The sequence below is a fragment of the Chelonoidis abingdonii genome, chromosome 11 (genome assembly GCF_003597395.2).
Source record: "Chelonoidis abingdonii isolate Lonesome George chromosome 11, CheloAbing_2.0, whole genome shotgun sequence".
Taxonomy (NCBI): Eukaryota; Metazoa; Chordata; order Testudines; family Testudinidae; genus Chelonoidis; species Chelonoidis abingdonii.
In genome coordinates, this window is record NC_133779.1 from 37,835,686 (window position 1) to 37,948,890 (window position 113,205).

General features: G+C 53.1%; 3 protein-coding genes across 6 annotated transcripts in view; 2 read left to right on the forward strand and 1 right to left on the reverse strand.

Annotated features, from left to right (window-relative positions):
* Nucleotides 1–16,310, forward strand: part of FSTL3 (follistatin like 3) — a 43,876-nt gene extending 27,566 nt beyond the window's left edge. For both annotated transcript variants that reach the window (XM_075070897.1, XM_032763060.2), the window contains exons 2-5: nucleotides 3,319–3,504; nucleotides 9,746–9,961; nucleotides 14,446–14,673; nucleotides 15,599–16,310. In XM_075070897.1, coding sequence (XP_074926998.1) covers nucleotides 3,363–3,504; nucleotides 9,746–9,961; nucleotides 14,446–14,673; nucleotides 15,599–15,651 — 639 coding nt within the window. In that variant the 5' untranslated portion in view covers nucleotides 3,319–3,362 and the 3' untranslated portion in view covers nucleotides 15,652–16,310. The remainder of the gene's footprint in view (nucleotides 1–3,318; nucleotides 3,505–9,745; nucleotides 9,962–14,445; nucleotides 14,674–15,598) is intronic.
* Nucleotides 16,311–33,250: 16,940 nt separating this feature from the next.
* On the reverse strand, nucleotides 33,251–38,976 carry PRSS57 (serine protease 57). The gene is made up of 5 exons (XM_032763190.2): nucleotides 38,722–38,976; nucleotides 37,784–37,937; nucleotides 37,260–37,404; nucleotides 35,328–35,588; nucleotides 33,251–34,468 (listed from the first exon to the last, which is right to left on the reverse strand). The coding sequence occupies exons 1-5, from the start codon at nucleotides 38,762–38,764 to the stop codon at nucleotides 34,316–34,318; spliced, it is 756 nt and encodes a 251-aa protein (XP_032619081.1). The 5' UTR covers nucleotides 38,765–38,976; the 3' UTR covers nucleotides 33,251–34,315.
* A 6,492-nt stretch (nucleotides 38,977–45,468) lies between these two features.
* On the forward strand, nucleotides 45,469–105,622 carry PALM (paralemmin). 3 transcript variants are annotated; one of them, XM_032783396.1, is made up of 9 exons: nucleotides 45,469–45,714; nucleotides 72,190–72,238; nucleotides 78,443–78,523; nucleotides 81,185–81,315; nucleotides 92,482–92,593; nucleotides 94,178–94,199; nucleotides 95,001–95,063; nucleotides 99,791–99,922; nucleotides 103,184–105,622. In XM_032783396.1, exons 1-9 carry the CDS (start codon nucleotides 45,710–45,712, stop codon nucleotides 103,801–103,803), a joined length of 1,215 nt encoding a protein of 404 aa, XP_032639287.1. In that variant the 5' UTR covers nucleotides 45,469–45,709; the 3' UTR covers nucleotides 103,804–105,622. The 3 variants fall into 3 exon arrangements, with proteins under 3 accessions (XP_032639287.1, XP_032639456.2, XP_074926997.1); XM_032783565.2 differs by lacking the exon at nucleotides 45,469–45,714 and adding an exon at nucleotides 45,728–45,797; XM_075070896.1 differs by lacking the exons at nucleotides 45,469–45,714; nucleotides 99,791–99,922 and adding an exon at nucleotides 45,728–45,797.
* The last annotated feature ends 7,583 nt before the right edge of the window (nucleotides 105,623–113,205 follow it).

A 113,205-nucleotide genomic window follows, 5' to 3' on the forward strand; every position in this document is an offset into this window, starting at 1 on the left:
GATAGGGAGCAGGGGTGCTGGGAGGGGGCGGTCAGGGGACAAGGGGCAGGGAGGGTTGGATGGGTTGGGTGTTCTGAGGGGGACAGTCAGGGGGTGGGGGCCAGGCTGTTTGGAGAGGCACAGCCTTTCCTGCCTGGCCCTCCATACAGTTGCGCAACCCCGATGTGGCCCTCGGGCCAAAAAGTTTGCCCACCCCGGGTTAGATCAGACATTGGGACTCAGCCTTCTAGTCCTGCCTGTGGGAGGAAGTGTGGTCTGGAGGTTAGAACAGAGGACTAGGAGTCAGGACTCCTGGATTCTGTTTCCTGCTGTGGCATGGCATTGTTATTGACCTTGGGCAGGCTTTGTAGTAGGGCTTGTCTACATGGTATAAGCTAAGGTGTGAATTGAAACCAGTTATATCGTGGTTACAGTTCCTTGCGTGGCCACTAGGATTTGTCTAGGTTTGGAAGTTATTTCGGATAAAGGTGGGATGCGAAGTTAAAGTGGAATAGCCATTTCTGGATAACTCCATGTGTGGATGCTCTATTCTAGAATAAAATGTTCCTGTTTAGCTTAATTCACAAGTAGATTAAGCTAAACCAGAACAAGGCACTCTGAACGAGAGTGTCCTCATATGGAGTTGCTCAGGAATCGTTGCTCTAGAATAGCTGCATGTGGAAACAAAGATATAAAGTACCTTTTTTGGGGTTAGTTTATTGTGCTAAACTGAAAAAAGCCACTCACGCTGGAATAAGAATGTCCACAGGGGGCATTATACCCATGTAGACAATCCATTAATCACTCCATGCCTCAGTTTCCCCATCAGGGGTGTGATCCTCACTCATCCCCCAGGGGGCGCTGTGAGGATTAAGTCATTAATATGTGTGCAGTGCTAGTTACAAAGGACCACATCAGTGTTCAGGGCTGAATCCTGCTCTGGGTTACACCCTCTGTGATGCCTTTAACATGGGTAAGATTAAGAGCAGAAATCCAAAGTTTGTATGCAAAGAAACACTGTGCTGGCACGAGGAGTGACAGCCCCTGTCCATGGCCAATGGGGGTGGGGAGGTGAGGATGGAGGGGGTATACTCCAAATGTTAGGATGCCCCAAGGTCATCTCTGGGTTTACACTTGGCTGCAGTATTGTGAGATTGGGAGCAAGGGAGTGGGGCCCAGCAGTTAGTCACACAGAATGATCAGAACTCAGTGAGTTTGTTCAGGACTACCCCTGCATGAGGGTAGGGTGGTAGAAACCCTCCTGAATGAGACAGCCGTCTCCCTCTTCCCATTGTCCCTGCTCAGACACCCCCCCGTCTAGACTAGTGACCAGGGTCGAGAGGGGGAGACTAGGAACCTTCTGTTCCTCAGTTAGGGGCCCGGTGTCCTGCGCTTTTAATCAGGGAGGGCCCAGACACAGAGCCTGTTATTATCTTCTCCTCTATAGAACAGAGAAGGCTGGGCTGCAGTGAGAAATCTTCCCTCGGGAGCTTCCAGCTGCCCAGGGCAAAGAGCTACTGCAACCCAACCAGAAGCCAGGTTAATTGCTGGCTGGGGAAGCTCAGAGCAGACTCTGATCTCAGCGTGCACTGGGGTGACTCCCCAAGTAACTCCACTGGTTACCAGAGAGTCACTCCAGATTTACCCCGGCACGTCTGAGGGCGGAAACTGGCCCCCACATCTTTAGCTGTTTAACAAACCCCAAATCAAGCTAATGAGAAAACAAACCAACCAGCGTCAGCAGCGGCCAGTTTACAAGGAAGGAAATGGCAAAGGGATCGCTCACAAAAGAGAGACAGAAAAAGAAATGATTCGCTCATGAGATTAAGAAACAAACAGGCTTTTGACTCAGTGAGATCAGATGCCAGTGGCCTGGCTGTGTCCCAAGGGGTTGTCTGCAGAGCCCAATGGTCAAGACATGGCTGCATACTACAAGGATTGATCCTAATTGCCAAACCACTCATGGTCCCACACGACTGCTCCACCGCTGCAGCCGGTAGTTTTGCAGTGCTGCACACTGGACACAGGACGGTACTCTCCATAGCTTAGCCCAGCCTGGGGTCATGGCATCAGGGCATCTGTGGGGTGTTTTAGGCCAGGGAAATTCATTGTGCTGCCAGTAAGGTGCAAGGTCTTTTCAGCCTGTTCTAGTCTTGCTTGAATCCTCTGTGGTTTTTTTGTTTTTTTTTTCTGAATGGGGGACTGTAAACAATGAAAACCTAAGAAAGGGGGAAGTAACGAGGGAGGCGGCTCAGAATCTCCAGATCTAAATGTCCCTGGACACTTGGAGGGAGGCTTGAAATCTAATCACAGATCAAAACCTCTTTTTGCACATCCACTGTTAGGATTTAATTGCGATTGAATTGCAAGCTTCATGCTGTTCAGTGCCTTTCTTAAAGCCCCAGATCCTGGATTCATGTGAATAAGAGAGAATCTTTACTTTCATTCAAAAAAAAAAAAAAAAAGATTCTAGCCCTTGTGGTTGCTGAGAAAAGTTGAAAACGTGACCCACTAGAGGCTACGATACGGGAAGGCAAATGAAAAGCATCCCAAAGTTGCTATTTTTGAAAAGTCGCATGGTTTTTAAGCCAATCTGATGGAATTTTGGGGCCCAACTCATGACTTTTGAATGCTTGGAGTTGACAGAACTGCAAATCTCTTTCAATTTTGGGGTCTTTGGTGTCTGGAGCTCAGGATTATAGGTTGGGCCCCATCTGTAGAACTAGATTCATGAGTATCCAGCCCTACAGATGAAAATGAAGGGGTTTGGGAACTGCCGCTTTAGGTTCTTGGTGCTGTTCTCTTTAACAACTACTCCGTGTCTGTTTTCCAGAGTCTAATGCCAGAGATGGGTGAAGGTCAGTCAGGTCTGGCTCAGAGAAGGCACTAGAAGGGCGTGAGGGGAAAGAGAGAGACAGCCTGTCTCAAACACAGCAATTTGCAGACCGTTTGCCATTTGCAGACCATGCTACTCAGCACCCCCTGAATTTCCCAAGCCAGGCACAATGTGTGCACCTGCACAGATATCTGTGTCCACCTGTGCAAAGCCCATAGCAGGCTGACACACATTGTGCAAATTCAGCCCTAAATATTAGTTTATTCCCATCCCGAGGTTGAGTTCTGTTGTGTCTTTGAAGTGGGGGCGACAGCCAGCTTGTGAACCTCAAGTATCTAGATGCACCAGTAGATGGGGAACTACTTCTCACATATTATGCACGGTTTTAGTGGTGCAAAGGCTTCGGGCGGGCTCTCTGTCCAGGGAATGGCTTTACCCAATAAACGCATCTTAAGGACACAGCCTCCCAAGTGTGGTTCTCATGATCTGCTTTCTCCTGGCAGGCGGGATCTGTTGGCTGCAGCAGGGCAAGGAAGCAAAATGCACCATGATCCTAAAGGCCGACGTGACCTGGGAGGAATGCTGCGGCAACAGCAACGTTGACGTCGCTTGGTCCAACTACACCCAGCCAGGGAACAAGATCAGCCTCTTGGGGTTCCTTGGGTTGGTGCCGTGCCACCCTTGCAAAGGTAGATGTGCTTGCTGACAATACAGCCGTCCCGCTGTCCTTACGTCGACAAAGTGCCTGAGGAAGCCAAGCCTATTGTGTTTTATTATAAATACCGCATAGTGTTATGGGAGCATCTAGAGACACAGTACGTTTACACTGCAAAAAAACACCCTGTGGCAGCAAGTCTTTGAGCCCGGGTTAACTGACTCGGGCTTGTGCTACAGGGCTAAAAATAGCAGTGTAAACGTTCCCCCCCGGGCCCTGAGACCCTCTCCCCTCGCTGGGTCCTGGGCTCCGGCCGGAGCTGGAACATCTACACTGCTATTTTTAACCCTGTGGCGTGAGCCCGAGTGAACTGACCTGGGCTCAGAGACCCGCTGACGTGGGTGGGTGTTTGGTTTTTTTGCAGTGCAGAGATAACCACAAAAGCCTGGTCTACACTTAAAAATTAGCTCAACCCAGCTACATGTCTCAGGGCAGTGAAAAACGCCACACCTTGTGCTGTGTGGTTAGGTCAAGCTAACACCTGGTGTAGACGTGGCTAAGTCGCCGGACGAATTCTCACATCAACCTAGCCCAGGGGTCGGCAACCTGTGGCACGCGGCTCGCCAGGCTAAGCACCCTAGTGGGCCGGGCCAGTTTGTTTACCTGCCGCGTCAGCAGGTTCGGCCGATGATGGCGCCCACTGGCCGCAGTTCGCTGTCCCAGGCCAATGAGGGAGGTGGAAAGCCGCAGCCAGCACATCCCTTGGCCCACACCGCTTCCCGCAGCCCCCATTGGCCTGGGACGGCGAACCGCAGCCAGTGGGAGCCGCAGTCCGCCGAACCTGCCGACGCGGCAGGTAAACTAACTGGCCCGGCCTGCCAGGGTGCTTAGCCTGGCAAGCCGCATTGCCAGAGGTTGCCGACCCCTGACCTAGCCACTGCCTCTTGGAGAGATGGATTAACTATCTGGATAGAAAAACCCCTTCCGTCAACATAGGACGTGCCTGTGCTGCGGCAATACTGAGAGTGAGACTGTCCCTGTCCCAAAGATATTCGCTTAAATAGAGCAGGTAAAGGATGGGAGGTGAAACAAGGGAAATGATTTGCCCAGAGTGACATGGCAGGTCAGAGGCCGAGCTCAGACAAGAACACAGGTGTCCTGAGTCCCAGGCTGTTGTCATAGCTACTAGATCACAAACAGCCGCTAGGAGCAGAGGTTTTGGGTTCACATTTAAAATGGCATCAACTCCGGCGTCGCCCTTGGGGGAGTTTGGTCCTGCAAAGCAGAAATCTCCAGCCATTGTCTGTTCTTGCAGCATTGGCCTGGTAGCTCAGGAGACTGGCCACAGCGGACCCAGACAAACAGGCCCCTTTTTGGGTTGGGCTCTGACATGGAACCAGCAGAGCTGGTTCTGAGCCAAGTCACTGCTGTGTCTGGCACACGGTTGTTCACACCGACGCAGAGGGGTGTAAACGGAACCCCCATGGAACGGGGAAGCCATTTGTGCCCATTTTGCACTGGTGTAAATGATGACGTGAGCTGTTAGGCCCAAATTGTGTGACCTTGTTTCTCCCGGCTCCTGCATGTGGGGGAGGGACGACCTGGAGGTTTCTTCCTCCTGTTGTGGCCCATGGTTATACGTTCTATCAAGATCAGGAGGTGCAGGGGGATATTCCCTGCCTCGCCACTCCCAGCCAAATCCTAGAGCAACAGGAGCGGGTAGCAGGGCACGAGCAGCAAGATCCCCAGCTGGAGGCAAGAGCCCAAGGGGGCGAAGTTGGCATCATGCCCTCAGGATCCTTGATGGCACCGAGAACTGGAACGGCCCCTGACGTCGATCAGAATAACGCCAGGCGTGCACTGTGTTACAGCTGCCTCTGGGCTGCCCCGCGTTCTAGAGGAGCCTTGTGTGTCCATGATGTGCACTGCAGAGAACCCTCCTCCCACTGCTGGCCCCGCCCCCTGCATGGGGGCTTGCAAGGGGGCAGCGCAGGTCAATTGACTGCCGCCCCACACTGTGCAATTCCTCCCAGTCCTGTTGGAACGCAGTTCCAGCCCTGGACACCGCTGCTGGGGCAGGGAGGAGCAGAGATCTGAGGGCGCTAAGCCAGCTTGCGGCGGCTCGTTCCCGGGGAAATAACAGTTTCCTCTTGCCAGATCCTCCCTTTCCAGCTGCCGGCCGCAGATTTCCCCGAGGGGGAATGTTTGTTTGTTTATTTATTTACAGCTCTCCCCTTTCAACATCTCCAAATGTCTTTATAGAACAGGCTAGTTCAAAAAATTGAAACACTCCAGTTTGTGCGTTCCAAGCCCTCCAGATGTTTCGGAGCAAGCCAGAGGCACGGATCCTCACGTCACACTTGCACGGCCATGTGAGGACAGGCCAGAAGACCTGCTGACCGCAGTAGTAATGGAGTGGGTTGGAAAGGTCGAGTGGTTCATTGAGTCATTTGTTTTACAAAGGCCATTAAGGAACAGCCTTCCCCCGCCCTTATGCACCCCTCTCCTGCCTGAACACAGACACTGCTGCCTCCCTGCCCTTAATTCAGCCTTGGAGAGGTCCCCAGAAGGGGAATGACATGATGGGTAGTGAGAGAGGTTGGAGGCAAAACTGAAACTGCCCTCCTGGTCCTTGATTCCTTATAGAGACCAGGCTGCAAGATTCAGACTTGAAACTTCCCCCAATTCAAGATTCTGAGGATCAGGTCTGCTTCTGATGTCTGACGTCGCTGAGTGTCAGGCAGCGCTGGAAGGGAACGGAGGTAGAGGCCCTGATTTAATGGGCATTGAGGGAAGTCAGCACCTTGCAGAGTCAGCCTCCAGGTCAATGATTACTGTTCACTGCACCTCAGCCTACACCGCGAGACTGAGATTGGGACCCCATAGTGCCAGGCACACCGCAGAGCAAGAGCCAGCCCTTCCCCCAGAGATCTTACAATTGACATGCACAAGGCAGGCATAGAGAAGATTATTCTCCCAATTTTGCAGTGGAGGAACTGAGGCACAGAGAGATGTGGGGCCCAGGAGCTTTGGACAACCTGGCTGCTTCTGAGCCCTTCTGAAAACTCTAAGCAACTTGCTAAAGGTCACGTGATGAATCAGTGGCCGAGTCAGAAATTAAACCCAGCTCTCCTGCGTCACGGGCTGAGGCCTTAGCCACAGGACCAGCCTTCCTCACTCACCCCGTCCAGGAGGAGGTAACAGAGCTCCTTGATCTGCTCAGCTTCTGCTTACATTTAGCTCTGCTGCTATAGCCAGACACTGATCTGCTGCATGGGGTTTATCAGAGCCTCAGGATCCCAGAGATGAGAGGATCCCAAAGCAAGAGGAGGAACAAACTCCCCACACTGCAGAAATCCCCATAAAGTCCAGTCTGATCCTGCCCATTCCCCAGCGTGCTGGAAAGGAACCTCCCCCAGAGCTAGCCGATGAGCAGGAGGCCTTGGAAAAGGGCAGGAGGGATGACCTGTATCTGTGATCCAGCTCCTGGCTCTGCTCCAGGAGAAACTGTGTCTCTCTGCCCCTAGTACAGTGTCTCCCCCTGCTCTGCAGCCAGATCAGCTGGACAGTGCCAGAAAGGTCCTGGCAGCACCCCCAGGGCTCCCGAATGGAGGAGGGTGCCAGGTTTCCATGCCAGAGGCAGGTTATATTCCTTCTGGAGCATTCTGGGTCCATTGAACTGAGCCTCAGTCGGGGCACCGCAGAGCTAACCTGGGCGAGGGGTCAAAGCTGCTGGGAATGGAGCAGTGGCAACCGCCGCCACCCCCCTCCAGGCTCATGCTTTGTCTGTCTAGCAGCCCTCCCCACTGCAACACCCGGTGCAGAAAGAGCCCTGCGTGTGCTGGACTTGCCCAGCCCAGCTCGCCGAAGGGCGTGGCCTGTTTGGAGCATGGCCCACGCCAGGCGAGTTCAGCAGAGGCTCGTCCATGTGAAAGAGCTGCTTCCCCGCAGGAGCTAGCTTCACGTAGCTCATTCACTCAGCCCCTGCAGATCTAGGGACTCTGACTCACAGGACAGGCCCTGTTCCAGGCAATGGCTACTGCTTGGATATGGAGCTCCAGGGGTGAACAGGAAAAGCAGCTGGTCCCCTGCCAGGGGATTTCCCCCCTGCAAAATGGGGACAAACTCCTGGGGGAATTCCACCTTCCTCCCTATGCGATCTTCCAGGGAAACCGCACCACACCATGTCCCATGGTCAATCCCTTCCCCTTACTGAATGGGGTCACTTCCTCTTCCCCCCCCTCCCGAGCTCCTGGGGTAACATTGCCAAAGCCCCCCGCCTCCCACTTCAGTGAAGGAATAGCTCCACAGGGGGAGGATTCTCTAGGTCCAAAGAGACACATTGCAAATAATACCCTGGTGGGTGTCCGTGTTCCTCTGATGCAAAAGGGGCAGGAAAGCTGACCCCGCGGCCGACAGGCTAGAGAAGATGCTGAGGGCACTGGGGAAGGGAGTGGTCCTGCAAAGCTGGGGCAATGGGTCCGAGTCACACTTGTGGAACATGGCGTAAACACTGGAGCAACCTGATTTCCCCACACCTCCAGCCTCTGGAGACGTGATAACTAGCTTCTCATAGGAGCCAATGTCGCCTCCGCCCCAGCTCACACTGCTCACTCCCCAAATGTCTCCCGGGTTCAGGGGAAATTCTGTAGCTTGCCACACACGCACATGAGTTCAACGGCTCCGTTGAACCCGCCCAGACTGTTTTTGCTAGGAGGCGACCCAGTGCGACAATGCAGCCATCTGTTTCTTCCTCCCCTGCCTGTAGGGAAAGAGGCGTCCCAGACAGATTTCCCCCCTCGCTGTTGCCCATTCTCGTTTTCCAGTCACGGAGGCCTGGAGCGAAACAGGGCTGGGTATTGTTTGGGAAAGAGAACTTGTTGATTACACAGCCGCGTGCACAGGCTGGGCTTTCTGGAGGGTGCTGTGCATGACAGGGCAGGGTTCTCTGTTGCATGAGAGAAAGAAATGTCTCTTAAAAAAAAAAATCAGCTGGCAGTTGAACATAGAGGCCAGTCCCTCGACTGTTGTAAGCCAGTCTGACTCCGCTGATGAATGGAGCGACTTTTCTAGCTGCAGATCTTTTCCGTTATTAGGGTTGCCAGGTGTCTGGGTTTCGACCAGAATGCCTGGTCGAAAAGGGACCCTGGCGGTTCCGATCAGCACTGCTGGCTGGGCCGTTAAAAGTCTGGTTGGCGGCACAGTGGGGCTAAGGCAGGCGCCATGTCTACCATGACTCTGTGCGGCTCCCGGAAGCAGCAGCATGTCCCCCCTCCGCCTCCTACATGTGGTGACAGCCAGAGGGTTCCGCACGCTGCTCCCGCCCCAAACGCTGGCTCCACGGCTCCCATTGGGCAGGGACCAGACCGTTATGGGGCTGAGTGGCTCAGGACTTTGTGTCATTACCCTGCAGTTGCACAGGTACTAGCACGATTGAGGTGACGCAGGGTAAAGCCCGGGCTACCGGGCATGGTCTGAAACTGAACACTTCATCAAGGGAGTTCTGCATCCGGATGGAGGGCAAATTGCATTCAAGCTGGAGGGAACAACCCCTCGTCTAGACAAAGCCCGGGGAGCTCTCCACATCCAATCCCCCAGGGCTGACCCCAGAGAGAACTGGCAGCTGTTACCATCCGTTTGTGTAACGAGTTGGGCGGGTCTTGGGGGTGGTGTTCCTACGAGACGGGCCCGCACGTCCTAAAAGCCAGCACGGTAGCGAGCACTCTCGATGGTGGCTCCAGCAGAGTCCAAGGACTGAGCAGGCCACGGTGCTGTATCCTCTCCCCCGCAAGTCTCTGGCCCCGCTGGGGGCTGTTAAGAGCAGCTGGCGTATAAAGAACAACATACAAGGAGGCTTTGACAGGGCTCAACAAGAGGTGTCATTGGTCTGTTCGAACCCAGGACCAATACCGCATTGTCTCGAGCGCCCCCTACTGGCACCGTCACTGTGGACCCTCTGTTTAGGTATGTGCAGCCAGCTCTCATTGATGGAGCACTCTCGTAACGGGAGGTGCTGTGGGAAAGTTTCGGCTGCTTGCACCTGTCCTGCGATTAAAGAAAGGATTTCAGTCCCTGTGGGCGTTAAGGGATTAATTCATCTTGCCTCACACCAAGGGGCTGGTGAGCAGGTTTTGAACCACAGCTGGTTCTTGGTCCGCTCCTGTGTCTCTGGGTCCCCTTGCTGCCTTCGATCCCTCTGCAGAGGGAGAGGACGCGCCCCGGTGCAAACCGAGTGGGGGATCCCTTGTGCTAATGCCTCTTTCCTTTCCCCCCAGAGACCTGCGAGGGGGTGGAGTGCGGCCCTGGCAAAGTCTGCAAGATGAAACACGGCCGTCCCCACTGCGCCTGCGCCCCGGATTGCTCCAGCCTGCCCAGGAAGCTGCAAGTGTGCGGCTCGGATGGCTACACCTATCGCGACGAGTGCGAGCTGCTGACAGCTAAGTGCAGAGACCACCCCGACCTGGAAGTGATGTACCAGGGCAAATGCAAAAGTACGTCAGGTCCCCCTTTCTCTTCCCATGTCCTGGCCCTCTCCCTGCACACGACAGGCAGCTTTAGTGGAACTATCCTAAAAACCCCCAAAGTGAGTGTGTTTCAAGTTCCCTTGGTAATTGGAGGAAATGGTGCTCAACCATTTCAGATTGTCCTTGCTTCTCCGGTGCTGCCAAGCTGGATGTTCTCACGGGTCACCCTTTCCACCAAGGGCAGCTTCCCCAGTAGCTGGCACTTGCAGCCCTACCACATTCAAGGCTTGGTACAAGCACTCCCCCGCTCCTCATCTCTGGCATCTCTGAGGCAGTTTTAGACTCCTGCCGCCTGGAGGTAACTTTGCAGTGATTCCCCTACTGAGGTACCCGTGGCATATCCCTCCAGGGTGGGAGATTTCTATACTGGGCAAGGAGCCTGGGGCGTTCCCCTGGCATGCCTGCTGTGCTGCCTGCAGCGAAAATGGGAATTCACTGTGGAAGGGCAGGATCCTATTTACAGTTGATTGTTAGTGGGTGAAACCCATGACCCCCAATGGAGCCGCACGCATTTATGCCTGGTCAGAGTTGGCCCCCTCAGTGCAAGAGTGGAGCTGGGTGGAAAGCTCTGGATGGCAGCGTGTGGTTCACTGGCACATGGGCTGGCAGGCCAGAGCTGGGTTTGACCTACAGGCCCTTCCCCCACTTCTTACCGCTTGCCTCTGAGCCAGAAGCTTTAGGGTCCGAGAGAGTCCCCTGCCATGACTCATGCTCCAAGCCAAGGCCCGAAAGGGGGTTGCCCTGTTTGAGGCACGGTCTTCCAGCTGAACTGTTAAGTCGAGGCCCCTCCTGACCATGCTCCGGGGCCATTGAGAGAGAGAGGTTAATCCATCCCTCAGGATCCCCAAACCCTTTCCAATCTGGAGACATGTGAATCCCCTCGGCCATGCCCAGGCTGAGACATGGCAGCTAGTTCCAGGGCTGAGCAGGCCCCACTCAGCAGATCCCTGCTGCTCCGTTTGGATCATTCCTGCACCCCGGCCAGCGTTCATTTTGCATAGTCCAGTTTCCAATGCCAAGGGCTGTGGTGGGAGCACAGGCTCCTGTCTCCTGCAGGGCCTCTGACCTGTTCAGCCAATCAGGTGCTCTGGGGGTCTAGGAGCAGAGCTGGGCCAGAGAGATGGAGTTCAAATCTGGGCTTCTCTAAGGGCTAGGGTGACCAGGCAGCAAGTGTGAAAAATAGGGATGGGGGTGGGGGGTAATAGGCACCTTTAGAAGACAAAGCCCCAAATATTGGGACTGTCCCTATAAAACTGGCACATCTGGTCACCCTACTAAGGGCCAAGGCGGGGCCAATCTATTATCTGGTTTGGGCCTAGCTCCAGTTTTATTGTATGTTTTTTCATGGGTTATTTTAATGGGACAGGAGGCCCAGTATGAGAGATCTGTCTTTCTCCCGGCTGTTTCTGTCCCTAGGTGGAAATGCCACAAGGAGAGCAGATGTTGCATTATTTCATCCTTCTAAATAACAATACCAAGCTCCTATCTCGCACTTTTCGCCAGTAGAGCTTCAGACTCTTTACAAAGGAGGCCAGTGTCATGATAACCCGTGGGGCAACTGAGGCACAGGGCAGTGAAGTGACTTTCCCACAGTCACCCAACAGGTCATTGGCGGAATAGAACCGAGAAATCCTGAATCCCAGTCCAGTGCTCTGTCCACTAGGCAACACTGTCTCCCATGTCCCCTGAGGCTAGAGCCTCAGCTGTTCTTCCCCCGTTGGTCTAGCCCTGGTGCAGTGCCACCCATGCCAGCAATGCCAGCCCTGAGCAGGATGACATGTCTCACTGTAAAACCCCCAGCACCAGGTCTGCATTAGTGATCCTGCTTCGGCTGCTTGCCTGGGCAAAGCTGCGTTGGGGCCAGGACTTAGGGAGGACAATGTGTAGCACTGGCTGAGACCTGAGCCAGCTAGAACCAGGGCGTCTGCCTGTGTCCAGCAGCTGGGATAAATGTAGCAAATTTATGAGTAAGAACCAGAATCTTCTAATGCTGAATAGCCCGATTCTGCCACTCTTTGCATGGCAAGTCCCCAGGGGAGAGTCTTGTCTATCAAGGTACCACTCAGCATGGGTACCGGTGGCAGCATCGAACCCTGAAGTCTTTGGGCTTTTGATGAAGAATCTGTTGAAAGTCACTGCCTGCTTCTGATCTCGTTTACACTGGTATAATTCCCCTGGCTTCCCTGGGTTTTCCTCTGATGTACGTTGGTGTACGTGAGATGAGGGTTAGGCCCCCTGTGTCTGACTCACCCTGTTGCATCTAAGAGTTGTAGGGAGTCTCTGGGTATGTCTCCACTGCATTGCAAACCTGGATCTGGGGGACCCTGATTTATGGACTTGGTGTTTCTAAGTCTGCGTTTGAGTGTTCCACTGCGTTGTAAATCTGGGTTTACATTTGCTGGACCAGAGTCTTGCAGCTGTGCTAATGCGACCATACTGCACTACGCAGCTGCATCCACACTGCAAAATGACAGCGCTTGACCCAGCCTCCTCCCAGTGTCCTGGGACCCAGGTCCTGAGTGCTTGCTGACCTGAGCCAGATTGATTTGTGTGTGGACAGAAGTGGGGCTTGGGCTCAAACCTGGATCAGAGCCTGGGCTTAGTGTGCAGTGTAGACACACCCTCTGAGAAGTGCATAACCTCACGTACCAAAGGGCAGATTCTCACCTGCTGCAAACAGCCATAAATAGAACAATGACAATTTACACCAGTTGTGGATGTGTCCCCGTATGTACTAGGTTGAAAAGGCTGAATGGAAGCTGAGGAGTGAAGATGATAAATGGAAGGCGTTACTTTTATTCATTAGGTAATCTGAACCATCCCAAAGAAATTTGCAACCTGATCTACTGCTGTGGGGGTTACTTTATCCATCTCTGAAATGCAGCCACCTCTGGGTGATAAGTGGCAGATGTTTAACAGTGCACAGCAATGTATATCCTAATTTTTCTCCAAATGGCAATAGGAAGTGTGACTCTAAAGGCTTTTGCAATCGCAGCAGCATAAAACGCTGCCCTTCTCCTTCGTAAGGGATCCTCCTTCGGCAATAACTGCACAAGGGATTTTTAAGCCCAATGGGATTTTTAAGCCCTATGAAATCACTGAAATACGATGCCTGATATTGAATGCGCTGTATATTCTACACTAGAGTAGCATCTTCTGATGCGTAAACAGCTCTGGATTTAATGGTGGTTTTACATACATCACCGACGAAAGAACAGCGGCCCATAACATGTCACTTAGATGCATCCAGCTATTGTTTTAAAAAATAACAGACCAGAAAAATATCCCAAACCTGCCAAGGTCTGGCAGCTTTATTATGCCTATTATTTTTGCCAGCCCCCTCTCTGAAATTCCTTCCTGTCGAAATCATCTTAAAAGCCAAATCTGGGGAGCTGGGCTGTCGAGTCACCGCCTGATCCAGCTTCAAAAAGAGCTGAAGTTTTAAACCCCTGTGAAAGAGTGTTTATAATCTACAGTAAGTGATGACGCACGCCTGCCATGGAATGCCCCTGTCTGCTGGCGTATGTGAGTGTATGTGTGTACACAACAGAGATGGGACGCAGGCGGGCTGTCAGAGCAGAAATCAGCCGTTGCTCCATGTGTTCTGGCGTGTGGGTTAGCACTCTTGTGACTGCTCAGTGGGTCGAAAACCCAGCAGTTTGCCGGTTCCATTTGGTTCTGGCTGGGCAGTGCCTAGGGATGGTAAAGCCACAATTTGCTTCTTGTTTTAATTTGGGGTGAATTAGTACCCAGGTCAAGGGACCCTGGCATTAGGTACAGTGCAGACAGGGGCCTCCCATACACTGTGCACCTCTGTTCTGACTTCCAGCACCTGTGCTGGTCTAAACCGGGCTCCCAGTGTTGCTCTGCTCTGCTGTTGCACCTAAATTCTGGCCTGCATATCCCTCTGCCCTCTTCTGAGCACAGACCATCAGTCAGGCAGGGTGAGGGGCCAAAGGAAGGGTCACTGGTTTACATCAGCTGGGGAAGTGTGCAAGTGTCATGCCAGGGGCAGATGAGACCATGAGATTCATTGCACTTATGATCCGATTTGCTCCTGTACCCAGATCTACAGAGGCGCAAACAAGTAGCCATCAGATGCACAACACCATCTAAAACCACATAGGCTTCTTCCTTCTGCAGGTGAAGAGAAGCAAATGTTTGCCAGTAGCCAAATATCTGGATTTGTGCTGAATAAAAGAAGGGAAGCACAATTTCCAGGGAAACTTGTTGCTAAATCCTGCTCCCTGTTACCTCAACGTAGAGCTGGAGAAACCTCACTGAAACCAGTGGGGTTATTCCGGAGTTAATCTGGTGAAACCGAGAGCAGTATTTGGTCCACAATGATCCTTTGAACGCTGCCCCCTGTAGGAAAGCAGCTCTAGAACTTCCTGTTGCTGGAGCTTGAACCACACGCACACGTGCTCTGACCAAGCTCACTCTTCCCTTAGAGTCCTGCTCCAGCGTGGTGTGCCCCGGGACCCACACCTGCGTCGTGGACCAGACGGGCAGTGCCCACTGTGTGATGTGCAGGACGGCCCCCTGCCCTGATCCCTCCACCCTGGACCACACTCTCTGCGGCAACAACAACGTCACCTACCCGTCTGCCTGCCATCTACGACGGGCAACCTGCTTCTTGGGCAGATCTATTGGAGTCCGGCACTATGGAAGCTGCTTAGGTATGTTTCACTTCTTGACCTGGAGAACGTTCATCTGGGTATGGTGGATGGGGATGTGATTCAGAGTTGCCTGGTAGGTCCCCCCCACACACAATCAGATCTTGCGTAAAGATGTGTTGAGAAACAACACAGACAACACTTGTAGGGGGCTTTTGAGAGTGGAGAGGGATTCCCCAAGCTGATGGCTCTGTCCTCTCTGTCCCGTGCCCTCTAATTTTACTGCCTCCATTTGCGAGCGTCCAGTTTCTGCTTCTGACTGTTACCACTCAGCTTCAAGAGATGGGGCATGATTTTCAATGGCACCGGGCACTCACTATTCTAACTGAGGTCAATGGAGTGGCCCGAGCTCAGCTCCTCTGGGAATTCAGGCCCTAAGATTGTCAAGGGAGCTCAGCTCCCAATTCGGCCTTGAGAAAAGGGGACTGGATTCTCAGATGGACTCCTGGCGTTGGGTGCTGAGCATTAGGGAAAATCCGTTCCTCGTTTTGGGGCCTGAAGGGGGCGGGGGGAGCTCTTCTGAAATTCTGGCCCTTTTTCTGGATGCAGAGTGCTTGGGAGTCTGACCTTTGGGGGATTGGAAGTGGAACCCCCAGACTCAAGCACCCCAGATTATCTGGGCTACTTTAGATGATGCGGCCACACTGTAAACAACTCGCTGAAGGTCATCTGCTGAGCCTGGAGAAGAGCTAGGACTAGATCCCAGGTGCTCGGCTTCCCCAATCCAGAGACCTGCCCCTGGGGACTGGTCTGAGAACTGTCCCGAGAGCAGAGTGATGACTTTTGACCACTCTTGTGATGGGCCACGTTTCACCAGCGACCTGGAGATGAAAGGCCCCATGGCCCAGTCCCAGTCCACTGAGCCCTCCAGACTGTAGTGTTTAATATTTCCCTGCAGCTCATTTTTTTTTTATGGCTCCATTTACAGCTGTGGCCAAGTTCCCCCTCGATGTGGGTGATGCCGAAGAAAACTATGTGTGAAATACTCCTTCTTTGCCAAGAGGCCGAACCCAGGAGATGGGCATTATGTGTATATTGTACAAACCATATACCTGATATTTATTGAGATGAAAGATTCTTATTTATATCTGTTTATATTATGCAGACGCATAGGGCCTGATTCTCATTACTCCGTTCCTGCGTCTGGGGCACGGGAGGGAGATGAGGGTGGCTTTAAACCACCTTTCTGCTCCTCATAGTCCTGGGTGGTTCAGAGCTTGGTGTAAATTAGAGCAGCCTCTGGGCTGCTCTAACTTATTCTCTGCTCCCCATGGGAGGAAGTGACTAGCCATAGCACAGGGCACTCCAACCATGTCTTCAGTCATTCCTCGGGCTGTGAGCAGGACTATTGTACAATCTTTGCAGCAGCTCTACACTGACTGAGGAGGCCCCCATGTGCAGGAGGATTCTCTGGGGGCCATTTCCACCTTTCTTAACGCCCCTTTATGCTACCAGAGGGCCTTAGTGTCCCTGAGAATTGGGCCCACGCTGTATACTAGCCCCAAGACAGCGCTCTCGGACGTATTTATTGTTTTGTTTTAATTCTTGGTGCCCCCATCTGCAGAAGTTCCTGGACCTGTCCAGCGGGAATCTGAGGTTGAGCCTTCCCTTGAGGGACTTTCTGTCCTAGGGGCTCAGCTGTGGGGCAGGAAACTCAGTTCAAAGCTGTGGTTGTTGCATCTTTTGTTTTCCTGATCTTGTCCAATCCAGGTCCCCATGTAATAAGCAATGTCAGTGAGGACGCAGAGGTAACACAACCTCGCACACTGACCTCAAGGCCAGGTTTCACGCAAAGGGCAAGGTGGGCAAACTTTTTGCCATTATAATGCCATGCCCCTGGGTGGCTCATTGGCAGCAGGGATAGAACCTGAGACCTCTGGAGCTAAAAGCATCAGCTCTGGTAGCCAGTGCTGTGGCAGGCTCATTGACCTTTAGCTGCAGACTGCTTCCTACCAGACAGGAGCAATGTGCCACATCAGTGGGTTACACCAGCCCAGATCGTTGCAACCACAAAGGGCTCCAGTCTGGATTCAGAGCCAAATTTACCCAGAATTCAGTGGTGTTGGTCTCTGGGGTCTTCGTTCAGGCTCATCTTGGTAATACCTCTGAGGTTCATTTTTTCATTGTCTTACACCTTTGCGTAGGGTGACCAGACAGCAAGTGTGAAAAATCGGGACAGGGTGGGAGGTAATAGGAGCCTGTATAAGAAAAAGACCCAAAAATCGGGACCGTCCCTATAAAATCGGGACTTCTGGTGACCCTGCCTTTGCGGAGCCACTGATGCTGGTGCAAAGCAAGTATGCATGGCAGCACTTTGCACTCGTTCGGAGGCTGTGAGACAAGGCATCTGAGACCAGGGCCCCAGGGGATGTGCATTGAAGAGACAGGCAGGCAGCTTTGGTCCCGACTCTGACCTCTCCTAACGTCATTACAAACCTGATCCCGCCTACATCAGCTTTGCCCCGGCTTTAGGGGAGTCGCTCTGATTGAAGGTGGTGTAAGTGAGAGGAGAACCTGGCCCAGTGCCTTTTGGGTTTTAAATATCGTTCTGGGGTTTTCAAATCACTCCTTCGATAGTTAACCCCCTGGTCGCCCTGAGGCCACTGAAAGGCCACTGCTAGCTACAGTGCATGCCGCAGGTTGGCTGCAAACTCTGTTTCCAGACTGGCCCCCTTCCTCCGCTGCTGACACTGAGCACCAGTGCTGGGGCCCAAACGGGGGAGGAATCCCAAAGACAGTCGCTCACTAGAAAGTGGGGAGGGCAGGCGGGAAGAGAGGTGATGAGTGTTTGGCAAATAGGGAAGCGTTGCAAGACGAAGGTTGGCTGCGTGGTCAAGCCCTGAGGCTCAGGAGATCTGGGTTTAATTCCCAGCCCTGCCACAGCTTTTGTGTGTGACTTGGGGGTCCCTGTGCCCCAGTTCCACACCTGTAAAAATGGGGACGGTAGTTCTTCTGTTGTCTGTCTAGTCCAGTTAGCCTCTCCTCCAACCTCCTGCTGCTCTCCCCCTATGTGTGTTAACAGAGGTCAGCCCACAGGGGTCCTGATGGCACCAGGAGTCTCTAGTTGCTATTACATTGGGCTGGCCTGTGGTGTCCTGGAAGCGGTGCCTGGCTCCTTTGTGACCCACCCCAGCTGCCACCTCTCCAACAGGTTGATACCCTCTGGATCCTCAGCTCAGCTTCCTCTGATTACATCCCCGATATTTATTTTTCACATCCCTGGCGACATCGTGTGTGTTGTGACCTGTGTAAATAGCGTATCGTCTCCAACACCATGCGGCTCGGAAACCGTTGCCTTTATATTATTATATAGATTAAAAAATCCCCTCTCGTCTATTTTTGTATGGTTGTGTCCCCATCCTTTATGTATGCCATGTAACATATATGTTTCCTATTCCATATTGTTTGGGGGCATTTTACTGCTATGTTACATTTTGGGTTATAATTAAAAGGAATAAAACCTGTTCCATGTTGTTCTTTTCTTTTAGTAATTTCTGAGGTGGAGTCCGTGCCCAGATTCATAGAGCTGAAGGCCAGAAGGGGCCATTCTGATGAACTAGTCTAGTCTGGCTGCTTGCATACCACAGGGCAGAGAATTGCAACCAGTGATTCCTGCAGCAAGACCGGTAATTTGTGGTCGAGCTGGAGTATGTGCTTAGGAAAGAGACATTTAATTTGATTGAAAGATGGCGTAGCTCAACGATTCCAGTGAGTAATTGCTGTTAAAAATGTGCATCTTTTTTCCAGTCTGAGTGACAGCAGTGGAGACAAGAGTCTTCTGTCATCCATAGAACAGGTGCATCCTGGGTAGCAACAGCACCAACTTCCCCAACAATATATCTCAGCCCTGACCTTAGCCTCGCCACTGAGATTGACAGCAAAGGGAAGCAGTTAGTAGCAATGGAGTTGGTGGGTTTTTTGTGGTCGTTTGTTCTAGATTGGGGAGCTGATTGAGACCTGCCAAACTCATTTCACATAGGCTGCCAAATAGCCATCATGTGATAAAGCCATCTGGGCATCCTTGACCAGAGCTATATCCGGCCCTAAACACCAAATGGAGTTCCTCCGCTGTAATGGAGCCCACTGAAATCAGGGGAAGTCTTTCTATGGCCCTCATTACCACAGTGTCAGCCTTTAACGGATTTAGCCTCACGACACTGCTGGGAAGTGGGGCAGTGCTGTTGCCCCATTTTACAGATTGGCAACCGAGGCATGGAGCAACTGGGTGACTAGCCCGAGGGCACACAGGGGAGCTGTCGCGGAATGGGGAACTGGATCCATGGCTGTAGAGTCCCAGGCTAGCACCCTAACCACTGGCCCCTCCTTCCTTCCTCCCCCTTAATGCGACTAGGATCAGAGCCTGGAGTGGAAATTTTTCAGACTCCATTCCCAATCGATCCAGTCCACTTATCTTTGTCAGCACACCGCTTGTTAAAGTTGGTAGTTACTGAATCAGGGCATTTTGGCAGAGTCCTTAAGGAAGTGATCTTCAGGTGAGATCACTGCAGATACTCAGGGGCAGGTAGCATGACCCATTCAGGGAAATTACACAGGGGTTAATCATGCAAAATGCATTTGAGCAGACTGGGTGAGCCTGTCAGTTCTTTCTGCACCTACTGCCCCTGGGTCATATTTGAAGGTTGCTGTGTTGGTACATGCCATTTTCGAGGCCGTATGGATTTGTAAACTGGGCACTGGCCTGGGTGCCAGGCCTTGGTTCTGTTCCTGGCTCCGCCAGTGACGTGTTGTGTGACCTTGGGCAAGTCACTTTCTCTTGGTTTCCTTCTCCGTTAGACAGGGATAGTGAGACCTGCCCAACTTTTGAGCTCTTTGCGATCTCCAGCGTGATAGCACGCTCTGGTGGCCCCCTGAACGGCACGCAACTTCCCACGGGGCAGTTCAAATACCCTTAAAGCAATTTTATACATTCAAGCCATATTGCTGCAAAGTTGGACCACAGTAACTTTAGTTCCCCATAAAAATGGCTGGGAAACATCACCGCATTAATGATATTTGAGCTGGTCTGTGGAGGTGGGGGGAGCATGTTTACTTCGTCTATGGACAGATTGGATCCTGTCTCTGGTTTTCTCTCATGCCCCTGGCTGAATTCAATGAGATTGAGAGCAGGGTATGGAGCCAGATCCTGGGGTCATTTACAAGTAAGGATACTTTTGGAGAAAGAATAAATAAGCTGCATGAAGCTGTCTCAGTTTCTGCTCCCGTAGGTGAGATTGGAGCACAGATTCACTTAAAACAACAACAGCACATAACACTGGCTAAAAGAGCAGGACAGAAAAGCAAATTCCTAGAGGCTTTGCACAGGCATCAGTCTGGCTGGTGCAGGCTGAGCCAGAAAGAGAGTGTGTGTGTGTGTGTGTGTGTGTGTGTGTGTGTGTGTGTGTACACAAGTCTCTGCAAGTGCATGTGCGCCCCTGAGAGAGTGTGTGTGTACAATGTGTGTACAGAGTGCTTGTGCGTCTGATTATGGATCTTTTGAATCCACACACAAGTCTCTGTTAAGTGCAGGGGTGTGTGCCTGTGTTAGTATGTGCCTGTTTTTACATATGTGTGAGCAGACCCCATGGTAGTCAGGCCACTCCCACAGCTCTGGGCAGGTGCAGGGAAGCCCTGTCTCTAAGCTTGCTCAGCACAAAGCATTTACAGTAGCCAAGACGATGGATAGAGCCAGATTTAATTCCAGCATTAACCAAGCCTCTGGTTTTGCACCCACCAAACACATGCAGGTGCAGCCAGTGGCCAACATGCCCTTGCAAATAATGGGGGGTGCAAAACTGCCCCAGAAAACTTTGAAGCCGGTGTTTGAAAGCCTGGCCCACAAGGACAGACTGGCAAACCTCTTCTTCCCATGGGTGAGCAATGACTTCCATGACAGGTGTTTTTTCTTACTATTGTTTGGAATACAATAGCACTGAGATCACTGATGCAGACGGAGGCATAGTCCATGCCCCAAAGAGCAACTTGCCCAACATCCTACAGCAGGCCTGGGGCTGAGCTGATGCCTATCCTGCTCCCTAGCCACTAAGCCACACCGCTTCCCCCAGGAGCAGATGTTTACATGGTGAGTAAAGGATTTCCAGACAGATTAGCTTGATCAGGTGAGTGCCTGAGACATTGGTCTTCCAGGGTAGAACAGTGCCCTGTGTTCCTTTAAAGGAGATTTCTTCCTTAAGTGAACACACATCCCGGCTTGGAATCTGGCCACCCAGATTATCTTATAAATCGGGCTAAAAACATCAACACTGCCCCTACTGCAGACATATCCTCATGCGCCCCAGCCGGCCCTGGTGGGCTTGGAGGGGCCCCTCTGGCTAGCAGGTGAAGAATGCACTGTGGCACTGCCTTTGCTCCTGCACAGTTGTGACTGGAATGAGTCAAGCCTCTGGCAAGCATCTGTTTCGACTTTGTGTTGGGGTTTTTCCAGCCTGGCCAAGTCTCCTCTCTATGCAGAAGAAAGAAAGAAATAAAACCCAAACTCTCAAATATGTTCCTAATATCAGCGTGTGCCATAAAGGTTTGGTATTTCACAACACAACTCCGGCAATTAATTGAGTCCCGATGTGTGACTCCCCCCGACACCCCCACACAACCTCATCCTTTGCGAAATCGCAGGAGTTGCGGTCTAAGACGGGTTGTGGCGATGGCTGGGGTTCTTCACCACAGTTGCTGTGTGTGTGTTTGGGGGCGGGGGGAACACAGGAGTCTACTCAAGGAGTTTGCTCTCAAGGGGCGATAAGTGACCCTAGTGCAGAGACCTAGCACCCGCCCCGCCCCCTGGTCTGCATAGACCTAGCACACGCCCTGCCCCCTGGTCTGTACAGACCTAGCACACGCTCTGCCCCCTGGTCTGTACGGACCTAGCACACGCCCCGCCCCCTGGTCTGTACGGACCTAGCACACGCCCCGTCCCCTGGTCTGCATAGACCTAGCACACGCCCCGCCCCCTGGTCTGTACGGACCTAGCACACGCCCCGTCCCCCTGGTCTGCATAGACCTAGCCACGCCCGCCCCTGGTCTGTAACGGACTAGCACACCGACCCCGCCCCTGGTCTGCATTAGACCTAGCCACGCCCGCCCCTGGTCCTGTACGGACGCTAGCACACGCCCCGCCCCCTGGGCCTGCAGGGACCCAGCAACACACCCCGCCCCTGGTCTGTACGGACCACTAGCACACGCCACCCGCCCCCTGGTCGCATAGACCTAGAGCACACGCCCCCGCCCCCTGGGCTGTACGGACCTGCACACGCCCGTCCCTGGTCTGCAATAGACCTAGCACACGCCCGCCCCCTGGTCTGTACGGACCTAGCACACGCCCGTCCCCTGGTCTGCATAGACCTAGCACACGCCCCGTCCCTGGTCTGCATAGACCTAGCACACGCCCCGCCCCTTGGTCTGCATAGACCTAGCATCACGCCCGCCCCCCTGTCTGTACGGACCTAGCACACGCCCCGCCCCCTGGGCTGTACTGACCTAGCAACACGCCCCGCCCCCTGGTCTGTACGGACCTAGCACACGCCCCGCCCCCGGGCTGCAGGGACCCAGCACACGCCCCGCCCCCTGAGCTGTCACGGACTGAGCAACGCCCCGCCCCCTGGCTGTACTGACCTAGCACAAGGCCCTAGGCACCACCAGCGCCACTTAAGTCCCACTTAGCCCGTGGGTGGTTGTGGACCCTAGTGCCACATCTCGCTGTTGTTCCTCATGCCAATTGAACCCCGCTGAGTGGGTGGGAAGGAGAACATGCCCGTTCTTATTGGCCGTCTGCCTCTCTGCCCGCCTCTGGGGCAGAACAACCAATCAGAGCTCGAGCTCCCTTTCCTGCCCCTCCTGGGAGCACCGCGTGGGCTCCGCTCCCTCCTCCTCCCGCAGGATCTGCAGTAGGCTGCGGGTGGGGGCAGGAGCGGCTTGGAAGGGAGTGGGGGGCGCTGCTGGCAGCCCCAGAGTTGGAGGGGTGAAGAACCCCAGGGGGAAGTGGAGGTGAGGTGCTGAAGGAATGGGGAATGGGGAGCTGCTGGGGCAGAAAACTCGTGGGGGCTGGCTGGGGGTGGGGCAGATTTGGGGTGCGTTGTTGGGGCTGGGTGGGGTGGAGGAGCTGGGGGGCAGAACTGGCAGGGGCTGGGTGGGGTGGGGCAGATTTGGGGTGCGTTGGGGCTGGGGTGGTGGTGGGAGGAGCTGGGGGGCAGAACTGGTGGGGCTGGGTGGGGTGGGGTGGGGCAGATTCTGGGTGGAAGTGGAGGATGGGTGGGGATGGAAGAAACTTGGGGGCAGAACTTGGCGGGGGCTGGGCCAGGTGGGGCAGATTTGGGGTGAAGTGGGAATGGGTGGGGGTGGAGAGTTTGGGGGCAGAACTGGTGGGGGCTGGGTGGGGTGGGGCAGATTTGGAGTGAGGTGAGGGATGGGTGGGGGTGGAGGAGCTGGGGGGCAGAAACCGGCAGAGGCTGGATGTGGCAGATTCGGGGTGAGGTGGCGGCTGGATTGGTGGAAGGGGACTACAGAACTGGTGGGCGTCTGAGAAGCGGGATTGATTTGGAGACTAGAGGCACAGGCTTGATTTGGAAGTTGGGGGGAAGAATTCATTGCCGGGCAGGGGACGGGCAGATGTGGGGGGTAAAAACTCCTGCAGCAGAGGCCAAAATTCTGCTACCCAACACGTCTGGGAGTGTGGGCAGCATTAACACACCTTCTCTCTCAGTCTGGGGATGGGCAGTTCACCAATTGTTAGGCAGACTGAAAAAAACCCACATAATCTCTTTGTAAATTGGCCCCCCCCCAAATATGTGACCATTTCCTGATTTGTTGGCATCCAACTCATTTATTTTTTGATCTCTTGAGATTGGCAGTACTCTGCATGGGACCTAAAGGGGGCTCATGCCTTCTGCTGGGCTCCCTGAACAGGGGTGATTTTCAGATTTCTCCGTTCCTAGCTCAAACCCTTCCAGGTTCCATGTTCTGCCTTTGCTTCTTGACGGGTCAGATTATGCTCCTCACCAAGCATAGACATGAATTGCTGCTGAACTGCTACGGTTTGGGAAGGTCGGGAGGCCGATCATCGAGGGACCAAGTAGGGAGTATCCACAATTTGCAGCTACGCTCTGTGTCAGCATGAAGAGGGTGAGGGATAAGGAAGGGGCTGATGGCTCCAGGAATACGTAGACCAGGTGGGTCCATACCCAGCTGTATAGCCCAAAGGCTGCTGCAGTACTAGCCCTGGTACTGTCTGGCTAAGTATTTATAAGTGAAGTATCTCAGTAAGGACACAGTGATGTATCTGAGTGAGGTATCTCTCAGTGAGGTACCTGAGTGAGGACACAATTTTCCCGCTCTGTGTGAAGGCTGTTACAGAGAGATGAGTCTTATATCTCACTCTGTTGTTGTAGGATCCATGGTCATTGCATCCCATACCCCTCCCTACGCCGTGTGGGAAGTAGTAGCTATAACAGCAACCTCCAGCTGTTATCATCCAGAGATGTCCAAGCCCTTTACAAAGGAGGTCAGGATCCTTATCCCCATTTTATAGATAGGGGAAACTGAGGTGCAGAGAGGGGGTGTGGCTTCGCCATGGTCACCCAGATGAGCAGTGGCAGAGCTGGGAATAGAACCCAAGTCTCCAAAGTCTCAGTCCTGTGCTTTGTTCACTATGTGTCATTATCCCTAATGTACAGGTAGGGAAACTGAGGCACGGTGAGGCAAAAAGCTTGATCCCATGAGGTGCTGAGCAGTGTCCACTGCCCTCAGTGAAGTGAGTGGGACAGGGTCCAGCGCAGGGAGGGGGCGCAGGGAGAGGGGGCATGGTCCCTGGGGGCGAGCGGGCAGGGACAGGGCCCAGCGCAGGGAGGGGGCAGGGTCCCTGGGGGGGTGGAGGGGCAGGGACAGGGCCACAAGGGATTGGGCCCTAAAGGCCCATCCTCCTATGATAGTGTCATAGCAGAGCCAGGAGGCCTATGACCCTTGGCCCTTGCTTGGTCCCTGAGGTACCTTTTGAAAGTACTAAACTTTGTCTCCTGGTTTACAGGATTTTCATCACTAGCCTTGCAGCTCCCAGAGGGGACCTGCAGTTTCAAATCCACAACCAGAGTCACTAGTTCACTCCCAGCATGAGCCCGTTTCACTGGCCGGTTCTGCAGGGTTGATTGCATTGCCAGAGTTGTGCAAAGCAGCTGGAATATACCTGTAAGTCTGGTCCCCTCTCGTTACCTGATGACTTTAAATGACACCACCAAAAACTGCCTAGTGCTGCATTTCATGCAGGTATTTGCATGGCCCAGACTGCAGGGCAACTAGATACCGATTACTTTAAAACGTGTTGAAGTTAAACGGCTGCTGAGCTATTGAATCGACAAAAAGCCTCAGGTGATGTGGTTTTAATAATCTGCTGGCTTTCAAGTAACATGCAATAACCGTCCCATTAACATCCACGGGAAACACACATCCGAGGCCCTGTGCTCATTGAGAGAGGAGCCCATGATTTGCCAGGGGCCCATAACTCCCTCAGGATGGTACCGATTCCCTTCCCAAGCTAAGCCTCATAAACTTCTATTGCCTCCAGCACCTATGGCTGCATTCAAAGACTCTCCTCTTGAACGCAGCACCAAGCTGCTTGGGGACATGGACACCACTCATGTGCTTCTCAGACTGTCCTTCTCTGATGGTTAAAAGAGATCGTGGAGTGAGACCAATTGAATTCAATCCTGACCGACTGTTTCTAAGCGAAACAACCTCCCCGGATATTCTGAGGGCTTCAGGCTTGGAGCGGGGGTCAGCATCTTAGCATGACCTAATGGAGTCTGGGAAACTGGAGCCTCATCTGCACTGGAGGTTATTTTTGAAGATGTCCCACCATTGCTGCTCCCCTGACTTCAGTGGGAGGGGAACTGCACCTCCGGTTAGTCCTGTGGGTTCCCTAAAGGGTCGACCAGTGGGGTGCTAAGGAGGAAAGGGTGTGTGCAAAGGAAGAATAGCTTAATCCGGTGTCTCTGTTCCTGGCTCTTCCATTGACTTGCTGTGTGACCTTGTGCAAGTCTTGTCTAGTCTCTTGTGGGCTGTAACACTTTGGTCTAAATTTAGTTGTTGGGTTAGTGTGGGGGTGTTGAGTGGATGGTTGGCCTGTGATACACCGGAGATCAGACATGATGACTGGGTAGCCTCTTCTGGCCTTAAACTCTCCGTAGCTCACTCAGTCTCTCTGTGTCTTGATTCCCTTATCTGGCAGGGACAGGGAACTGTATGAATGCTTAGCGATAGAGCTGGCTGGGAAATTTTTCCGGGCAAAGGGTTGATTTCGACACATTTCCCATTCTGAAAAAAATTTGGAAATAATAATAAAAAAAAAAGTTTAGAAATTGTCAGTGACCCATTTTTGGATGGTTTTGAAATGAAATGTCCCATTTTCAGTTCAAAACAACATTTCTTTTAAAATGTAAGTTAATTTATAGGCAAAGGCTTTTTAAAATAAAAAATGTCAACATTGAAATAAACATTTTGAAATGATCAACAGAAACTTTTCAGTGGATCCAAACTGACTTTTTTCCCCTGATTTCCAGTTTGCCAGATTTTTAAGATTTCCACTTCTCATCCTGATTTGGGACAGGCAAGTTTTTTGAAATCTTGACAAATGTTGCTGGACAGGAAATACAGTTCCTGCCCAGCTCTGCTTTGCACCAGGGTCCCCGATCTAGAATGCTGTAATATAACCAGAACAAACACAGTCCCTACTCCAAACATCTTACAGTCCAAGTAGAAATCACAAGATGTTCCCAAAAGGCAGCTGGCTCCTTAGAGAGGTAGAATCTCTTGGAACTTGAGTCTGGGGCTGGTCGCTTGTTTTGCGGTTGTTATTTCTGTTCTCTCTCTGATTAAATCCAAATGCTTTCAGCTCGCAAGGGAGGTGCATGTCAGAGCCAGGCTGCCTCTAACTTTACCTTGCAGTGTGCATTGTGTGTGGCTGGCTTTTCCCTCCTTTGATTAATCCATCCTGTCTGGCAGCACCTTTGCCCCGGCAGCTGGAGCTTTCTAAGTGGTTTTAGACTTAGAGTAAACCCTCGTTCCTTCAATAACAATATTGCAAATGAAATCCTGGTGCAAAATACAAGCTTCTCCTCTGGCTGGCTGCTGGCAGGGTAATTCATTCATTTGTAATTGATTAATGTGGTGGAAATGCAGTTTAAACAACAAGACAGTCCCTGCCTCAAAGATATAGCAAAGCTAACGTGCGACAAGAGACCACGTGGAACAAATGGACGCCCATGCAAGATAAAAGTGCACTGATTGTGGTTAGTGGAATAAGCAGTGGACAAAACACGCCCATCGCCTTGTGTTCTGTAGGCATCAAGGCAGAGGGGGTTCTGAGGGAGGAGACCATAGGGCCTTTGGGTCTGACTCCCTTATCTGTGAGGATCTGGGCCATTAGGAGCTCTTCCCAGGCCGAAATGCCCTCGCTGTTCAGGGATCAGTGCTTGTAATCTATTGCAGCCCAGTGTGTTGCCATTAGAAGCACTGTTACGATGTGTTTGTATTCAGTAGCACTAGATGCCTATGCCAGAGTCAGTGCCCTGTTGTGCAAGGTGCTTTACATACACATAATGAGAGACAGGCCCTGTCCCAGAGAGCTGACAGCCGAAGTACCCAAGACAGCCTCAAGAAGAGAGCAGAATATCTACAGACGGGCACCTGAGACAGAGGTGAAGGGCCAGATTTCTAAAGGTATTTAGGTGCCTAATGGTGCAAGTAGGTGCCTAGGAGGATTTTCAAAATGCCTCTGAATGTTCGGTTCCTAACTCCCACTGGTTTCTTGGGATGGGCCTGGACTAGAACCCTGGACCTAGAGGCTCGATCCACTCTCCATACAACCCCATGCCCCACCCCTTTTAAGCATGGAGGATTGGAATCCGGGTCTAACACTGAATCCTCCAGGCCTGTCATTCATGGCTCTCAAGTGCAGCCCCGCGGCGAGGTTGGGAAGCATTTACCAAGGCCCTGTGGCAGATGGGGAAGCTGCAGTGCAGGATGAACATGTGACCTGCCCAAGATGCCCCATGGGGCCAAACTCTCCCCAGGTGTGAGCCTGCCGAAGTCCACGGAGTTGTGCTAAGGATGCAAATTTGGTCCGGGGAGTCAGGAGAAATAGAACCCAGGAGTCCTGGAGCTGTTCTCCAACCACTGCTCCCTTGTTCCTCCTTTGTTTGCCACCTTTCTCTTATAGCAATTCAGGCCCACCCCAGTCTCTCAGGCGCTGTCACTCACCCACCAACTTATGGATGGGCTGTCTGCAAACCAAAGGGGAAACGTCTGGGTTGGTTTTCATGGCAAATGAAACCAATTGGGAGCCCGAAGGAAAGAAGGAGAAATGCTCCAGCCTTTGGCTCCAGGAGTGAAGCATCCTGCTCTACGCAAGTGAAAGGGAGTTTGCATCTGGGCTGTAGAACCAAAGGTTTTTCGGGAGACAGTGTTATCTAATGGCTAGGGCTCTGTACTAGAAGATCTCTTCTTGGCTCTGCCACTGATTTGCTGCATGACCTTGGGGAAGTCACTTCCCCATCTCTAAAAGGAGGATCATGACCCTGCAAAGTGCTCTGAGATCCAGAACTGAAAGAGCTATGCGTGCTGGCAGTGGAGAGTTTCAAAAGTGACTTAGGTGCCTACATGCCATTGGTAGCATTCATGCGCCTCAATCCCTTAGGTGCTGTGGATAGCCTGCCTGTGTGTCTTTTCTCCATAGCATCTTCCCTCTCTGCCCCTGGAAAGATAGCCCTGCGCAGAGAGCGATGAGGAGCCACTGGCTGGCTCAGAGGCAGGGTGGAGTATAGCGAGCTCACCCCACATCCACCTGCGTAAATACAGGATGTCATTGCAGCGCTCGCTTCGCTGCCAGCCTAGGGATTGCTGGGTTCTCTCATCTGTCTGCTGGTGGGGGGTGGGTACAGGAGTCAGGGGCAGATGGGCTGTGATTTCACAAGAGAGGCCTTTGTTCTTTTCCTCGAGGCCCGCTCCAGACTCCCATTCCTTTTCCGGTCAGCCTGCTGGGTGCGAATTTACCGCCGGGTTTTGACAGCCTTGGAGGCCTCTGCTAATCCGCAGCACAGACCGCGCCAGGGCAACACCTCTCCTGTATCGGGCCTCTGCTGGCCCCTGGCCTGCGGGAGGGACGGAGGGTTGATTTCCAGCGCCCATTCAGTCGTGGGCCTCTCTGTTGCAAGTGCTAATTGTTCCCTCATGCAGCTGTGATGGGGGCACTTGTCTAATGGAAACTTGACTGAGACCTGCCAAACTCATGCCACCTAGGATGGCAAACAGCCACCAGGACTCAACACCTTTGTCATTGCCAGCATGGGCTGGGCCCATTAAGCCCCCTCCGAGTCATCCATTCTCCCGGAGCTCACTAGCCGGAGACATTTTCATTATATGTATGTAGAGGCCCCATCAGCGCAGTGCGAGAGAGAGTCCCTGCCCCAAGGAGCTGAGTGTCGATGGACAAAGGAAGGATTATACTCCCCAATTTATCCTCAGGGAACTGAACCCCAGAGAGATGAAGTGACTTATCTAAGGTCACACGCTGAGTGGGTGGCAGGGCATTGAACTCAGTTCTCCTGACTCCCAGCCCAGTGGTCGATAGGCTTGTAAGGGGCATTCACTGGGGCTAAGGTTTTCAAAAGTGGCCACTGATTGTGGGCACCCAGCTTCAGAGCTGTAGGGCCTGATTCCCAGAAGTGTTGCTTGATGCAATTAGCCGGGGCTTCCCAGCCCTCCGCTGCATGGGACCCAGCGTGACACAGCAGCTGTGTGGCCGGAGAAGTGCTGTTTATGAGCTGCGAGGTTTAGAGCCCCTGTGGAATCCGGCTGGCTCCAGCCCTGGCCCGGGAGTGGATGACTCAGCTGGGATTCCTGCACACGGGTCACTGGACCGGGCTGCTCTTTGGAGCACGGGGCCGCCGTTCGTCCCAGAACGCTGCCTCCTGCCACGGAGCCGCCAGCCTGGCGGGGGTCCGCAGCTCGCACACTTTGAGAGATGGATGCACCTGCCTCCCGCTCAGACCCTGCTTCCTGGATCGATGTGGCAGGCTGGGCCAAAGCAGAGAAATCTCAGCGTATCGGGAATAGGGTCACTTGTTCCACAAGGAGGTCCGATGGCTTTGCAGGCAAGTGAAAGGCAAACTCTGGCTGAGCTCCAGGCATCCCTGTCCGGGCAGCTCCTCTGCCTGCCAGGGAATGTGGGCATGGGCCATTGCAAAGATGCAATGATCCTCCCCATCAATCTCTCCTGAAGGATCACAGCTTCCCTCCAGACTTCAAAAGGCAGAGACATCCTTATGACCAGGCTGCGCCGCCTTCTGCCTCTTCTCAGGCCTCTCTCGCTCAGGATGGTGTTGGCTAATCCCATCCTATAGCTTATGGGCTGTCGAGGAGCATCGGAGCCATATGCAATGCTGGGCATGTTCTGTCATTGACTAAGGGCACCTGGCCGCACGGTCATTGACTCAGCTTTCTGCATTCAGTCTGCACCTCTGAAAGGAGCCGTGGGGCCAGCAGTGCCGGTCTCAGCGCAAGGCCCAGAGGTAGAAGCTGTGATTTTAGCAGGCTGGGCCTCCAGATGCAGATCATAAGTAGGCAGTGTGTCAGTGTGGGGTGGCTTGGGAGAGGCAATGTTGACTAGAGTTTGCAGCAAAGGTGTCTATCCCCAGCTTTTGGGAGAGGAGTGCTGTTTAATAGTTACTGCAGCAGACTGGGAGCTAGGAGTCTCGGTTCTATTCCTGAGGCTGCTTCAACTTGCACCAAGCACTGGGCAGGCAGCCCCGGACTATGGGGAGCATAAAGATGCCTTAAAGGTACCTTTGCCTTCACCCTGCTCCATCCCTTTCCCAGGAGCAGAGTAAGACAGCAGGGGGTAAAGGGGGCAGGTCTCTGTGTCCTTGGGGTGCTCTTTGGGGTTTTCTCCATGCCTGGGGCCTATTGCAAGCCAAGCCTGCTTGGAGATGATGCAGCCCCACTGGTTAAGAATGTAAGAATGGCCAGACTGGGGCAGACCAAAGGTCCACCCAGCCCAGTGTCCTGTCCACTGACAGTGGCCAGTGCCAGGTGCCCCAGAGGGAATGAACAGAACAGGTGATCATCCAGTGATCCAGGCCCTGTTGCCCATTCCCAGCTTCTGGCAAACAGAGACTAGGGATGCCATCCTTGCCCATGCTGGCTAATAGCCACTGGTGCCCATGTGCCCATCACCTCCTCTTGTGTGGTCCCCTGGAAGTAGCACTCCCAGCCCAGGCAACCAGTTTGCCGCATGAAGGCAGAGCAAGGCGTTCAGCTCTGGTTTCCCTGCATTACTCTTACACGCGGGCTGCCTCTTTCTCCCCCGCTTCCCCGAGCTGTTCTGGGGCCAAGCTAATAGATCTCTAATCCCACCCCTGGGGAAACTGTCAGCTATAGGATCTGGCTGGGGATTGGGGAAGGTGGGGTCCTGTAAAACAACACTAGGTCTGCAAGGGGGCATTGAGGGCTTTGTTCTGCGTGACTCGAGAACCAGAGGCCACTGGGCAGGTAACATCTCCAGGTGCATCAGCCCGGCCACGTGTCCAACAGGAAAGCAACAGCAGCCCCCAGCAGCAGCTCCCTTTCCACCCGCATTGTGTGTGGCCTGTGCCGGTGGCCAGCCAGGTCCCAGGAGGAGTCTCGGCTTGTTTGACCATTGTCACCAGGTGCGTCAATAGGGGTGGGGAGAGGGAGTGGGAAAGAAGCCCCTAGCGGTGTGGCTTGTGCTGTGCTGGCTTCTGTGAAGCGCTCGGTGATGCCAAAGCCTGCCCCAGCAGACGACAACGCCGGCTAGCAAGACACAACTCCTTCTGGGGGGTCTCAAGGCACCAGCCCACTTCCCTTCTCTCTGTCTGGAGGCGGGAGGGAATAGCGGAGTCAGAGGCCGCTGGATACGGCGATGCAGGGATGAAAGGCTTCTGGAGCAGGTATTGAGTCTGATTCTCATCTCGCTCACCCCGGTGTAAAGCAGGAGTAGCCCAGTGTTTGTACTGTGCCTGGTCCATGATTGTAACAACCTGTACGTGCAGAGGTAAAAGTGGTGTAACCAGAATCGGGCCCAGTCTGCCCAGTGGCAAGAGCACAATCCTGGAGTCAGGACTCCTGGGTTCTGTTCCCAGCTCTGCACCTGACTCACTTAGTGCTCTTAAGTAAGTCTCTTCCCCAAGCTGTGCCTCAGTTTCCCTATCTGTAAAATGGAGAGGATAATTACTCCGGAGGGCATTCTGTGCCAAAAAGATTTAAATTCTGCACACAATATTTTAAAATTCTGCAAATGTTATTTGTCAAAGAAATGTGGAGGCTCCATCACAGCACTGGGGAGCACAGGCCACAGGCTGCACAGAGGTGGGAGATCACAGTGCAGCGCCACCTGGAACATGGACTGCACCCGACCCTGACACAGCACAATGACCAGGCCTGCCCCAGAAACACCCCAGGGCCCTGCCCCTCCATGCCAGGTGCACCAGGTAGGCTCAGCAAGACAGGATCAAAGTGTGGGGGGATCCAGATGTGGATTGAATGGCTTCTGGGTGGGGCAGTCTGGGTGCAGGTGGCTCAGTGGGGGATTCGGGTGTGGGGGGGATCTGGATGCACAGGGGCTTGTTGTGGGTGCAGTGGTACTGGGACTCTGCAGGGGGGCCCAGATGAAGGTGGTTGGGGCTGGGTGTGTGGGGGCTTAGTGGGGTGGGGATCCAGATGCAACTGGTTGGGGCTTGGTGGGGTGGGGATCTGGGTGCGGGAGGCTCGTCGGGATGGTCCAGGTGCAGGGGGAGTTGGGCTTATCGGGGGGGGGGTTCTGAGTGTGTGTGGGGGGGTGAGGCTTGGCAGAAGGGTCCGGGTCTGGATGCACAGGGGTTGGGTGGATGGAGGAGCAGCTCCCTGTACAGGGATCCTTCCTCCTGCAGCTGAGGAGCAGTGGGTGCAGGAAGCACTGGGGGGTGAGTTTGCAAAGCTCCCTGCAGCCGGGGGAGAAATCAGGGGGTGGGATGCCTGTGCTAGTCCCTGATGCCATGAGACTCTCTCTTTCTTTGCAGGGTAGATGGACCCTGGGACTCTCCACTGAGCTCTGTGGGCTTTGCATCAGGCTGTAAGTAATGCAGCCAAATACGCCCCGTGCTGGCGGACCAGAGAGCAGCAGATCTCTTATTGCGCTGCAGACATACAGGTGAGACCTGCCCCCTTTACCTACTGACCTCCAGCCCTGCTCAGCTCCACCCACCCGCTACCACAGAGTGCAGCTGGAGAGTCAGTGCTCCTGAGGATCAGCTCCAAGGCTTGCCCCAGCTATCCTGGTGCAATGAAACCCTTCTCCTCAATTCCTGCCAGTGCAGAGGGCTCACCCCATGCGTGCCGGGGCCGCAAAGACTCTTGCACATGTGGCTGGGGAGAGGCCTGGGCAGGCTCCTTGTATGTCCATGCAGAGCTAGCCCCAGTCTACATCCCCTCTGCCTACATCTCAGTGGCTCCAGCACACTGCCTTCTTAGGCTGGAAATCTCCAAAGGCAGCAGAGGCAAACAAACAAGGACCGAGTTTGGGGAGGAACCCTTTATTGAGGAGCAGAAACAAAGCAGAGCGAGCAGCGATGGCCATTCCAGCTTCTCCCAGTGACGCGTTTATGTCCCTGCAGGGTGATGGCTGCAGGGATACTAGAGAACTGGGCAGGTGTCCATGGAGCATCTGCCAGGTTTTCAGGTGTCAGCAGAGCGGAGGTTTGTAAGTGGAACGCTCCAGCATTGCAGGCCTAGAGGCTGATACTGCTCAGGGGAAGAGTGGGGCCCATGCTGCCTTGTGGTGGCTGCCTGGGCCAGCCCTGTGAAAGGGGTATCAGTGTAACTCTGGCCAACAATGCAGGTCCGTGTCACCGCTAGTGGCTGGGCTACATAGAGGTTTGTGAAGAAGACACAGCAGTGGCTCTTCTAGCGCCGTCCATAGAGGCCTCTATGCTTCGATCCAAAGGTTGCAGGTTCAATCCTGCCCCCGTGGGCTGTTGTATTACATCAAGCAGCACATGAGACTGGGGTGATGATCCTCCAAGCAGCCTGGGAAAGGCCACGTGTCCTTCTGTACACCCATTTCGTGAGGCCACGTAGGACACGGAAGTGTGGGGCCAGAGGGGTACAATGCTACTGCAGAGCTAGGCTTGTCCTGAAATACCTCAGGCGAGATGATGGGTATCACCTCTCTGTCCCTTTCCCCTGAGCATCTCCAAGCACTTCACAGATACTAACCCATGAAGCCTCCCCCAACAGCCCTGTGAGGCAGGTACCTTTCTATCCAGGTTACAGATGGGGAAACTGAGGCACAGTGTGAGGCAGGGACTCAGCCAAAGTTCACTCAGTGGCCAAGTGGGAATAAAACACAGAAGCCCCAAATTCTAGGTGCCACTACACCACATGCCCCCCCACAGAGCTGGGAATAGAACTCATGAGTCCTGATGCACATCCCCTCCCGCCCCCCATCCTAAACACCAGACCCTACAGACTTTATAATAAAATTCACGTTAACTGCCCAATAGAGAACAATCCTTCCCTCTTTTTCATAGTCCCAACTTCCCCCTCTTCGGAATCCCTGTCACACAAGGAGCCCCCAGAGCTCTTGGCTCCAGTATTAAAAGCGCTTCAGAACGTCGTGGACCCAGGAGATGTACTTGGAAATGCGAGTGTAGATGTCTGGGTACCTGCGATTCCCGCACCTCTGCCCGGAGAAGGAGACTATGCCGTGTACCCTGCCCCCACAGATGAGGGGGCCCCCGGAATCCCCCTACAATGCAAGAGGAAACCTGTTAGCACAGGACAGGCCTGGCTAAGTCTGGAGGAAGAGGAAAGTCTCAGGGAATCAAAACTAAGCCTGGAGCTGGCCCTGTATCACCTTAGACAGAAGAGAAGGCTCAGGACTGTATTGCAGTGACTATAAAGGGAATTCTTTATTGAATGATGCTCCTGGACACAGATGGACCCTGGGGTTCTCTCTGGCTCCCTATTCCCCTGACTCCTGGCCTGGCCTTGAGAGAGACAGTGCTGCTGCCTGCACTCCAGATAGCAAGCCCCTGGTGTGGGGAAAGTTTCTGTGGCAGTAGCTTTACCAGGTATGGGTGTTGTCGATGTGAAAGGCCACAGGGCACTATTCCACAACACTGAAGTCTAAAAACCACTTGGGTGACTGGGCGGAAACTTGAAGTTCTGGCTGGAACCAGGAGGAGAACTTCAATATTGGAATTGGAGTGGGCATGGTACTGGTACTGCAGGTGTCATGGCTGGCACTATTTTGGGGAAGATCACAGCCCCAGCTATGGGCTGGCACCAGAAGCAGCTTCAGGCTTCCCTCCAGAGCACTGCCATGGCTGGGTCTTGCCCCAGATCCCTAAATGGCCCCTTCAAGGGCTGAACTCACAACCCTGGGTTTAGCAGGCCAATGCTCAAACCACTGAGCTATCCCTCCCCCATTTTTGTCCTGCTTTGAGCAGGGGATTGGACTAGATGCCTCCTGAGGTCCCTTCCAACCTGGATATTCTATGATTCTGTGCAAAAAACCCTAATCAAACTAGTGAAAACCTTGGATGGCTGGGTCTGACACCGTGGGCTCAGCAGGGGTGCCTGAAGGAGGAGGAGAAAGCGCTTACCGAGCAGACTCCCTGGAGGGTGCTGTTAAGGCTGGCGGCGCACAGCATGTCCTTGTTGACGTGACCCACCCACAGCGCCTTGCAGATCTTCCTATCCACGATGGTCGTCTTGGTCTCCATGAGCTCGGTGGGGATGGTGCCAAAATTGGAGGTGTCGCCCCAGCCCAGCACTCTGCAGACGACCCCAGGAGGCAGGTCGGTGTTGGGTTTGGGGAGCCTGATCCGCTTCACAAACTGGTTAAAGATGGCCGTCGTGTTCAGCTGGGGAGAGGAGAGCCAACATGACCTGTGTTAATACTCGGAGGGGCGTCTGTCTTGGTTGCTAGTGGCTGAATCTGGAATCTTCTTCCTTAGAGGTTTTTAAGGCCCGGCTTGACAAAGCCCTGGCTGGGACGATTTAGTTGGGGTTGGTCCTGCTTTGAGCAGAGGCTTGGACTAGATACCTCCTGAGGTCCCTTCCAACCCTGATATTCTATGTAAAGAGAGTTATGAGCCTATACTGTCCCCTAGCTAGTGGAGCGGGCAGGACAGGCTTCGGCTGTCAGCAGGCCCTGGCTTCAATCGCTGCTGGGGGACGGTGATACAAACACAGCCCTGTTTCTTCGTTTATCCACACCCCACACCCGCAGCTCTGGTTTTGCCTCTTCGAATGCACAGGAGCCTGTCTCAGCATCACATGCTGTTGAAAGCAGCAGCCCTTGCAGTTTACCCAGCACCTCCTGTTTGCTTAGGTTGCTGCCTAGATGTCATGCAAGGAGAACACATTGAATCTGATCGCTGCAGGGTTCGGGTCAAGCCAGCGATGGTGCAGCCATGCATCCTTCAGAGCCTCTGCTCCCTGCACGCACTGGGGCCAAACCCAGCCTGGCTGCAAAGCCGTTGCAACTCCCCTAAAGCCCCCAGACTGGCAGCAGGGTGGAATATATATTTTTCCAGAGCTGTAGTGCCCCCTAGTGGCTGATTTAGTTATTCCTGTCTGGAGATGTCCTAATTCCACTGCACTGGTGGCAGCGACTGATTTTTCCATTCCCATTCTGACCCACATCCTGTGCCACTTTCGCACAGGAGACAGGGGCTGGTACTGGGGCTGCTTCTGTCCTGCTGCTGGAGAACTATGTCGGGCTGTCCCACTGCTGCCATCAGAAATGCCCTTTGCTGTGTCCCGGGGAGCCCGGGAATTTCTGTCGCAATAGACCCTGGAAGGGGAACAGCGGGGATCACACCATGACGGTGAAACCTACTCCATTTTTGTCCCTGTATTTCACTTCCTCCCCCACAGCCTCCCCTAAGGCCAATGCAAACCACTCATGTTCCTTTGAACCCACCAGCTTTGAGCGGCTCTGATCTGCGCCCCATACAAATACCTGTCTCCCAGCTCTGTAGGCTGCACCCTTGATGTGAACGAGACATCAACAGATTAGTCATTTACCCCTCTGGGCAGTGTTTGCTGCAGTGGGTCCATTTCAGCCCTGCTGTAACCTCTGCTGGCTTTAGTATGGTGGTCATACTATGGGGAAATTTGAGCCTGATTTTCCAGTGGGGGTGGGGGATGGAAGCGTAAGGAGCAGAAGATGGGAGTTTGATTCCCATCCCCTGGGTAAGGTTTGACCCCCAAAAGAAAATTCTCTCTAAACTCTGAGAATTTTGGAGCAGCTGGAGGTTTTCATGAGGGTTGTGAACTTCTCTCTTTCCCCCCAGGGATCTAAGGAAACTCATAGACTTTAAGGTCAGAAGGGACCATTATAATCATCTAGTCTGACCTCCTGCACAATGCAGGCCACAGAATCTCATCCACCCTCTCCTGGAACAAACCCCTAACCTATGTCTGAGTTACTGATGTCCTCAAATCATGGTTGGAAGACTTCAAGCTGCAGAGAATCCTCCAGCAAGTGACCCGTGCCCCACGCTGCAGATGTGACAAGGGCAACTCACTTCCAGCATGCGGATGTCATTGTGGACTGTCCGGGCGTTGAAGTGCGGGTGCATGATGGATTCCCGGATGCTGAAGATCTGCTGAGAGGCCTCCTGGTATTTTAGGGAGTGAGCCCCCAGCACGATGCGCACGGCGGGGGAATGTCTGAAACACATGGTGAGAGGGATTGAAATCAGTACGGGACTGGCTGCTTGGTGCAGGGCTGTAGCCAGGAGCAGGCTGGAGAAAATAAGGGGATGAAAGCACAAAATGGGGTGTATGCCCACCCAAAAGGGGCAAGGGCTGAGCTGCCCCTGCTGGGATTTGAACCTGTGTCCCCAGTAGGGGTAGAGATTTCAACTAGGTGCTTCGGTTTTGTTGGGCTGGGCTAAGGGCACCTGGGAAGGTCCCTGAGCTGAGCAGTGGGGCAGGCTCTCTTCCACCCCTTGCACTGAATGTCAGGGGAGCAGGGTTTATTTTACGTCCTAGGGGAATGCAGCCATCAGGGCCAAATGGGCCCCCCCCCCGAAGCGCCGTGACTTACCTGGGAATCACACAGTGAGCTGCCGTCATCACCCACTTGCGCCAGACCAGGAATCCCCCGCAGACATGCCGACCGTCCAGCTGGATGGAAGCAATGTAGGGCCGGGAGTGGGGCTTGACCTCCTTCCCCCCGATAATCCAGCTCCCCAGGGCACCTGTCCCAAACCAAACAGCTGTTTATGGGGAGGGAAAGAATCTACCCTCCAAAATGGATGATCTCGAGGTGGGGCTAGGCAAGGATTATCCTTGGAACCACAGGGCTGTGGGAATGGCTGTGTCAGAGCATTGGGGGGACACACCAGGGGCTGGATTGGGCAACCCTGACTCAGATGAGTCACCCCTTAGGGGTCAAATCCGACTCTCGCACGTGTGGGCGCGGCTCCATTCACTTCCATAGGGGCTGTACTGGTGGGGAGGAGACATCTCTCCCCCAGCCTGCGGCACAGACCCTACACACACCCACGGTCTGGGGGAAGACACTGGGATTAAAGCTCAACCATTCCTGGCTCCCAGACCCAGGTGGAGGACATGAGCTCAGCCATCTCTCTAGGCACTTACGCTCATGAGCATGGGGGGAAATCCTGGCCCCACTACAGTCAATGGCAATTGTCAGAATGCTGCTTGACATTTAAAGCATTTCTCTTCACACCTCCCTGGGAGGCAGGGCTCTCATCCCTCCTTTTAAACCGGGGAAACCGAGGCATAGAACTGAAGCAACTTGCCCGAGATCACCCAGCACATCTAAGACAGTGCTAGGAATTGAAGCCAGGTTGATACTCTAACCACTAGGCCATGCTTCCTCCTCCTATACTTAGCCACCCATCTCAGCACCTACTTCCTCAGCCCAGGAGCTTCTGAGCTCAGACACCCTCGCCTCATGGGTCCTCCCCACTGAGCCCTTACTTCCCCAGAGGGGCATCATAGGCTGTTTTCCTTTACCTGCCGGGATGAGCACAAGGAGCAGCAGGCTGGAGTTCCCCATGCTGTCTCTGCTCCTTCACACTGGGGGAGGATGGTGAGTGCTGTTGGCTGAGGCGCTGGGGGAGAGGGTTAAGTAAGGGCGGAGGGCATGGGAGGGTCTTGCGATGCCACTATCCCACATAGCTAGGTTGCCGCTTGGCTGTCCGCCTGCCCTTCTCGACTTGGTTCCTCTTCAGTTTGTGGGCTTGTGCAATCCCTTCTCCCAGCCCCTGCGGGAAGAGCCCAAAGGGAGTAACCTCAGCGTTCATGTAACGGCAGGGGGGTGATTTAGACAAACAAAGGGGGCAGGGGCTCTGGGCCTTTGCAGGGAGCGGCTGTGTTATCGGGCAGCGCAGAGGCCCCAGCCAAGGGGTTCTGCAGACGTTATTCAGGAGCTGGCTGATCACAGGGGTCCCATCTGGCCTTGGAATGGAAAAGTCAAAGTCCCATTACACAGGGTCCTGCCCACACAAACAGCGAGGAACAGTCCCCACCCCGAAGCGCTCGCAGTCGAAACAGACACAGGATTCTTATCCCCATTTCACACAGTGGGACCAAGACAGTCCCAAGGAGAGTTGGGGGCTGCCAGGAATTGAACTCTGAGCCCCAGAGCAGCCCCCAGCACTCACTGCAAGACAGGGAGGGATGCTTTAATCTCATTTTCTAGCTGACAGCCCCTGAGACAGAAAGAGGCCAGGCTCAGTTTCAAGACAAACCCTGGTTATCTTTCAAAGTGAGCCTGGCCCAGTTTATGGGGTTTGGTGGAAAACCACCTCTCTGAGCACATGGAGGGAGGGACTGTCTCTTCCCACATGTCTGTACGGCACCTAGCGCAAGAAGGCCCTGAGCTGTCTGGCTGCTCCTGTAATACAAATAATGATTGAAAAGCATGTGACTATGGGAGGCTGCATTGCCTACTGGTTAGGGCACTAGTCTGGGGCACAAGATGCCTGAGTTCTTGTCTGACCTCTGCTACTTACCTGCCGTGTGAGCTTTGCCAAGTCATTTCCCTTCTCCATGCCTCAGTTTCCCCATCTGTAAACATTAAGATCATGAGCCCAGTGCCTCTAAGGTATTTAGGCACCTAACTCCCATTGAAATCAGTGCGAGTTAGGTGCCTAAATACGTCTCAGGATCTAGGGCCTGGTACTTACGCCCCTCTGAGAGGCTAGAACAAGTAGAATAAACTCTTAAGACTTTCCATAGCACCTTTCACTGTAGTACCACAGCTCACAATTCTCTGCATTTTCCCCCCAAACCAAGGTGAGACTTGGTGGGTTTGGCTCAGTTTTACTTTGTATATAAAACCCCCCACTCCAAACCAAATTTAGGGGCTAGGATAAAAATGGGGAATAAGACCATAAGGATCAAAACTAAGGAGACAGGATTACCATGGACCCCAGCCACACCCATGGAGCTTCCAAGACATCTAGTCAGTGGGTGATGTCTGCACGTGTCAGCTGGAAGCAGACAGTCAGCCTGCCAGCCTCACCTCCACAGCATGAGGCTTCTGCAGTCAGAATTTGGCTGCAAGCATGAGGCAGGATGGGATCCAGCTTGCTTTGCCAGAGCTGCACACCCACTGCAAGCTAAGGGAGGGAGCCATGATAAAGTGCCCACCTGAGAACTTGGGACCTCAGAGAGCAGTAGGAGGTGTACAAAGAGCCCGGTTTTACACAGATGCTCTCCTGGCTCTTATAGTGGAAGAATTTTACAGGTTTGGCCCACAGAACAAACCTGAGATCCAAATTTCAAATCTTCCCCAAGAAGTTTGGACCCAGAATTTTATTTCCGTTAGAGAAATAACAGACTGCTGTGAATTTAGGTTCCCTGTTCAAATGCACCTGCAGATCTGACAACTTGGTTCAGCTCATTATAGAGATAAGGGCCAGCTGTGAAATTTGGCTCCAGCTTCCAACCCCACCCATTGGTGAGGATTTGGTCCAGTCCAGCCCATTCTAGAGATAAGGGTCAGCTGTGAAATTTGGATCCCGCTTCTAAACTCACACGCAGATCCAGGTTTTTGGGTCAGCCCATTATAGAGACAGGAGAAGTGGGTGAAGGATTTTCCTGCCAGTGTTTGGGAAGAGGTTTGTATTCTGGAGATCTGTTCCTATCTCTGCTGATTGGCTTCAAAGTCATCCAGTGTTCTTAGGCCTCTAAAAGTGGAGTAATTCAGGCTCCTGCTCTGGACTTAAGGTTTGATGCTTTCACCATGTGGATTTCCCAACCTAGTGGTGGTTTTAGATTCACCATCTTGGTTTCCTGAGTCCGTTTCTTAAAGGAAACCGTTGTGTTGAGGGAGGGTTGGGGAAAGCCCAGACTTTCCTGGCACCCAAAATTTCTTTCTCCTCCCATGGCCACTGCTTCCCCTGGCTTCACGCAGTATCCAGCCAGCAAGATCATACACTAGATCGAAGTGCTCAGTAGAACACCTTGCCTCAGCTCCCTGCTGGCAGAGACACTGCTGTTTATTACACACTTAGCCATCGCTGTTTGTTTAGATACTATAAATGCACCCACAGCCAACCCAAATTGCAGTTGCTGGGCCACCTTGGTGCTGGTAGGGATAGAAACTCAGGTCTGCCTGTTTATGCAAGCGGCTGAACAGTTCTGATTCCCTCCAACAGAGGCCGGGGCTGCCCCATACAAATGCACCCTCCAGTCCTTAAAACAAATGGTTTCAGTTCCCAAGGAACCACTGTCACCTGCTGGGGGGGGGGTGGGGAAGGGACATGTTCTCAGGCAGCCCTGGGGAGCTGGGTGGCTAATGGGGGACGGGAGAGCTCTCAGTGGTGGAGGTGGGGACGGACCTTAGCACTGCACGCCCAGGTGGGGCTGTGATTTGTAGCCGAGCATTGTCATAGGCGCAGTCTCAGTGGCTGTCCAGCTGGGCTTCGTGGGGGAGAGAGTGGACGTCCAGTCGCCTTGTTAATAATAATAATGCTCCTGTCACCAGAGCAGCTGGATGCCCCCGCTGAGGTTAGGGCCTCAGTGGGCTTGGTGCTCCGCAGGACCCTCGTGAGGACGGCGCCTGCCCAGAGGGCTGGCAGGATAAATACACAGGAGTGGGAAATACTGTCCCTGGTATTTACCTCCCTCATGTATTTATAGCATGATCACATCCCCTTTCAGCCTTCAATTTACTGCGCTAAACCTGCCAAGGTCGTTCAGTCTCCTCTCATAAGATAGGACCCCCCCTGATCATGCTAGTAGCTCGTCTCTGTAGCTGTTCCAGTGTGAATTAATCTTTCTTGAACATGGATGACCAGAAGTATGCACAGTATTTCAAATGAGGTCTTACCTGGGCCTTGTTCAATGGCATTAATACTGCTCCATCTGTACTGAAAATGCCTTGCCTGATACATCCTAGGATCGCATCTGCCTTTTTCACAGCCACATCTCATTGCTGGCTCATAATTGTCCTGTGATCGACTCACCCACCCAGGTCTCTCTCCTCCTCTGTTGCTTCCAACTGATGAGCCCCAGCTTGTAGCAGAAATTCTTATTATTAGACTCTAAGTCTATTAGATCTTGCAGTCGGTACTGCTGAATTTCATACCATTATCTCTCCAGTCTTCAAGGTCATCCAGATCTTCCTGCATAATATTCCGATCCTCCCCTGTATTGACAATGCCTCCCAGCTCTGTATTGGCAATACATTTCAGTACAGGGCCGGCTCCAACTTTTTTGCCACCTCAAGCGGCGAAGAGGGGGAAAAAAACTGCGCCGCTTCATTTTTCGGTGGCAATTCGGCATCCAGACTGCGGGACCCGGCACCGAAGACCCAGACATGCTGCCCCATTCCATTGGCCACCCCAAGCACCTGCTTCCTGCGCCGGTGCCTGGAGCCGGCCCTGTTTCAGCAGCACACTCCTACTTTTTGTGCCGATGTCACTAATAAAAATATTGAATAGGATTGGTCCCCAGACCAACCCTGCAGGAACTCCTCTAGTCCAACAATTCACCTTTCAGAGCAACTTGTCACCTTCTCCCCTTTAGCCAGTTTGTTATGCACTTTACAATTCTTGTATTAATCCCCCTCTTCTCCACTTCGACTAATAATTTCCCATGTGGTATCAAGTCAAATGCTTTACTGAAGGCCACGTATATTCGATCTACTCCCTTTCCATCTCCTGTATTGAAATGTATTGCCAATACAGAGCTGGGAGGCATTGTCAATACAGGAGAGGATTGGAATATTATGCAGGAATATCTGGATGACCTTGAAGACTGGAGAGATAATGGTATGAAATTCAGCAGTACCAAGTGCATGTGTTCCATCTCCTTTCCTGTTTACCTCCATATCGTTAATCCTTTTTTCCTTTACAATTTGTCCCAAAGCCTTGGATACTACTGAGGTCAGACTCAGAGGTTTCTAATGGCCTGGATTCATTTGTTTTCCCATTTCTTAAATATACATTTGACATTAGCAATTCTCCAGTGATCCCACCGTGTTGTACTACCTCCAAATAGGTAGATTTATTAAGAATCCTTACTACTGGCCAAGCAATCTCGTGCGCCAGTTCTTTCTGCATTCTGGGAAGGCAATGATCTGCCCCGCCCTGCTTGGAGTTCATTAAGTGCTTTAAGTTTTTCTTCCACCTCAGGGGGAAATTTCTGTTTTTGGACACTCCTTTCCATCACCTGTCCTGCCTTCATGCCTGTGTTCCATGTTCTCATCCTTTTTGAAAACCATGCAAAGAATTCAGTTGAATTTTGAGGCCACACCTAGATTATCTTTAATCTCCTTCCCATTCACACTGCATGGGGCCCAACCTCAGCCTTGCTGATTCGTTTTTTATTTCTGTAACTTAAAAAACCTCTTCTGATTTATATTCATTTCCTTGGCAAACACTAATTCAGCTTGACTTCTAACAATTCTCCCTTTATCCCTACGTTTGCTAACTCCCAAATGTTGCTGATCAATCCTTTCTTCCACTCCCTCCTGGCTATCCGCTTACTCCAATAACCTTTTTGTTGCAGTTCTTCATCCAGCTGGGTCTGGAGACTTTCCCTGCAATTTTTGCCCCTCGTGTGGGATGTAAATTTCAGGCCCTTTTTGCACTGTTGAAGAAATTCCAAAGCCCACTCCACATTTCGGCCCTTGAGGTCTTCAGTAGCAGAGCAGGGAATAAGCCCTCCATTTCTTGAGTCCCAGCCCAGTGTTCTGTCCACTAGGCCACACTGCTTCCCTTACTCGTTGCAGGTGGCATTATGGTCTAAGTATTTCTTTTCAATTGCCCGTGGTTCATATGGTTCACATCCCAACAGGGTCAACTCCTCCCTCCTGTGGAATGGTTTTTTGGATGATTATTGGTATAATAGCGGCACCTAGAGACCCGAACTGAGCTCAGGGCCACGTTGTGTTAGGCTCTGATTATTATCCCTGGGTTCCATAAAGAGAAGCTGAGGCCCAGCAAAGGGAAGAACCTTCCTTAAGGCCATGCAGGGAATCTACCGAGGTCAGAAATGCAGCCCAGCTCTTCAGAGCCCCGGTCGACAGCTCAGCAGTGAGGAATTGAATGTTCTGAAGGTGATTTGGTTGAGAACTGAGCTTTGCCCTATTTCCTTAACCCAAATTTCCCCTCACGTCCCCCCCCCCCCGTTGTGCATGGTTTTAGCTCCCTCCCTGCCTCCTCAGAGGTGTCTGCATTTCTGACTTTGTACGGATATAGTGCAGCGTGCTGGGTTCCTTCTCAGCTCCTGTTTCTCCACCCCAGAGGTGGCTGCATTTCTGACTTTGTATGGATATAGTGCAGCGTGCTGGGTTCCTTCTCAGCTCCTGTTTCTCCACGCCAGAGGTGGCTGCATTTCTGATTTTGTATGGATATAGTGCAGCACGCTGGGTTCCTTCTCAGCTCCTGTTTCTCCATGCCAGAGGTGGCTGCATTTCTGACTTTGTATGGATATTGTGCAGCATTCTGGGTTCCTTCTCAGCTCCTGTTTCTCCATTCCAGAGGTGGCTGCATTTCTGACTTTGTATGGATATGGTGCAGCAGTCTGGGTTCCTTCTCAGCTCCTGTTTCTCCATGCCAGAGGTGGCTGCATTTCTGACTTTGTATGGATATGGTGCAGCATGCTGGGTTCCTTCTCAGCTACTGTTTCTCCACTCCAGAGGTGGCTGCCTTTCTAGCACTGTCCGAATAGGGCTGGTAAAGCACGCTGGGGATGCAGGGAGCTCACAACTTTCATTTCAGAGCACCACCACCGCATTTCCCAGGCGAACTCGGAAGGGTGGCTGCGGTCGCTGTAAAGAAATCAAAATAAACCCAATAGGTTTATCATGCCCCAGTCCTGCCTTCCCTCCCTCCTCTCTGGAGCGCGTATGGCTGAGCAGCCTGTTTCTGCACCATGCTTAGTCAGGGCCGGACCTGCAGGCTGTCAAGTGAAGCTTGCTTAGGAATTTGAAGATGCATCTGTTAAGGAAATGGGATAGGGGAGAGGAAGGGGAATAAGTCCTATTAACTCAGTGAGTCCATCTCAGACCCTGCCCTGGCTGGTTGCAGGATGCTAGGTCTGGGCTGGTGCTCACCAGCTTGTCAGGCACTTGGAAGGGATGCAGCCTCCGTATTGAACATGTCCAGGCGCTGGTCAAGGTCTCCACTGAGCCTTATGCTCCTGGAGACTCTCCGAGCAGCGGCAGTGGCAGGCGACTCCCAGCAGAAGGTGCTGTTAGGATGCTGGAGAAGGGGAAGGGGAGGGGAAAAAAAAAATCCCTTCACATCCCCAGCTCAGCCATCCACCGCCAGCCAGCCGCACTCTGGACAATAACACAGCTGGGGATGCTGCACGGCCACCAGCCGCTTGCCACCTCTTCCACAGCCTGCTGTCCGTGAGCAGAGAGACAGCAAGGGGGGACTTGCCCAGGGCTGGCGTTTGCCTTCCCCTCCAGAGCTTTGCCTGGATCCGCGCAGGGCTGCGAGCCAGAGGGTGAGGCAGCCAGGGGATTGCAGAGGCTGGGAAAATGGAGTAAGTACCGCTTTTCCCCTTGCCCTGGGCATGTGGTGGAGGCTATGGGGAGACCAGGTGCATCCAGCCATCTGTCTGTCTAGGTACTTATATAGCCTTCTGCACCATAGCATCTCCCCTCCCCACTAAGCCAACCGCCCTGTTTCCCCCCCCCTCCCTCCATCCAGCAAAGGTTGGATTCAGGGCTCATCTGCTGCTGACGCTGCCCTGGCCTCTTCTCGGGAGCTGGCCTATTGGGGCTGGCTTCCCCCTCCACCTGCATACAACCCCCACCTTTGCCCTCGCTGGTCCTGCTCCCCAAGGTGACAGCTTGGGGCTCCACGAGGCCGGGGAGCCAGGGGGCTGCGTGCTGGGGGAGGTGGGGAGCATGGCGGGGTCTTCCTCTCTGACCGTGGCCCATGGCATTTGCAGGTTGGGGAGAAGGAGCGGGAGGGCCTGTCTGATGTGTTGCCACCGGTCTGCGTGATCATGGGTGGGTGGGGGTTGGCGCATGTGGGGGTGCAGATGCCCCCCCCCCCCCCGCCTGGATATTTTTGCAGTGACTCAGAAATCCAAGCGTGTCCTGCCTCTCTATAGTCAGGGCCTCTGTGGGGTAGCAATGCTGACTTGTTGTTTGTGTGTGGAAGCAGGGCCCAGAGAAGCAGGATCAGGATCAGGATCAGGGCCATGCTGAGTCGGGGACTGGGCGATCCCGTAGGGAGACATGAGTGCCTACTGCAAAGAGCTTCACGTTTAGAAAGACAACAGGTGGAGGGAGGGGGAAGAAGCAGCGAGATCAGGCAACGGAGGGACTTGGCCTGGCACCGAGCAGCCCCGAATAGGCCTAGGAATTGTGCTTTCCGTCAGGACTCCAGCGGCGGCATCCCCTTGTAACCGCTGGCTCCAGGCGTAATCCCCTGGGAGGGGACACAGCAGGTTTGCCACGGCTCGGTGGGCTCCAGGTAACTGGCCAGAGTGGCTGGTGCCGGTGTGTTTGTTTTAACTAGCACCTCCCCTTTCCTGCCTCAGCTGCTCAGGTCTCAGCCCCGGGCAGGACGAGCGACAGGTTTTCCTGAGGCAGCGGAGGATCAGTGCCCGTTCTGGCCCCTTCTGCTGTGGGTTCACCGTCGGGAGTGGCAGGCCTTGGCGAGCAGTGCCCGGGTCCCCGGTGGAATTCTGTCGGGCTCCCGTCTCCTGGACAGCCCCTGCCTCAGCACTGGTGACTGACCATCTGGGAGCCAGATGCCAGGTGCTCAACAGGTCCCAGCCGCCTGCTTGCTGTTTGGGTGGCTCCCACCAGGCCTGCAGCATAAAGGGGTGTCCCCGGGCTTCCTCTGGCCGCCCTCCCTCCGTTGTCAGCCTTTGATTCTCCCCTCGGAGCTATCAAAGGAACCAGGGGGCGGCTAATCTGGGTCAGTGGCTGGTGTGGGGAAAAAAGCTGGATCCTGGGGAGGCATTTGAGATGCATCTCTGAGGCCTGAACACAGATTCTCGGCAGGAGGTAGAGGCAGGAGAGCTGGCTACATGGGGAGCCCCCAGCTACTCCATTTCCAGTCTCTCCCAGCAGGAGGCGCTGTGTGGCATGGAGCTGGGGAGATGGTTGTGGCAGGGGGAGCTCCCAGATTCTCCACTCTCAGCCTCGGCTAGTATGAGGCAGTGTCAGGAGCAGGACAGGTTAATTAGCTGCTGGGGGTGCTCCAAGCTACCCCAGTCTTAACATCTTCTACCAGGGGGCACCATGTGCTGTGGGGCAGGAGCACTCGCTATGGGGAGTTGGCCTTGGAGGCTCGCTGCAGGGAGAGGGGCCAGAGCACTGGATGGCAGGAGTTGATGGTGATTTTAGTCCCAGCCTCTCAGAGCAGGAGTTGCTGCAGGGAATGGTTGTGAGTGGGTGTGGGGAAGCCAAGCTGGGCTGGGGAGAGCGTGTGGACAGACTGTAAACTCTTGACACCCATCAATTCCTCAGATCCCGGCCACGCCCTGGCTGGGAGCATTTCCATGGCCCAGGATCTTGGCGCCAGGCCATAAGCACCTGCAGCTCCTGTTGGCTTCAATGCCTGTTAACGTGGGAGCATCCTGTTCCGGCTGGCAGAGGAGCGTCAGCCCGCTGAGTAGCCGATGGGCTAGAAGCCCCTGTTTTCAAGGGTTGAGAACGTTGCTGTGGGCTGGATATCTGGCTGTAGGAGGCCTCGGCAAATGCAAGCTTGGTGCTTTGGAAAACTCCTTAGCATGTCTAAAGTGGTTTCTCTTTCAGCAAGAAAAACTAGCACGTAGGCTGCAGAAACCCACCCTTGCAGACAGCACCCATTGTAGGAGGGAGCATTGTCTAGTGGGCTGGACAGCAAGCTAGGAACCAGGATTCCTGGGTTCTATTCCCAGCTTTGGGGGGAGAGTGAGGTCTAGTGATTGGAGCAGGGGGCCTGAAATTAGGACTTCTGGGTTCTATTTTCAGCTTGGTAAGGGCTGTAAGGTCCAGTGGTTAGAACAGGAGACTGGGAACCAACCAGGGCTTCTGTGGCAAAGTTTCTGCCTCAGTTTCCCCACCTGTAAAATGAAGCTAATACAGTCCAGCCTTGTAGCACAGCTATGTAGATTAAGCGAGTAATATTTGTAAAGGGCTGTGAGATCCTGTGATGCTAGAGAAGAATGACAGGGATTAGAATCATTGAACTGGAAGGGACCTCGAGAGTCCAGGCCCCTGAACTCAAGGCAGGACTAAGTATTATCTAGACCACCTGTGACAGATGTTTGTCCAACTTGCTCTTAAAAATCCCCAGTGATGGACATTCCACCACCTCCCTAGGCCATTTATTCCAGTGCTTAACCACTCTGACAGGAAGTTTTTCCTAATGTCCAACCTAAACTGCAATTTAAGCCCGGGCCGGGCTGGGGAGAGTGTGTGGACAGACTGTAAACTCTGATACGCATCGATTCCTCAGATCCCGGCCACGCCTGGCTGAGCATGTCCTGAGAGCATTTCCATGGCCCGAGATCTTGGCGCCAGGCCATAAGCACCTGCAGCTCCGGCTGGCTTTAATGCCTGATAACACTTCTTGTCCTATCCTCAGAGGTTAAGAAGAACAATTTTTCTCCCTCCTCCTCGAAAACTGTTATCATGTCCCCTCTCAGTCTTCTCTTCTCCAGACTAAACAAACCCCATCTTTTTCAATCTTCCCCCATAGCTCATGTTTTCTAGACCTTTAATCATTTTTGTTGCTCTTCTCTGGACTTTCTCCAATTTCTCCACATCCTTCCTGAAATGTGGCACCCAGAACTGGACACAATACTCCAGCTGAGGCCTAATCGGCGTGGAGTAGAGCAGAAGAATTACTTCTCGAGTCTTGCTTGCAACACTCCTACTAATACATCCCAGAAGGATGTTCGCTTTTTTTGCAGCAGCCTTACACTGTTGACTCATATTTAGCTTGTGATCCACTATGACCCCCAGATCCCTTTCTGCAGTGCTCCTTCCTAAGCCCTCATTTCCCATTCTGTATGTGTGCAACTGATGGTTCCTTCCTAAGTGGAGCACTTTGCATTATTCAAATTAAATTATTATTAAATTGACTTAGTTGGGTCTTGGGAGTCAACTCGAGCGTGATACGCCCGGGTGTATGGAGGAGGCTCCTCCAGGCATTATCAGCACACACAGGTGCCTGCGCTTAGAGAGACCTGGCCTGTCCTCACACCACTGTAACTGCGTCACTGACAGGCGCGTTGATCCTGATTTGCATTGCTGTGTGTGAGAGGGGAGTCGGGCCTGCGGCAGGAAGGGAGAAATCGCCCTGCTTTTCCTGAGGCAGGAAGGATGGTGGAGTGATTCGTTCCCTGGCTGGGGATATGGGAGAGCCGAGATCATTTCCCAGCTCTGCCACAGGCCCACTGGGTCACCATGGGCAAGTCTCTTAACCTTTCTCTGACTCAGTTCCCCAGCTGTACAATTGGGGCAGTAACTTTGCTCAACCTCCCAATGGCGCTGTGATCATAAATACACTACAGATTGTGAGGGACTCAGATACTCTGATAACAGGGGTCATACAAGTGCGTTGATAGATGTGTGTCCACCCGGAGATGGCTGCCTCTGCAGGTAGATTATAAATGTACCAGCTTCTAGTATCTGAGAGGGAATGTTACAAGCGGCTGCCTGGAGCTTAGTCCATCCTTCCTGGGAGCAGGAAAGAGCAGTGGTGACTCCCACCACCTGGTTTTCAGCAGGGCTTGAACCTAGAACCCAGACCTCTACCACATGAGCTAAACCATGAGTTAAACGTTCACCTCTTTCTTGGCTGGTAGCAATAGCAAGCTCTTATCCTCTGCCTGGACCAGCCTCTGCGGGACGGGACGCACACTTTGCAAGCATGTTATAGGGGCATTTGGTTGCTCTCTGCTTCTCCCCAGCACCCTCCTCTGGTGCTCAATCCTACTGGCCAGAGTGGTTCTTCTGATTCCCAGCCCAGTGCTCTGGCCCTTAGACCACACGGCCTCTCCAGGTGCTTGCTTTGGATAACTGGGTAGGAGTTTGGACCAAAGCCACTTCTAGGGGAAGCAGTAAAATCCCCGCCATGGACAAGTCCCCGTCCCTCTGAACGGGTGTTTCTCCCTAGCCCTGGGAAGTGTGTGGTTGTGGCTCGTGGCAGCAGACGGCTCACAGAAGGTTCAGAGTTCATACGCTCACCCAGGAGACAGGATGTTTCTCTGAAGCGGAGCAACCCAAACCTCAAAGAGCTTGAAGGCACGCAGGCCCCCTTGGGAAAGGGCTGGCACTGTCCCTTCTGGCCCTGGCGCCGGTGAGGAGTCGCCATCTCTTTCCCTGGGGGTTGGATCTGTGCAGTCAAGCTCACTGGATCTAAACTTCACCAGGGCATCAGGGAGTCCCGATCTGGGTGGTTTTGATCTGGCTCCATCTCTATCGGCTGCAGTGCCAGCCAGAACCAAGAGCTGCTGTGGGTAGAGGGATCTGAGCTTTCTGGAACCCCAGACCAAGAAGCAAAGCAAAACCAGGGAAAGAAACTGCAGGCAAACAATCCACCTTGGCCTCTGGTTGTGGGGGAGAGGTTCATCCCAGCCTAAGACATCCCAGAGGGGCCTCATTTTCAGAGTTTATCCTGGTTAGAGCTAACGTAAAAATCGGAAGACGTATGAAACCTCATGCTTCAGGGCATAAGCCAGTCTCTAAATACTAGGGATCAGGAAGTTTCTTGCTCCTTCCACTGTAGCAGTGGGCACTGGCCACTGCAGGGACTAGACGGGCTGTGGTTCTGATCCAGTCTGACCCTCCCTGTGTTCAGAAGAGCTGAAATTCCAGTGGATGCCACAAGGAGCGTGTTAGGTCTAATCAGACCCGGGTTTCTCTGATTGGGCTCCCCAACAATAAGATGCTAGCCCCAAAATCAGCACCCACGATGGTCTTAAACTCAGCCAAGGCTACCTCGCTCAAAGGATGCATCTGCACTGCCGTGCCAGGGTGGGACTGCACTGCGTGTAGACATACCCACCTGGTATTAATGTAGTTAGCTCTGGTGCCAGACCAGCGAAACCACAGCAGCACAGGCTGTGCGAGCCCACCCAGATCCCCTCCTGATTACTTCCCTGGCTAGCCCACACTGCTTCAGTACACAAATCAGTGAGATTAAAGCTGGCTTGGGGGAGGGGGCGATACCTAAGTGCACTCATTCTGTGCTACCCCGAGGGACACACCTAGCTCCCATTACTGTAGAACCAAAGCTCCTCACCTGGGAGTTGGGGCAGGGAAATGATCCCCACTGAACAGATGGGAAACTGAGGCATGGCATGGCTAAGTGACTTGTCTGAGGTCACATGAGCTGGGCCAGAGCAGGGATCTGAACTCAGGTCTCCTGTCTCCAAAGCGAGCACCCTACACTGGGCCCTCCTTAATCTCGAGGTGCGGAGTTCTTGAGTGAGGTGGTGACAGGGTTAAGAGCTTGCAGCTGCAGCTTGTCTCATTCATAAACACCGTGCGTGTTTCTAGGCAGGCCTAGCCTGAGCGAAGATCCTCTTACCAGAGAGGAGCTGGATACCGTCATGTCTCAAGGCCCCTGGAACCATTTGGAAACAGCTGTAATTTCCCAATCAGATTGGCTCCCAGAGCCTCTGGCATCAAATATTCAAGGACTCCATTTTCTCCTGGCATTCCCGGCCCACGTCTGAGCCGGAGAATCAATCAGGCAACTCTGCTCTGCTCTAATGCATGCTGCACTTTCAGGATCCTGGGGCCGTCTCCTCTCCCCCTCCCACCCACCGAAAGGCAGGTGCTTGGGGATCAGGGATGCTGAGCCCTTCTAGGTTGTGGTAAAGAAAAGGGAAAGCAGCAAACCAGGGAATAGCGGGAGCAGCTGATGGGAGGTAACCTGCATTTCAGTAGCATCCTTCATCCCCAAGTGTCTATATAAAGAATTGCCACTGAGATGCTGCCACCTCTGGGGCAGAGGCCAGACAGCACAGAATGCAGCCCATTTCACAGGGGTTTCAAATGACTGTGGTATCAGGTTCATTAGTGTTTGTGCAGGGAGGAGGTTTCTTGCTGTCTGGACCCAGCTGTGGAGGGGCTGAGTTGACCCTGCTGGGATTGAACCCACAGAGTCTGGCTGCAGAATTGCTGTTGTGAACGCTAAGGGCCACGTTTCCTGGGTGCTCAACTTGCTAGGCTTTCAGATGAGCTCTGTTCCCAGTTAGGCCCAATTCTGGGATTTTCAAAGGACCCAAGGGAGTTAGGCTCCCCTCCCTACCCTGGGGGTAAACTGCACTGAGATTTGGGTGCCTCATTCCCTGAGGCTCCGTTGAAAATCTCATCCTGGATTTTCCAAAGAGCTCAGCACCTGGCTAGGCCCTGCTCGTGAATGTCTGGCCTGGAGGTGTGTGAGCAGCAGAGGCAGGGGAAGGAGCTAACAGGTCAGAGGAGTCCCCCTATTGCCAATGCAGGGTCTCACGGGGGGGTTCTTGATTAGATGTTTCCACTACGGGAATTTGTCCAGACTCAAGCAAGAGGAGCTGTTCTGGGCCGCGTCGGTGGCAGCTCTGGATTCTGCATGCGTAAGCCCCCTGCCGTCCCATTTAGCTACTTATATGGTCCCCATCACCGTGGTATTTGAGCCCCTTGCAGGCATTACCAGGTTGATGTTCATAGTGCCCCCATCGGACGAAGCAGTGCAGTTGTCCCCAGTGTATAAATGGGGAGTGTGGGCCCAGAGAGACGAAGTGACTCACCCAAGGTCATACAGAGAGCGGGTAGGTGTCTCCCAAGGGCTAGGCTAGTGGCCCAAACAACTGGCCCATCCTCTTGCTCCAGCCCCAGTGGGCTGGCTGAACGCCAGACTGGCCCATCTCTTATCCTCCAGCGGGTTTTACCCTCAGGGAGTCATTTTGCTGCATGCCATAAAACTCTGCTGGGCTTCTGATGTGATGGGACAGGAATGAGCACCGGATAGCGCATGATCCTGGGCACAGACCACGTGACAGGGTCACGGGGATGGGGGTGGGTGCTGGATACAGTGCGTTAGTGGGCACACGTGACAGGGCCACGGGGATGGGGGTGGGCGCTGGATAGGGTGCGTTGCTGGGCACACGTGACAGGGTCACGGGGACAGGGGTGGGGACTGGATACAGTGCGTTGCTGGGCACACATGACAGGGCCACAGGGACGGGGTGGGCGCTGGATATGGTGCGTTGCTGGGCACACGTGACAGGGCCACGGGGACGGGGGTGGGCGCTGGATATTGTGCGTTGTTGGGCACACGTGACAGGGCCACGGGGATGGGGGTAGGCGCTGGATATGGTGCGTTGCCGGGCACACGTGACAGGGCCACGAGGATGGGAGTGGGCACTGGATATGGTGCAATGCTGGGCACATGTGACAGGGTCACGGGAATGGGAGAAGTTTGAGAATCTCTACATGGGGCCTGTGCGTTGAGGTGGGGGCACCCTTTGTTTTGAGTGTGACAAACTGGGCAGTGCATTGGTTGGGGCCTGCTGCGGGGGCAGCGTCCCTGGGATGTTTCGCCGCTGTGTCCTAGTGGCTTTTCCATCCACTGCCTGTCCCAGAGTCTTCACCCCAACCAGCTGCCCCTGCCTCTGCTTAGCTCTTCCAGGGCTCCCAGGCCCATGGGCACTGCTCTTCCGGTCCTCCCTCCTTCCACCACATTAACTCCCAGTGGGACTTCTGCATGGAGTCCATCCACAGCCAACGGTGCCCCAGAGAGGTCGGGAACCCTTGTGAGGCCCACAAAAGGAGCTTCTATGGGGCTCCAGGGTGCGGACAGTGCTGAGGGTCTGATTCCATCCCACCCCCACAGACAGATCCATGCCACCTGAGTCCTGTCTGTCCACTGGAGCAGAGGGAGCGATGCTGTCCACTGTTCCCCCCGCAATCCATTCTTCCAGTGCCCCAGCATGCTCCTGGGAACTAGTCCTCCTCCCCCCTCCATTTCTTCAGCATTTCAACCCCCCGGGAAGCCTTGGCTTCAGACCCCATTTTATCTGCACTCTTGGGAGTTGGGGCTTGGAAGAACTGGTCCTCTCTTGACCCATCTCTGCGCTGCGGTGAACTGGGATCTCTCCTCTCACCTGGCCCTGCTGATTTTGATTTGTTTGCTTTTGTTGTTGATTATTGTCAATTACTCGCCTCTCCACGCGGCCTCCTCTCCCCCCTCAGCTGTGGATCAAAGGCACTGAGTTGGAGCAGTGCTAATCACTGCCTTGTCAAGGTGGATTTTATAGACTGCTCTGCAGACAGACCTGTTATGGTGTTGAAAAGCAACTGCAGTTCACTCCACCCCAGCAGCAAAAGGGGTTAGCTCTTGGCAGAGTTCGACGGCATGAGGCCAGATCCTCAGCTGGTGAAAGGTGAGAGAGCTGTATCCCCTTCTATTCTGCTAAACTGATTTACCCTAGCGGAGGATCTGGTCTATCACATTTAAACCATCAACTGTTGCCAGGGTCTATCTACACTAGGGTGTGCAACATTGCAAATACCAGTGGAGCCAAACCAATGTTCACAAGAGGGGGGGCTTTTGTGCAAAGTTTCCCTTTGGGGGAGCAGAATTGGCCACCAGCTCTTTTCCTGGGTACAGAAAGCAGTCGGCTGGGGCAGGGCTGGAATGCGGGGAAAGGGAGCTGGGAGAAAAACCTGAAACGGCTCTTTGCACATTTGGCCGCTACAAAGGGAAAAACCAGAGGAAGGCAAATAAACATTATTGTTCCATGTCACGGGGAACGAGACAAAAGGTCATCGATTTTCCTTCTGAGCGTGGAAAAAAGGCACGGTCAGCATGGGTGAGAAGGCCAGGCCAGTGCAGTGTGTGTGTGTGCGCGCGCGCGCACACACACATGCAGCTGGAGACTGACTGCAGGGGTGTGAGGGAATGGGGGATGGATTATGTGAGCTGGAGAGGCGGGTGAAAGTGGGGACGGAGGGCGAGATTGTGGGGATGAGGCTGCGTGGACGGCTGTGTGGGGTCAGCAGCGTGTGAGCCTGTGTTTGTACAAGGTGCAATGGGGAGACAGAGGAGTGGGTGACACAGGGGGATGCGAATGTAGGCACCGGGTGGGACTTACAGTGGACACACGCCCTGGCCCCTGTAGCACAGCCTGGCAGTTTCCGGGCAGGCAGCTGGGTGAAGCCGGGCCCTCAGCACCGCTGGGTATATTTATTTCCATAGCAGACTCCTCACTCAGCCGCAGATCCACCTGCCTCCCCTTCTGCGCATCAGCCGGGTCCCTTGGTGCCTGGTTAAGCTCCGTTACCATGACAATGTTGCCAGGGCACCCGCCTCCCAGTGGTGTAAGCTATAAATCACCAATAAGTGGCTTCCTAATGGGGAGAACCGGGACCACGGACACCGCCCCCCCCGCACCTGCTCCAGTGGGGCCGATTCCAGGTCTATCAGAGGGGCAGAGATGGGGGGAGAGAGCCCAGTCCTGGAGCCCCAAGGTGATTAGTGATTTACACAATCGTTTCCCTCCTCTCTTCCCCAGGCTCCAATTTGCCATCAAGAAAGCGTCAGGAATCGGGCACTTCTCGTGGGGGGGTGGGGGGGAGCGGCACAGGGCCTGGCTGCCAAGGCAGACCCACGCTCCCACGTGCACCTGAGCCAGCTCCAGACGGCGCCTCCTGTCATCCTCATCTTCCCCCCACTACCCAGCTACCTCCCCTGCCTGCTCAGATGTCTCTCTCCTTCCTAGACTCCCCCCACACTTCCCTTCTCCTTCTCCAGCACTCCCTCTCCCGCTTCCCCCATCCGCCACTTCCCCACCTCCCCTCTCCCCTCTTTCAGCATCCTGCCCTATCCCCTCTCCTCCTGCTGCTTCTGCCCCAGGATGGAAAATTGCCCCAGGAATCATACCAAATGGCGTGTCCGTGGGGGACAGCCTTAGCTACCGATGTGTCATCCCCATTGCCACCTCACCCTGCTGGGGACGGGATGGGGAGCTGGCAGCCAATGCATGAATGTGTCACCCGGTGTCTCTGTTTCCCCCTGTCTCAGCAGGTTGGATGGGTTTCCTGCCAGGCTGCAGGGATCTTGATGGGAAGCAGAGGCCAGGCACCACCCCTGCCCTGACACAGCACTTCCAGTAACCCGCCTCTCTTATAATAAAACCGTAATTAACTTAGCCAGCCAGCAGCTGGCTGGAGAACAGAGGGCAGCCTCCCTGCTCGGCTAATTGCTTCTCCCAGCCCTTCAGCTTCTGGTCCTCCTCCTCCTCCATGTCATGTCCACATGGAGTAGGCAACATCCATAGGAAGGATGTCAATGGATTTGCCTATAGCTGGATGCCCAGCCCATGAGATAGGGCTGAGATGGAGACAGAGGGGTCGTCCTGTCAGGAGGGTGGTTCTGTTGGGAAGGGTATTGGTTGGCTCTACTGTCAAACATGGCAGCTTTGGTCCATGGGGTGTGTGTGTGTGTCTGGGATCCTTCTCCCTCTTTTCCTTCACGCTCCGTGGGACTTGCTTCCCATGATACCCGGCCACGCTTGCTGTATGATGAGAATTTAGAGGATCCTAAGTGCAGGCTGCGGATGCCAGCAAACATAGAGGTGCCAACCCTCCGTTCATCTCTGCCAGCCACAGATCCGATCCAGCCGCTCCAGCAAGTGGAAGGGAAGGGAATATCTTGGCAAGGTTTCTAATAGCGGTGGATTCTATTTTGACTGAATACATTTGGATCCAAATTAAAAATCCAGCAACTGTGAAGTTGGGGGTTGACAGTTGCCATCTTGACAGACCAGCAGGGGACTGAACTGGGAACCTTCAGAGCTAACATCATGAGCTAAAATCCTCACTGGTGCTGGCACAGAGGCACCCTGTAATATACATTCACCCAGGGGTTTCATTAACACCTTTCCTGAGCAGTAGAAAAGCTCCCAGATTCCCATTAACTTTAATTAACAAAGTTCCTAGCAACATAAAACAGCACAAAGGGGGTCTTGGTCCCTAGGGCTTCGCAACTGTCACTATCCTGCATGGGAGAGAGAACCCAGGTCTGCCTGCTCCCATGTTGCAGATTCCTACTCGGATGAATGAAAGGGGAATCCCCGTGAGGTGTTAGCAGTACAGGACCTATGACACACAGTTAAGCAGTTCTGATGACATCTCCTAGAGCAGTAATTCTCAACCAGGAGTCCAGGGCCCCTTGGGCAGCCACAAGCAGGTTTTAGAGGGGCTGCCAAGCATGGCCAGTATTAGATTTGATGGGACCCAAGGCAGAAAGCTGAAGCCCCACTGCATGGGACTGAAGCCTGGGGTCCTGAGCCCTGCCACCTAGGGCTGAAGTGGAAGCCTGAGCAACTTAGCTTTGCGGGAGGCCTTAGGCAATTGCCCTGCTTGCTACCCCCTAACGCCGGCCCTGGCTTTTGTATGCAGAAAACAGTTATTGTGGCGCAGGTGGGCTGTGGAGTTTTTATAGCATGTTGGGGGAAGGAGGCTCAGAGAGAAAAAGGTTGAGAACCCCTATCCTAGAGGACAGCGGTATGTGCACATACTCAGTAACTAGTTCCATTTTATATTGCCTGGATCTGATTATTAAAGTCATGTGTATAAAAAAGCTGAAATGGCTGAGAACTTAATTATTGGATGGGAACAGATGGCAAATCCCAGTGATGATTGGACCCAGTGGGATTCTAACCAAAAGCTCTCAACCATGTGTGTTTTCATAACCTCACACTGACTCAACAGACATTCTAGGCTTCAGCTGGCACCCAGAGTGACATTCCTGGAATCATATCCAGAGCAGGGGCTCTCAACCTTTCCATACGACTGTACTCTTTCAGGAGTCTGATCTGCCTTGTGTACCCCAAGTTTCACCTCACTTAAAAACGACATGCTGACAAAATCAGCCATAACAACCCATAAGCGGCACCGCACACTAGCACTGAACCATGGCTGACTTTCTCATTGCTACCATATACTTATCAAACCCATCAGTTGGGATATAAATATTGTACGTACATTTCAGTCTATAATATGTAGAGCAGTATAACCAAGGCATTGTCTGTATGCAATTTTAGTTTGTCCTGACTTAACTAGTAGCATGTTGTAAAACTAGCCACCTGTCTAGATGAGTTACTGTACTCCCTGGAAGATCTCTGCATACCCCTGATTAAGAATCACTGATGTAGTGAGTGCCTTTCATCTTGAAAGATGCCCATCATTTAACAATTTCCCCACTTCAGGTACCTCTAAAATGTCACTGCCTCTGGGGTGGAGCACGGCAGGTGTGTAATGGTGCCACTGCCAAATTCAGGACGGGAAAGGCACAAGAATACTGTATCCTGGGGAGCTGTTTGGTTGTAGGGGGGTTGTAGTGTGGGGGGCCAGGTAGGTAGAAAGAAATTACCCAATTGCCCAAAGAGAACAGGAGTACTCGTGGCACCTTAGAGACTAACAAATTTATTTGAGCATAAGCTTTCATGGGCTAAAACTCACTTCATCGAATGCGTAGAATGGAACACACAGAAAGAAGATATTTATGCATACAGAGAACATGAAAAGGTGGGAGTAGCCATACCAACTGTAAGAGGCCAATCAATTGAGATGAGCTATCATCAGCAGGAGAGAGAAAAAAAATTACTCAAGGCACTGCATTTAGCCGTGTGGAGTGTCATGCTCTCTGTATGTATAAATATCTTCTTTCTGTGTGTTCCATTTTATGCATCTGATGAAGTGGGTTTTAGCCCACGAAAGCTTACGCTCAAATAAATTTGTTAGTCTCTAAGGTGCCACAAGGACTCCTGTTCTTTTTGCCGATACAGACTAACACAGCTGCTACTCTGAAACCAATTGCCCAAGACTTCTAAAAGTGCCGTGGGCTCTTTAATGATGAGAAGCAGGTGGGCCCTTGGTTAGACATCTCACCCAGAAAGCAGCAGTGGACTCTGCCCTCCATTCCCACCCCTCTGCCCCCCCAGCGACGTGGGGTGGGCCACTTGCAGAATTGCTCAAGGATTGACAATATACGTAGCGAACTCTTTGTGCTTAACAGACGTGATTCTCAAGGAGCCTTTATGCTGCTCAGAGCCCATAAAAAACCTTGAAAGTGGGTGGAAATGGCCCCCTGAGAATCCCCGCCCCACACAGGGGGTCTCCCTAGCTGGTATTGGGCTGATGTAAGAGCTCTGCGGTGGCCTTGCTCCAAGACCTCCATGTATGGGGTGGACTGTGTGCATGTCCCAAGCGCCCTGCTGTGATCTGACCTTGGCACATGCCTCCCTTGCTGTAAAGGGTTTGAAGTAAAGTTCTGGATCCAACGATCTGACAATCTCAGGCAAGAGATTACAGGTGGATAGGGACAGGGCAGCACAAGGAAACAAGGCACGAGGGCCTGCTGTTGTCCCTGCCCAGCTGTCAGGCAGCCAATGAGCACAGCTGGGCCACAGCAGAACCACCCGACTGGCTAAGGTGGTCCACTGGCTGGCTCTTAAACCAAGCAGCTGTGGAGGATCAGGGACGGCTCAGTGCATATGTCTGTGGGTTCTTTGCCTGCTCTGTACTCACCTTACTCCAAGCCCTGCTCCAGCTCAGACCCTGCCCTTGTTCCTGCCGGATCCCAGCCCTGCTCCTGTCTTCCCTGACTCCAGATAATCCAGTTCCAACCCTTGGCCCTGGTTCTGACTCTGTCTTGACCCTGGGCTCTGGCTTTTGCACTCTGATGTTAGTTCTAAAGGTGGGCTCTGACGCTGCCTTTATCCTGGGAGCTGGTGTTTGGGCTCCGACCACTAGGCCTGACTTCTGCTGCGACCATGGGGCCTGACCACCTACAACCCGTTCTCCTGACAGACAGGCGGTGCTGTCACTCAGACTCTAGTGCAGGAGGGAGGCTTCCAAATAAAACGCGGAGATAGATTTCCTGGTGTTCCGTTTGAATCCCATGCAGCCACATCTTCCCTGTTCAAGTGGCCTTAACTTGAATCTTGAATTAGGGAGCCTCCCTCTCAACTGGAGAGACATGGCAGGATCACATCTGTCTGCAAGGCTGCCACATGGGAAGGGACAGAAGATCTGAGCTTAAAGGTGACCTGCGCAAGAGGAAAAAATAATTGGTGGGTGGGTGTTTTGGCTTCTTTCTGCAGAAAAAAGACCCTGAAAAATATTTGGTTTTATGGTTTTTCCTGCTTGTGTGGTGGTTTTTGCCTTAGCTTTTACCCTCTTTGGGGAAGTAACTTTTTTTGTTTTGTCTACCCAGCGCCTAGCACAGTGGGGTCCTGGGCCACGACTTGGGCTCTTAGGTGCCACCACAATACACACCATAATAATCAGCAATGCCGTAAATGGACCCACCTCGTATGATTGGTGAATAAATCTGTAACAGCACAGTAAATCCACCTAGTGCTACACGCAACCGACTCATCACATCTTGTCCTGCGTCAGTTACAATCTGCCGAGACTGATTTTTACATTGCTGGGCATCGGTTTCGGCTGGTCACCTGCCCAGCTGCTAGTAGCTACAAGGTTTCTTTGCTGACTCTGTGGCAAAGATCAATGTGAATGAAGAAGGGGAAAGATGCTGGCTAAGGGGATTGTGATGGGGAGCCAGGGAACAAAGCTCAAAGGGGCATGTGGGTGAAGCAGTCTAGTCTAGCAGGCTGGGGAGAGGGGCGCAGCAAAGTGTAACACCACTGCTCCACCTATATAAAATGGGTGGCGATCCCAGGATGCAAAGCCCAGTAGAAAGGTAATATAGTAAAACCCATGAGCTGTACCAGCCCCTAATTCTGGATTTCAGAGGTGTCAATTCTCAAGTCTTGCCATATTGGGTGTTTTTTTTCTTAAAGCTCCAGCTCCTGGAGTCTTGTGGTGATGGGGAAAATCTCAGCTTTTGTTTAAAGCCAAAAGAAAAGTAAGTTTCTCTCCCTAGTGGTGGTGGAGAAAAATGTGTATCAGTAAATGTCTACGCTGCCTACGTCAGACTGGGTCTGTGGGACCTGGGCTGACTGACTTGCTATTTCCAAGCCTACGCTCGAGCCGTAACACTGGTGCTGGGTCTCATGTCTGTGCTAAACACATCCACACTGCACTACACCGACCTTCTGACTCGTCCACACTGCAGACTGACAGGGCTTGAAGCCAAGTTGCAGTGGGACGTGGACTCTGACCTACCTCCAGAGCAGGGTGCTAGGCCCCAGCTCCTGAGTGCTGGCTGACCCGTGTCAGACTGATTTGTGTGTGGGGAGAAGAGAGGGTTGGGTTCAAACATGGGTCATTGGCCAGGCTTAGCGTGCAGTGTAGACACACCCTAATGGCTCAGACACCAGAAGCCAAATACAAAGAACCCAACATTTACTCTAGCTTAAAAAAAAAACCAAAAACCCACATGATTTTTGCGGGGGGTGACAATCCTGGGATTTCTTTGCCTTGGATTGCGGGAAACTTTCTTCCCTGGGCTGTTGCAATTACTGGCTGAGATTGCTGCGCTGACCTTTCTCCCTGCTCTGTGCCAGACAACAGCTCCTATCAAAAGGAAGCATTTGTAAGGTTGCATCAGGATTTATGTATGTTCAGACATCACGAGCTGTATTGGAAGTTGCGTAGAAGATGGGGGAGGGGGATGCAATCCAGAAAGTCCCCAAAGGGGAGTGGGGGGAAGGATCAGCTGTTCTCCACCCCCGTTGTTTATGTTCTGTAGCTTCTGCTCTTTACACAAACACTGGCTTTGGCTCAGTAAGCCCCAAGACTTGGACACCACTCCCCTCCCATGATCTCAACTAGCCAGAGTTCAGCAAGGAACAATGGGGGAAGGGAAGGGGACTGACCGGGCCTCGGAGCCGGGGTGTGTGTGTGTTTGTGTGTGTGTGTGGGAGGTTTGTTTGTTTGTATTTAAAATGATTGAATTTTGAAGTTACTCATGTAGCAGCCTTGGAAAAGAAGGTGGATTGCCAAGCAAGCTGAACAGGATAGGTGGGCTGGGGGGGCCTTGGGTGGGGTGTACACATGCTTCCCCAACACAATCCCAGCATTCCTTCAAGTCACACACAATTAAACGATGCAAAAATTAACCCTTCTATTTTTATTTATTTTTTGCATTGATTTCACACCCTTTAAGCATCCCAGGGCAGGGGAGAGGAAGGAGAGTTGTAAGCAGAGAGAGATTAATGGGGTGGGGTTTTTTGAATAGCTCCTTCTTTTTCCCTGTTGCTGAGTCTGGTGACTTCACTGCAAAGCTCCCCCACTGCACACACATCCCCAATACACCCACCCCCACACACAGACAAACATACGCGCAGGCACATCCCTCCATTCCCGATATATCCTCTCTCTCTCTCCCCCATCCTCGCCCTTCCCTCCTCCTCCAGCACATTTGTCATTCTTTTCCTCCCACGGGGATGTGTGTGTATGCATGTGTGTAAAAAAAATATTGGCAAAACAAACACACACACACACATTCTTTAATGAGACTTCTTCCCGTTCCCAAACCCCCTCCCCCCCATCAGCTGAGAGCAGAACCTGCATTGTCTAGCTAGCAGCTGAAAGAACAGAAAGGAAACGGGGAGGGTGGCAGCTGGGGAAGAGCCAACGAGATGGGACAAGTAGCCAGCTCCAGGCTGGGAAGGAGGGTCCCAGGTGTTCCTACCTCCTTCCAGGCCCATTCCCTCTCCGGATCCTGCTCCCTGCTCGATCCTGGACGCAGCCCCGCTGGGTCCCACTCTCCCGCCATCCCACCTCGGCATGTGTGAGCGTAAGAGGGTTGTGTGGAAGCGCTATCCCCGTCCCCCCAGTTCCATCATCTCCTGGTAATGCCTAGTGGGAGCTGAGGGTGCTCAGCACAGGATTGGGCTCCCAGGACCTCCTCCTTTGAGGTGCTCCCCATTGGGATCTGAGAGCGCTCCGAGGCGTCCAGGATCGAGTCCTTAGCCCGTGGCTGGGCCGAGAGGAAGCTGATATTTTCAGTCATTGTGCCCAAAGTAACAACAGCATCTAGGTTGCCCAGAAATGGGATGGAGCTTCCTGGCATCTGCTGAGAGGCCTCGAACAATAGTCCCAGCTAAATCCCTAGCCCTGAGACAGGGCTTTTCAGCTGCAAAGGGCTTAATTAATGGGTCCACCCAGCTCGCCTCACTTGACCTCTCTCTGTGCCATTCCTCCAGCCCCTGGCCTTGTAACAGTGATCGTAAGCCCTTCTGGATGGGGATTCTTCTGGGGTATGTAGACAGGGAAGGCTCCAGCTTTTTTGCCACCCCAAGCTATGAAGGGAGGGGGGAAAAAAAAAAAGGAAAACCCAGTTGAGCTGCCGCCAAAGAAGGGAAGTGAAGGACCTGCAGCCGAATTGCCGCCGAAGACCCAGACATGCTTCCCCTTTCTATTGGCCGCCCCAGGCACCTGCTTCTTTCGCTGGTGCCTGGAGCTGGCCCTGGGTGTGGATCATCAACAGAAGTAGGGGAAGATCCTTCTCTTGTACACATCACCATTCAGCAAACTGCTGCTTCCACAAGGGTGGCAAGTGAAATGCTGACAGATCCCAGTTGTTGGGATCGAACTGGGGACCTCAGGGCATGAGTCTCTGCTGCATGAGCTAAAAGCCACATGGCTCTTAGCTAAGGCTGTAGAGCAGACTCCTTAATCGCTCTCACTCAGTGGACTTGGTGTCCCTACATGAGACAGAACCCCACACCCAGGAGGTGTGCGGGCAACACAGGCCTCCCCACTCCAGTCTTCTGACTGTGGGCTCATCTAGCACATCATCTGCATCGCTGCCCTGCAGCAGTCACGCTGCAGAGATTGGACTGAGCCAAACAGACCCTCTTCCTTTGCCCGCCGTGGTGAAGTTCTGATCCAGTAGCTTGGGCCTGTCTGTATAATGGGTCAGACCACAATCACACAACCGTTATCAACGCACCCACATGAGACTTCAGAGACTTCTCACTTGACTACCCAGTGGCGAGTCAGGCCCCAGGAAGACCTTGGCAGAGACACTGCAACTGTATGGCATTTGATGCCAAGACATGCCTTGTAAATATGAATAGCATGAAATCAGCGTCTCCCTGTGCAAGCTTGGCTGAGCTGGGATCCGGAAACTGGTGGTACAATTAGCTGTAGAAAGACCCTCACGGGCAGATGTTGCCTTGCAGAAGTTGGAGGGGATCAGCCAGCAAATGCACGAGGCTTGGTAGTGGGGTCTCAAATGTAGCCAAGTCATTGCATCGCAGGCTGTTTAACGTTTGTTGCAAATGTAGTGGAAGAGAGAGAGGCATTTTACTTGCACTAAAGAACGAACAGGGAAATCTTTACACTCCCAAGACTCAGCTGCTTTATCCACTCTGGGCTGCCTCAGCTCTGTGTATCACCGGCTTTTGGGGGAATGTTAAGGGCCATGCAGGCCTGCCCATTCCCGTTGCCAGCGGAGGCCGTGATCCATCCAGAAGGGATTTCTCAGTCCTAGAACCAGATCAGTTGCCAAAAGCACACTATTAGCGGGGAGAGGGTTATTATATATTTTTCCCTCTAAGGACCAGATAAGGGGGTTAGCAACTGGGCTGGGGGTTCTATGGGGAGCCAGTGCTGGAAAGACAGGCTCCTAGGGGAGCTGGCTAGATTTGTAACTGACAAGGGAGGAGAAGTGATTGTGCAGCTAATATGATCTCATTGTGCTGAAGACATCAAGTTAGTTTATAATGACACCAGGAATTGGAATCCTTTCAGACAGCACCTGTAATGTGAGTCCCTCTTATTCATCCAGATTATGATGGTAGCATGTAGGGATCAACCAAGATCAGGGCCCTGTTGTGCAAGGTGCTGTACAAAGACACCGTGGTAGCAGTCCATGTCCTGAAGAGCTGAAAGTTTAACTGGACCAGACAGACAGCAGGTAGGGGAAAGAGATTTAACACAGCAGAGGGCTTGCATGCAGCATAGGTGCTAGAACTAGGGGTGCTCCCGCACCCCTTGGCTTGAAGTGGTTTCCATCATATACAGGGCTGACAGTTTAGTTCAGTGGCTCGCAGCTCCCCGGCTTGCAGTTTGCACAGCAAAGCAAACTAACGATACAGGGGATTTGATCCCAGTCACCTTGTGCCAAAGCAGAGCAAAAAGAGCAGTGTATAAAACTACAGCTGAGTCGGGGATCAGGTTGCAGTGTGGTAAAAGGTTCCTGTGACAGACCCAGACCAGTGGGGTACAGGAGTCTGGTAGAGGGCAAATATACTGATCAGTGGATGAGTAGTTTTCTGTTCCCTGAGTGACCAGAGCAGGAGCTGCACTAGAGTAATCAGGAACCTGCTAGAACCAATTAAGGCAGACAGGCTGATTAGATCACCTGCAGCTAATCAAGGCAGGCTAATCAGGGCACCTGGGTTTAAAAAGGAGCTCACGCCAATCAGGCAAGGAGAAGCCTGAGGAGCTGGGAGCAAGAGGTGCAAGGAGCTGAGGGTGTGTGCGCGTGTGCTGCTGGAGGACTAAGGAGTACAACTGTTATCAGACACCAGGAGGAAGGTCCTGTGGTGAGGATAAAGAAGATGTTTGGAGGAGGCCATGGGGAAGTAGCCCAGAGAGTTGTAGCTGTCATGCAGCTGTTACAAGAGGCACTATAGACAGCTGCAATCCACAGGGCCCTGGGCTGGAACCTGAAGTAGAGGGCGGGCCTGGATTCCTCCCAACTCCTGATCAAACACACAAGGAATTGATCCAGACTGTGGGGGAGATCACTGAGGTGAAAAACTCTGTCAGTAAGTGCAGGACCCACCAAGGTAGAGGAGGAACTTTGTCACAGCATGTTGATGGGAGGTAGCTGTGGTAAGGCCTTAGCCTGGCCAGGGTTTTCACTGGAGCTGGTTGGAAAATAACTATTCTTCATGAAAAATTTCAAAAGTAGAAAAAAAAGTTTAATCTTGGCACAGATCTTTTTTGTTTAGTCTTTTCAGCTGAAAAATGTTCAGATTGTCTGACAAATGTTACCCAAAGCCAAACAATTTTGCATTTTCGGTGCTGGAAAAGCTCAATATTCTTTTGTTTCCAGCTTTCATTAAAAACCAGGCAAATGTCGTATGCAATGAAAATGTTCATTTAGTTGCCTAAACAAGTAGCAAGGGATAGTTTTCAACCACCTCTGGTTTTAACTCTATTCTGGGGTGATGGTTCGGTTCTGTCCTGTCAACATTAAAGCTTTGAACCAGGACATAACTGAATCACACTGGCTTGATGAATAGATTCATTGAATTTAAGGGGAAGGGACTGTTAGGATCATCTGTTCTGATCCCTGACACGATCAAGAAGATCAGATGAAGCAAACCTGAGTTTGTGGGAATCAGATGAGTGGGGGAATATTGCCAAAGCAAGTTGTTGTTTTTTTTTGCAGGGAGTGGTGTTGGGGTAGGAGGCACCCACAGCAAACGTGGTTCAGGGATGTGGCTGGCATGCGGGAAGGTGCCCTTCTCAGGGATGTGAGAAGACTGGAAAATGTGGAGGAAGATTGGCAGCCACTAGTGGCTCCTGTGTGTTGTGGTCACTGTTCGGTGTGATGTGACTCTGTGATGCTTTGCACTTTGAGGAGCAGGCCAGAGAACTTCATCCAGTTACTCCTGTACTGAACCCACTGACTTACGGTTGATTGAAATATTCTCCAACTGTGCTTGCTGTTGTGTGTAGCGTAACTGGGGCTGCTGGCCAAGGTGTCACAGACTAGACACCTGGAATCAGTAGCTCCTTCTAGAAACTGGGCTGCTTTGTCAGCTGAACTCTGCAAGAGGGAGCCGGCTGGCTGCATGATTCTATTCCCCTGGAAACATATTAGTGTGAGGTAGGGTGTGGGTCACTGTTTTCCGTAGCTCACTTCACTGTAATGGATTTTCCTTCTGTATCTCATAATGGGGATACGAGAATAAATGCTCATTGTATTCCCCGCCCTCTCCCCTGGGAACAATTCCACCCCCAGGCCTATTAAACACATAACTACACTCCACTGCCAGGTCATTTTATTACTTATTAGCATTACAGCAGCACCTGGTGGCTCCATCCTGCACAGGCACAGTGCATGTACCTGCCCCAAAAAGCTCACCACAAAGGAAGGATTATTACCCCCATTTTATAGAAGGGGAAACTGAGGCACAGAGCAACTTCTCCAAAGGTAGCAAGAGCAGGGCTGAGAAACAAACCTGCTTCTCTAAGCTCCTGCCACAGGGCTGTAGCCGCTGCCCCATTCTTCCTCTCTGCCGTTGAGCACCTGATCTGGGAGTTTTCGGTAAGAATCGGTGTAGCATAGACAATGGCTGCAGAGGCTCCTTTCACCTCTTAACTGGCGGGATCCCCTCTGTAGGGGATGGAGTGAGCTGTCTGGAGCCTTAGCTCAGAGGTGAGGAGGCTGGTTGAGAGAAAAAGGCCCAGTAACCTAACAGGCTGGGGTGTGGTGGCAGTGGTGGATGTTATCTGAGCAGCCAGGAAATTTCCCCCTCTTCTCTCAACAGATTTTGAAGCCCAGCTGCAGTAAGTCTTAACCCCTAGACCTTAGAGGCCACTGGGCTCCTCCCTTCTGGGGTGCCAGCAGCAACACTAGCGCCTCCTGCAGGCTGGTGCTATCTGCAGCGGCAGCCTGTTCTTTCAGCGAGCACATTTCTCCTTCCTCTGTGGTCCATGGGGAATAACTGTTCATGGCCCATTTTGATTAAACCTTAAAAGCTGGCCAGCCTCTCCCAGCCCTATCCAGGTGGGAGCCAGACAGCTGCTCCTGGAAGGTGAATGGTGGGTGGATGTCACATGATCCCCCGTCCTTCAGCCGGCCTGGCACCAGGGCTTGTGTCCAGGGCAGGAGCTCCTGGGACACACATTAATATATTTGCCCTTCACTAGGGGCATAAATTAAGACTACAAAAGCTTCACCCCTGCTGATACACGCACGTGGTCTCCCTCCCTCTGCCTGATCTGGAACTAGCTGGGCCCTGGGGCATCCACCAGCCGATAAATATGCAAGGCCATGATTTCAAAGCAGGTCCTGTGATCTAGCTCTGGCGGTGGGGAGGGCGTGCTGCACAAGAAGCAGAGGTCCCTTTCCCTGCTGCTTCCTTTATCGCCCCCAGCGGGGTGAGCACCGATGTTCCCCACAGCCACAAGTTCTGGTTCTGGGCCAGACCATCCCTCCTGCCATGGCCCTGGGCTGACAAGACCCTGCAGCTGCAGCAGTGCAAGTGAGGCAGGATGGTGGATGGGCAGCTGCAGCCCCTGGAAGATGTGGGTTCAATTCTCCACTCTGCTAGTGACTCCCTGTTTGACCTTGAGCAAGTCACTTCATCACTCTGGTTTTCTCCAACTGTACAGGGGAGGAGAAAAAATCCTTCCTTGGTCCATCTTTTCCAGTGGTTCTCCAACTTTTATAGTGGTGACCCCTTTCACACAGCAAGGCTCTGGGTGCAAACCCCTCTGATAAATTAAAAACACTTTTTTTTTATATATTTAATTCTATTATAAATGCTAGAGGCAAAGCTGGGTTTGGGATGGAAGCTGACAGCTCATGAACCCCCAGGTAATAACCTCACGACTCCCTGAGGGGTCACAACCCCCAGTTTGAGAACCCCTGGTCTTTTGTTTCGAGAGTGAGCTTGTTGGGGAGAGACTCTCTCTTCCTCGGCACCTGTGCAGCACCCAGCACAGTGCGGTCAGGAGCTCAGTGGGGCAGCACAGTCATACAAAGTGGAGAGGTGTTGAGGTCTGGGATTTGGGGAACTCCCCCACCCCACCCACAAATTCTATGAAAACTCCCAGCCCTATGTATTCTGTGTGGCCCTGCCCATAACTGTGTCGCTCAGTCACAAGTCTGCCTCCCCTGCCAGTAATGCTAATGGTCCTGGGCCTTTGGCAAAACGCCCCCCAGGCCAGGGGGCTGTTTCCTGACTCAGCGGCTTTTCAGAAACAACCACTGGGGCTTTGGCCACATCAGCCGGCTCCACCAGTGTTAAAGATGCAGCAGCGGCCGCTCCTGCGGGCACGGAGTCCTGCCCCTCCTGCTTCAGGCATCCACCTTCCCCAGCCCCTAAATGCAGTCTGCAGCCCCACCCATGACTGCCTAAATCCAGGACTGAGTGTGACCACGTGTGGTGACAAGAGGCAGTACAGGCTGGAACTAGCGAGCCAGAGGTGTGTCTACACTGCAGCTACACCCAGCTCCGGTCCACAGATTTGCGACAGCAGGGGCTTGTGGGAGCGGGTTAAAAAAAGCTGTGAACGTTGCTTTGAGGTTAGGCTTGAGCCTGTGAACAGCAACATCCACACAGCTATTTTCAATGCGTGAGGGAGCCGGCCTGGCAGATCTCACTGCCAGATGCAGTGTTGACACAACCTGAGAGAACCCCAGGATCTTTCTGGGTCCAGCAGCCTCAGTAAAGAATCCCCTTTATATTCCCTAGAGCCGAGTCCTGTCTCTTCTCTGCATCTTTTACCATGGCCAAGCAACATCGGCTCTCCAAAGGTGCTGGGCAAAGAACTCATTTTTCGGGTCACTGGCCAGACCAAAAACACAAAAATTCATTTTGGGTCCACTTCAGATGAAAAGTTTTTTTGGCAAACAGAGAAGTTTAAAAAAAAAGAGAGAAACAAAACATTTCACTTTTGAGCTTTTTTTTTTAAAAAAAAATTGAAGTGAATTGCTAAACAGTCACTTTGAGTTTTAAAAAAAAAATCTGAACATTGTCATTTTTTAAAAGTCTATTTCTTTATTTTTAGGGTTACCCTCCCCTCCCCCAGCCACCCCAGTTCAGCAAACTCAGAGTTTTTTGACCTAAATCTGCATTTATTTATTTGGCCAAAAAAATAAAAATCCCAACCAGAAAAGTCTGCCAGCTGCTATCCCAGCTTTGATGGGAACAATGAACCTGCACAGGTGGGGTAATTTTATGTTACTGTAAACGACCAACCGATAGGAGAAGCTGCAACAGAACATGTTGGGGTCTGTGTGTCATCACCTTCTCCTGAATTTGGCAGCATTTTCCAGGGGCTATAAATAGACAGACCAAGGGGGACACGCCTTTTATTGCTGGAGGAGTGGGGGCCAGCTGGCTTCCTGCAGGTGCAACGCCCCTCACTGCGTGTCTGACTTTGGCAGCAGAGGAAGCCCAGGGAAGCCAGCTAAGAGGTATGTTACTGGAGTGCTTATGAGCAGGGCCCTGAGCATTACGCAGATCAGTCACAGCGAGGCAATAGGGGGCTTTCAGTGGGTCAGAGCTGCAATTTCAAGCTGTTTGACACAGATTTCTGCCGTGCCCCCCACTGAACCTGCAGCCGCATTGCTCCCAGGCTGTGACACTGTCCTATCGCACGGCTAAGCAGGGCTGGGCTTGCTCCTCGGATGGGCAATCTCAAACAGCAAAGAGGCTTGTTCCACCGCGCCAGATCCCGTTGCTCTGTGTCTGACAGTGGCGCTTAGAGATCCTAGCTGAGCTCTGGGGCCCACTGTGCTTGCAAGCTGAATAGACGAGAAGGTTTTCCCCCGGCTGGAGCTGAGGGGGGTCCCATGGCAGGGCAGGCAGTGAAACCAAGATCTCCTGCCTCCCACTCCAGTGCCTTAGTCACAAAAGCAGCCTTTCTGTAGGGAGTGTTCGGATTTGGTTCTGACCTGAAACCATGTGCTGGCCCTGGCCCTGTCTTGAAACACAGCAGGTGGTTTTGGCCGGGATGACCTCGAGCCTCCGGCAGAACCCCAAGGCAGCCACGGGGTCTCTCTGCCCGCAGCATCACTTGTTCTGGAGCTGCGGCAAACGCAAGTCGCAGCTGCCTGCCTGGGTGTCCTCTTTGCCTGTCCTTCATTGTCCTTGTTCGGAGACAGCAACAGGCCTGATCCCAGCACTTGGCGAGAGAATCCCTAAGCACGGTGGCTCAGGGCCGCAGTAGATATGCTCTCATCAGCAGAAAGGGCAAAAGAAGGGATGGATTGTCCAGGGAGAGTCGCGATCTGAGCTCTGGGACTGGTGTCCTTATGCACCTGAGGGTCTCTTCTTTATTCCAAACTGACACCCCCCTCCTCCCCTTGGGGAAAGCTCTTTAGGTCTGGAGTTTGTTTGTCTGGATCACGTCTATCCAGAGGCTGTTTGAGCGACTACCGACCTCCAGGGTGCTGGGAAGCATCCAGGGGGGCAGCTTTCCAAGCGTTGTTTTGGCACGTCAGTTTCCATTCGCTTCCTGGAGCTAATCTCCCCACAACAGGCCCTTCTGCAGCCTCCCCCATATTACCATTGTACGGAATGCCTCACAATCTTACTCAATGTATCCTCACAACACCCTGGAGAGAGAAAATGCTCAGTCCCCATTGCACCAACAGTGGATGGGGGCAAAGAGAGATTAAAGGATGCAGGAAGCCCAGGGCAGAGCAGGGAGACAGGGGTTCGATTCTCAAGTTCCCTGCTACTGCCTGAAGCATTAGGCCTCCTTTAACTTGAGCTACACAGTTTGGCCCTAAAATGATAGTAAAGCCTCAGGATAGCTCAGTGGTTTAAGCATTGGCTTGATAAGCCCAGGATTGTGAGTTCAGCCCTTGAGGGGGTGACTTAGGGGGCTAGGACAAAAATAAGTAGTTAGTCCTGGTAGTGAGGGTAGGGGGATGGACTCAAATGACCTTTCAGGGTCCCTTCCAGCTCTATGAAATAGGTATATTTCAAATATTATTTTTATTTATTATGCAGTACTCTGGAGCAGGCAGGGAGTTGGCTCATCCACAAAACTCCATTTGTCTGGGTCAAGTCCAGCTCAGGGACACTGAGCCTGCAGTGACAGCGAAATCTAAAAGTTTGCATGGGATCCGATGGCGGCACTGGGACACCCCCGTGTGCAGGCTGCCCGGCCAAGAAGTGCTCCACTTTTGCAGCAAGTGCACAGACAGGATGAACAAAGGGACAAGGGAGGGCCGCAAAGGAAGGGGAAAGTTCAGCCATTGTCTGTGTGCAGTGTCCGGTTCGCTGCGGGCCACAATGATTCTATTCACGGACATGCACCCATAGCATGGGAGAGTCTCCCCTTCCCGAGCTCGTCCCTTGGCCTGTGCGCTGATGCTCTGCGTTCGTTTGCTCTCTTTGCAGGATCATGGAGGCTGGCGCCATTCAGCAAGAGAGGCTGCAGGCCATAGCGGTAAGTGGTCCCGTCCCATCTCCTTCCATCTTCGTTATCATGCAATGAATCCTCTGAGCCTCGAGCTGCAGGTCTGGCTGCTGGTAGCATTTCGTGGCAACGTGACTGGCCTCCTGCTCCAGACCATGTGGTGGTAACGTCAATGTGCCAAGGCCCAGACCTGGGATGCAGGCTGGAATGAGGGATGAACGAACGTATTCGTGCAGCAGCCGTATAATGCCAGTGGCCCCTTTCTTCAGGCTGAGTAGCTCTTTCCGTGACCCCAGGGCAATGGTCTGTTAGTTCTGATCTAAGTACACTGCCCAGGGGGACTAGATATACAAAGCGGGTGAACCCTGGGCGGTGTGGCAGAGGTGACTGCACATGGGGGCTGGGTCTTGCATATATTTTATACAATGCTGTAGGCTCACTCAGTGCTCAGGGCAGCAGCCTGGCTCCTGATTCCCGATTGTGCTAAAGCCCCTCTGGCAGCACAAAGGGACCTTAAAGTGGGTGGAAACAGCCCCCCTGAGATTATTACAACCCCACCATCACCACTCGCAGGAGACCTCCCCGCTCAGTGCAGAGCTGGCTGTATGTGTGAGGAGGTGGCATGTCGGTGGGGTGGGGCGGGGTGGCCAGAACATTACAGCTGTTCTCAGTTTCACAAGGCCCGTTGGAGGCCATAGGATGCAGCGCGTACGTTAGAGTAACCCCGGGGCTGCTCTCCTAGGAAGCCAGGCAGGGCCCTGAACTGGCTCAGAATACACGGAGTGCAAAGATCAGCTTCATCCCCCTCTTTCTCCCCACTATCTCTGCCTTACATGCAGGAACAAGGGAACGGAGCAGCAGACTCCCAGTCTTTCCGATCGCTGCCCCTCCTCATGGGTCTAGTTATTTTCCTGTTTCTTCACACTGGCATTGCTCTTTGATAGCCAAGCATGGCCATCCCAGACAGCAGTGCCCGGGAGGAAAGGAGAGGTGTAGACCCCAGGGGAGCCTGGGGAGAGAAGACAAGGAGACTCAGAAGATTAATCCTGACAATCCGTTCCTCCTGCACCCTTCCAAAAATGGTGTCATCGAGACTACTGGGAAATTGTGGATGATTTACGCAAAGAAAAATAATACAAACCGCTAGGAGCGGGTGTCACAGTTACTGGCTCTGGAGCGATGGTTTTTGGAGCAGAGGAATGGGAGTGAGGATTCCTGGCCTCTTTTCCAGGTTCTGCCACTGTTTCCCGCATGAGCGTGAGGAAATCGCCGGGCCTTGGTATCCCCAAGCGATAGCTACTTGTCTGGGCAGTGGGGAGGCCTAATGGATGAATTAACAAACAGCCTCTGAGAGGCTGGGGTGAATGTCTGACTGTTGATTGCTGTTACTACTTCCCCAGCCTGGACAATGGAAAGACGCCCAGGGTCAGATCCTCAAAGGTATTGAGGCTCCAAGCGTCTGGGGTCTGGGGCCCTTTGGATCAGGCCCCACAGGAGGGCGATTTCTTGCTTGCAGACAAGATCCCGGTGCCCACTCAGAGGATGGAGGTTTTGGCAGGGGCTGGCTCACTCACCGGTGGCTGTCTAGGACCCAGAAACATGCCGGCTGAATTGGTCTGACTCCAAACAGCTGATTTCCAGGGTGCAGGCATCTGGTGCCAGCTGGGCGGTGGGTGAAGCGAGATTTCCCTGCCTGTTGGCCGATGAAAGCTGATGGGACTTGAGCTGCGGTCGCTGCTGGCTGGCTGGCTCCTTCTCAGTGGCCTGGAGACCTGGCGGATGGTGGAATCAGTTTCTATGGGACTTTCGCAAGTGTGCAGAGGCATCCGGTCAATGCTGTGGTTTACTGGTGGGGGCCTGACTTCTAAAGCCCAGAGAGAAAAGGGCTGTGTAAGGGAGCAGAAAGGGGCATTATTGTCAAGAGAACAGGAAGCATCATCCAGCAAGGAGCTGAGCGCCCCCTGCAAGACGCCAAGTGCCCTCCACTCCCAAAGGATCAGGCCCACGGACATAAGGTCGCTTGTAACGGGAGCTCCCTGGCTCCGGGTGAATGAGGATGCAGATGCGGAGAGCCAGCCTGGAGGCGTGTAACTGCTGGGCCGTGCAGTCTCTGCCTTGTCGTCCTTTGAGACGGAGCCAAGCATGGTCCTCTCCCTATGGCCATATGTTGGCTTCCTGCCCACACCTTTGTGTGGCAGCCTCGCCTGCCAGCTTTCCAGTCCCTGCTTGCGATCGGGCCGATCGCTGCCACGCAAAGGGCAGATTGTTCTGGGCCGGGGAAGAAAACGTGTGATGCTTCCTGGGATCGGAATGTGGCTGAGCCGACGCAGATGAAATAATCAGGACCGATCCCAACAATGGTGCAAGGATTGGAGGTGGCTCGGATCTTCTCTGAGGGCTGGGGAAATCCAGTTCCCATCTTGTTTCCAGGTGGAAACAGCAAGCCCCAGCCTATGAGGCAGTGAGGACTAGTGGATAGAGGCACTAGACTAATACCCAGGAAATCTGTTTTCTATTCCAGGCCCTCTCACTGATCTGCTGCGTAACCTCAAGCAAGTTACTTCAGCTCCCCATCTGTGGACTGGGAGTAATCACCCTTGTGGGAGGCCATTCTGGCTTGTCCAGCCCTCTGTGTCCCAGTGTTGATGGGTTAGAGCAGCACTCTAGCCAGAAGCGCACTCTTGGGGTTAAAGACTTGAGAATCCTTAGGAAAGGGATAGATAAGACAGAAAATATCATATTGCCTTTGTATAAATCCATGGTATGCCCACATCTCGAATACTGCGTGCAGATGTCGCCGCCCCATCTCAAAAAAGATCCATTGGAATTGGAAAAGGTATAGAAAAGAGCCACAAAAATGATTAGGGGTATGGAACGGCTTCCGTCTGAGGAGAGATTAATAAGACTGGGACTTTGGAAAAGAGACGACTAAGGGAGGATATGATGGAGGTCTATAAAATCATAACTGGTGTGGAGAAAGGAAATAAAGACGTGTTATTTACTCCTTCTCATAATACAAAAACTAGGGATCACCCAATGGAATTAATAGGCAGCAGACTTAAAACAAACAAAAGGAAGTATTTCTTCACACACCACACACTCAGCCTGTGGAACTCCTTGCCGGAGGATGTGTGAAGACCAAGTCTATGACAGAGTTCAAAAAAGAACTAGATAAGTTCATGGAGGATGGACAGGTCCATCAATGGCTATTAGCCAGGATGGGCAGGGATGGTGTCCCTAGCCTCTGTTTGTCAGAAGCTGGGATTGAGCGACAGGGGATGGATCACTTGATAATCATCTGTTCTGTTCATTCCCTCTGGGACACCTGGCATTGGCCACTGTTGGAAGACAGGACACTGGGCTAGAGGGACCTTTTGTCTGACCTATTATGGCTGTTCTTTTGTTCTTAAAGACCCAGAACTTGGAATCGAGGTGACTGGGTTCTTTTTCCAGCTGTGGGGAGAGTAAGATCTAGTGGTTAGAGCAGGGAATTGCTAGTCAGGGCTTCTGGGCTCCATTTTCAGCTCTGTCACTGCCTCACTGTGTATGCTTAGCCAAGTCCCTCCCCCCGTCTGGGCCTATAATGAGATTTTCCTGTCTCACTGTGCTGTTTAGGGGGCTTGACTCATTTCTGTTAATAACGGGCTTGGAGAAGGCATTATAGAAATGCAGCGTGATCTAGTGGATAGGGCACCAGATTGGGAGTCAGGAGCCCTGGGATCTATTGTCCATTCTGCTGCTCATCTGCTGTGTGATGCTGGGTGAGTCGTGTCCCCTGCCTGTGCCTCAGTTTCCCCTCCCACCCTGTGTCTGTCTCTGTTTCATTTATAAGCTTTTTGGGACAGGGACTGTCTCTCATCGTGTCTCTGTGCAGCACCAGGCACGATGGGGCCCTGATCTCAGCTGGGCTTCCTGGCTTTATTGCAACAGAAATAATTCATAGTAAAATTGAGGTCCAAGTTCACTTTGGCCCTGGGAAAACAAGAATTCTGAGCATGTGTATGAATGTTGCCTGCCCTAATTTGAAAGGAACATCAATCGCAGACAAGAGCCGTCATTGTCTGAGCAGCACAGGCTCCCATTTAGTCTGAAATACACGTGCTTCAGCCAGTGTAATTAAATTTAAAATTCTCCTGAGAGAACACAGGGGTAAGTGAAGGGCAAATATATTTCATGAAAACCCGTTACATAGCGCAAATACATTGCAGATGTCCGATGAAACCCGGGGCTGCAGCACGTTCGTCCACCCATGCTTGGTCCTTCCAGCTGCGACTCCAAGTGGCTGAACAGCGAATACTACGACAGCAATTTATAGAAAGCCTCGCTGAGACCAAGGTCTCGTTGTGTCAGGTGCTGTACATGAACGTAGTGTGAGACAGTCCCCTCCCCAAAGAGCTCACAATCTGAATAGACAAAGGATTATTATCCCCATTTTACAGATGGGGAGACTGAGGCACAAAGCAGTGAAGTGACTTGTCTAAGGGCAGGGGAAGCCTGTGGCAGAGCCAAGACTAGACCTGAGCGCTCCTGAGTCCATGTCCAGACCTTCCCTTTTTCCCCCACTAGGGCCCAAACTGGGACAGCAGGGAACTGATTTTCAGAGCTGTTGAGCGCCTGTGACAGCAGTCTCAGGGCTGCTCTACTTTATACATGCTGCCAGCAGCTGGCCACTAACTGTGGATCCACAGGGCTTAGCAATGCCGCTGGGCCTGTTGCAGCATGAGTGAGACTGAACCCATGGCAGATGTGCGGGTGATCTGAAGAGGAATGGGGAATTTCAATCACAGGTGGAGGTCCTCGATATTATTTCTTTCCTTATCATCTTCCTTAATCTGAAAGGAAAAACCTCAAGCCGGGGAAAGTGCATGTTTGCTCTGAGTGCATGGAGTAGACACAATAGCTGCCTTGATATCAGCCGTTCGAATGTACCTGGCTTCTGTCCAGCTCGCTGTCCTCTGTGCAGGCTCTCCAGCTCAGTCGCTGTCGCTCACAGACTAAGTACAGCGAATCGATCTAGGCACAAACACCAATCCCAGACTGTGGGTCTTGGAAATCCAGGCCGTTGAGTCAGGCAGCCATTCCCCTTTCTCCAGGCATCAACGATGGGATTTAGGATGTTTTCTATGTGCCGTGGTCACACATTGTGCAGCTGTGGGGCCTTGGCTGTGTAGCTGCCGGGCATTGGTGGGGCAGTGGTTTAATGTAAATGCAGCTCTTGTGCATTGGTTGTGTAGTCGCTGGTGTAGCTGTTGTGCATGGTTTGTGTAGCTGCCGTGCATTCTTTGCATAGTTGTGCGTTGGATAGGTAGCCGGTGAGCATTGCTTGTCATTGTGGATGGGGCTGTTGTCGAGCGCTGCTTGGTCATGTAGCGGTTGTGCATTGTGGCGGTGGTGAGCATTGGGAGTGTAGCTGTCGTGCTCGGTTTGTGTAGCTGCGTGTTGCTTGTTTGCATAGCTGTCCAGGCCTGTGTAGCTGTGAAGCATTGTTTATGTAGGTGTGGAACGTATGTGCTGCTGTTTTGCATCGTGTGTGTATTTCTCGGGTATTGTGTAGCTACAATTTCCGGTTAAGAGAAAAATGAGGAAAAATTATGTGGAGGGCAGGGGGAATGGAAGGAACAAACCCTAAAGGAGAGAGAGAAAAGCAGAAGTGGAGGGGGCAACCTCTCTGGCCTGCCCCATCCACGCCTCCTGCATTCCACAGTGATGGAGCAGCAGCAAGGGTTGAGTCTGGAGAAATCTCAGCTGTTGAGTTGACTAACTTGCAGGGGGAGCAATTTTCTGAGTCAATGACAAAGGTCAGTCCACTTAAAATTGTCTCTGAAAACTTCAGGCCAGATCCCCAGCTGGTGTAGATGAGCCTTACTCCTATTGGCGTAGATGGGGCTGTACCGATCTACACCTGCTAAGGACCCGGCCCGACACCTGCCCACTGCGTAATGGAAGCTGTCCCACCCGCGACTCCCCATGAGCACTGGAGCTCAGCGGCTTTGCAGATTCCAGCAGGGACTGACTGAATCACTGACCCACAGGGGAAAGGGCTGGAGACCTGACCAAGGGCCTGTGTTTAAGCGCACGCCTGGCTTTAAAAGGGTTAGCCAGCCCCCCTGAAGTCAGTGGGACGCCCCACCTTCTGAAAGCTAAAATCCTGGCATGTCTGTCCTAACAGACACAATTATCGTGAATTCATCCTTTTCTTTCCCTCCCTTCTTCGTCTTTTCCTTCTACTCTCAGGAGAAGAGGAAACGTCAGATCGAGATCGAAAATAAAAGGCGGCAGCTCGAAGACGACAGGCGCCAGTTACAGCACCTAAAGGTAGCAACTCGGATCTGGGCCCAGTGCCGCAGGGCTGAACCTGAGCGGGGCCCCTGCCAACCACAAAGCATGTCCAGAACCTGAGCCCAGTGTCACCGAGAGAGAGGGTTCAGGGGGTCGCCTGGGGCTCATGAGACGTGGGCTCCGTTCCCAGCTCTGTCACAGACTACCTGTCCAACCTTGGGCAAATCACTTAGCACCAGATTTGTCAAGGTATTTAGGTGCCTAACTCCTCATTTCAGGGGTTAGGTACTGAAATATGTTTAAAAATCTGGCCTGGAGCTTCTCTAGGCCTCCGGTGGTATCTGTGAAGTGGGGTAATGCTGCTGCCCTTCCATACAGGCTGTTGGGGGGTGAATAAAGACGGTGAGGTCCTCGATAGAGCACAGAGGTGACACTTTTCACATGGTCAGTGGGGTGGGGGAACCATTTCCCCCAAAACTATGCGACCCTTAAAATGTGCTTTATCCACCTTCCCCTCTGCACCCAGGTATTCAGTTCAGTGTTTCCTTGCACAGTCACCTCGCGGGGGCAGGTATGATGGACTCGAGCAGTGTTTCTCAAACTGGGATCCGCAGATCCCTGGGGGTCCCCGAGGGTACTCCAGAGGGTCCACAGGCCCCACTGATCATCTCCTCCCCCTCCCTCCCAGCGCCTCCTTCACGCCGGGGAACAGTTCCCTGGCGTGAAGAAGGCACTGAGAGGGAGCGGGAGGGGCAGGGGCCCTGGGTCTGTGCCGCTCCTGGAAGCAGCCAGCATGTTCCTGCGGCCCGGAGTGGGGACAAGGGGTCTCTGTGCGCTGTCCTCAGCCCAAGGGCCAACTCTGCAGCTCCCATTGGCCGGGAATTGTGGCCAATGGGAGCTGCAGGGACGGTGCCTGAGGGCAGGGGCAGCACACAGAGACCTCCTAGGCCCCCGCCTAGGAGCCGCTGCTAGAGGGATGTGCAGCTGCTTTCAGGAGCCGCCCAAGGTAAGCGCCGACCCCCCTCACCTCCTCCAACACACCAACCCCCTGTCCCAGCGCAGAGCTTGCACCCAAACTCCCTCTCAGAGCCCACACTCCTCACCCCCTCCTGCACCCTGTCCTCCTGCTCCAGCCCTGATCCCGCTCCAGCACCCAAACTCCTTCCCACACACACACCCCGCACCCAAATTCCCAGCTCACAGCCCACAACCCTTCCTGTACCCCAACCCCCTGCCCCAGCCAGGTGAAAGTGAGTGAGGGGGAGAGCAAGTGATGGAGGGAGGGGGGATGGAGGGAGTGGGGGCATAGCCTCAGGGAAGTGGGAGGAGCAAGAGCTGAGTGGGGGAGCTTGGGGATCCCTGAAAATTTTAAATCAAAATGGGGGTCCTCAGGTTGCTAAAGTTGGAGAACCACTGGACTAGAGGGTGAGCGATTTTAATATTGCCATGTCTAGGAAGAAGCCATGAGAAGCTGCGTTGCTGCAGCTTTACAGATTCAGGGGGGTAATAGGAAAAGATCCAGGATGCAGATGTGCCGCTTTGAAGGGCTTCCTCTGAAGGGTTTCCATAGCAGAACAAGCAGCTTGGAGACCAGCCATCTCCCTGCTTGCTTGAGCCAGGTGGCAAAGTCTGGGGACTGACCCCAATGACTCACATGCCCTGGCACGGGACATCCCGCTGGCCAGGAAGAGCTATGATCACCTGCAGACTAACCCATTGGGCTTTGGGTTTCCCCGAAGGCCTCATCTGAACACTCTGGCTTGGACAGGGCCTGGCTCTGGAGAAAGCAAAGCAGCATTTTCCCAGCACAGAGAACATCCCACGTTCCTCACCTTCTGCAATGAGACTGCTAGGTTGTGCCCAAGCCCCTCTGACATGGCTTGGGAAGGGTCCTATGCTTTTCTGATGAACACCAGACTGTACGAGGTTTGAAACCACACCAGAAGAGCAGGCCATGACTGTAGATAGACACCATGGTCATTGATGGGGCTTGAACCTACAACCACGAATACCCAAAACCTATGCTGCTACTGCTTGAGCTAAAGGAGCAACTCCTTCATCACTGGGAAAGTACTTTTGGATGAAAAAGTGTTAGCCAGCTCTAGTGGGTGGTTTGGTTTTCCTCGGTGGGAGGGAAGGAGTCAATGGAGAGTTTGACCTGAGTGAGAGGGAAGTGGTGAAGTCACCCTCTCTGGATGTTTTCAGATCAAGATTAGATTTTAGCCAAGTGGTTTTAGCCAACATGACTGGGCTTGATACAGGAGTGACTGGGTGAAAGTCTCTGGCCTGCAGTGTACAGGAGGTCAGACTAGCTATTCTAATGGTCCCTTCTGGCCGTAAGCTTGATGAAGACACCTGAGGATTCACGCTCACGTGCTAGGATGATGGGCAGCAGTACAGATAGATTCAGCCCCATGATGCAGAGTGATGTCCTTGCTGGCTCATTTTCTGCAGAGTTACTATCCCCTGGCTAATGTGTGTTCCTGGGAACACTCCATCCACACCCAGCGGCTCCTCTCATTGCAGGTAGTGGTATGAGGTGTCCTGGTACTGCTCCAGGAGGCCCATTAGGAGAGACCCCAGTGCTCAGCCTCCTCCCTGCTATGTTGGGGGTGCAGCAATGGACCCCAGGTGCTCCCTAGGGCAGAAGGGGGAAAGTAACCGGTCTCTCCGTGTTCCCTTCCCAACCCTACCCAGTCCAAGGCTCTGAGGGAGAGGTGGCTGCTGGAAGGAGCCCTGTCATCCGCCTCCGAGGAAGACGAGGCCATGAAGAAGCAGATGCAGGAAGACGAAGTGAAGACCAAGGAGCTGGAAGAAACCATCCAGAGGTAATGGTGAAGGAGTATATGCAGGGAGGGAGGGCAGCCCCCCGGAGGTGAGGGGAGCAAGAGGCCATTAGTGGGCACAGGGTAGGTGGGAGCTGGTCCCGGGAAGAAAATAGCAGGATACCAACAGCTACACTGAGAGGTTGGAGGAAAATGAAGGTTCTAGTTGGCTTTGCACTAACAACTCACTTCCTCAACCCCTTCACCCCACCCCTGGTCTTCCCGTGTGCCCCTTCCCAGGCTGGTCTCTGAGATGTCACCAACATTTGTAGCCCCACTTGTGAGGGCCATGCAGATCAGCTGCAAGAAACCATGTTCTTCAGGGCTTTGCAAGTGGACTAGGTGGCTCCTGCTCGGAGAAACAGCCACCTGGAAAGGAACCCAGATTCAGACTGCACAGAACACACAATTCTGGAGCGTTCGTCTGGAGTCTGAGGCAGCGTGGTGTGAGCAGGCGCCTTTGAGTCAGGATGCTTGAATGCTAGACCTGACTTGGGGAGGCAGTGTGATCTAGTGGTTAAAGTGGGGGTGAGGCACCAGGGCTCTATTCCTGGCCCTGCCACCGATTTTATTTGTGTGACCTCAGCCAAGTCATCTACTCTCCCTGTTTCTCCGTCTGTGAAATGGTGAATGGGTCCATCCCTTCCTCACTGTGAGGTTTGTACGTAGGGCTGATAAGAGGAGGTAAATATAAGATATTATTGTAATAGGACTAAATCCTGAACTCTTGACTCGGATCTTACTCAAGCGAAGCCTCTGTGGCAATCACTGGGCATGTTGCCTGAGAGAGATCTGCAGGATTCATACTCCTTCTAGCAGTGAGTTCGTGCTGAAGCCCTGCAGACAGCTTGTGCCATTTTGGCTTCTCCAGTCCTGGAGAGTCTCGCACTCCGGGGCCAGGTGTCAGGAGGAAAGCTGTGCACAGTGGTGGGGGCTTTGGCGGGGGATAGGGTGGAGGGGAGCTGAAGGATTATGTAGCTCAACTTCTTCAGGTGTATCCAGCCGGCTGGGTGTTGCCTGGAAATACAACGGACTTGCGCTCCCTGTTCCCTGCACCACCTCCCACACAGGACAGTGTCTGACACACACAGCTGAACATTCCCTCTCTCTGGGAGCTGCTGACAGCAGCAATTTTCCCATCCTCTCCCCCAAACAGTGGCGAGCAAAGCCCATTTCACTGTCTGTGCATCCGGGGCAGAGCCACAGCTCCACAGCGGTGCCGCAGAGCAGGGCAGCAGGGACTCTGTTTGGTCTGTATCCAGAGCCCTCCTCCTTCTCTGTCACTTTAAAGCCTCTCTCCCTACTGGTACAGCAGCCTTGACCTTTTGACTCTGGTGCGCTGGAAGCTAGGGCGGGTGGGAAATATTCCATCTAACCTGTTTTTGGCCGGAAATCAGGGAATTCAATTAAATGGGATTTTGCGCAAAAAGTTTCTGCAGGAAATTTCAGTTGAGCATCGAACCTCAATGCCGTGATTGCGAAATACTGCCCCAGTGCCTCAGAGGAGTTGCAGTTTGGGTGTCCTGGGCTCCCATTTGGCTATGTGGACCAGGCCTCTCAACCAAACTTCCCCTCTCCTGAGGCCTGGTGGAGGTATGACTGCCACGATGCACCTCCCTCCCCCCACCAAAATGAACCAGGGTTTGGAATAGCAGCCAGTGATCACAGAGGGGCATCAGCAGGACTGAATGTAGAGAACCTGAGGGTGGAATAGGCAGGGGTAATGGATCAGGACTGAGCTACAGTGGAGACAGTTGGTTATATAACATTTGGCCTTGCTAACACTGGCCATCTCCAGCCCGTAACTGTTCCTAGAATCTCAAGGTTGGAAGGTACCTCAGGAGATCAGCTAGTCCAACCCCCTGCTCAAAGCAGGATTAATCCCCAGACAGATATTTGCCCCAGATCCCTAAATGTCCCCTTCAAGGCTTGAACTCACAACCCTGGGTTTAGGGGGTCTAATGATAGCTCAGTGGTTTAAGCCTCTCTATTTCTTAAGTGCTCAATTCCCTCCCAGTTCAAAGGCCAAGCAGTTTGGTTTTTGCCCTGTAATTTTCTCCTCGTGCAGAAGAGATTTCAGAACACACTTGCTTTGTCCTTGTGGGTGGAGGCTGAGAGCCATGCACCCAGCACCCTAGAGCACCCATCAGCGGCAATTAGGAGATGACATTATTTAAAGTGAAAATCCAATAGAGATTGGGAGGGGGGAAGGGGAGAAATTGACTCCATCAGGAACCTGTGACGCTGTAATGCTGCCCCGGGGAGGTATGCCTGAACACAGACGGCTTCCCTCTCCCAGCTCCCTCCCTAATGGCATTTGTGCTTTTCACATTGCTAGAGGCTGCGGAAAGCTTCCCAGCTAGACACACAAACTCAGGGCTGAGGGGCGAGGAGCACTTTGTGCCATGGACAAGTAGTGGGAAGTCTCGTCTATTTCAAAAAGTGTAACAGTTTCCCCTTTGAAATCAAGAGGAGATTAAGCGGGGACATGAAAGCGGTCTTCAAATACTTGAAAGGCTGCCATAAAAAAGATGGAGAAAAGTTGCTCTTTCTTGCCATTGAGGGCAGGACAAGAGGCCATGGGTTCAAACGACAGCAGGGCAGATTTAGATTAAATCTCAGGAAAATATTCCTGGCTGTAAGAACAATGGGATGATGGAACAGACGCCTGAGGAGGCTGTGAAAGCTCCTTCACTGGAGGTTTTCTAAGGGAGGCTGGAGCCATCTGTCTTGGATGGTTGAGACACAACAAATCCTGTATTTTGGCAGGGGGTCAGACTAGATGACCCTTTAAAAGGTCTCGGGGATGGGGCGGTCACTTTCAGACTCTCAGTCGCCAATCAGAGTACACAGAAGCATGTGTGCGATTTGATTGGCTAATGGAAGGTATGGGTTCCCTCACATGGCTGGTTTTAGACAGCTGTGATCTGGGATTTGTCTCCTCTATGTAACAGTGTGCGTGTGGTATTGGACATATACTGGTGTTTAGCAGGTGGCGTTGGCTGGATAGTCGGGAAGGAGTCGGATTGCTGTTCAGCTTCCCAGTGGATGTTAAACACGGCAGCAACCAGATCTGGAGTGCTGGCTTTGCAGTCATATATCTTAGGAGACTTAGATGAGTTAGAAGGAAAAGCGAGAAACTTTTACCCTCTCCCAGTAACCTCCTTCCTGCTCATTCAGCTGCCAAAGAGCAGAAAGAAAAAGCCAGCAGCAAAGAAGCCTTGCTAGGAGAGGTATCCCAGCAGCCAGAATGCAGTAAATTACTCCCTCTCTGTCATGCTGGCCATTCATTACAAAGAATCAGTGCAGATATAGGTCAGATCCAAAGAGGCCATTGTCCCTGTTTAATGGCACAATGGATTTTTCAGAGACTGGAGAGGGGAAGTGAGCTTTACAAACAGGAGACAGAAATAAAAATCTGCTGAAGGGGACACTGTCAAAATAAAAATTGTGTGCGTCCAGGCCGGATGGTGATCTAAGCTATACCGGGTACAAATCTGGAGGAAGTTCACTGACATCCCAGTTCTATACCAACAGAAGTGAGGTCAGAACGAGGCCTCTTTATTTAAAAATTCCCTGCCTGCATTGCTAATAACTAGAACTAGTTAGGAAATGGGGACAGCTTTTTATAAGAAATTGTGGAGCTTTTGGGGGCAAAAAACTCAGCAACATTTGTAATATTTCATCTGACTAATAACACCGAAAGCCCACAGAGAACGATTTTAGTCTGATCCAAAGCCTGTGGATGTCAATGAGAGTCTTTTCATTCACTTTGATTGTTTTGGGACTGAAACCTTGCACCCTGCTGGTTTCAGTGAGGCTGCTCGGTTGTAACAAGGATTACATTTGCCCTACGTCCACTTTGCCAACTCTTGCAATTCAATTTTATTGCAAGTCTCATGATGTTTGGAGCTTTTTCTTAAACTGCCAGCTCCTGGAGTCATGTGAATATAGAAAAATCTTGGCTTTTATTTTTAAAAATTTTCTGTCCTTCATGGTTGCAGAGAAAAGTTTGAAAGCATGACCTGTGTGTGGCCTAAAGGCTCCAAAACCAGAAAGCAAATACCCAAGCTATATTATTTATTTAAATCTCATGATTTTAAGCCAATATTATGGTTTTTATGGGGCCAGATTCCTGATTCTTGAATGCTTGGGCATAGCAATACAGCAGTTTTAAACATCTGATTTCATTCTCACTACTAAAACTGTTTGTTTGTGGAGGATTTTTTTGTTTTTGTCTTTTGCATTTCACTCAGGGAGTGAAACTAGTCTTGTTGGTTTCACTTCCTAGTTTTCGCCACACGATGCTTTTGTGATCAGGAGCCAGTTGCTGCAGGGTGGGATGTTCCAAGACTCGCCAAGGAACTGTTTGCAAAACTGATGCTTGTTTTAAACATTTTGATGTTAGGCTCAGTGCTTTGCAAAGGCAGGGGAGTCCCCAGAGCTGCTCAGTTTCATCACATTTATATCAGGTATATTTTCATCTGCGAGTAAGGAGGGGGAAAGCACTGGACAGGGACTCAGGAGATCTTGGTTAATTCTCAATTCTACCACCAACTCTGTGTGTGACCCTGGCCAAGTCCCTTAGGGGGTGTCTACATCATAATGTCAGCCCAGGGTTAGTAGAACTCAAATGAGCAGATCTTGGGTTTGTTAACCTAGGGCTTAGCGTTTACACTCATTTGTAAGCACAGGTTAGCAATTATTAAACCCTGGGGCCCCAGCCTCTACACTGCCTTATGCAGGCCCAAATCCAACCACCCATGTCCCAGACTTCCTAGTGCTCTCCCAAAATGTGGCCATTCTAGCACTTAGCTCATGGTGCAGTGTTGGAAAACATTATTGTCCACCAAACCTGATTGTCCACAGCACTGAGAATGTCGACCCATGAGATTGTTGGATACTTTTGGCAGATTTCTAGAGTATGAGTCAGTGGGATTGTCTACACTGCAAGGGAGGAGGCCTTGATCCCTGGGTATCGGCTTGACTGAGGCACTCGGATCCTCCACCCCATGAATTCCTAGGTTAGCACGATTTGTATATAGATAGAAGGGGGGCTGGCAGGAGCCTGAGTCTGAACCCTAGACTTACACTGGGTGTGTCTACATTGGAATGAAATACCCGTGGCTGGCCCATGTCAGATGACTCAAGCTCACAGGGCTTGAGCTGCAGGGCTGTAAAATTATGTTCGGATGCGTGCTGGAGTCTGAGCACTGGGACCCTGCGAAAGGGGAGGGACGTATGTATCCAGAGTTCTGAATGGGCTTGTACAGCCCACGCTGCCCCATCATCACTGCTAGTCACACGGGCATGCCGACCCGCCCTGCAGCCGCACCTCCCATGGCTGCGTAGACACACCCTAGTGGTCTAGCCCTTGTGGCTGCAGCTTGAAAACGTGACCCCGGCAAGGTTCAAAAGCAAATAAGGCAAAGAAAAGGATCCTGGGGCATTTTAAAAAAACTTCCTAGTTTCTAAGCCAGTCTCCTGAGTTTCGGTGACTTAACTCAGGAGTTCTGCACATTTGGGGTTGGCCGTGTTGGTTTCTTCCTCTGTAAAATGGGGCGAATAAAACTCCTTCTCCCACCCTTTGCCTGTTTAGACTAAGCTCACAGTACAGGGATTTTTCTCTTAGGAGGTGTGGGCCCATCACTGCAGAGTTAACGCGAGCTATAGCCTCGCTCAGATGAGAGCATCCACACTGCAAAATAACACCCCAGCTACGCAGAGTGGTCATGTTAGCTGCAGATGAGTTCTGCTTACTGCAGCTGGTGCCTGTATCCCCTAGTGAGCCAGCCAACTTGAGCTAGAAGCAGCCCCGCCCTTGAGTTAAGGGGCTTTGCGTGTGGACGGGATTGAACTGGGGCACCACTCGAGTTAATTCTGCCGGGTTTAACTTCGAGTTCAAACAGGAACGTGCCTGGGGATGTTCTCTGTCCAGGGCTGTGCAGAGGTTCGGACTGGATGACCGCAGAGGTCCCTTCAAGCCTTATGATCTATGAGTGGATGCCGCTTTGTTTGTACAGCTCCTGGCACAATGGGGTCCTGGACTGGCTGTGGCCTTTATGTGCTGTTTTATACAGATAACAAGAACGGTTCTCTGTGATCTATTGAGTTATCCTAGCAGAAGTGGAGTCCCAGAGAGGTGAGACAGCGAGAGAGTTATAAAATCCTCAGCTCAATCGATGATCCAGTGGTCAGGTCATTAGCCTAGAACTTGTGAGACCTGGATTCAGCTTCCTCTTGGCCTCTCGGTACCTCATTCTGCCCAGTGGGGATTACAACACTGCCCTGCCTTGCAAGGGGCTGTGAGGATGAAAAATGGTCAAATGCTTGGAGATCTACTAAAAAGCGCCTATACGAGCTAGGTATTTATTTCTACTGCAGGAATGCCTAGGAGCTGCCGTCATGGCCCCAGAGTGCCAGGTGCTGTACAAATACAGTCCCTGCTCCAATGATCTTACACTCTAAACTTCCAGTGAACAGTCTGAAGCTACATTTTCTTCTACCCTTTGCAGCCCTCACACTGTCACCAGAATTTATCAGATTCTGTAGCTTCCACATTTCAGCCTTTTAAATCAAATGAATGATCTTCTCACAATAAATGGTTTTATGTCATCGGTCTGGCTCTGTAAATGGCTGCCTGATTTTCCTGAGTGATTCAACCATCTGTACAGATGGGAGGGAAAAAATGGGGTTTGCAGATAAGTTGTTTGGTGATAAAAAGGCAAAATTGAGACAAACACTTGGGAATCCTCTGGCCGCAGGTTAGGCTGACCAGATGTCCCGATTTTATAGGGACAGTCCTATCTTTTTCTTATATACGCTCCTATTACTCCCCGCCCCCTGTCCCGATTTTTCACATTTGCTGTCTGGTCATCCTACCGCAGGTGCTTAGTGGGAGACATAGTGCGAGCACCGGTTAACGCTCTCCAGTGTAATTCCACTGCTTTGCTTTCCGTTGAAAAATGAAACTCTCGGTAATGCTAGCACTTGGTCATTCCCTAAACACCTATTGGCAGAGGATGACCAAGTGCTTTGCAGCTAAGAGATTAGCTCACAGCTCCCCTGGGCAGTAGGTATCACTATTGACTGGTAGGTAAACCGAGGCTGTCATAAACAGATAGCTAAGGGTTAATGTTTCTTTTGCCTGTAAAGGGTTAACAAAGGGAACCAACACTGACAGAGACAATCAGGAACAGATTTTCAAAGCTCAGGCAGAATTTCTGGGTTGTGTGTCTTTTGTCTGTGACTCTGTGCTCTCTCGGCTCTGAGAGAGATCTCTCTACTCCAGGCTTTTCTAATCTTCTGTTTCCAAGTTGGTGGACAAAGGTAAAAACAATAGGCTTATTTGTTTTTTTTTGTATTTACTGTTGTTATTTGCTGGAATGTTTTAAATTGTATTTCTTTTGGATAAGGCTGTTTATTCATTTTTCTTTTAAGCAATTGACCTGTATATTGTCAACCTTGATACAGAAGACCATTTTATGTCTTTTTCTTTCTTTATATAAGCTTTCTTTTAAAACTTGTTGAATTTCTTTTCTATTGAGGCTCAGGGGGTAGATCTCTGTGCCAGGGTTACAGTCTCTCTCAGGGAAAGACTGGGAGGGGAAATTCTTTGCGTCAGAGTGCAAAGCTTACTTTGCGGGACTCTGACTGAGGGTGAAAGAAACTGGATCTCTCTGGTTTGCATTCAAGGAATTGATAGGGTGATCGTCCAGGGCCATCCCAGGGAGGGAAGCCTGGGAGAATAAGAGGAGACAAGGGGAGGGGGTTATTTCCCTTTGTTGTAGACTCAGGGCATCTGAGTCTTGGGGTCCCCCAGGGAAGGTTTTGGGGAGACCAGAGTGCGCCAGACACTGGAATCTGGCTGGTGGCAGCGCTATCAGATCTAAGCTGGTAATTAAGCTTGGAGGTTTCATGCTAGCATCTTATTTTCTGAACTCTAAGGTTCAGATCTGAGTAGGAAAGCTATGACAGAGGCACAGGACAGTGAAGTGACTTATCCAAGGTCACGTAAGAAGCCAGGAATCCAGGCTGTATATCCTGACTCCTAGTTTCCTGCTCTACTCACGTGACCATGCTTTCCCTCCCAGAGTTAAGATTAGAACCCAGGGGTCCTGACTTGTATTTAGCTCTGACCACTAGATCGCACTCCACTCCCCTGGCTGGGGCTAGAACCCAGGAGTCTGACCCTCAGTCCTATGTAGCAACCAGCAGTTACCTCGCACAGAAAAATTGCAGTGGGAGATTGCCCTTGTTCTGACATGTCACCCTCTGCCCATCCTGCCCCTTCCCCTTTCTCCCACCAGCTCCATAACTTTCTTCCCCCTGCAAGCTCTCGATCCCACTGAGCTCCAGCAGCCAGACATCACTGAGCAGCCCCGACCAGGGTGGCCCTTTTCCAAACCAGGATGGTATTTTTGTCCTTTTTTTTTTATAAGCAGCAGGAGATGCTGTTGTCCTGGTGGCAGTGCTGTGTGACCGGTAAGTATGGTGAGGTGCAAAGCCTTGAAATAAGTGGCCCGTGGGATGCAGTGAGCGAGGGCCCCGATGCTGCACAGGCATCTGTGTGGACAGATCCAGCCGCGGGGGGTCAGCAGACAGAAGGATCTGCCTGTCTGGGATCCCTTTGGCAGATCATAGCTTAAGTGACACCAGTTCATCAATTTGCACAAATCACTCCCAAATGTATGCGGCTCTGCTCCAACATGCTCCATCCCGGGGCGTGAGATGAGAGATTCCAAAGTCTCTAGCCTCATCTTCAGAAAGGGCCAAGGCCCTGAGCCACTCTGAAAATCCCGGCCATCAAAAGTGCTTCAGTTGGGCCTCCAGAAATGGAAACACCCCAAATCACTAGCCACTTAAAAAAAAAATCTTGTGCTGCCAGCCCAATGGACTAGACACTAGAGCATCCACTCTCAGAGCCCTGGGTATTGGCAGAGTGCGTGGCTTGTGGACAGGAAATCTGCAGCTTCTTTTGCCTTCTTCCATCCACAGCCAACATCCTGCCTGGGAAAGTGTTGTGTGTTGTTGGCTCATTAGTTCAAGGCTTTGCACGGGTAGCTCTGATTTGTCGGTGGCCATTGTCCTCCCCTAGCTGTTGTAAATATTCAGTAGACGGAGTGAAAAGCTCCTGGACCTGGTGAAATCCGGAAGAGAAACAAGTGCAATCAACAGCCTTGCTGCTGTCTCTTGCAGCTCAGGATTGCTGAGTGCTGAGGCCAGCAACTGCTGCTGAAGTCAATGGAAATTAGGGGGGATTTGGCTCCTCTGAAAGTCAGGCCTTCGGAGCCTTGCCACTGGATACACAGATTGCTGTTGTAACCCACTGGCTGGTCCCTCCCTGTGCTGATCCACAGAGGATATGGGTCTGTCACGGCTCTTAGCCCGAGACCTGAACTTTTTAGCTCAAGCAGCAGAATTCATGCGATTAGTTTTGGAGACCTCCAGTTCAGACCCTGATGTTGGCCAGGATGGCCACCTCTGCCCCATAAAACAAACATGGGTAAAGCTGTTGTCACGTAGGAGCCCTGATCCAGCCAGGCCTTCAGCATGTGCTTAGATCCCATCAGCCTCAAGGGGCCTGGGTGAATGTGGAGGGCCAGCAAAAAGGGGTAGGCACCACAGAATCCCTCAAAATAGAATATAAACGGCGCCTAGGCCTTGTGCTTCCTCCCTTATCAATTCACTTCCTGTGGGCAAAGTGGCAGGAATAGATCTTGAGGAAGAATCTGAATGAGGACAGAGGATGGGGGCTGGGTGGTCCAGAGCTAGGAGGCGGCTCTGTGCCATGATGGGGAAGAGGTCACGGAGGTAGTTGTAGGAGAAATTGGGCATCATGGCTGGAGTGACGTGGGCAGGGGGCAATGCCCCTTCTACGAGGATTTAAGGAGTTGGATGGGGATCTCTCCTTGGGGATTTTGCTTTGCAAAATAGCAACATGGAAAGCCATATCCTCAGGTGTTGTAAATCAGCATTGGTCCATTGACTTCAGTGGAGCTTTGCCAGTTATACCAGTTGAGTATCTGGCCCATGAAACATCTAGCTGATGGTCTCCGTACACACCCACCTGTCTGTCTGGCGGTCTCCGTACACTCCCACCTGTCTGTCTAGCTCCTTCAGCCATGGGTGTGTTCCAGCAGTTAAAAGCAGGAGATGGGGTCCTTTCCACCCCTCTCTCTCCTGCACCCACAGCCCCATTTGAATTTTAAGGCATTCGAAATAATAATCTGCCCATCCGAGGAACTCTCCAGTTCTAGATCCCACCTGCAGCCTTTAGGCAGTCACTTGCCATCCTGTTTTGTGGGGGTTTGCGTCATACCAATTGGCCCTGTTCCGTGCGCTGCAGGGGTAGCAAAGCGTGCTTAGTGCGATGGTGGAAACAGGTCCTTGCATGAAGCCAAGGAAATGAGCAACAACAAAACCCGGGTGGGTCAGTTTGACTCTGGTGTGAGTCCGCAGGGGGAGGCGGGTTTGGGGTTGGCCGAGCTCCAACTGCGTCTTACGATTGCCAGATGGGCAAGATCGGTGCCCTCTGCTTCGTATCCTGAGCCTGATTCTCCTTGTGCTTACACCAGCACCCGTCCTTCGGCTTCCATGAGTTACAGCTGGTTTGCCATGGAGTAAGGGCTCCACTGAAAGCCAGCGAAAAGGCTCCCCTGGGCTTCAATGAGCTTTGGCTCAGGCCATGTATGAGATCAGAATTGGGCCTCAGTGGGGGGGTGCAGTGGCAGAGCATTGTGGGCACTCGGGGGAAGAGCAAGGCCACCCTAGGTCAAGATCGAAGCACATGTTGGGAGCTCTGAGAAGGCAGTGGGGTCTAGTGGGTAGAGCAGAGGGGGGTGGGAGTCAGGAGCTTTAACTGTGAACTCGGACCCCTCCCAACGATTTGCACAAGCTGAAGAGCCGGCCCTCTGCTTTTCTTTTGGTTCTGTCCTTCCATCTCCCTTTGCTCCCAGGACAAGCTGGCAGGGTGGGGCCTTTGGGTGCGTGGGGGGGCTGATCTTTGCCTGGATAACGTAACCAGGCATTTCACGCTCAGGTTCCCTGGGGGCGGGGGGGGGCTCTCTGGTACTTGGCTCCTTTGAGACTGGTTGGGCTGGCCCTCCGGGCTGCCCATGCTACCCCCTGCCATTGCACCCCGCTCAGCAGCCAAACTCTGTCTTCCAGGTTAGAGAGGGAGCTGGAGATTCTGGAGAACGGGAACTCGGCGCCTTTCACCAAGGAAAAGCTGGGGAAGGAGGTGACAGCAAAGGAGGAGAAAGCAGCAAACGCACAGAAGGTCAGGAGGAGGGGGAGCGGGGGAAGCTTAGCCCTGGCTGGCCTCAAAACCTTCCCTTAAAGAGGTCAGTTCCATTAACCCCCCTAGTACCGCGGAGCCCACAATAGCAATGGTATCTCCATGCAGGGGCCTGCCCACTGCACAGGTTGGCATGGAGGGGCTGGGGTGGTTACAGTGATACCCTGAGAAAGCATTTTTGGCTGTTCCCTTGAGACAGCTGTGAAAGGGCAGCAGGGACAGAACCGGTTTACCCTCAGCCACCCTTGCCCAAGTCAGGGGTTCTGCTGCTGTAATGCACCGAATGGCCTTGAATCCAGGCATTTGGGGAAACAGGCCTGGAATCGGTTCATCTGTCATTGCGTCGTGCGTGCATGTAACGGCGGGTGCCCGAGCTGCAGTCAGAAATGTCTGCACTTACACGAGGCCCCAGTTTCCTGGCTTCCTTGCACCATCGTTTGCCACCTGGGGGGAAAATACCGCCAGATCAGAGTGGCAGCGTTGAGTCTCCACTTGGCGCGGGCGTGAGGGGCGGTTCTGCTCAGGAGTATTTTGCACGTGCACGGGTGCAAGCCGTGACACGCAAGCAGGCAGGGAATAGGGAATGCAGTGCTGCGTGGCTTTATTAACAGGGGAGATCGAAACAGGAGACAACCAGCATCTCTTCACCTGAAAATAACGCCCGCCTTCCCCAGGGCAGAGCTTTGCTGCCAGCCCACGTCCGCCCCCCCGAGAAAATCCTCACACCTCAGCCACCGTGCTGGGCCCAGCCCCACAGCTCTGCCTGGTGTCCCCCCGCCCTGCCATCGCAGAGCTCAGCAAGAACAAGGCCTGCTGGCCAACGGCCTGTTTGCGCGGTTCATCGGCCACATGGCCAGTCTGGCGTGAAAGCAGACGGTGGTTTGCCGGGGCAGCTGTGGTCAGCGGCTGTGCTCAGCCACACCCCCTGCTGGATCAGAGTGGACACTCAGAGCCCTCCGCACGCCCACCCGGTTGATGGGGATGTCAGGCCTCGTGGGGAATTAGCAGGCGATGATTGGCTGGTGTTTGTCACTGGGAGGAAATCACGGTGCTGATGAAGACAGAGAATGCTGGAAAGAAGCTGGAATCCACCTGACTGGGGTCTGCAAATCCATTTGCATTCCTTCACCACCTGGCTTGGGAGCTCGGCCCTGGGTGACGGACAAGGACTCGCTGCTGTTAGCCCTAATGGGTCTATGACACAGCAGCTAAACGGCCCTTATCCTATCCATGCACATACACGCTGGCCAGTTCCTCGCCATATTCCCCTTTCGAAGTGCACCACTTCGGGGCTCTCCTTTATCTCTGGTTGCACTGACCCCACGTACTGTGATTTAAGTTAACGAGTCTTGAGCCACATGGTTAGAGTGAGACGTTCCCGCCGGGTCTGAATGCTGCTAGCTGGCAGGCAGGCCTGCAGCAGCAACTAGCGGAGCAGGGGTGCCGTTTGCTGTTCTGGTGGTTGGATTCGCTAGTGCACGCTCGGCTGTGTGGAGGACTCGGGTGCCACAGGAGGGCTGGGAGTTAGAAGTGCTACTTGTAACCTCTCTCTGTTCTGTTTTGCAGACTCCGCTGGGCACAGCTAAAGGTGGGTTCTCTCCTGTCCCATCCATGTGATCCAATTTTCCTTATGTCCTAGGCACAACCCACGCTCCCCTCACCTAGGAGCGAGCTCCCCGGCGCTGCTGCTCTGAGTGGTGGCCTCCTGTGCGGGAGAAGCAGAATGTGATGCCCTGGCTTTGCAGCCCTTGGTCCCACTGCATGGCTGGGCAGCGCTCGGACAGGCTTGGCCGCTGGATGCCAATCGGTGCTGAGCTCCCACTCGCCTCACTCTGCAGGGAGTGGATCCTCAGGAGTGGGAATGGCTCTTTCCACACTAGATTCCCCTTTGCTTGCGTGTCACCCAGCCCTGGAAACACCCCCAGCCCTACGGCTCAGGGTGGGATGCTGAAGTCAGTCACCTACCTTACCGAACCCTTCCTTTCCTCCAGCGTCCGCTTTCCTACCCCCCTTCCCCTCTCTCCACTAAACCCAGGGGCAACAGCTATCAGCCTTCTCTGACTGCACCTGCTTCCTGCGGGGTGAACTAGGAGCAGACCTAAGCCACAAAGGCCCATTTGCAGGGGGCAGCAGCCTCCTAGGCGGTGGGAAATGCCTCCCCCAGCTCCCCAGGGTGCGGGGTCGAAGAGGCAAGCGGGATGATTGTTGCCATTGCGAGCCCGGGGCCTGCCACTTCAGCTATTGTTATGAGCCCCCGTGGAACGGTCCTGGCGCGTCCCCTGTTGTGGTGGATGGCTGGGAGCAGGGCACGGTGGGGAAAGGGCGTGTCCCCTGCTCTGGCAGGTCACCTGGATGGAGAAGTCATTGCTTTTCCTCCTCTTTCCCAAAGCGGAGCAGAAGATCTGCAACAGCCCCATGAAGTCGGTGGACGGCACAGACATGATGAAGGCAGGTACGTACGTCACCTCTTGTCCCGGGGAGGATACTCGAATCCTGCTGCCCCACGGTACTTAGTGCTGGATGGGGGCAGGATGCCATGGGGCTACACCAGGGTCGCGTTGTCTCGGAAGAGAAAATCACAGCAAAGCCGCAGTGCTCTTAGCAGGGCTACAGGTGTCTATCAGCATGAGTTGGGGACAGGGTGTATGGCACAGGGGTCAGGGATAGGGTTAGGTTAGGAATGTGCAGGGTCAGGTCGGCGTGTTCAGCCAGGTGGGTTGAGGTTATTGGTGTCCATCACGCGGGTTTAGAATTGCAGACAGCCATTAATTTGATGGTCCATCGATACAAGTCATATGCTCTGCACGTGGAACCGTTCCCCGGGCCTCTGATGCCCAGGAGCGGCACCAGGGTTTCAGGCGCCCTAGGCAGAATTCGGGGGGCAGCATTTTGTGTGCTCCCCACAGGGTGCACAGGAGCTTCCTGTTCCACTCCCATTGCACTGCCAAAGAAGCACCCTTCGCCGAAATGGCGCAGCTGACTGCGGCAGTCATTGAGCTGCTCAGTTGCCTGCCGTTGTTTTCTGCAGCACATCGGCAGAAGGTCCTTCTTCGGCAGCGCGATGGGAGCGGAACCGGAAGCTCCTGTGCACCCCGTAGGGAGCGCACAAAATGCCACCCGCCAAATCCTGGCCCCCTAGGCGACTGCCTAGGGTCGCCTAATGGAAGTGCCGGCCCTGCTGATGCCAGCCAGATCCTATTAGGGGCAGGCTGAAATCCACCTTGTACCAGGCAGTCAGCACTTGGAGCAGTGCTGGGTACCCAGCGTCTGGCGCATCCAAAGGGCGGTGCCCCTGGGAAACGCGAGTCACACACTTCTCGCGTGAGACACGGGGTTGCCCAATGCAGTGCTGCTAATCCAGCCTCTTGTATCCAATCCTGCAGGGACCAGTCTGTGGGGACACGTACACACTCCCTGAGTGTTGCGCCTTTGACCTCTGCTAGGTGATTGTGGGCCCCGGCCCGTGACACGCTGGCTCCCTTTGGAGTCAAGAGAGGCTGAGGGGACTCCGCCCCACGGATGTCATTCCAGAAAAATTCAGGGGGGCCAGGGCACAAAACTGCATTGGCATATAGACCATTATCTGTGATTGTCATTCTGGGAGGGGGAGTGGAAGACAGAATGGAGCCTATGAAAAGTTGGAGGAGGGGCAAACCAAGGTCTTGCAAACTGCACCCCCCCACCCCCGCCCAATAGCACATGATGCCCCTGCTCAGCACCTTGCAGGATTGTGGCCCTAATAGCGCATTTCAATCACTAAGGACTGTGGTGCTCAAAACCCATTGTAGCAAGGTTTCACCGGGCTGGCCTCTGCCTCAGTTTCCCCTCCCTCCAGGCCCATAGTCCTTTATGAGGGCTTCGCCTTGCTGGGACCCCTATCCAGCAAGCTCCTGCTTCGTGCAGGGATCTCTTTGAGGCCTCCTGCCTGGGAGCTCTGGAGAGCTGTTACCTGCCCTTGTCCCAGCCGGCTCCCTCCCCAGGCCCTCTGCCCAGCAGCTCATCCGGCCCTCCAGTTCCTTTGGGCCTCTTCCTGGACTCCCCCGCAGGCTCTGCCAGCAGTTCTACATCCCCTGTGCCCATCACTTGATCACCTGCCCCATTCATGTCCCCTGGGATGGTGGGTTACTCCTGGCAGAGGCCAGGCTGAGCCCCAGCCTTTTAAAGGGTCAGCTCAACCCGTACCACTCTCACAAAGCAGACCCCACACTTTTCCGAGCTGTATTGTGACGTAGCAAAGATGAGCTCCGCAGGTGAGTCTGACTGAACCGAACGGAACAGCGTGAGTAGATTCTATGGCCCAGACCCTCGAAGGTGCTGAGGTGCCGAATGTCCATTGAAATCAATGGGAGTTTGGTGTCACGAGGCCTCTGAGGATCTGAGCCGATACTCTTGTTCTGTTCTCTAGCGGAGGTTGGTCTGTGATGTCCCCTCGAGAAGACGGTTGTCTCAGGAAATGAAGACACAGAAAATTCAAAGTATTGGCGCTGTTTCCATTTTGCAGGGCTTGAAAAGGATCCATTTGGCACCAACATCTTTGGTGTTTTTTCACCGAAATTCAAAACAGTTGCCAGAATATTTTGTTTCCCAAAAACACTTGGCCTGGGTGGCTTTTCTTTTTTTAACTGAAAACCAGGTTTTGGGTAAATGGAAAAATGTCAATAATGATCAGGCTTAAAAATATCAATTAAAAACACCCCCGGAGAATTTTGTGCGAGATAGAGAGTTTTGACCATGTCGGGAAAAAAAATTTTGCAAAAATTTCAGTTTTAAAAAAAATGACAAATTTTCAACCAAAAAAAAATCGAGGGGCAAAGAATGTCAACCCCCGTATGAGAGAGGAAAGGGGCTTTCCCAGCCCTCCTATTGCAATGCATGCGTGTATTAAATCGCAACAAATGATGATTGGGGGCAGTTCTCTGGCCTGGTCAGACAGACTCCCTTCTGGCCTTGCAATCTAGGAACAATTTTTTGGGGCGATTACTCAGTTCAGTCACCAAACCGAAAAATCGGTTATTTGCCCAGTCCTAGGTCTGGCTGTGAATCCAGGCTTTGAGCCCAACTCTGATAACTATTCGAAGTCCCACCCACAGTTCCTTCTATGCAGGATTGGCTCAAGCTTTCGGTTGTATGTCTCTACCATCTGGCAGTTACCCCCCCGGGGCGCAGGGAAGATGGAATTCAGAACTTGAGCAAGTTTGTATCTCTGAGAGGCAGGTGGACAGGCACCTGCCCATGGGATGGGCAAAGAACAGGCCACTCCCCTGCTCACCGTGCCACAGCTCCAAAAGCATTGCTGTGAATTTCGGTCCCCGACACTGACCAGGCATAAAGACGACACGGCTATTTCTGAACTGCGTCCATTGGGGCTGTTTCACACTGAGTGTGCACCGCCCACGTGCGGCTCCCGGGCCAGCCCTAGCCCTGCTTTGCCAGAGCTGTGCGGCAAACGGTGGCGTGAATGAGCTACACCTTGAGTCGTACAACACAGTAAGGTTCAGCTAAGGCCAAGAACAATCCAAGCTTCAGCCCTAGACCCTCCACCTTCCAAAGTGGAGGTATTCACTCACTGCACGCTTGTTACATACATGTAAACCCCCTTAATGTCAAGCGCGAGCCATCCAGCTCAATTGGTTTCCAAGCCCGAGGCAGAAATGTTATTTATATAATCTGAGATGCTGTTTCTGGCCTTACCCTTTTAGCCTCTTATTATTTGAAATCACACTGCAGCTGCACTTGTTCGGGTTGCCTGTTGATAGAAATCCCCTCACTTTCCCGTGGGTTGATTTCTTTCTTTCTTTGCCTCCTGCTCCTTGTGGCTTGTTGGCTCAGAGGGAAGGACATGTTGACTCATAGCATGGCTCATCTAACCCCCCCCACTGCAGCCTGGCCGCTTAGATAAAGCCAGCTGGCTAATCTAAAGGCTGCTTGCAAGCCAGCACAGCTCAGCTAGGAGCGCTTAGCAGCATGGTTCTCCGTAGGTCCATGCCGCCATTCTGTGGGCACTCTGGGGTTTGCAGGTGAAGTACAACGGGGCTTAGCAATGGTGCATGAAAGGGAAGCTACATTCCTATTGCAAATGATTGGCTTTAGCCAGGTGAGTATGGATCAAGCCTCAGAGTCCACAGCTCCCTCGAGGAGCCACCAAGACAAGGGGACAGAGCAGGGCTCGGAGCCCAGGTGTAGCATGTGAGAGCTGGGTACGAGGCGTTCTCAGCGACGGGGATCCAGCAGTCGAAGCGCCAGAGAAGCTCAGACGCGCCCAAAGCTGGGAAGCACTGCACAGATGCCACTGGGCCTACGGCATTTTACACCAGCTGAGAATCTGTCCTAGGGTATGATTCTCCACCGCCTTGCATTGTCACAGACACCTGCGCAAAGCAGGGGTGACACACTCCCAGCCGCAGGAGTGGGGAATTCCAGCTGGGGGAGTGTTTTGCACCCACTTTGCCCGGGGGGAACAATGCCACAGAGCACGGGACAGAGGGCAGTTGGGTTCCTGGGACTGGTTGTTCATTGGAGAAGCTGAGCCCTGTGATCTTTGATTCCTATCTGCTCAGTGAACTGACGGAAACAAATCCTAGATTCTCTTCTGCCTCCTGCATCCATGTGAGAATCCAAGAGCAGGTGCTTTCCTGCCGTTCTTACTACAACTGAATTTGAAAGTTGGGGTTTTTACTAAATGCACAAAACCGGAGTGAGGGTCAGATCCCTGCTCAGAGTCCTCGGCGGGGCCTGATCCTGCTGGCCAGCTGCTCAGCGGAGAGAAGCGAGCTAGGCCCATCCCTCAGCTCTCTGGACAGAGAGGTGACAATGGAAGCAGTTCTCTGTCCACAATGTCACATCAGCCACCAAGAGGGGGCATGGAACAGCCCCAGAGGTAAGGGAGCTCACGGCAGCACTGGGATGGCTCAGGCGCTAAGGATGCTGGAAGGTAATGTACATCCTGCTGGGAAGGCCGTGCCTGGGACGTAGGGGCTGCCTGCCATGCACTCCTCCCTGCTGGAACGCACACTCCCGCCTCTCCCCGCCTAACATCTCCGAGCTCGCCCACTGGCACCCCCTCCTCTCCATCATGCACCCCTCTCCCCACGCTAGCTGCCTGCTTCTGAGTGCTGGAGCCTCATAGCGGGGTGGGAGATGGGGGCTGGGTTAACTCTCACTGTCCTGTTTGTATCCCAGCCATGTACTCAGTGGAGATCACAGTGGAGAAGGACAGAATAACTGGGGAGACCAAAGTCCTATCCAGCACCACCCTGCTCCCCAAGAATCATTGCCTGCAGGGGGTCAAGGTGTACGAGGATGAGATGAAAGGTATGGGCCCAAGGAGTGTCCCTCCCTCCCCAGGCATCCTGGAGGCCAGGAGGGAGGTGAAGGGAGAAGGTGGCTGTAGGCACTGCCAGAGGAGCATCACTGTTGGTGGCAGGGCCAGTGGCCGTTCACTGCTGTCTACTGTTCTTCAGCTTTCCTGGGGACTGACAGGTGGGCCCCTGCCACGGCTGTGGTGGGTCATTGGCACCAGCCTCTCAGGGTTAGCAGCTAACAGCCACCATGCCCTGCGTCCCTGCCCAATACCCAGTGCCATGTTGCTCTCCCGGAACCAGTAGATTTGATCTCCAAGCCCCCGGAGAACAGTAGGGTTCTAAGGAACAGCCAGCAGGGATTTGTCAAGAGCAAATCATGCCAAAACAAGGTGGGTCCACAACTGCTTGAAGAACTGTGCTCAGAGGGTCATGCTCAATGGTTTGCTGTCAAACCAGGAGGGCGTCTCTTGCAGCATCCTGCAGGGCCAGCTCTGGGTCCAGCACTGGGCAATATTTTCATTAGTGCCTTAGGTACTGGAGTGGAGGACATGCTGATAAAACCTGCAGATGACATCGAGCGGGGGGGCGGGGTTTGCAAGCACTTTGGAGGGCAGGATTACAATTCAAAATGACCTTGAGAAATCGGAGAATTGCTCTGAATTCAACAGGATGAAATTCAGCAAAGACAAGAGCAAAGTGCTTCACTTTGGAAGGAAAAATCAAATGCACACCTACAAAACGGGGAATAGGTGAGGCGATAGTACGGCTGAAAGGGATCTGGGGTCCTAGTGGCTCACACATTGTATATGAGTCAACAATGTGATGCAGCTGTGAAAAAGGCTGTTATCGTTCTGGGGTGCGTTAACTGGAGTGTGGGATGTAGGACATGGGAGGTGATTGTCCTGCTCCACTTGACATTGATCAGGCTTAATTTGGAATCCGGTGTCCAGTTCTGGGCACCCCATTTTAGGGAAGGTGTGGACAAATTGGAGAGAGTCCAGAAGAGAGCAACAAAAATGATGAAATGTTCAGAAAACCTGCCCTCTGGGGAAAGGTTCACAAAACTGGGCACGTTTAGTCTTGAGAAAAGACGACAGAGAGAAGATCTGATAACAATCTTCAAATATGTGAAGGGTGGCTGGTATACAGAGGATGGTGATCAGTTCTTCTCCACATCCACTGAAGATAGGACAAGAAAATAACGGGCTTAATCTGCAGCAAGGGGGATTTAAGTTTGATATTAGGAAAAACTTTCTAATTATAAGCAGAGTTAAGCTCTGGAACAGGCTTCCAAGAGAGGCTGGGAAATCCCCATCATGGAAGGTTTTTAAGAGCAGGTTGGCGGAATCCTGGTCAGGGATGGCCTAGCTTGGACTTGCCTCAGCACAGGAGGCTGGTCTTGATGACCTCTCGAGGTCCCTTCCAGCCCTGCATTGCTCTGATTCTCTCTCATGCGTTGGAGGATGTTAGATAAGCGCTTTCATGTCCCAGGGTGGCCCCAGGAAATGGAGGAAAGATTCATAGGATGCATGACATAGTCTAGAGTTGATGCATAGACGTGTGTGGGAGGTAACATTGTTTAGGTCGAAGCTGTGTGGTGCCATGGCTTGGATGCTGGACTCTGGGTCCAGTTCAGTCCCTGGCTCTGCTACTTAATTTGTGCGACCTTGGGCAAGTTGCTTTCCCTGCCCTGTGCCTCAGTTTCCCTAGTGTGTGAAATGGGGGCTAATAAGACCTGACTTCCTAAAATGCTTTGGGGTCTGTGTTACCTTGCTTTCTTGTTAAGAGCCTCCACGACTGCAGATATCTTTTGCCTTTTGTGTTGAGCCACCGCATCAGCTGACAGCCGCGTCCTGGGACTGTGAGCGAATAGCAAGAGTGTGGTACTAACTATCTGAACTCCTTAGTGATTTGCTGCCTGCAACCTTCCCCTCACCCCTTCCCAGTGTGGCAGAAGCCACGTGGATTGCTGGGCAAGGCAGCTGAGGTGTGACAGGAGTGACCCACACACATTCAGACTCTTTGGTCAAGTGCAACTGGGGTCTTGTTTGTCGCCCGGCGGGTGCAGGGAGGCATTGGGGCTGAAACAAGCGAAGGCGCCTTTAAAAGTCACTTCGCCCCTTGTAGCGTTCTGCAGATGTTGGGGGATCGATTTGCAAACGATGGGCAAACATGGCCCCATTTTCAGTGAACATCAGTCCCCGTGAATGGCTCTTACTGAGGGTGTGCTGCGACCTTTCTTGTTCCATTGGTAACGGACACTGGCCCACACATACTCCACACACTGGGCTTGGATGTGTGTTCTGCTTCAATAGGTTTATAACAGCAACTCCATGGGGTGCTGACAGGAGCTCTGAGCTTGGGGCTCCCCTGGTTTGTAGGCTGCTAATTTTGCTCTGATCAGGTTTGGGTTTCTCTCCTGGCCTGTCCCACGAGCTGTGTGTGGGTTGCACTATTTCACTGCCTCGCATTATTCAGGGCAGCTGTCGGCGAAGCAGCACGCACCCTTGGCTCCTGGAAAGAGATGCACCAAGCTAGCCACATAATAACCAGCAGAGCCACCTTCCATAGTGGTAACATGTCATCACCCCCATGGGGAAATCAAACCCAAATGCCTTGGTATGGAGCAGTCGCGCCACCTAGTGGCTACGTATACTAATCTCGGGGGGGGATTCTTTCTTACAGATGCCCCAGGTCATCACCCCTGTACTGAGGATGATCTGGGGATGTATCCTAGATGACCAATTCTAGGGCTGGTTTCCTGTTTAAAGGGTTTTTTCCTTTGTGGATGTGATCCACCCCAAGCACTGCTTTATAAGCTGTTGGTTCTCTTCACCTGACTGTAGATGGGGGGTTGCTGTGGCTCGCCCAAGGAATAATTCCCTGGATGGCAGCAAGTGCTGATCTGGGAGTGTCACTGAATAACAACCGCGGTTTCTGGTGACTGGGTCGAGGGTGCAGCAAACAGCAGAGTGTGGGGAGTGTCTGCCTCTTTGAAGGGCTCAAAATCTGCCTGATCCAGAAGGGGAGTTCTGGGTGTGGGTCAGATCCTAAACCAAGAGGCAGCCAGCTCCAGAGGGGAGCAATAATGTGAGATTAGCTCTGTAGATTTCTCCCATCTGAAACCTAAACCCCCAGCCCTGGCTTGGTTCCAAGCCTTCGTCTCAGCCTATCCCAGATCCAGGCACCACCTCTCATCTCTAGATCAGCCTGGCACATGTCCCCTTGGCCTTCCTCTGAGCCCTCACTGTCTTCTCTGTCTCTCCCACAGTGGTGCACGCGGTCCACATGGAGGATGGAGCCCTCGAGAACGGGGTGCATCCTCTCAGCTCCTCCGAGGTGGACGAGCTGATCCACAAGGCAGATGAAGCGAACCTGAGCGAGGTCTCCCAGAGGGACTCGAAGATCAAGGAGCACGAAGAAGCCAAGAAGGGAGGTCCCGGGGGCAACCTGCCCAGCCAGAAGACAACTCCCCGGAAGGAGATCACTGGGGTGCAAGCCAAGCCAGTGGACAGCCCAAGAATCCTGGCCTCCGGCGAAGGGGCAGAGCCTAGCAAAGAGCAGCCAGTTACCATGATCTTCATGGGCTATCAGAACGTGGAGGACGAGGACGAGACCAAAAAGGTGTTGGGCCTGGGGGGCACCATCAAGGCCGAGCTGGTGGTGATCGAAGATGCCGACAACAAGCCAGCAGCAGCCGGAGCGGCAGAAAGCATGGGCAAGGACCACGCCCCGCCCAACGGCAGCACCGTGGAGCCCGTGGCTGCCCTGCCACAGAAGGAAGACGGCCAGGTCGGGGAGATGCCAGGAACCAACAACACGGATCCCCAGGGGGCCGATCAGGACCTAGACATGAAGAAACAGCGTTGCAAATGCTGCACGGTGATGTGAAACCTCTGCCGGCTCCATTGAACAGCCAAAAAGGACTGCCCCCCCACACCTTCTGTTACCCCATCCCTCATAGTTCCCTAGGTTCCACCCACAAACTCCAAGTGACACAGGATTTTATTTACTTACCAGACACAACTTCTTTTTCTTAAGAGACTGGGGATACAAATGCAGTGTTTGTAAAGTGTATAATAGGCAGCACCATCTCCCGGCCGCGGCATCGCTCGTCTGACGTCCGCTTCCATGCAATATGCCACCGGCGCTGAATATTATATTTATTATACACGCTTATTTTTCCCCCTGCCTTTGGCTCTCCCCCCCACCTCCCGCTCCCCTGTGCCATGGTGGGGTCTCTCAGAGATCCTCAGCCCACCGGGGATGGCCATCATGGAACTCTCCCTCCTATAGGACTCCCATTTTTTTAATTTTACTGATGGCTTTCCCCCTCGTTAATTGACACCCTTCTCTGTTATCCAAAGGATGCTGGAGCTGATCTCACTGATGGGAGGCTCAGGAGAGGGTCATAGGACTACGAAGCCTCCTTAGATGGTTCTTCAAGAACTGGCTGTTGTTAGGACTTTTTTTCCGGCCTTCTGGAAGGGGAAGGAGGGAGGCCACCTACGTCCCAGCACTTTCTCCACATGCCCTGGCGTCAATGGGCCATGGTTTAGAAACACCCTGGCCACCTGCTCCAGCAGGACAGAAGCTCCTGTATCATCATGATGAGGCCACAGCCAGCTGACAGGGCCCGCCTATCCAGCGGCAGCTTAACTATCCCCCTCACCCTGGGTTCGTTCCTATGAAAGGTCTGGGGAAACCCAACAAGGCACAGACACAGCACCCCAAACCACAGCCCTACAAGAAGTTTGAAGCAGAGGTTTCGGCCACCAAGTGAGCTGCTGGGCTGAACTTAAATTTGGCCTGATCTTGCTGCTTAAGAGTTTGTAAGCACTGACCTGAGCCTTCAAACCAGCCGCAAGAGGGACTGTTTCTGCGGCAAAAGGAAAAGGACACTCCCTGGGGAGGAGACCTCTGCAAACACGTGTGACGTACTGACACAGCTTGGCCAAGGTCCGTGGGGGTGGGCTGTGAGATGGACCTGTTGTTTCAACACCTAAGTTGATCATTCCTGTGGTGCCAAGGGCAACGCTCAGTTCCAGAAAAATGCAGCGGTGTAAAAAATAAACAGGTCCCTGCTGGATTTCTAGGGAGCAGAATCAGTCATTCCGGAGTCGCTCCTTCTCTGAAGGAACTTCTCAGTCTGGCACTCACAATGGTGACCACAAGCCTTAAGGTTCTTTATTGACCCCGCTGGTTTGAGTGCTGGAACCGGGGCCTATCAGCTCCCACACCCCTGTGATGTCATGTCTTCTGCTGGTTTCTACAGAAGAGCGGCTCCTTCATTTCTTAGCTGGCTTTTCTCTGCTGGAATGACAAGACCATGACGGGGCGAGGTGGTTGGAAGGACATTGACTGCGTCTCCCCTTGCATGAATATTTCCCTTGTAGACACTGTGCCAGTAAGAATATCGGCCACTGAGCTGTTGACTGAGATGCTCCCAGCCCTGGACGGTGGGTGAAATTGGAAGAGGTTGGCCCAAGTCTCGGCCAGCGGGAGACGGGACTGCTCGTTGGGCATTCTGGAGGGTTGTTCTGGACGTGTTCATGGTCATTAAACTGTGGAGCCCTGGTTAGCGACAGGTAGGGCCCTCGTCCCCTGTCAGCACCTCCACCCACTCAGCACCGGCAGCCCCATAGCATCAATGCTGTCGCCTTCTCAGTCCAGGGCAGCCCTCCCACGCAACATGCTTGTCTGGACAAAGTCTGAGCCCTCCAATCCCTGGGCATGTCCTATTGCTGCATGGGTGGGGGCATTATGATTCGCCTTTGGCATCACCTAGTGGCATTGATGGGTCCCCTCGAGTCAGTTGCTTATTCAGCACATTTGGCCCTGGCAAAGTAAAACAGTTTTCACTTTGGGGCCAAAGAGCCCAGCAAGGGACTCGACAAATGGCTCTGAAGGGGGGCAGAGTTTGGCAGCTGCCTCAATTGCTTGGAGACACCCCTAAACCAGGCCCCGGTCCTACCCTCCTTGAAACCTGTGCAGGCCTGCTGACCCCAATGGGGTTGCACCAGCTGTACCTGAAAGCAGAATTCCCCCCTCCCCCAAGTAATGAGATGAGGCTGGATTCGACTCTCGGCTACCCGCTGACTGGTGTGTCTCTGCCCCAGAGCTTGGGGAATCCTCTGGGGGGTCGCTCACAGAGGTTTCCGCTCTCAGCATATCTCATCCGGGCTGACGTCTTTTCTCGGGAACACCTCGCGAGGGAGCTCCTCAGAACAGACTCCTCCCTGATCCCGACTCACTTTGCTTGCACTCTCCCTGCAGCGTAGCGCTGTGGGTGTAGCGAGATCAGCCCCTCACTCCCCTGATCACGCCTGACGAATTGCAGGCCAGACCCCATCTGGTGTAAACTGCCAGAGCACCATCGACTGCAGGGGGGAGACACCAGTTCACTGACACCGGCTGAGGATCTGCCCCAGGCTCTGCAGCAGAGCATGACCGGGGAGACAGTTCTGCTCCACCACAGCCAGATTCGCAAGGATGCTGCAAGTCCCTCAAAGGCAGCTTGTTGGCTCACTGCATTTGGGCCCCTGTCCGAGTGGGCGGCACAGGGTAAACCCCATCCAGCAGGACAAACCAATCAATGGGCCATGACCCAGGGGTGCCACTAGAATGCAGGCTCGGTGCTAGTGGTGAGACTTCTCGGGTAGGCAGACAAAGCTACTGTGTGTGGGTCTCGGGTCTCCCTTGCTGTGACGGGCTGAAATAGGACGAGCTGTAGGGTTAGTGACAGGACTAGAGATTGCGGCTCATGTAGCACTCGCTGTGCAAGGAAAAGCTGGCGCTCAATGTTTGGTTCGGGACGGCAGAGTCAGGGATGCCTTGGAGCTGGGTCATTTATCTGCAGTGAATCATTTATCGATCCGACTTTAGACCTTTTTCCCACACGCCCCAGATAGACTTTATTACAGGTTTGCTCATTACTGGAAACGGTTCGACGAACGCTCCGTGAAAACGCTCCGGGAATGTGGCATTAAGCATTAAGCAGGGTGTCAGGTTGCGGGCCGGAGTCTTTGGAATCGCCTCTGCTCTCCAGCAGGAGTGTTGAAATTTGTTACGAGCAGGGCCAAGGGAAGGGATTTGAGGAGGTGCCCCTGGGAACGCTTCCTGCATGGAGCATATGTTTGTACGCGCGTGAGCGAGCCGGGAGCTTCCCAGGAACTTTCTGGGAGGCAGACAAACACAAAAGTTTGTGGGCGTGTTTGCTGAAATCACGCCAAATGCCCTTAAGGTCAAGTTGAGGCCAGATCTCCATCTTGAGTAAGTCAGCCCAGTTCCATTGACTCCAGTGGATTTATGCCTTCGGAGGGCCTGGCCCTGGGAGGTGATGAACGCTTTTTATTTGTTGAAAATGTTCACCCGGCTCTAGATGCTATGGGACCAGATCCTCACCTGGTATAAATGGAAAGCCAATGGCGTTATGCCAGTTTATGCCACCTGTGTGGTGCATCAGTGCCATCTCTGCCATCTTTACACCAGGTCAGTCAGTAAATGGGGAGGTGATAAAGTGTGGGGAGGTGGCTCTGGGCTCCCTTGGTTTTCACCCTGTTCTCTCACATCATCCTTAGGGGCTGATCTCACCCAGGTGTTGCCCACTGGCAACAGCATCTTCTGCCCAGGCATGAAGGGGGACGTCATCCTGACTTCTCTGTTATGTGAAAATTACCACTAGGCAAGATTAACAGCAATTGCCCTGTAGGCTTAACTGGACTCAGCAGGTGCCAAGGCTACTTGCTGTCTCTCTGCAGAGGGGTAAATTTCACCCTAATGTGATGTCTCAAGGATTAACCAAAGATCAGGCCCCTGACTGCACATAGTGGTCTCCCCTCTTCCCTCATGATTTGTGTAGCATTTGCTGTTAGAGCGTTTCCCCTGCTGCGCAGTTTGATAGGTTCCCATGCTTGGTGTCACCCCACGGCTACTCCCTGCCACACCCAGCTGTGGTTTTCGCACCCTTCCACACATGGAAATATACTCACCCGGGGCCGTGACCATTGGAATATACCCACCTGGGGCCGTGCCCATTCTTTCTCCTAGCTCCACTGATTTTGAGAGGGGCCCAGAGAGAGGCATCAGTGAAGTTGGCCCCCAAATAGAAACCAAGAGATTAAAAAGTATGTGCGCGCGCGCTCACACACACACACACACACGCAACCTGAGGCCTAGATCCACAGGGACTACATTTTACAATCAAATTGTTACTGCCTCTTCTAGGTCCACCAAAGCAGTAAAGCCCGTGTGTAACTCTGCACATGTTCTTTGCTGGACCAGGGATCCGTCCTCCGTCTGCACCTGGTTACACTTCCAGTCTCCTCATGTTCCCGTTCAAAGATTCTCGTACCGGTGGGAGGGCCGGGTGCACAGAAGCAGATCCTGGTTAGTCACCTGCTTTTTCCCCACTAGGCTGCCCAGTTCCCTTCGGCCTGTGACAATCATTTCTCCAGGGGCAGATGGAGGCCGACGCTTTCCTCAGTGCTCAGCCTCTGACCCTTGGCCTTTGAACGCAGCAGCATCACAGCTGCTTCTCCCCTGAGATTGGGGTACAGACTAGGTTCCCCTTGTGACCCCTGAAAGAGGCACCCGGCTGCCCAGCATTGGCTTTGGTGCAATCCAAGATGGACCCGGGAAAAGCTTTGCCAGGAGCTGATTCCACCACCCCTCAGTTATTTCATTTAACCAACAGTCTTAGCCCACATGGCTGAGATCTTTGCTGAAGAATAACCTTACAGACCCTGGGGCTTTCTGTGCGATCGTGTCTGTGCTCGAGGGGGGCGGGGGGAAGAAGGCGATGGCGGGGCGGGGTGAGAGTGACTCAGCTGTACAAAGAGTGACGTTGCCTGCCCGGCTGCCCTTGCCAGGTGCACGTTGTCCTCCTGTAGCCCCTTCTTTGGTCCCGTCCCAGCCTGGGGTGGGGCCAGACTGCATCCCCTTCTCCACGGCAGGTGGCTGTCAAGAATCAGCTGGCTTCATGCCACCTCCTGGGCGGGGATCTGGCTCCTAGGGCTCCACGGATCCGGCCTTAGTCCAGCCCCGGGAGCTCTTGCTGGTCTGGGGGCAGCCCTGCCCCCCCCCCAGTCCACACATGGGGCAGATGGGGGGTTAGGCTATGGGGCAGACCTCCCCCACGTTCCAGTCTTAAACCAGACACCAGCCTACGAGTCTGCTCCTGATGGGCTTTCTGCTGCTGCTGTTAATGGGCTCAGGATCGGGCCCTTGATTCCTCAGCTGGATCAGGGTGGGGGTGGCTTGAGGGGGAGAGAGCAGGCGCCCAGCACACTCCGAATGGGAGACTGGTGTGCAGCCCCCTCCTCTAGCTCCTTCCCCCCACATCTGCCTGGCCCCTTCCCAGCCGCTGTGTGTCCAGGGCAGTCCCTCTGTGAGTCACCCCCCCATTCCTCCCTGCCCCCCGCTGCGTGACTCGGCTGAAGTGCACTTCCCATGCTCCTGTGCTTTTTAATTGTGACGAGCCGTTTGAAGTTACAGCCCCCGTTGTTTGTAATACACCCCACCTAAGCCAATAAACTCTGTGACTAATCAGACGAATGCCTCTGCCCTCTGCTTTGGGGCCAGTCCCAGAGGCCCGCGCGGGGAGATGGGTTGTCACCTTGGATTCCTCACCACCCTGCTCCTTGCACGGAAGCGTCCGCAGCGTGACCAGATGTCCAGATTTTAGGGTCTGTTTCTTCTATAGGCTCCTATTACCCCCCACCCCCTCCCGATTTTTCACACTTGCTGTCTGGTCACCTGCAGCAGGGTGGTCACCCCGCTCCTTCCCAGAGGGGTTAAAGCAGCCCTGGAGCAGGCTGCAGCTGGGAAAAGGTTGATTGGGGGAAAGCAGCCACAGGAGGGGCCACGCCCTAGTCAGACTGTGGCTGGCCCTACAAGAGGGCTGAGGGCCAGAGACGGGGAAAGAGACTCTCTCTCTAGCTTTGTAAGAAAGCAGGACCTGGCTGCCTGGGAAGCTGAGGAGGGTAGCTAGGGTGGAGCAGTGCTGGGGAAGGGCAGAGGGAGCTGGGGAGCTCTGGTCTAGCAAAGCCCCAGGCTGCAGGCCAAGCTAAGGACCCACAACAGGGTACTAAGGCTGCAGAGGGGCAGCCTGGATATAGGCAGAGGCAGCTGGTCCAACCCCCCTTGCCGATGATGAATGGTTTACAGACTGCAGCCTGCCCTAGGGGGCGGGGACTAGATGGTGACTGGCAGTAGCCACTGAGGCAAGCTGGGGATAGGGGGTGGGGGTTCCCCTGGGAGGGGAGACCCAGACAGAGGGGGTTCTGCGGTGGGCAGAACCCCTGGGCAAAGGGCATTGGGGTCCGGGAGAGACAAGGGGCCAGTGGCAGGTGAGACATCAACCGACCTGCAGAGGGCGCTCCAGGCTGGAAAGAGCTAATTCCCTGGATGACCAGCAGGAGGCGCCACGCCAGTGAGTCGTCGTCCCGCCACACACCCTAAGCGTCCAAGATCTCGATGTCGGTATTTGCATCAAAGGCTGAGAGGCACACAGATGCTGCAGTAAAAGGGGGGGCATATAAGTATACTATAGACAGAGGGGTGTATATGGGAATGGATGGATGTGGTTAGGGGTTTTTCCCTTCCCCTGGTTCTTATCACACAGACAGGAAGCAGAAGACCAGAAGTCCGAAGCGCAGGCAGTGCGATGTTTATTGGCGTTCGTTTCAAGCAAGCATATGCATAGCTCTGATGAGGACGCAGAGCCTTTTTCCCAGGGTCCCAGTTCCCCCCCCTCTTTGGCAGGCATAATTATACCTGTAGTGCCCATCCTTGGTCCCACCCCGTACCATTTATGGTCATGTTCTGTTTTGGAGAGTGGTGAATCTGGGGGCTTTGTACCACCTCTTTCGTATCCCACGGAAGGGGTAAAGAGTGAGCTTGTGCTTCAGTCATTGAGATGGAAATGGCCTGTTAGTTCCCCTCCTTTGTCTCCTGCAGGGTCTCTGCATGATGGTCTCCTGCTAAGGGCCATGTCTGGTCTCGCATGGAGCACTGGGCTTTCATGAGAGGCCACTCCCCAGCCCTGTGACTGTGCCAAGGGAGAGCGCTAGGTAGCCAAGGAAGTGGGCGTCAGGAGGGAAGGATAATACAGACCTTAATCTTTCTGTGCAGATAACAATCTAGGCACATGAGAAGGGGAACCGCGCTGACCAGCTGGGAAGCCAATATCGCTGGAGAATGCGGCTTCTGGCAGTGACAGCCGCCCCACGCCCCATTAGCGCTGACGGCGGTTCTGCTGGAGCAATGCTGGTATTTCCAGCCGCTTGTGCACGATCTCTGGCGGGGGACAGTCTGGCTCTTATGAAATGGGGAGCAGAATAAACAGGGAGCAGGGGCATAGCAGGATAAGCATCTGCATAGGTCCCACAAGCCCTTTGCATGCTCTGCAGGGAGCTTTCTTGGCAGGGTGGGGCTCGCTGTCTTGGGCCCTGGAGGTTTTTGTCTCAGGTGAGCTGCAGGCTACAGGTAGGTTAAGGGAAGCATTCCCCACCACATTGCTCACTGCTCCCTCACCTGTGCTGGGCTTTTCAACAGCCACTGCACCCCATCCCAGAGGTGGCTGCATGTCAGAGGCTGGGGAAGTTAACCCCAATCTGTTGCTTCATGAGGATGGCCGTGATAGGGATTATGAGGCTTCCCTGGTACGTTCTATAGCGTGACCATGACTTGAGCTCCATGGCTGGAGGGCGCTAGCAAGATGCTAAGCGTGACAAGTCCATGTGCTCATTACGCTGCATGTCACAGTGGGGCCTGAACGTGGCTTCTTCTCTTGTGATGGCACCAGGCCTCCACCAGTTTGAGCTTAAGGAGAATCCCTAATTGCTATTATCAGTATAGGGTGTATGACACACACCGAGAATTAAGCAGCCCTGATTCTGTCCAGCAGAGGGCAATGGTGCCACCTACACACTAGTCACTTCATGACACACATTACATTTTCCTTGCATGGTCTAGGCTGGGGCATCCTGTCCAGCTTCTCCTGTTTTTCCCTTCTCTTGGGGGCTTGGAGTGAAGGAGGATGCGCCGGGCTCTGGCTCTTCCTGTCCTGGTGCAGAACTTTCCTGCATCCCCTTTTATCCTGATGATTTGTTTGTTCCAGCCGGGGGGTGGGGGGGTTGTCGATGCTAAAGCCCTTCCTTTGATCAGCAACATTCCTGTGGCTTCACTGTCAGCACCCCTCTGCCCCATTGTCCACCTTTCCCTACAGCACCAGGGCTGGCATTTCCACTGTCAGCTCCTGGGCCTCTGCCCAGCCACCAGCTATTGTTGCCTGCAAATCCCAGCTATTGTTGCCTGCTTTCGCCACAGATGGTCCAGAACCTCAGGCCTGCCGAGTCTTGCAGCTGCGGACTGAGGGCGGCAGGGCCGTGATCCTGGAGGTGCCGGATCCCCTGCCCCCCCCATGGGAATCCCCAGAGATGCTTCCCTGCAGCAGGTGAGTGACTATCTAGTGCAGCAGGGCGGGGTGGGGGATCCGTCTGGCTATTGCTGCTCTGAAATGGTTTAAGATCCCATGTGTCCATCCTGCTGGGCTGGGCTGCTCCTGACTAATAGAGGCGGGGATGGGGGGGCAGGCAGAAGTATGTGGGGAGCTCTTCCATTTGGCTTCTGCCACCTCCCGGCCCAGGAGACCTGGCGCCTGTCTTCATTGCAGGGCGTTGTCAGAGCCCCACTGCCCCAGCACGGAAGGAGAAGCCTCCTTCCTTGGCTAGTTCTGCCGGGCTCCTGCAGTGTCCGGACAGAGCTGGAGTTCCCCAGATGCACCAGGGACTGCAGAAGGGAGCTGCCCATGGAGCCATGGGATTGGGCTGAGCTGGCAGGATGGGCAGCCCGGTGAGCTCGCCCGCCTCCTCACACAGGCTGATCCCTGCCTGCAGGAGCCGCTTCCAGAACTGAAGGAGGAGCCCTGTGGGAAGGGAGCTGCCCTCGCCTGGCTGGGAAGAGGGGCATTCTGGGGAGCCCAGACTCTCACCCCAAACTCTGGGGTTGACTTTCCCAGTGGCCCAAATCCAAACCCGAGTTTGGGGGGGGGCTGAACCCCAAATCCAGTTCCAACTTTTGCAAATGGCCCCTTGTCTTCAGAACAGGCTGAAGACAAACCCAATTCTGAAAACATTGGGGGGGTTCAAAAGCCAGAGCTGGCCCCTGCCCCCACTGGAGCCAAAGAGGGCGTCTGGCTAGCCGGAAAGCAACGTGGCTGGTGGCAGGGGCCAGCTCTGATATCAGCGATCCCAGAGGCATCTCCAGAGCACTGCACAAGCCCCAGCGGCC

Bases quoted from the DNA above. Each gene is read 5' to 3' on its own strand.
- PRSS57 (XM_032763190.2), bottom strand. From the start codon at position 38,764: ATGGGGAACTCCAGCCTGCTGCTCCTTGTGCTCATCCCGGCAG. The intron at 35,589-37,259 runs GTGAGTTGCCCT...TCCTCTCCCCAG, and splicing joins ATGACATCCGCATGCTGGAA to CTGAACACGACGGCCATCTT. The intron at 34,469-35,327 runs GTAAGCGCTTTC...CTTGCATTGTAG, and splicing joins CCCTCCAGGGAGTCTGCTCG to GGGGATTCCGGGGGCCCCCT.
- PALM (XM_032783565.2), top strand. From the start codon at position 45,745: ATGTGGTGGAGGCTATGGGGAGACCAGGTGCATCCAGCCATCTGTCTG. The intron at 72,239-78,442 runs GTAAGTGGTCCC...TTCTACTCTCAG, and splicing joins AGAGGCTGCAGGCCATAGCG to GAGAAGAGGAAACGTCAGAT. The intron at 92,594-94,177 runs GTCAGGAGGAGG...TCTGTTTTGCAG, and splicing joins AAGCAGCAAACGCACAGAAG to ACTCCGCTGGGCACAGCTAA.